Genomic DNA, 144,179 nt, shown 5'->3' with positions numbered 1-144,179 from the left:
CTCTTTTTATTTTGGTGAGATGAAAAAGAGGATGTAGTGGCTGCACCCACCTTCGGTGTACCCACGCAAGAAAAAATATCAAAACTTAAAAAAAAATTGAAACTTTGTGGGAATGATCATCAACAAATGTTATGAGTCCTTGGAATCTTTGGTGGTCAATAACATTCATGGAGCTCTATAAAAAACAAAATTACAAAATTTGCTCATTGAAATTACTTTTTGACTATTTTTTAGTGATTTTGTCTCTTTTGTACAGAGCTCCTCGAATGTTATTTGATCACTAAACTTTGCAAGCGCCTATAACATTTGTTGATGGACATGCCCACAAAGTTTCAGAATTTTTTGATGTGTCTTTCTATGTTTTTTTCCATGGCGCACCGAGGTAGGGTGTAGAAAAACCACTCTCGATGAAAAAGAAGGCGAGTTAATTTGGGATGTTGGTTGTGTCGAGCACAGTTGGGCATACATTTAGTTACAATTGGCACTTCAACCACAAATCTATTTCTGTCAACTGCACTATCAATCAACAAATGTATTGAGAACATGCAATTTCATAATAAATGAATTGAATTGTATGCTACAAAACAGCAGGAACGTAAGGAGTTGAGCTGGGCACGGCCGCCTGCTGGCTGGAAAAAGTTGAATACCGATGGATGCTTTGTGATGGAGACGGGAGCAGACGGGGGACTTATGGTCCTCCGGGAAGACACCGGCAATATAATTTAGAGAGCATGCATGGAGATTTTCTCATGTGATAATGGCTTGGAGGCAGAACTCTTGGTGTGCAGAGAAGGTGTCGGGTTCGCGCTGCACAGAACCCAGCTCCCCTTCGTTGTTGAGTTGGACTGTGCAAAGGAGGTAATGATGATCAAGGGTACCATGCAGAATGGCTAAAAGTATACGACACGGGTACAGTACGTCAAAGGAATGATAGCTGAGAGTATGAGGGAGATAGTGTTCGCTCACATTAGTCGCTCACAGAACAAGGTTGCTCATGGCCTTGCACTGCGGTGTGATTTGGGTCGGGGACAAATGAAATTGTATGCCTGTGTATGGCAGACTCTCCTCCTTCAGAAAAAAAAAGTCCCCCTTTCCCTCGCAAAATAAAATAAAATGAAATATATACTGGACCGTACTACTTATTCTGTGAAACCATTTATTGCAAACCATAATAAGCACAAAAACGACACAAGAAGCTACATATCATCGCCAGCAGGGCATATCGCCAACCGCCCCGTTTCTAAAGGAATATAGACGAACTCTGCCATGTAGTTTCCTAGAAAAACTCTGCAATGTAACTAGCCAACAACAGGGACGGCCGCCACAAGGCCAAGCTTGTCTCGTGGGTCGAGGAACACACAGACACGTGTCGAGTCGAACCCGGGCAGGCTTGGACTGATCCCAATCTAGAGTACCTCTGTCGTCAAGTCAGGCATCTGGCTGTTGATAGGGGTACTTCTCGGTTACGCTTAAAGAGGACTGCAAATATTATACGGTAATTCCCCGAGTGCCCCTACTGTTCTGACAACGGGGTATGTGCGATCACTTTCCTCATATATAGAATGATAGGTACTTCTCGGTTACGCTTAAAGAGGAATACGAATATTATACGGTAATTCCCCGAGTGCCCCTAGTGCACATATTTTCTTCTTAACTAAATATGTGTCAAGATTTCTTGCTGGGTGCTATGTGCGGCACAGCCCATAGGATTTTTTCCCTGGCCATTGGAATATGTTGGGCCATATAGCTTGCCTACTTACACGGACATACGTATGGAGGGGCCCCTGGATTTGGTGGCCCGGGGCGGCCACCCCCGTGCCCCTCCCCAGGGCCGGCCAGAGAGGGGGAGAGAGAGAGGGGGGGAGAGAGAGAGAGAGAGAGAGAGAGAGAGAGAGAGAGAGAGAGAGAGAGAGAGAGAGACCAGGCCACTGGCATCACCAGGGATCCCCGACCCTAGTTGACGGCGGTGGGAGGAATGGGAACCGCCGGATGTTGTTCCCCGTGCATCCAATAGTCTAGGTTTGCCTAAATAGCTAGGTTCTTTTTTGGTGGTCCATGTCTTTAGCTCTGGAGTGCTATGATGGCGGTGAATAAAGATTCCTTCTGGTCTCCATCCGGTGTGGTATTTCTCTTTGTTGTTGGCGTTTGATCTGCGAGGTAGTGTGTGTGTGTGTGCCCTCGACTATTCTCAGATCTAGGCAGTCGCATTGTGCACCTAGGTTGTGATGTGACACCGAGGTGGTGGAATGCTTCTTCCATATATACGGTGGTGGTAATCGTCTTCATCATGTCCATCCCGTCTCCTTGGCCTCTTCTTCGAGGCGAAGTGCCGATCTTGTGGTTCATTGCATCTGCCGATTTACATATGTACGACCGATGTACATAAGAATGCTACTTTTGTTGAAAAATTAAACACGACAGTCGTACAAATGACATGATAGGACAAACGGAAAAGTCACGAGTCTTTTGCCGAGAATTGAGAGATACGAGATCGGCCCAAATCATCAGCTTCAGTCTCATCTTCCAGTAGGTGCACATTTACTAGTGCGTGCAACAAGAGATTGCTAGAGATGCAGTAGTCTGTTAGATGGTGATATACCTCAATGCAAGTGAACTGACTGGCGTTTACTGTAGTCAGTCAGCTACCCATGTGTGAACTGAACTCGACGCGGTGCACTGCAAAGTCTGCAGCCACCTACTACTATATATATATTATCGCCTGCAAAGAGCTTTCTGAATAGATTCCTTTGGTCTATGCATGAAACACATGCAGGCCACCCACGGGGACAACGCCTCGTGCATGCATACTACTGCTACAGATCGAATCCATCATCCAGATCACTTCCACATGCTCCCTGCGTGTAAAGCTTGCTGCCCGTGCTGCTAGTTGCTCATTTCTCTATTGTCACTTGTGCTCTCGCATAGCATGCATGCCCCCCCTCACTCAGGTTGGGACTCCGCCCTATAAGAAGCCCGGCATTCCATCCCATTAGGCACGAACCAACCCAGTCCCTCCTACATATTCAGTCAGTCTTTGCAACCAATCCTCGCCAACCAGACGCAAGCATGAGGCCACAGGTGCTGCTCGCCGCGCTGGCCGTCATCGCCGTCCTCGCAGCAGCTCTGCCTCTCGCCCATAGCCAAGGTGAGGCCGGGTTTCCTCTTCTTCGCCTCGTGGAATAAGTCAGTCTAGCAGGTTATTGACCTTGGTTGGTTGCCTGCAGGCGCGACGCTGTGCTGCGACAACTGCGGCTCCTGCACCAGGTCCATCCCACCTCAGTGCACATGCATGGACACCTCACCAACCGGGTGCAACCCGGCCTGCAAGACCTGCTCGAGGTCCACCGTCGGCGGCCGCAACAGCTTCCAGTGCAAGGACCGCGTCGCCAACTTCTGCAAGACCCGCTGCACTAACGCCGCGTGATTGGACCTGTTGTCGCCCGAATAATGCCGATTAGCTTGTGCTTTTCCTTTATTTTTTGCAGTCTTTAAGAGTTCCCTCTGCATCTTGATCTGGTAGATGCAGAGAAGAAATGAGGGTTCGATGCATGCTCATCATTCCTTCTTGTGTCTGAAATAAAGAGCATATTCTTTGCTCAAAAATCTTCTTTGTTAAAACTTTTATATGCAGTTGCACCGAAAAGGCGTGCATGCATGGAATGGATTGCAATATGAAATCACATCCAAATCATAAACCATGTAGAAGCAGGAATGGAATGCATTCATGTAGAAATCATCAAGATAGAGAGATGTCAAATTCAAATCCAACTAAAAGAATTTACCATCTAATCCATTACAAAATTGTAGTGTTGAAGCAAGTTGCTCAATGCCAAGTGGATCTGGGGTCGACATGATCTACTTGGGATGTTGTGTGTGTGCGCGCGCGCGCGCTCACAAGCTTTTCGCTTATGGGCACATGGTGCAATTGACACCTGTATTTCTAGATGAATTCCAAGTGGAAGGGCAAGAACTTTTTGTTGCACTGGATTTTTCTATTTGGTCACACACTTCCGTGTATTCAAAGCTGGACTAGATGCACGTCTATTGTCGCCCGCGTTCATACTTTGCCACAAACACTTGGAGAGATATCTGACAATTAACATTAGAGTTTTTCTCTATAAAAAGAGCAAAGATAGAACTGCATTTTATGCTAAACTAAAATACAGCATCGTGGCTTTTTAAGAATACCCTACGCCCCACCACGTGATGGTCTACAATGCAGTTCTATCCAGATTAGTTTCTCGAAAAAAAAAATGGTAGACAATGCGAAGCATGTTCTAGGCAACGTACGTTATGATTTCTTAAATTGGGAGCATTAGTCCCGTCGCCTATAGACAAAAGCCCACATGGTGTAAACCCCATGTGGTACCCCTGGCCGTTGCTTCATTCAAACATCGCGGCTGCCAAGAGCACTGCTACACAGACGACGATCATTGGATTATTCATCGGCCCAGGATCGTGCAACCACATGTCGTCTGTGAAGTAGTTTCGGGCTGCCTATGGACACCCCTACACTGAGCCCATGTGACGGACCTGGTGGCAGGGCACTGGTCACTCTAGCTCATCGCTCACGAGTGGACTGTAGTGGCACCACAAGCCCATGTTGGTGGTACCGGTCATCCATGGTCGCAAATCCGGCAGGCCTCATCTCGTGGAATTTTCGACATTGGCGGTGATTTCTTCACTTGATAATGTTATTTTTATTGAGGGCATGAGGAATATATATATATATATATATATATATATATATATACACACACACACACACACAAATATGTACGCATTTCACAAATATAACAAAAACTATGGGCTCATATGTAATTTTTTCATGTAACTTGCTTTGAAATATCTTAGATATAGTATACGAACATATTTAAAATAATAGAATAGTATATATAGTACCACATGGTAGTATATGAGACATGTGGGGTAACTACCACCGGGTGGTAGGATGGATTTTCCTTATATATGTATATATATCGAGGACCGATGTGCATCGCGTCAGCGTGTTATTTTTGTTGACAAAACATGACATTCCTACACTGACACGAGTGGAGGACAAACAGAGATTCACAAGTGTTTTGCGGAGAACTGAGAGATAGATCAGCCCAAATCATCAGCTTCAGTCATTGTTCTCTTCTTCCGCTGGGTGCATGTTTACTAGTGCGTGCAACAAGAGAACCGACCGGTATTTCTATCACTCTAGCTAACTTTTTTTTAGGGGGTCACTCTAGCTAACTGGCGTTTACTGTAGTCACATCCCATCAAATAAAATGAAACGCGGCACGCAGCAGCCCACCTACTAACCCACGTGATGCACTGCAAAGTCTGCAGCCAGTACTATATAATATTTGTCGTTTGCAACGAGCTTTCTGAGTAGATTCCTTTGGTTGGTCTACGTGTGAAACACATGCCTGCAACCCAAGGCAACGGACGACGCCTCGTGCATGCATGCTACTGCTAGAGATCCAATCCCTCAATCCAGGTCACGCCCACATGCTTCCTGCGTGTAAAGCTTCATGCCCGTGCTGCTAGTCGCTGATCAATATTGTCACTTGTGCTCTCGCATCGCATGCATGTCTCCCCTCAATCAGGTCAGTAGTAGGGACTCCACTCCGTCCTATCAGGTACACTCAGGGGTTGTTTGGTTGTGACTAATTTTGGCAAAGATTGCCACACCTAAGGTTAGACAAGTTTGACCAATTTAGATGAGTGTTTAGTTTAAGCCACACCTTAGGCAAGCCATACTTGGACCCCACATGGCATACACACAAAAAATATGGCAAGATTCTCTTAGGCTTGCCAACTTGTGACTCTCAATTTGATGAATTAACCTTAGGCAAGCTTGGCAAAAATGTGTGACAAAAATTGACAATGCTAGGCCTAGAACCAAACGGCCCCTGGTGAATCACATACACTGGTAGAAAAAAGGCCTTTAGTCCTGGTTCGCAAAGGCCTTTAGTCCCGGCTGTGCAACCGGGACTAAATATGCGTGACTAAAGACCCCCCCTTTAGTCGCGCCTCTTACGAACCACGACTAAAGGCTTTAGTCCCGGTTCTCGTGGCTAACCGGGACTAAAGGCCTCCTCCGTAGGTTTAAACCTGGTTTTTTGCGAATTTTTTTAATTTTTTTATTTTCAAATTTCTGAATTATTTTAACCTCTAATCTCTAATCACCACCACTCATCACTGCTCAATTTATCCTCTAATCTCTAATCATCCCTCATCATTCCAAATCATCTAACTTCCCGGACGGTCACCCATCCTCTCACTACTCCAGCCTGAGCACGCTTAACTTCCGGGTTCTATTCTCCCTCGTTTCCAAGTCTGCACCTGTTGTTTTCCTGACAATAGTAGGATGTCAATTCTATTAACCCTCAGGAATTTAGCTTGAGCATGAAGTGACACATTTCACTGTTTGAGTTTGAAACTATTGTTTTAAAAAACAATAATTATTTAGTAACACTAATATTTCTGGAATAATTAGTTTGACCATTGTTTGACCACTGTTTGACCAGATTTGACCAAAATTTTAAATAAACTGAAATAATTATTTAGTAACACTAATATTGTAGAATAATTAGTTTGACCATTGTTTGACCACAGTTTGACCACAATTTGAATTTTTTTAAATTTTTTGCCTCTCCAGATCTTAAAAGCCCCGTATCTTTTTTTCGTTAGTTTTTGAGGATTTCGAAAATGTTTAACGGGGTTCCCCTAGTTAAATTCGGATGTAACTTTTCGAGTAGATAATTTTTCATATAAAAAACTTTTTCATCCGAGTTCGTATGCAAAATTTATGCCCATTTTAAGAATTTCCAGAGAGATTTTGCAAATAAAGTCGAAATTCATATTTGTTAATTTTCCCAACAACTAGACCACATATCACATGAGAAACTTATTTTTTTTTGACATTTCCATCATTTTTCTTTTGTTTTTTCTAAAACTGAAAAGGCGATCCACGGGGGGGGGGTAGAGTTTGAAAATGAGGCCTCAAATCCCTTTAGTCGCGGTTGGCCAGACCAACCGGGATTAAAGGTTAGACCTTTAGTTCCGGTTGGTCTGGCCAACCGCGACTAAAGGTTCGGGCCATTAGTCGCGGTTGGCCAGACCAACCGGGACTAAAGGTCTAACCTTTAATCCCGGTTGGTCTGGCCAACCGCGACTAAAGGCCTTCGGGCCAGCCTGAGGACCTTTAGTCCCGGTTGGCCAGGCCAACCGGGACTAAAGCCCCTCCCGTCCGCCAGCTGTAGACCGAGCACGCTGGGCCCAGATAGTTGGTCGCGGGTCTCCTCCCGAACCGCGACTAAAGACCCCTTTGGTCGCGGTTCGATTATTTTGGGGACTAATGGGGGCGTATGGAAGCCTCTTTTTCTACTAGTGATAGCCAGGCCAAGCACGAGATCACCCCACCCCAAGTTAACCAGTCCAAGATCCTTGCAAAACAGCACGAGGCCCCAGGTGCTGCTGGCCGGGCTGGCCGTCCTCGCCGTCCTAGCGGCAGCTCTGCCTCTTGCCCGTAGCTAAGGTGAGGCCGGGATTCCTCTTCGCCTCATGGAATAAGTCAGTTTAGTTTAGCAGGTTATTGACCTTGGTTGGCTGCCTGCAGGCGCTACGCTGTGCTGCGACAAGTGCGGCATCTGCACCGGGTCCTTGCCGCCGCAGTGCAGATGCATGGACACCTCGCCTACCGGGTGCAACCTGGCCTGCAAGACCTGCGCCAAGTCCACCGTCGGCGGCCGTGACAGCTTCCAGTGCAAGGATTTCATCACCAACTTCTGCAAGACCCGCAGCACTAAGGCCGCGTGACTGGACCTGTTGTCGCCCGAATAACGCCGATTAGCCTGTGATTTTCCTTTATTTTTTGAAGCATTTAAGAGTTGCCTCTGCATCTTGATCTGGTAGATGCAGAGAAGAAATGAGAGTACAATGCATGCTCGTTGTTCCTTCTTGTGTCTAAAATAAAGAGCATATTCGTTGCTCAAAATCTTCCTTGTTAAACCATTTATGCATTGCGACCGACAAAACACATATGCATGGAATGGAATGGAATATGAATTCAAATCCAAATCATCTACCATGTAGAGGCACGAATGGAATGCATTCATCTATAAAGCACCAATGGAGAGATGTCAAATTTAAATCCAAGTAAAATAATTTATAATGAAATCTGTTAAAAATGGTAATGTCAAACCCAGTCCAAATAGTTTATATCCAGGTCTATTAAAATCCAACGAATCACAAAAGTTTGATTTCCACAAAAAAAACCACTAAGAATGTCAATATCGTGTTGACACCATAGTTTTCATGAAATGAATGGTTGATTTTTGTAGATGATTTAGCTTGTTTACGTGTTACTATTTTTTGCAGTTGACAAATCTTATATGCACAAGTGAAATCCCCCAAACTGTAAATTTAAACCCACTATGGATGATTAGGATCGATTGAATATTTAATCTCATGTTTAGGCGATCTGGGGAGTGCATGCACTCAACAAAAGGGAAGGTTTTACCCACTTTAGCAGTTATTGTGTATTGACCTTGGTTGGCTGCCTGTAGGTGTGATGTTGTGCTGCGACAAGTGCGGAATCTGCACCAGGTCCTTCCCGCCGCAGTGCAGATGCATGGACTGCAAGGATCTTGTGACAAATTTGTGCAAATGCCGCTGCTCTAATTCCGCTGCAGAAACATACAGGAGAGCAGGCCTCCGAAACCGTGTCATTTGCGATCCTGCACGGGGAGAAGGGTGATTACGTTTTTTAGGGAGCGTCTCTGGAACTAATGCTCACTACTGTTCGTCTTCATCCTCTACTTCGACAACATCCTCGTCATCTCGGACATCACCATGAGTCATTTTGAATCCAAGAAAAAGGCTGCCGGGGATGCTGTCATCGCCGCCTCCATGGTATCTGTGATCATAGAACAAGTCGGAGCATCTGCAACCCACCGAAGGTCAGAATCGAGGTCACAACCTACCATACTCATACTCTAGAGAAGAATAAAGAACACTATCTTCACCTTCTTTGGAGGCGGCAGCCTTCAGCGGCACACTCTGATCACTGCTTGAAGCATTTGGGGCACTAGAATCTTGGGTTGTAGGCACAATCGGAGGTGCTACACTCTGGAAATGATGCCCAGCCTAGCAGCACAGGGAAGCCCTAAAAACATACAAATATCAAAAAGGAATGCTCATAATTACTGCCATGAGATGACAAGTTGAAGATAGACTTACCGACCCTTCCCAAGGACGTTGCATATCCTTGCTGGCCTCGCCACAAAAACTGGGATGGCGAACTTCAGAGGCGCTCCTGAGCCCCTGATAGCATCGCGCATGTTTGATACCTCTGGCCTCTCTTCCTTGGCCCTGGCCTCGCTGGCCTCTATTCAGCCTCCGTGGGTGGTAAGTTGAGTCATGACATGGTGATGGAGGGTTTAGTCCCACCTCATGAGTGGAGGAGATTTGAGGCCCCTTTATAAGGATTTTCTTTTCCAATTGCTATTGAAGCTTTGAGAAGAGGGGTGTTACACATGCGCTCGCCCTCCACCACCCACCTGCCCACAATGTGCCACAAATCTGAAACATTTGATAGTGGGTCATTGCTGACCACAGTGTGGGTCCCGCCCAAGTTACCTGCTCCTTCCAAGTATGGTAGCTGGGTACCTCCACTACGGCTGCCACTGCTAGGCACTGCCCAATGCGCCCCAGCTAAGAGTCCTCCTTTCCCTGGCTGCGAGTGCCTCTTCGCCCATCCGGCGAGTACCTCCTTGACCCTCATGCCTCCTCTCCTATTTGTGTATTGCACTACTAGGTCAGCGGCAAGGAAGTAATCAAGTCACGCTGTTGTGTACATTGGTGTGATCTCCACAGTAGCTGGCTAGCTTGCTAGGTACGTGGGTTCAGGAGTCGGATTGATCGGAATCGGTTCTGTGGCTAGTGTTGCCCTGATCGTCGTTCGTCGTTGTTGATCATTACCGTCGCCGGAAAGTACTCGACGTCGGGACTGGGCCAATAATTGGTATCTAGAGCAAGATTGATCTTCTAATAACAGGAGATCATGTCGGACGACGAGAAGGACAAAACCAAGCAGCATGCGGAGTACTCCGGTGTGGCTAAAGTAATTGCTGCTCCGGGGAGATCGGAGTATCCACGATTCGACTGTGGGAACTTTGTGGGTTGGGCGACCATGATGGAGTGGGCGTTTGAGGTCAATGAGCTCTGGGAAGCCGTTGACCCCGGCGGTGAGGAGTACCTGAAGGGTGGTGCATTGTATCGGAAGGATCACCAGGCTATTACGGCCATCTGCTCGGTGATGCTGGTGAACGTGCAGCAGCGTCTTATCTCGAAGACATCAGCGAAGGAGGCGTGGGAGACGCTGAAGACGTTGCATCTAGGGCACTCGCGTGTGCGCGAGGCGAACTTCCAAACTTTGTTGAAGAGTTACGAGAATCTAAGGATGGGAGAAGATGAGACGGTGGACACCTTTGCCGCAAGGGTCACGACGATGGTAAATAGGATTCGCAGTCTCGGGGAGAAGCTAGACATCTCCGTGGTCTGGCGTTTTCTACGTGCAGCTCCATCGCGCTACATGTCGATTGTGTCAGCGATCGAGCAATGTGTTGATCTCAAGACTCTCACTTTGGATGATCTGGTTGGTCGCTTCAATGCCCATGATGAGCGGATGAAGCTGAGTTATGGTGATGCAAAACAGGATGAGTACCTGATGCTAACGCGTGCTCAGTGGCAGGCAATGGTTTTCAAGGAGAACAATTTCGACAAGGCGTCCGGTAGCAGCGGAAAGTACCGTCCCGCAAAGGACACCGACGAACAGTCGGAGAAGCCAAGGAAGAAAAAGTTCGACAATAGTAAGATCCGTTGTCACAACTGCAATTTGCTTGGGCAGTTCAAGTTGGAGTGCAAGAATCCCCCGAAGGAGAAGGCGCTCATGGCCCAACTAGGAGATGAAGGTGACATGATGTTGATGTGTGAACTCGTGGACAGGAAGGATCCAGTTCTTTAAATGCCGGCTAAAGAAATTGCCGCGCTCCGTGAAGAAAAAGTTCACTCTCAAGATCATGGTTTGGAAACTCGTGTCGATGCCACGGACACGGGCCGTGATTCCGAAACCTACATCGATATTACGGGCATATGTGCTAATTTCGCTGGAGAGGATGCAGCAATTGCTGCGTGTGCTCAGCCATGGAGGAGTAGTTTTTGTGCCGTACGTTCACAAAAAACGAAAACGTACGTGGCGTCAGAAGTCCACGAAGAAACAAAAACTGTTGTTGATGCTAGCGCAAAAGTGAAGACGAGTGCAGCGTCTATGGACGAACTGGAAGTCGCTGGTGTATCGAGTGCCAGCGCAGCTAGCTCGATGGTGCAGATACATGGAGTTGGTGGCCACGACACGGCACTCCGTGTGTCAGAAACGGACAATCCACAAAGCTAGAAGGTAGCAGCAAGGGACCAAACGATGGATATATATACGAAGGTTGCTGCAGCCCACGTACGGGTAGTAGTACGGCAAGGAGCAGGACGAGGTGGGCTTGTCCCATCCCATGGTGAAACTCCACAAGTATCCCATACGGCTGGAGGGTGCAGCTCAGTATTGCCATCTGGAAGCAATCCATACACTACCAGAAAAAAGAAGCCTAGCTTTGGGAGATCACGTTGGAATTTTTGCTTCGCCAACAGTAAAGCGCGTAGCAGAAAATAGCACGTCGTCTCCGACAGTAATGGAGGAAAGGACTCAACCACCCACGTCCGTACATCCACAACCGGTGTTACACCAATATTTGAAGCAAGCTCTTCGAACAATTGACCCGGCAAAGATGAGAAGGAGTGGGCGACCGTGTCTAAGCGTCGAGAAACCGGCGGAACTCAAGGACGCAAATATGAAGGAGTATTGGTGTGAGGCTATGGAAGAAGAGTTGAGGTCGATCCACGACAATAATGCATGGGAGTTTGTGGATCTTTCCAACAATGAAAAAGTCATGGATCTCATGTGAAAATTTATGATCAAGAAAGATGCCGATGGGTCCATGAAGCACAAAGCGAGGCTAGTGGTCAAAGAGTACGTGCAAGAGGAAAGTGTGGACATTGAAGAAGTGTTCATTCCCGTTGCAAGGATGGAATCGGTGAGATTACTCATCGCTCTCGCGATTCAGGAATCATGGAAGATACATCACTAGGATGTAAAATCCGCATTTTTGAATGGCGAGTTAGAAGGAGATGTGTATGTGAATCAACCACCAGGATTCATCAAAGAGGAAGAAGAACACATGGTAATGAATCTACACAAAGTCTTGTACGGGTTATGTCAAGTCTCTAGGGCATGGAGCATCAAACTTGATCGGACGATGATTTCTCTTGGATTTGAGAAAGCCCCACTAGAGCATGCGATATACAAGAGAGGTGAAGGAAGGGATCGTCTACTAGTGGGCATCTACTACGACGACCTATTGATCACTGGAGCAGATGAAGAGGTGATTGCAAAGTTCAAGCTACAAATGACGGAGCTTTTCAAAATAGATGATCTAGGGCTATTGAGTTACTACCTCGGGATGGAGGAACGTCAAAGGCCGGATGAGATCACACTGTGCCAGAAGGCATACGTAAGGAAGGTACTTGAAAACTATGGCATTAAATATTGCAATCCAATTGATGCTTCAATGGAATATCGTTTTGAGCTGAGCAAGAAGAAGATAGTGAAACTACTTGGCTACAATGGTAGTGACAAGGAAGGAATTGTTGACGGCCGTAGTACTTCGGGCGTGGAATATTTTCTTGGTGGAAGCGTAGTAAGCTTGCTATCACGAAAGCAGAAAGTGATGACATCGACTTCAATTGAAGCAGAGTATATAGGTGTGTGGTTAGAAAGGCTACACGGTGATCTCATCGAACGAGATCCAAAACAAGTGGTGCTCAATGTTAACAGCAAGTCTATGACTTTTCTATGCGAGGATCCAGTGCGGCGTGAAAAGAGCAAGCACATTGATACAATGTATCATCATTACATAAAAGACCGCGTGGAAGAAGGTAAGACGGAGGTCAATTACAGTCGCACCGATGATCAGCTGGCGGACATCCTAACCAAGGCTTTGGATCGAGAGAAGTTCTTGGAGATGCGGAGAAGGATCGACGTTGAAGCTATGACGTGACGATGTCGTGTTTAAGGGGGTGATTGTTGGAATTAAACCCGGCGTCCGTGTCCTATACGTATATTGTGTCCGAGTTCTACTCAAGCTTCTAACCGTAGCTAGCTTGTAGTCCTAGGTGGTACTACATATGTACGTGAAAACCCGCTGTAATTGTAACTGTCAGTTGATCGTGAGCTAAGATCAATAAAGCAAATCAGGCACGATATGTGCCTGTGGCAATCAGCCGAGTTTTCCTGTGCGTGAGTAGCTACTACTAGATCGTACGCGTGTTCCGGCCGGCGGCAAGGAAGTAATCAAGTCACGGCTGTTGTGTACATCGGAGTGATCTCCACGGTAGCTGGCTAGCTTGCTAGTTACATGCGTTCAGGAGTCGGATTGATCCGAATCGGTTCTGTGGCTAGTGTTGCCCTGATCGTCGTTCGTCGTTGTTGATCATTACTATCGCTGGAAAGTATTCGATGTCGGCACTAGGCCAACAGCCGCTGCCTCGCCGCTGCATCGCTTCTTCGGGATGTAGTGCCGCAATATGCGGTCCCCGCCGCCGTTCCGAGGCCGTCCGCGCGGTTGCACCGACCCGCGCTTCAAGGCCACGCTGCCCCTTCTGGCCATATCGCTGTGGCCCGCCGCTGTCCCGAGGTCTTTCCGCCGTCGCCCTGACCTGTCAGCCGCGCTGCTTCATCCCTTCGGGCCGTAGCACCGTGGCCCGTGGTCCACTCCGCCGTCACCACGCATCAACCTCACGTGGTATGCGCCACGCCGCCTCCCTTGGCGCGGGAACGCCACCGTCCATGCCGGTCTTCGTCACGCTGTCCGGTTCTTCGCCTACTTCGAGCACCGCCGCCACGCTACTAACCCAGCCGCCGCCGCCGCCCGTCCACCCCCTTCGTCTTCGTCCATGCACCAGCCCATCGCCAACATCGCCGTCATCTACCCCGACCACTTCGTGTACTCCGACCACCATTGGTGACATCGGCCCCGTGCCGATGGATGCCGCAATCGTCGTCGAGTTCTTCTCTGCTGGCCCTCCGACTTCTCCGACATGGCGTACAACTCGTACAGATCCCTCGTCTACGCATGCCCGGTACTGGCAACACCGGTGCGTGCCTTCGTCCACGACGTGTCCCCAGGCCTGGCAAGCCTGGAGCGGCGCTTCGTCAACTTCGACTCCGTCCGTCTAAGCATGCCCGGTGCTGGCAACACCGATGTGTACCTTCATCCACGACGTGCCGGGCTTGGCAAACCCGGCGCGACGCTTCGTTAACACCGTCTACCTCCTGGCGCAGTCCTACTTCGACATCACTGCGCCCATGCTAACTCGGCGCCTCCTTACACCCGCGGCTCCACGGTGTTTTCCTCGACACCGGCTACCCCGACTCGACATCGACCATGGCATTCTTCGCACGGCTACCTTGACCACGGCTACACCACCCTACGCTCTTGACTACCTCGACATCGGCACAAAGGGCTATCATCCGCTTGAGCAACTCGTCGGCTTCCTCTACAGTCAACATGTCCGCGACGCGACACCGTCCGCGACATTCCCGCTACGACTACGGGGGGATGTCAGCCTGTCGGCTGCTATTCTCTCCAGTCTGACTGTCCGCGACGCTCCTGTTGTCTGCAACGCTACCGCTACGACTGCGGGGGGATGTTAGAGATATATCTGTGTTACTTGTATTTGGTAATCTAGGATTTGTAATCCGTCTCCTACCTTATCTTCAGGAGAGGCTTCTTGTCCTCCAGAGTAAATTGCACAAAACCACCACTTTGAAGGCTAGGTTTGCGAAAAACACTATAATACATTTTTTTCGCAGAAAACACCACGTCTACGGTAATCTTTTTATAAATAACACTAATTGGCGGCTTTGGCTCGGTTGACTGCGTTTATAGCAGATGGAGCCCGCCAGTTAGGTTGACGTGACATCGCTAAACACCTGGCATGTAACGGTGACGCTGGGTAACGTTGTGAACATGTGTGGAGCCCTGTGGGGTCCACCTGTCATTGAAAGAAAATAAAAAATGAATGGTTTTTTGTTTTGCTTGCCTTATCTTCACCGCTGAGCCGCTCGTCCTGTCCCGGCTGAGGCGCAGGTCGCCGCCGGTGTCGCTGTACTGAGACGAAGCTAAGTAGCATCCATTCCTCAGGAGGTGCACCTGCCTCGGCGCCGGCGAGCCCCGCATGCCAGATGGTGCCTCACAAAGTGTGTGCGGACGCAGGTCTCGGCGTCGACGTCGAACTAGGCCTCCATGGGTGCCGCCGCCCACCAACGACGAGATTCCGGCCGCCGTTATATGTGCGACCTGCAGCTGGTCTCGTCCGCCCCGAGCTTCGCAGACAGGAGTCGGGGCGCCCGACCGCGTCGGCATCTCCCAGGCCACGCACGCGAGCTCCAGGCAGCGTCGGGAATCGGAATCCCTGCACCCTCGCGAGGGAGGTGTGGCTAGGTGCAACAGGTAAGCTCCAGCTCCTCAAATCTTCAAATCCGCCACCGCCCGTCCTGCCCCCGACCAAGACAGAGCCCGTCATCGCCGTTGCCGCACCGAGGCAGAGGCCGCCGTTCGTCCGTCCTCGGCAAAGCCAGAGGCCTCGCCGACGCCAGTGCTCCCCCGCAGATGCCATCCTTGAGCACGGTCGCCCCATCCCGGCGCCACCGTCCTCGCCGTCCTTGACCTTCGTCGCCTGGCTGAGGTTCGCGGCGACAGCCTTTGTTCGCCGGCGTATGCACTGCACGCAGAGTGTTCGATGTAATGCCAGAGAGAGGCTTGTAAGGCTGACAAGCGGGCCCCACGTCTAGCGAACGATTTCATGTAACGGTGTGAGAAATTGGTGCCACATCAGCCTGACTGGTGGGCCTCATCTGTAATAAACTCACTTAACTGAGGCCGATCCGCCGATCAGTGTTTTTTGCAAAAACATTAATGAAGACATGGTGTTTTTTGCAAAAAAAAATTTATTGTAGTGTTTTTTGCAAACCTAGCCTTCAAAGTGGTGGTCCCTGAGACGAGCAGAGGTCGAAAGGGTCAGCTTCGAGGTCAGCCTAATAGCAGTACCAAGAGGAGGGATAACAGATAGGTAGCGGTTGCTGATGATAAGGAGATCTGGGTGTTGAACGAGTGGACTAGAATTTTGTACCCATAATTAACACCGTAACTTATATACTCCCAGTTCATCCACAGAATTTTGTACCTTCCCAAGAGTACGTCGAATGAAACAACGATAGATTTTCAGGTGTTTTTATACGTGAAATTAGTGCACATATAGAGAAATATATTGCTTTGAATGCTGCTATACATCCAACATTTCATGTCAATAGTTGTATGATGATACATATCAAGGCATCCATATTTTTGCCCGGACAATATAAAGATGCAAAAAAAGTATCGGATACAGGTCGTACACCAGAGTTACTCATCAAAGCCTTATACTCCCTCTATTCAAATATCTAGTGCGCATACCAACACGTGAGCTGGAGGTTGCAGCTTGGACGGAGCATACACCCACCCAGGCCATGTGCTGTTGCAGTTCGGCAGAAGCGACAAGCGAGGAGGCTGCATGTGCACTGCTGTGCAAGGCTATTTGTGTCCAAAGTACGGGATGGCTGCAAATGCGCACTATAAACCGGAATTTTTCTAAAAAAAACCTAGATGCACTACAAATAGGAACGGAGGGAGTACTAACCATTACACAAACCAGTCCTAGGCTTTGCACAGGATTTTTTTTAGTATGTACAGCCCATCTTCCATTTTTACGTTCATTTGCCTTATTTTTTATCTAAGAGATATTTTGTATTTTTATTAAGTCTATACTCTGAACCTGCCTCGGCCAACGCAAACTGACTGATCAAATCAGCCTCTAACCCTCTATCATCTCTGTTCATGTTCGCCTAGGAAGAAGCAGAGGGGACGGAGCGCAGCTGGTGACATCTTTGGCGGCCCAATGCCTTGGTCCTCTACCATGTTGTTCCTTAGCTCTTCGATTCTTCAGTGTCCGCAACAGAACCAGAGAAAGGTCATAAAGGAAAGCTATGGTTGGGGTGGGATGAGCCAAATGAACAGTGAGCTGGTATGAGAATGAAAAAAAAGCGTCACCTGGACGCTAGAATTGCCGTGCCTGTGGTCATTGGCGTTACCGCCATGCTCGTGCTTCATGCCTAGTCATCACCGTGTTGCCTGTGTGGTGACCATTGGTGGAGCCGATTTGGCTGCAGCGTGTGGTGTTACTGCGCTGGCGCCGACTGCGGCATTTGAAATGGCAGACGGCTTGGTGCAATGCTAGCGACCAAAGACACGGCTGTAGTGAGAACAGCGAAGTCGACTTGGGTGGGTGGAGAGCAAGGTTGACATGGTTGTAAGATCTAAACGGAGGCAACGACCTAGGAGGGAGGGGGCGGCGAAAAAGATCTGGGCGGCCCCTCGAGTATTAGTACTGGAATGATGGCAGGCAAGATGGTGCATGCTGCCGCTCGCTAGGGAAGGTTGTAACCGATGCTGGAAGAGAAGGATGGGAAAAGGCGAGACGGCGGTGGTAGCTCCAAGACCGTGGTGGCGCATGTTGGTTGGGCTGTGAGTTTGGTGGAGCGTGACGGATCGGTCGGGGTGGTGGGTGTGTGGTGGACGGGACAAATCCATGTTGGCTTCGCCAGCACCGACGCAGCGATGCTCGTGGGCGCCGTCTTTCCTTCCTGAAGGGCGTCGGGTATCCCCCTCACCCACTCCCCCTCGCGTACCGGAGGAAACCCTAGGACCTGTCCGGGCAGCAGCATCGACATCGTCGCATTCCTTCTTGAAGGTGGTGCTTGGTATGCGTGGGTCCGATGCGCTAGGATTGTGGTGGATTTCTTTGGAGGGCCCAACGGTTGCGGATCATCGTTGTTTTCGTTGTTCCGACTCTGTTGTCATTCCTTTCTTTTGTTTTTTCTCTTCCGTTTCTTTTGGGCGTGACGGTGCTGCTTCCGCCCCAGCACCTATCGTTGGATGTATCGGTCGGTTGTTTTGGAATACAAAGCGGGGGGAAACCCTTTTTCGTAAGAGAAGGAGGGGATTGGGGAGAATTGGAGTGCGAGCTGGGCTGGGTTTGGGGACGGAGTGCCAGGGCCTGCTTGATCTTTTTTAACCATCTGAAGAGTACGCAAGTGTCTGACCGGTAGGTCCATGCCAATATGTGTGGCCCACTGACTGTGAAAGGAGAGACACAACTCAAGTACCAAAAGGCTGATACATGCAGGACCCACCTGTCGGGCATAGCCGATCGGCTGATAGCCTGAGCGTTGGCCTAGCTAGCGACACATAAATTTGAAGTAGATGCGAGGAAGGAGAAGGGAAATGAGAAGCCGTCATGCAACAGGAGAATAAATTTTGTCAGGTGATGGTCAACGGTGGCCTAACCACATCGAATGTGCAAGTACTCAAATGATATGCTATTTAATACTAGATTTGATGATATCACATTTAACGGCGCACAATTTAGGAAATCTCCCAAATTTATATTGCCAAAGATACGGACAAATGTAATACTACAGTACAGTAAATGGATACCACCGTAAACATAGAACAATATTTTGCAAATTAAGCTGAGTGATATGGTCAAATCTTTTAGAAATTTATTGAGTGAGATGGTAGTAAGTGCACTCTAGTTGTGAGTCTTATATAAAGATACAAACATGTATGCTGCTGGACGCCCAAACAGCCTTAGGCATAAGAAATTCAGTTTTGCCAAAGTACATCTGGAATGAAATTTGTGTCTGCTCTTATGGAGGGGAAAGCTATTCTTCTTTGCCTTATGGTGATTGTGCAGCTAGGAAACTCCATTCATATTGGTACAGAATCAATCTCCCCATCCCTATATAGTATATACGTTTCTATTCTCCTGTTAACCGGACTACATGATATTGTTTTTGAATTTTCTCAGTTTGGACTTATTCTAATGATGTTTGTTCTTGTCTACAGAGCAATGCCAGAAGCGAATTGGTTTTTTAAGCCCTTCGTGCACGGAACCAAATTGCAAGAGGGCCTGCCAGAATGTTTGGGGACGCGACGTCATGATATCAGAGTGTTGGGTCGAAAACCCATCCACGGCGTATTGTTACTGTGTTGTATGTTTCTAAACTTGCACTAAACCAGATGTCAAGGGATGGACAATGATGTGATCTGTAATAAAATCTTCTTGTGACATGCTTTTGAGAATGCTTATTGATCATCAATTATTTTGGCTGTCGTACATTACTTTGTTGTGCACAATCTTAGATTTGGCGATTTTGTCTTTGCATGGTATCCCAGTTAACCTAATGTTGAAACATGATCTTCAGCCCTTGCCGATGGTAGTTCGAGATTGACTGATCGAAGCCCTGTAACTGCGGGGTCAGAGGAGTTCGATTACACTCCATTAGATGCTAGAGATGGATGACGCAGTTGTTGGATGGTGGCTCGACGATGTCCTGGCGTCCCACGGGAGCCAGTTGGAAGTGAAACTTGGGATCAAGATTCAAGAAAAGAGCAGCGTTTGTGTGCTCATTAATAGGACGCTAGCTTTTTTCGAAAAAACTTCTAATCTATTCATCCTAGCATGGAAGTACACAAAGCATAAAAATAACTAAAATTATATCCATATCTGTAGACCACCTAGCGATGACTACAAGCACTGGAGCAAGCCGAAGGCGCGTCACCGTCATCACCACTCCCTCACTGAATCCGGGACAAACTTGTTATATTAGACAGTCAGAAAGTCATCGTGATAAGGCCCCACAGGACCAGCACACCAGAACCACAACCGCCGTCGATGAAGCGAAGTATAGATCGAAAGAATTGAACCTGTAGACACACGAATAAAGACGAATAAATACGGGATCCAAGTGGATCCACCGAAGACTAGCACCAACCAAATCCCGCTAGATCCGCTAGAGACACACCTCCACGCACCTTCCGACGACGCTAGACGCATCTCTGGATCATGGGCCAGGCAGGGAGAACCTTATTACATTTTTAGAGAGTCGCCACCACCTCATCTTCCTGAGTAGGACACAAACTCTAAACAACCTCACGGAAACACCAAAAAAAGAAGCAACATCCCTCCCACGGGCAAGTGCCAGGGTCCATCGCGCCTCTATAGGTAGGACATCAGTAGTAGCGCTGGAAAATCACAAGTGCTGCTGCTAATTAGTAGTAGCGCTGGTCACGGGCAGCGCTACAAGTAATTCTTTAGCAGTAGCACTAGAAATAAAAAAGCGCTACTGATAAGTGAGACCCAACGAGCCCACCGACGCTAGCTGTAGTCACAGAACGGCCCAAAATAAAGCGCTACTGCTAAGATTTTAGCAGTAGCGCTTGCTACTGCTAATGGCCCCACTTAGTAGTAGCACTGCTCCTGACAAGCGCTACTACTAAGCACCATAGCAGTAGCACTGGCTAGAAAACAACGCTACTACTAGGCGTGGCTGGTGCCAATTTTCACCCCCTGCCCTCCCCCCTTTGCCCTCGCACCCTCCTTTCCCCTCTCCTCCCTCTAAGTTAGTTCTCCACCATTGTTGCCCTTCTTCTCTCTTTCTTCTACCACTCTTCTCTCCCCAAATGCCCCCCTCCACCATAATTCTCCTTCATAAATGGCCTCTCTTCTCTATCTACCTCATTTATTTGGCTCTCCCTCCTTCAGTACATATAGATCTAGCTAGCTAGCTCATCTCTCTCCTTCTCCATTAGTTAGCTAGAGTCATCTCTACTCCCAACAACTAGATCTAGCTAGCTATTTAGCCATCAACACTTTCGATCATCCCTATAGGTAGCGAATGCCTCATCTAACCATGCCCGATCTCTCTCAGGAGATAGGTGAGTAAAAAGTTGTACATTTCAAGAATGGGAACATGTGTGTTTGAGATATGAAGGGATTTGGGCGAGTGACATGCCCTCGGGTTGCTTATGTTTTGCCGAAAAGTCGATTTATTTCCGTTTCGGCAAATTTTGAGCAAACTCGATATGTCCTATTTTTAGGCAAGGTCATGCCAAATTTTTATATAACTTTGATGCATGCATGCATTTCGTTTATAACCCCTTTGCTTGTTATAGCGTGCAGTCCGTCATGAAGCACTAGTGCAGAATCGGCCTTTAGTCCCGGTTCGTAAGGACCTTTAGTGTTGGTTCTACAACCGGCACTCAAGGGTGGGGACTAAAGCCCCCCCTTCAGTCCCGCTTCAAAAACTGGGACCAAAGGCCCACCACGTGGCACGATCCCGCGCCAGGGGCTGTGGGACCTTTAGTCCCGGTTGGTGACACCGACTGGGACTAAAAGGTAGCCACACGTCAGCAGCTGGCAGGCGCTAGAATTTTTTTAAAGGAGGGGTTTGGGGTTTTGGATGGTTTAGGGGTTTCATATTGTGTTAGTTAGCTACTACATATAGAGAGAAGTGACCTCTCTTTCTCCATGCCTTGTCGATGCTAGCTAGTACATATAGAGAGAGAACTCGATACTAGCTAGCAAGCAAATGAAGGAACCATTAATCATCATCATCATCATTATAATAACAACTCATCATTGTAGTCATATATATAGGAAAGCTCATCAATCTAGAACAAAGGTAGCACATAACTCATTATCATAGTCATATAAGAACTAGCTCATCATTCTAGCACAATCTAGCACACAAATACCTAAGACCTCCTACTCTCTCGATGGTAAAATGTAGCGACCAGACCTCAAACAGTCTGTGCTTTGTGCTTTAGTGTCATCCCTGGATCAGTAATGCTGACACGCATAGTACAAATGGAGGATTTATAACAGAGTAGCAATCACACACTTATTACATCGAGTATCTCAAAAGAGAAATAAGTATGATAAATATGGCTTAAGGCCATCTAATACGATAACAGCGGAAGACTTGGAAGAATAGTGAGTCCATCAACTCCAACGGCATCACTGAGTATAAGACCACGACCTAAGGCACCTTACTCGTCGTCTAAAAAGTCTACAACATTAAACGTTGCAGCCTGAAAACGGGTCAGCACATAGAATATGCTGGCAATGTAACACATAGAGAGTAATGAACAGAATAATGCTATACTACATGCATATTTGGCTGGTGGAAAGCTCTATGGTTACTGTTTTGCAAAAAGCCAATTTTTCCCTACCACAAAGGAATAAATTTTATTTAACTATCATGGTGGTTGTTAAGCATTGAGATGGTTGACAGCATCTCAATCCCAATTAAGTATCATCATTAACCCAACAAAATTAATTAAAGTAACATGGTGATGAGATTCACATGATAATCCAAGTACTAGATACTCAAGATGTCCATAACCGGGGACACGGCTAATCATGATTAGTTTGTACACTCTGCAGAGGTTTGCGCACTTTTCCCCACAAGACTCGATCGCCTCCGCTTGATTCTTGCACTACATGATGTTTGAGAAACGGATGACCGAGACACAGTCTTTCAGAAACAATAACCCTTTACTCCGGGTGGACAGTTACACCTACTTTCCCCGACATCTGCTAGCCCACCTCTTCAAGAGATCATGTAACCTACTCAACTATGCTAGAGCCCATAATAGCTTGTGGCTGCACACGGAAGTTTCTAGCATGAATAATCTTATGATCCCTTTGAGCCTGGGTGGCGGTCCTTAGAAAAACAGGCAACACTGGGCTCTCCAGGTGCCTCAATCCATCTAGTTGTGAGTTTTAGTTGCCACCTTAAGTAAACCATTAATTAACAATCTCACATCTGTCGTGAATATCTCTCAAACCCAATCCACGTCTACTAGCATAGCATAGCGATATAAGCAAACGTAGAAGTAACTCCCAAGGGTTTGATAATAAACAGGTAATAGGTACTACCTCAACTACTTCCCAATACCCACAATTTAATTAGATCCTAACCTTGCAATGTTTGAGGGTTGGTCTAATGCAATAAAACTGGGGAGTAAAAGGTATGATCAAAGTGTTACTTGCCTTGCTGATGATCCGTGAAACTTAGAGATTCGAAGTAGCAAGCGGCGCACTCCGGGTACTCTATGGCAAACAAACAAGCATACAATAGGCACTTATCAAATGCACAGGTAAAACTCAAATAAAAGATCTAACCAGAAAGTTCAACTTAAGAACTCCGGTTTGCAAAAAGAATCAAACCGAACGAAGCAACGAAACTCAAACGGCGAAAAAAAACCAGCTTCGTTTACTAATCTGGATCTAGGTCAAATTTTACAGTAGCAAAAACTTGTTTGAGTAGGTTAAACGGAAAGAGAATTTCGGGACGAAACTCTAGGCGCTTGAATCGCCTGATTCCGATAAACGAGCGAAAAGATAAACTAAAACGAAAATCTGATCAGAAATCGCGATCTCGAATAATCGCGGAAAATCCGACGAAAAAGAAAACTGACGAACAGTTAAACGAACGGACGTTCGTTAACAGCGACAGTCCGACGAACACGTTCGTTAAAACGAATGGATCGGTGAACGTTCACTAATTAATTAAACCGAAAAAAAATAAACCGATATGTTAGAAATCTAGGGTTTCGAAAAAAATAAACCGAGGCAGTTTAAAAAAAAACCCGGACGGCGAACGGCGTTCGGCTACCTCGGTCCGGCGGAACTCCGGCGGGGTCGGGCGAGGTGCGTCGAGGGGCGGCGGGGTTGCGGGCGTCGTCGGGGCGGCGAGGGACGACGAGGGCGGCGGCGTACGGGGCTCCGGGCGGCGGCGGCTTCGGGCTCCTCTCGGCGGCGGCGGCTTCGAGCTCCGGCGGGCGGCGTCGGGTCGGGGAGGGTCGGGGAACGGGGTGAGGGAGAGGGGGCGGGGTCGGGGGTACTGATATGAGGAGGGGTACCGTGGGGGAGGGGGCAAGGCGGCGGCGGCGGTGCCCTAGCGGGACACGGGCGGCGGCGGCGTCCGACTCCAGGTGGGAGACGACAGCGGCTGGGCCGCGCAGGGGAGCTGGGCCGTCAGCTGGGCTTCGGCCCAGTCGGCGCTCGGGCGACTTTTTTTTTTATAAATAATTTCGCCGAATCTAAAAAAATCATAGAAAAATAAAGAAAAATCCAAAAATGCTAATACAAATTTTCACCGTCTAAGTAAAAGAATTAGAACGAGATGAACATTTTCTTGGACCAAAAATGCAGTTTTGAAAACGTGCAATTTTTTTAACGCAATTAAAATTGCAAATAAAATCCGAATAAAATCGATTTTAATATTTTTCCTCCAATATTTCAATTATTTTGGAGAAGTCATATTTTCTCCTCTCATTTATTTTAATGCGAAATATTTTCGGAGAGAAAAATAATAAAACCAAAAATCCTCGTTTCATTATTTGATAAAAATCAAATATGAAAACCACGAAAATCCCAACTCTCTCCGAGGGTCCTTGAGTTGCTTAGGATTTTTCGAGGATTTGCCATAATGCAATAAAATATGCTATGCAATGATGATCTAATGTATTAACATTCCAAATTGAAAATTTGGGATGTTACAAACCTACCCCCCTAAGATGAATCTCGCCCTCGAGATTCGGGTTGGCTAGAAAATAGGTGAGAGTGGTTTTTCCGTAGATCTTCCTCTCGTTCCCAGGTGGCTTCATCTTCAGTGTGGTGACTCCACTGAACTTTGCAGAACTTGATAACCTTGCTGCGGGTGACTCGGCTGGCATACTCAAGAATCTTAACTGGTTTCTCCTCATGGGTCAAATCACTTTCCAACTGAATCGCTTCCAGCGGCACTATATCTCTCAGTGGCATCTCAGCCATCTCTGCGTGGCACTTCTTCAACTGGGAAACGTGAAATACATCATGAACTCCTGACAATCCTTCAGGCAATTACAGCTTGTAAGCAACTTCTCCCATACGCTCCCAAAACTCTGTATGGTCCTACAAAACGTGGCGCTAACTTTCCCTTAACTCCAAGGCGCTTCACTCCTCGAAGTGGTGATACTCGAAGATAAACTCTGTCTCCGACTTCGTGAACTGTCTCCTTACGTTTAGAATCCGCATAACTCTTCTGTCTGGACTGGGCCACCTTGAGCCTATCGCGAATCAACTTCACTTTCTGTTCTGATTCCTTAATCAAATCTGGTCCAAACAACTGGCGGTCTCCAACTTCGTCCCATAACAATGGTGTTCTACACCTCCTTCCGTACAAAGCTTCGAAAGGGGCCATCTTCAAACTGGTTTGATAACTGTTGTTGTAAGAAAACTCTGCATATGGCAAATTGTCGTCCCAACTAGATCCATAATCTAGCGCACAAGCTCTCAGCATGTCCTCCAAAATCTGATTGACTCTCTCGGTGTGTCCGTCTGTCTGTGGGTGAAAAGCTGTACTGAATTCTAGCCTGGTTCCCAAGGTTTCATGTAACTGATTCCAAAACTTCGAGGTAAACTGGGTTCCTCTATCTGATACAATGGTCCTCGGAACTCCATGCAAACATACGATTCTGGTCATGTATATCTTTGCCAACTTAGCACTCGTGTAAGTGGTCTTCACTGGGATGAAATGAGCTACTTTCGTCAAACGATCGACTACAACCCATATTGAGTCATAGCCTGAACGAGTCCTGGGCAATCCCGTGATAAAATCCAGGCCTAGTTTATCCCACTTCCATTCGGGTATCAGCAATGGCTGTAGCAATCCTGCTGGCTTCTGATACTCTGCCTTCACTCTCTGACATACATCACAAACTGCTCCATACTCCGCAATATCCTTCTTCATTCTGGTCCACCAGAAAGTATCCTTCAAATCCAAATACATCTTGGTATTTCCTGGGTGCATCGAATACGGTGAATGATGGGCCTCTTGCAAGATCAACTTCCTGATCTCCGGATCATTGGGCACATAAACGCGGTCCTCAAACCATAAGGTATCGTGCTCATCCTCACGAAATCCCTTGGCTTTTCCTTTGCTCATCCTTTCCTTTATCTCGTCAATCTCCTTGTCTGACTTCTGAGCTTCTCTGATCTTTTCCATCAAGGTAGACTGAATCTCCAACGTTGCTAAATAGCCTCTTGGAACTATCTCCAAACATAGCTCGCGAAGTTCCTCAGCTAATAATTTCGGTAACTCTCCGGGCATGAGTGTGTTAACATGGCTCTTGCGGCTCAACGCATCAGCTACTACATTAGCCTTTCCTGGGTGATAATGCAATCTCATATCATAATCCTTAATGAGCTCCAACCATCTCCTTTGCCGGAGATTCAACTCCTTCTGCGTGAAAATGTACTTCAAACTCTTGTGATCCGTGTACACCTCACAATGGTTTCCGATGAGAAAATGTCTCCATGTCTTCAACGCATGCACTACGGCTGCTAACTCCAAAACACGGGTGGCATAATTATTCTCATGGGGTTTAAGTTGTCGTGAAGCATATGAAACAACTCTTCCCTCCTGCATTAGCACTGCTCCAAGTCCTCGACGTGAAGCGTCGCAATATACTTCATAATCCTTGCGTTGATCTGGCAGAATCAACACTGGTGATGTAACCAAACGTTTCTTCTACTCTTGGAAACTAGCTTCACATTCCTCAGTCCAATTGAATTTGATGTCCTTCTTTAACAGCTCTGTCATGGGCTTAGCAATTCTCGAGAAATTTTCAATGAACCTCCGGTAGTATCCTGCAAGTCCAAGAAAACTCCGGATCTCTCCAACTGACGTGGGTGATTCCCAGCTTGTTACTGTGTCAACTTTTGTGGGGTCTACTGCTATTCCTTCTCCAGATATAACATGTCCGAGGAATCCAACTTCCTTCAGCCAAAACTCACATTTGTTGAACTTGGTGTATAACTGATGTTCTCTGAGCTTCTCAAGTACCAAACACAAATGCTCCTTATGCTCCTCTTCGTTCTTTGAGTAGACCAAAATATCATCAATGAACACCACGACGAACTTATCCAAAAACTCCATAAACACTTTGTTCATCAGGTTCATGAAATAAGCAGGTGCGTTAGTCAGACCAAATGACATAACGGTATACTCATATAGCCCATACCTGGTGGTCAAAGCCGTCTTAGGTATATCCTGCTCTTGAATCTTTAATTGATGGTATCCTGATCGTAGATCAATCTTGGAAAATACCTTAGCTCTTTGTAATCGGTCAAACAGATCATTGATCATTGGCAGTGGGTACTTGTTCTTGATGGTCACTTCATTCAATCCACGATAATCAACAACCATCCTCAACGATCCATCTTTCTTCTCCACTAGGAGTACTGGTGATCCCCAAGGTGACGAACTTGGGCGAATATAGCCTTTACCCAGTAACTCTTTAATCTGCTTCTTAATCTCCTCCAAATCCTTTGCGGGCATCCTGTACGGTCTCTTAGATATTGGCCCTGTGCCTGGCAAAAGTTTGATAAAAAACTCAATGTCTCTATCTGGTGGCATGCCTGGCAACTCTTCTGGAAATACATCCGTGTAATCCTTCACCACTGGTACTTCCTCCCGTACAACTCCTGATAAGGAATTCACCTGAGTCCTCTTCGGCATATGCCGGGATACATACTTAATCCTTCTTCCTTCTGGGGTGGTAAGCAAAATCATCTTACTGGCGCAATCGATGTTTCCTCCATACATCGATAGCCAATCCATTCCCAAAATCACATCCAAACCTTGCGACTCCAAAACTATTAGGTCTGAGGGGAAAACATGCCTACCTATGGCCAATGGCATCTGAAAACATCCTTGGCTTGCCATATACTCTGCTCCTGGCGAGGTTACTAACAGAGGGGTTCTAAGAACTTTGGTGGGCAATTTATACTTATCCACAAATCCCCTTGATATGTATGAATGTGATGCACCAGTATCAAAAAGAACGATTGCAGTAAATGACTTAACCAAAAACTTACCTATTACTGCATCAGGCTGTGCTTCAACCTCCTCCACGTAAACGTGGTTCACTTGTCGTTTATTGAATGGGTTAGGCTTCTTCCCAGAGCTTCCATTGCCATTTCCATTTTGGGCTTCCGGGCATTCAGTGGCATAATGTCCAGTCTTCTGGCACTTGAAACAAGTAACGTGACTTAGATCCCTCTTGGCTGGGGTAGATGGGTTATTACGGTTATGTCCGTTGCTTTCTCCATGCCCGTTACCATTTTTGGGTCCATTATGGTTGTGCGAACTACCTCCTCCATGGGTATGCTGAAACTGTCCTCCCGATTTCGGGGTAAAACGTGGATTCTGCTGAGCTCCAGAATTGTACTTCCCTTGTCCATACTTCCTCTTACGGTTTTCAATCTGCTGTTGCTTCCCTTCAATCATGAGGGCTCTATCTACCAACTCCTGGTAGTTGTTGAAGGTTGCTACCATCAACTGCATGCTCAGCTCATCATTCAGTCCTTCCAAAAACTTCTCCTGCTTGGCTGCATCTGTAGCAACGTCATCTGGAGCATAACGTGCTAACTTACTAAAGTCCTCCACATACTGGCCTACGGTGCGTCCTCCTTGGCGTAGGTTGCGAAACTCACGCTTCTTCATGGCCATAGCTCCTGCTGAAACATGGGCAGTACGGAAAGCTTGCTGAAACTGGTCCCATGTGACAGTGTCAATAGGGTGGGTGGCTGTGTAATTCTCCCACCATGATGCTGCGGGTCCATCAAGCTGATGTGCGGCAAAACGCACTCTCTCCGCATCTGTGCATCCTGCAGTGGTCAACTCCCTTCCATCTTTGCGGAGCCAATCATCTGCAACAATCGGCTCGGTGCTGCTGGAAAACACCGGCGGATTTAGCCTCAAGAAACGGGCTAAGTGATCAACAGGTGGTGGTGGTGGGTTGTTGTTGTTGTTGTTGCCTTGGTTCTGTACTAACACTTGCATCAGGGCATTCTGCTGCTGAATCAACTGAGTGATCTCCGGTGGGAAAACAAATCCGGTGTCGCGTCTCGGAGGCATCTGATAGGTTTAGAAAAGATGAGAATTTAGAATAGAATGAGGTCTAGAGGGAAAACACTACCCATATGCTCATGAGACAAACACAATCAATATCACTCAATCAAATCAAACAAGGCATACAATCGATCTAACTATCATTACAAAGTGCTCGAACTATGCTATATACACTGGTCTACTAGAAATTTTGATCGGTCGAAGACTCCATGACATCTGCTCCAGCTTCAGTAACAAAGTCATCTTCACTGGGGTCTGAGTCGGTGTCGTCGATGATGATGTAGTTATCCGGGCAAGTAGAATCATTATCTTCTCCTCCTGGAGCTGGGTCTCCCATGAATACTCCGATCTTCTTTATCAGGTCGTCATTCTTTTCCAACAACGTGGCGATCTCCTCCTCCTATCCATCACGTGTAGCCTTGAGTTCTTCCTCCAACTCCATGATCTTGGTCAATGCCTTCTTCAGATCTATCATGTCTGAGCACATCTGGTTCTCCTGGCGACGAATGTGTTGGTTTTGCTCCTGGATGAAAGCTGCAATTGATCCATCCTTCTTGGTGCTGATCATCTCCCATTGTTCATCTCGGCGTCCAAAAATCTGATAAATAGTATCCTTAAGCTCCCTGTGGTAGACGTCTCCAATGCGTCCAATAGAGATGTGGGCTGCGATGCTCTTTCCTAAACTCCAGGTTGGTGCATCAAAGGAAAACTCTATAGGCTCAGTGACTGGCGTAAACGTCCTTCCTAGAACTTGAACTTGAATCTTCCAGCGCTCCTCTTCTGGTAGTGTGGCGTTGTAGGTCCCGGTGAAGCTTGGTATTCCAATGTTCAGGTACTTAGTGACTTCCTTCAAGTGTCGTCCAAAAGGTGTATTTTCATCCGGTTGCATGAACTTGTTCCTTGCATCCGTCATTCCTAAAAGAGTAGAAAGTGGAGAGGAGTCAGAAATGAGAAGAGATTAGTGTTCTAGGGTTTAAGCTTAGTGGTCGTGTCCTACAGTCAGCGTGTGCTCTGATACCACCTTTGTAGCGACCAGACCTCAAACAGTCTGTGCTCTGTGCTTTAGTGTCATCCCTGGATCAGTAATGCTGACACGCACAGTACAAATGGAGGATTTATAACAGAGTAGCAATCACACACTTATTACATCGAATATCTCAAAAAGAAATAAGTATGATCAATATGGCTTAAGGCCATCTAATATGATAACAGCGGAAGACTTGGAAGAATAGTGAGTCCATCAACTCCAACGGCATCACTGAGTATAAGACCACGACCTAAGGCACCTTACTCGTCGTCTGAAAAGTCTGCAACATAAAACGTTGCAGCTCGAAAATGGGTCAGCACATGGAATATGCTGACAATGTAACACATAGAGAGTAATGAACAGCATAATGCTATACTACATGCAAAAAGCCAATTTTTTCCTACCACAAAGGAATAAATTTTATTTAACTATCATGGTGGTTGTTAAACATTGAGATGGTTGACAGCATCTCAATCCCAATTAATTATCATCATTAACCCAACAAAATTAATTAAAGTAACATGGTGATGAGTTTCACATGATAATCCAAGTACTAGATACTCAAGATGTCTATAACCGGGGACACGGCTAATCATGATTAGTTTGTACACTCTGCAGAGGTTTGCGCACTTTTCCCCACAAGACTCGATCGCCTCCGCTTGATTCTCGCACTACATGATGTTTGAGAAACGGATGACCGAGACACAGTCTTTCAGAAACAATAACCCTTTACTCCGGGTGGACAGTTACACCTACTTTCCCCTACATCTGCTAGCCCACCTCTTCAAGAGATCATGTAACCTACTCAACTATGCTAGAGCCCATAATAGCTTGTGGCTGCACACGGAAGTTTCTAGCATGAATAATCTTATGATCCCTTTGAGCCTGGGTGGCGGTCCTTAGAAAAACAGGCAACACTGGGTTCTCCAGGTGCCTCAATCCACCCAGTTGTGAGTTTTAGTTGCCACCTTAAGTAAACCATTAATTAACAATCTCACATCTGTCGTGAATATCTCTCAAACCCAATCCACGTCTACTAGCATAGCATAGCGATATAAGCAAACGTAGAAGTAACTCCCAAGGGTTTGATAATAAACAGGTAATAGGTACTACCTCAACTACTTCCCAATACCCACAATTTAATTAGATCCTAACCTTGCAATGTTTGAGGGTTGGTCTAATGCAATAAAACTGGGGAGTAAAAGGTATGATCAAAGTGTTACTTGCCTTGCTGATGATCCGTGAAACTTAGAGATTCGAAGTAGCAAGCGGCGCACTCCGGGTACTCTATGGCAAACAAACAAGCATACAATAGGCACTTATCAAATGCACAGGGAAAACTCAAATAAAAGATCTAACCAGAAAGTTCAACTTAAGAACTCCGGTTTGCAAAAAGAATCAAACCGAACGAAGCAACGAAACTCAAACGGCGAAAAAAACCCAGCTTCGTTTACTAATCTGGATCTAGGTCAAATTTTACAGTAGCAAAAACTTGTTTGAGTAGGTTAAACGGAAAGAGAATTTCGGGACGAAACTCTAGGCGCTTGAATCGCCTGATTCCGATAAACGAGCGAAAAGATAAACTAAAACGAAAATCTGATCAGAAATCGCGATCTGCAATAATTGCGGAAAATCCGACGAAAAAGAAAACCGACGAACAGTTAAACAGCGACAATCCGACGAACACGTTCCTTAAAACGAACGGATCGGTGAACGTTCACTAATTAATTAAACCGAAAAAATAAACCGATCTATTAAAAATCTAGGGTTTTGAAAAAAATAAACCGAGGCGGTTTTAAAAAAAACGGACGGCGAACGGCGTTCGGCTACCTTGGTCCGGCGGAACTCCGGCGGGATCGGGCGGGGCTCCGGCGGGTCGGGCGAGGTGCGGCGAGGGGCGGCGGGGCTGCGGGCTTCGCCGGGGCGGCGAGGGGCGACGAGGGCGGCGGCGTACGGGGCTCCGGGCGGCGGCGGCTTCGGGCTCCTCTCGGCGGCGGCAGCTTCGAGCTCCGTTGGGCGGCGTCGGGTTGGGGAGGGTCGGGGAACGGGGTGAGGGAGAGGGGGCGGGGTCGGGGCGGTGCTGTGGGGGAGGGGGCAAGGCGGCGGCGGCGTCCGACTCCAGGTGGGAGACGACAGCAGCTGGGCCGCGCGGGGGAGCTGCGCCGTCGACTGGGCTTCGGCCCAGTCAGCACTCGGGCGACTTTTTTTTTTATAAATAATTTCGCCGAATCTAAAAAAATCATAGAAAAATAAATAAAAATCCAAAAATGCTAAAACAAATTTTCACCGTCTAATGAAAATAATTAGAACGAGATGAACATTTTCTTGGACCAAAAATGCAGTTTTGAAAACGTGCAATTTTTTAATGCAATTAAAATTGCAAATAAAATCCGAATAAAATCAAATATTTGATTTTAATATTTTTCCTCCAATATTTCAATTATTTTGGAGAAGTCATATTTTCTCCTCTCATTCATTTTAATACGAAATATTTTCGGAGAGAAAACAAATAAAACCAAAAATCCTCGTTTCATTATTTGATAAAAATCAAATATGAAAACCACGAAAATCCCCAACTCTCTCCGAGGGTCCTTGAGTTGCTTAGGATTTTTCGAGGATTTGCCAAAATGCAATAAAATATGCTATGCAATGATGATCTAATGTATAATATTCCAAATTGAAAATTTGGGATGTTACATAAAATAGCATAAAACAGGTAAACCCCAGATTCTGCATTATGGAGAATACATATGAACCTATCTCCCATTTGTCGGCTGCGCTTGATGTTTTCCCTAAGTAGTTCTCTGTGATCTTTCAGAACTTTTCTCAAATCTTTGATTGTGATGATGTCAGCACTTCGACGAATCGTGTATGCACTGCGATGGTATGTAGGCCAACTTGGTCATAAGCTAACAATCCTCATGTCACCTATCATTTCCATAAATCTAGGTATACAATATCCCGGGAGTTTCTGTTGAAAAACATCATAATAACATACTCCCTCCTTTCCGGTTTAAAGGGCTTATCTCAAAATTTTAGTTTTTCCATTTTATAAGTCTCAATTTGGTTGTTCCCCATCACATGTTCAGATTCCAAGATGCATTAAATCATTGCATGCTAGTATTAAGAGAAAATTGACTAATGCATGTTCTTTATGCATGCATGTATTGCAGTTAATACATTTGTAATTTTTTTAGGAAAACAAGAGCATTAATTGAGTGTTTTTGCAAACTACAAAAAGTATTCCACCACTCACCATCTACGTTGGTTGGTGAGATTTTTTAATTGAGCCCTATAAACCGGAAAGGAGGAAGTACTTAGCAAAATGTAGTTTATCTTAAAAGAATCTATGCAAAAAATGAACTGATGACATAATAAAATTCTTACCATGATATCTCGATGGATGTTACCATAGTTCAACACATGCACTAGTGGCACGTATTGAGAATAACTTAGAGAGATATGATAATTCGTCCTAAAAGTCTCAACATCTTTAATCCATGAACCAAAATGATTTATCTCCTCGCAATTTAGCTCAGACCCATAACTGTAATAGGTTTTGTCTACTACTTTCCGTACATTTCTTGAAGAATGGAAATAAGTTGTCAATGGAAACAAGCTGTCAACTATTTTTATAAATATAATATAAATTACTTATTGAATATGTTTGAGAAACTCACATAGAGGAAGAAGTGGAAGTGTATGAACATCGACCCAAATGTCGAAATTATCTGCGTCAACATCATCTTCATCCATGTCATCTAGATCATCACCTAGATCGAAGGTGACATACATACCCTCATGAAAACCATACGCCTTGCATAGTGCCGCCCAATTCGAGCAACCGAAATGGGAGTAGGTCACCGCATTGTATAGCTTTGCGGCAAAAGTACAACCATGATGGGTTCTGAGGTGAACTCTCTTTATCTCCATACTCTCATGATCTTTGAAATCCATCTTCTCCAATAGATAATGTCTTGCAGGACAGGGGATGCACTAGTTGAATTCTAGAAAGCGGAAATTACACTTTGAAGAAACATAAGTCGTCATGCTTAATTACAGAAAAAGACTTGTCGTCGTTGTGTACCGTATAAACATCGAAGGTCTCGTCGAGCTTAATACTGAAGCGTCGACCGCCTTCCAAGTGAGGCATGTCGCACAGACCCCGGTCGTCGCCGCAGTACTCGCACTCTTGTATCCTATCGTCATCATCGGACTTTCCTATGTTCATAATTCAAAGATTAAAGTTCTGAAATTCAATATATGTACTATATAAACTATATAGGGTGGCAAAGCATGGTGGATCATCACAGGAGACATCACGCTATGCTACCAATATAACATATAACCTAGTTGATATCAACTAATTAACATGACTATCAAGTATGGCATTAGCACACAACACTATCATACTAGTTTGTGACTTAAAAACAGAATGAAAATCATATTAAGCAAGTAAACATCTAAGTCATGGCATCAGTCATTTCAAGCTAAGTAATATACTAGCATGAATAACATCCATGCATTTCCTATCTAGCACATTGCAAGTACATAGATATACCACCTAGTATGTATGCAATAACATGACATATTTTATTGATAGAGAACAATTTACTTAATAGAAAAGTGTCTAACCTTAAGTATGAACATATATAAGGTACAAATTAAACTACCCTTCGCCCGTAGCTAAGGTGAGGCCGGGATTCCTCTTCGCCTCATGGAATAAGTCAGTTTAGTTTAGCAGGTTATTGACCTTGGTTGGCTGCCTGCAGGCACTACGCTGTGCTGCGACAAGTGCGGCATCTGCACGAGGTCCTTGCCACCGCAGTGCAGATGCATGGACACCTCGCCTACCGGGTGCATCCCGGCCTGCAAGACCTGCGCCAAGTCCACCGTCGGCGGCCGTGACAGATTCCAGTGCAAGGATTTCATCACCAACTTCTGCAAGACCCGCTGCACTAAGGCTGCGTGATTGGACCTGTTGTCGCCCGAATAACGCCGATTAGCCTGTGTTTTTCCTTTATTTTTTGAAGCATTTAAGAGTTGCCTCTGCATCTTGATCTGGTAGATGCAGAGAAGAAATGAGAGTACAATGCATGCTCGTTGTTCCTTCTTGTGTCTGAAATAAAGAGGATATTCTTTGCTCAAAATCTTCTTTGTTAAACCATTTATGCTTTGCGACCGATAAAACACATAAGCATGGAATGGAATGGAATCTGAATTCAAATCCAAATTATCTACCATGTAGAGGCATGAACGGAGTGCATTCATGTACAAAGCACCAAAATGGAGAGACGTCAAATTTAAATCCAAGTAAAGTAATTTATAATCAAATCCGTTAAAAAATGGTAATGTCAAACACAGTCCAAATACTTTAGATCCAGATCTATTAAAATCCAACGAATCACAAAAGTTTGATTTCCACAGAAAAAACACTTAAGTTTGACACTAGGAATGTCAACATCGTGTTGAAACTATTGTTTTCATGAAATGAAGGGAGATTTTTGTAGATGGTTTAGCTTGTTAGGAGTTACTATTTATTGCAGTTGACAAGTCTGTATGCGCAAGTGAAATCACCCAAATAGTAAATTTAAACCCACTATGATGATTAGGATCGATTTGAATATTTAATCTCATGTTTAGGGGATCTGCTGAGTGCATGCACACAACAAAAGGGAAGGTTTTACCCATACTTTAGCAGGTTGTTGTGTATTGACCTTCGTTGGCTGCCTGCAGACGCGATGTTCTGCTGCGACAAGTGTGGCATCTGCACCAGGTCCTTCCCGCCGCAGTGCAGATGCATGGACTATAAGGATCTCCTCACAAACTTCTGCAAATGCCGCTGCACTAAAGCCGCGGGATTGGACCTATTGTCGCCCGAATAATTCCGATTAGCTTGTGATTTTCTTTTCTTTTTTTGCAGTCATTCCAGTTCACTCTGCAGCTTGATATGCATACATGCAGAGAAGAAATCAGAGTTTGATTATCCGTTGAATTATAGATGGGCCTAGGGCCCATATATGAAACAATTCTTGAAAAATCTAAAAGGCCTATGTGCGTGTCATGACATGGTGCTGGAGAAAAGGAGTAGCGCGCGCGCACACACACAATCCACCTCCGACGTATGCCACACCTCGCTCGTGCGTCGTTTTCTTGAACGAGCTCAACTCAGACCGATGTTATGTGTGCGTTTAATTTTTGTCCGTCAGAAACAGATAATTTATTAACAATTTATTATGAGTCATTTATGGACGCACCACGAATCTAAGACGTCATATCGTGGGCTATTGCCGACTCAGGGATGGGTGGAACCCATGTCTCAAAACCACAACCACATATATAGGAGGCATCGGCACCCTTAGCCTTCACCCAGATGAGATCACATATGCCTCCTCACGCACAATCCACCGTCGTTCCTCATGTTGCTGCTGCTTCTGGAGATCCCGTCCCATAGACCACGTGCACAGATGTACAGGCCTCCGAAACCGCGTCCTTTGCAATCCTGCGTGGGGAGAAGGGTGATTATGTTTTTGGGGAGCGTCTCTGAAACAACTGCTCACTACTGTTCATTTCCGTCCTCTACTTCGACAACATCCTCATCATCTTGGACATCACCATGAGTCATTTCGAATCCGAGAATAAGGCTGCCGAGGATATATGTGATGCAATTTTTGAATATATATTCCTACGCATATGACTATTTTGTGTTTTCCTTAATATATTTTTTCCTTTTTCAACTGGATTTTTACAACTTTCGAAAGCCTTTTGCAACAAAAGAGTTCGGAAAATTAATAATCTTACTATTTATAGATAGTGCCGATGACCAGCCCATGTAAGGCCACTTTAGGTGTTTGCATGACTATTCCGCGCAACTAGCTAGGAATAGGAGGACTCTCCATAGGGCTCATATACCTATACTCATGCCAACAACTACAAAACAAAATTTGCCTGCAAAAAAAAACTACAAAACAAAATTACACACACTTCCAAATCATAAAGTTTCAGAACGCATGGTGTCCATAAATTGCCTGAGGCCTCCCTAAGGGCATCTTCAACAAACTCCCCTGCTTCTCCCCTACTTGCACTGATTCGCCGGGCACGGAATGTGCCAATGCATCTAGTACAAGTGAACCGACGGCTACTTCTATCCTTCTAGCTAACTGGCGTTTACCATATATAGTCACATATCATCCAATCAAATCTACGCGGCGGCACGCAGCAAGCCACCAACTAACCCATGTGTGAAAAGCCAAGGTGGTACTTGACGCGGTGCACTACAAAGTCTGCAGCCACCTACTATATGTATATGTATATATATTGCCGTCCCCAGCCAGCTATATATAACTACAGTTGTCGTCAAGCTTTCTGAATAGATTTACGTGTGAAACACTTGCAGGCCACCCACGGACGACGCCTCATGCATGCATGCTACTGCTAGAGATCCAATCTAGATCACGCCCACATGCTCTCTGCGTGTAAAGCTTGGTGCCCGTGCTGCTAGTTGCTCATATCTCTATTGTCACTTGTGCTCTCGCCTCAGTCGATCGGGTTGGGACTCCACCCTATAAGAAGCCCGGCATTCCACCCCATTAGGCATCAACCTCCCAGCACGAACCAACCCAGTCCCTGCTACATATTCAGTCTTTGCAACCAATCCTCGCCAACAAGACGCAAGCATGAGGCCCCAGGTGCTGCTCGCCACGCTGGCCGTCGTCGTCATCCTCGCAGCAGCTCTGCCCCTCGCCCACGGCCAAGGTGAGCCCGGGATCCTACTTTTCTTTCTTCATCTCCTCACCAAGTATGCCAGCGAAGCCGCTTACTCACGTTGTTCGCTGCCTACAGGTGCGACCCCAAGCGCGTCGCTGTGCTGCGACAACTGCGGCACCTGCACCAGGTCCATCCCGCCCAGGTGCACGTGCATGGACACCTCGCCCAGCAGCTGCAACCCGGCCTGCAAGACCTGCGACAAGTCCACCGTGGCCGGCCGCGACAGCTTCCAATGCAAGGACCGCGTCGCCAACTTCTGCCAGCGCAGCTGCACTAAGGCCGCGTGATTTGTCCTGTTTGTCGCCCTAATAATGCCGATTAGCCTGTGCTTGTCCTTTATTTTTTGCAGTATTTAAGAGTTCCCTCTGCATCTTGATCTGGTAGATGCAAAGAAGAAACGAGAGTTCAATGCATGCTCGTTGTTCCTTCTTGTGCCTGAAATAAAGAGCATAATCTTTGCTCAAAATCTTCTTTGTTAAACCTTTTATGCAGTGCGACCGATAAGACACATATGCATGGACTGGAATGGAATATGTATTCAAATCCAAATCATCTACCATGTGGAGGCACGAATGGAATGCATTCATGTACGAAGCACCAAGATGGAGAGATGTCAAATTTAAATCCAAGTAAAATAATTTATAATCAAATCCGTTAAAAAATGGTAATATCAAACCCAGTCCAAATACTTTAGATCCTGATCTATTAAAATCCAACGAATCACAAAAGTTTGATTTCCACACAAAAAAACTAAAGTTTGACACTAAGAATGTCAACATCGTGTTGAAACTATAGTTTTCATGAAATGAATGGGAGATTTTTGTAGATGACTTAGCTTGTTTAGGAGTTATTATTTTTTGCAGTTGACAAGTCTATATGCACAAGTGAACCCCCCCCCCCCCCCCCCCAAACAGTAAATTTAAACCCGCTCGCCCGCAACCCGCCATGCATGGCGGCTCCCAATCTACTCCCCGTACGGACCGGCTAGTTCTTTTCCTGGTCCGCCCTTTCCTTCCACGTACGACAACGCCTGCGGTCGCTCCTAGCCCGACGCCCTCTGACTCCTCGGCGTCCACTAGTCCATCCCCGCCGGTCGTGGTGGACCAGCCCCTTCCCCGTCCAACACTCACACCATGGTAACTCGTGCTAAACGTGGCATCTTCCAGCCCATTGACAGTCTAAATCTCTCCGCGACTCACTCCACTCCCACTCCTATTTCGAAAACATACCGGGGTGCACTCCATGACCCGCACTGGCATCGTGCTATGACCGAGGAATTTGATGCTCTTGTCATTAACGGTACGTGGTCTCTTGTGCCACATCCTCCTCGTGCTCATGTTGTTTCAGGGAAGTGGATCTTCAAACATAAATTCCACTCGGACGGCAGCCTTGCCCGGTACAAGGCCCGATGGGTGGTTCAAGGTTATTCTCAACAACAGGGCATTGATTTCCATGAGACATTCAGCCCCGTTGTAAGCCTGCGACGATCTGCATCGTTCTTAGCCTTGCGGTCTCTCGGTCGTGGCCGATTCACCAGGTCGACGTCAAGAATGCTTTTCTCCATGGCACTCTTGACGAGGAGGTCTACTGCCAGCAGCCTCCCGGCTTTGTTGACGCTGCCTGCCCGGACTACGTGTGTCGCCTGCACAAGTCTCTTTATGGCCTTAAGCAAGCCCCACGCGCTTGGTACCAGCGGTTTGCCCTCTTTGCACATCGGCTTGGCTTTGTCGCTTCCAAGTCGGATGTGTCTCTCTTCATCTACAGGCATGGCACCGATCTCGCTTACCTCCTATTTTATGTGGACGACATTATTCTCACTGCATCGACGGATCAGCTCCTGCGACACCTGACACAGCAACTCCACACAGAGTTCGCCATGACAGACCTCGGTACTTTGTCATTCTTCCTTGGCATCTCTCTCACTCGGACATCCTCGGGAAGGTCCTCTCTCAGCGACAGTATGCCTTGGAGTTACTTCACCACGCCGGCATGGTTGACTGTAACACCTCCGCTACTCCCATCAACACCAAGTGCAAGCTCTCGGCTCAGGATGGCCCTCTTCTCTCCGATCCCACCATGTAGTGGAGCTACGCCAGTGCTTTGCAATATTTGACACTCACGCGACCGGACATCGCGCACGCAGTTCAACAGGCCTGCTTATACATGCATGCACCCCGAGAGCCTCATATGCACTTGGTTAAGCGCATTCTCCGGTACATAAATGGCACCCTCGACCTCAGCTTACACCTCTCGAGTTCCTCCTCCAGAGTGCTTACAGCCTACTCTGATGCTGATTTGGTTGGGTGCCCTGATACTCGATGCTCTACGTCTAGCTACTGCGTCTATCTCGGAGATAACCTTGTCTCTTGGTCGTCTAAAGGACAGACCACCGTATCTCGCTACAGTGCCGAGGCGGAGTATCGGGCGGTTGCTCATGTTGTTGCTGAGTGTTATTGGATCCGTCAGCTTCTTGGTGAGCTTCATCGCCCTCTGACGTCTGCCACGGTTGTCTTCTGTGACAACGTTAGTACTGTCCACATGGCCTCTAATCCGGTACAGCATCGTCGCACCAAGCACATTGAGATTGACATCCACTTCGTTCGGGAGAAGGTGTCTCTTGGTGAGGTCCGGGTTCTTCATGTGCCATCCTCGCATCAGTATGCTGACATCATGACAAAAGGATTGCCGTCACAACTCTTCAATGAGTTCCGCTCCAGCTTATGCTTGCTTCCGTACGACGCACAAGCTGAGGGAGGATGTTAAAGTATACCTTTTGTTCATATCACATGTAATAGGAAACTAGCACAATATCCCACCGAATATTGTAGTCTGATTCGGCTGAGGATTTGCTTTTGATTTACCATGATTACCAAGGCATGTACTCCTATATATTGTGAATACAAGTCAGCCCCATGTGTGGAGTACAAAACACGAAACACTTGTTTTCTATAAGAGGTGGTGAACCCACTAAATTCCCGATGGCACTAAAAGCATATAGAGAGGGACACATCAAGAAATTTCAACCGGTAACCGTATCAAGGACGAATCTATATCAGGTGGTGATGCCCACATAAAAACCGTATCAAAGAAATTGTAATGTATAAGCGAAGACAGCTCTTAGAGGGCACTCGGCTTACACCTCCTGCTTACACTCCTGCTGTCACAGAGCGGTCAAGTGCGGCGAGCATGTCCATGTGTCACGGACGTATTGGTCGTCGTGTGCCGTCTAAAAGCGAGTGTTTTACCTGCAGTATGTCGAGAGTGTGCCGTAGGCTGAGTGTTTTATGCATTTTTTTCGCTTATATGCCAGGTGGTTGATAAATTACACTCGGCATAAGAAGAAACAAAAAGGCATTTTTTTCATGTAGTGTATGAGTCAATAATGTGATAACTGCAAAACTTGTTCCTGGTGGGCATCTCCTTTCAAATAGGTTTTCAAATGTTTGGTCGCGCGCATTGATATGGATGGTCTTCGTGATGACCTCGTACGGCGACGTACTGCTCACAACTAGCATCCCCCTGATGTAATACTAGATGACAACTTGTTTTAAAGGGTAGATGATGACTGTTACCTAATGATTTTCTTTATAGGGTAGCGACACCTTACGATTTCCCTAATGGATATAACGACGGTTCACCCAACAGTCTTCTAGACTAACTTCATTTAAATTGTCATCCGGATTTCCGTCCGAATATGCGGCCATGATGGTGACGGTGGTGATGAACCAATATATTTAGTTACAGTTTGCGTTTTACGCCATCAAGCACGGATAGACTTTGAGAAAACAGAACATTAATTTACTCGTGGGAATAAAAAAATGTCATTCCTCCATAGGAGCAAGGGCTCCATAGGAGTAATTCATGTAACTTGGGGTCCGTAACTCGTTAAGACGGTGATTTTGGATAGTACATTTTCTAAGAGAAAAGACTTGTGAAGGGCATCTTAGATCTGATAGCATAAAAAAATACGTCTTATGTTAGATCTGATAAATATCACGAAAAGACATGTAGACCTTTTCAAACAATCTCATGGTACAGACGATGGAACACACTACAAACTCAAGACAGTGCCTGGGGTGGCCCCTTATGTGGCCCAAGAAGCACGAGAAGTCCACCGGACTACTACGCCATTGTTGGAGTACCGTCGGATCAAAGCTATAGCCATTAGAGGATCTTGAGCCGGACATGGCAAATTCGGCCCCTCAAACGCCCGCGGACGCGCATTCGTGGATACTGACCAGTCACGTCTCGAATAAAAGATTCCACATCCAGATAACTTAAATTAGAAACCTGAAATCCGTATTATTACATGCAATGTAAAGCGATCTTTAAGCAGAGCTCGTCTGGCTCGGCCGTGCCCATGTTCGGTGCGCTCCCGAGAGTGTTGGTCCGGTCACCGACAAGGTAGAGTAGGGCATGGGACACGAGCAAGCTCACGGAACTCAAGGCTCCGCCATCTCTCATACCCTACTCTTCCTCATCGGAGCACCGAACCCATTGGGTGCGGGTGGACGTCAGATTGATGGTGGATCCGTCCTGCAATGAGTAGGCGTCATCCACCACGACGTGGTTGCGGCACCCGGACTGGTGCACCATACGGGGCACCAGAGAATGTGACTCCTACTCGCCGACGTCCACCGCCGCAAGGGCAGCCGCGGCCTCCCGCGTCTGCTGCCTCGCATGGCGGGCATGCCGCCATGCTTGCATCAGATGACGCGACGGTGCGTCCATGGCCTCGGCGCGTCAACATAGGGGTTGCGCATCCGCCACCACATGCGGACGCTAGACAGACCACACCGCCTCCGGTGAGGCAGCAACGGCTGCCCTAGCACCAGATCCACGCGCCATCCGAGTGGACGTACTGGATTCCCGACGCAAGGAGTCCGAGCGCTACAGTGCACATGCCTCCTCCCGGGAGCAGCGTAGCGCAAGCCGGACAGCCATCTCCTCCTCGGGGCTGCGTGGGATGAGCTCGGGATCGACGGATCTGTAGGTGAAGGACTCGAATCCGCTGCCCGCCATGCCAAAGACGGTCGGAGACAGCCGAAGGTGAGCTTGGGTGGTGGAGTGGAGTGGAGTGAAGTGGATGGGGATGAATTTATGTTGGGTCGGGTGGGCTAGTTTGGACCACTCGTCGGACCTCCGCGTCACCCACCGAACCATCACGCATCTGCTAGAGCTGGCTACAAGACAGTCACTCCGCCGTCGCCGCCCACCACCACGCCGCCAGACACCGTCACCACCAAAGTTGTCGTGATCTTCAGAAAGAGATATCTCATTGAAACCTAAGGACCATATGTTTGATTTAATATTGGGGAGAATTTTTATTTTTATTTTCGAAACTGGGGAAAGAATTATTGAGGCTATCAAAAAGCATCTCATCTGCACACTTCCCCTAAATTATTGGGAAAGACCCAATAACTACTTGTTAGGGAGTTCTTTTGTGGGAGAGGGGGCTCTCTTAGAAATGCTCTAAACCTATGGCCATTAGGCCTTGCACAATACTAGATGCTTAGGAAAATAAATTGAGTTTTTTGAAGCACTAGTGCCTATCTTCTATATCTAAATAGCAAACCCCCACTAACTATTTTTTTCAACATACAAGCAAGGCACATCATCGCACACCATGTATGAGAAAAGGCCCAGGCCGACTACCATAGGCCTCTTAACATGCAACCATGCCACTTCATCATGGAACATGCATGAAAAAGACCCATCTCAAAATATGCAACCATACATGAGAAGTTTCATTCTATTATGATGTAATAGACATTCTACAACCATATAGTAATCAAACATAATAAATTACATGTATTTTCAGTTTCAACTTTTTATATTATTACTTCAAATATTCATGTTTCATACAACGAATCATATTGAAGTTTGTTGCAAAATATACCCGCAACAACGTGTGGGGTATCGACGGATCTGTAGGTGAAGGACTCGAATCCGCTGCCCGCCATGCCAAAGACGGTCGGAGACAGCCGAAGGTGAGCTTGGGTGGTGGAGTGGAGTGGAGTGAAGTGGATGGGGATGAATTTATGTTGGGTCGGGTGGGCTAGTTTGGACCACTCGTCGGACCTCCGCGTCACCCACCGAACCATCACGCATCTGCTAGAGCTGGCTACAAGACAGTCACTCCGCCGTCGCCGCCCACCACCACGCCGCCAGACACCGTCACCACCAAAGTTGTCGTGATCTTCAGAAAGAGATATCTCATTGAAACCTAAGGACCATATGTTTGATTTAATATTGGGGAGAATTTTTATTTTTATTTTCGAAACTGGGGAAAGAATTATTGAGGCTATCAAAAAGCATCTCATCTGCACACTTCCCCTAAATTATTGGGAAAGACCCAATAACTACTTGTTAGGGAGTTCTTTTGTGGGAGGGGGGGCTCTCTTAGAGATGCTCTAAACCTATGGCCATTAGGCCTTGCACAATACTAGATGCTTAGGAAAATAAATTGAGTTTTTTGAAGCACTAGTGCCTATCTTCTATATCTAAATAGCAAACCCCCACTAACTATTTTTTCAACATACAAGCAAGGCACATCATCGCACACCATGTATGAGAAAAGGCCCAGGCCGACTACCATAGGCCTCTTAACATGCAACCATGCCACTTCATCATGGAACATGCATGAAAAAGACCCATCTCAAAATATGCAACCATACATGAGAAGTTTCATTCTATTATGATGTAATAGACATTCTACAACCATATAGTAATCAAACATAATAAATTACATGTATTTTCAGTTTCAACTTTTTATATTATTACTTCAAATATTCATGTTTCATACAACGAATCATATTGAAGTTTGTTGCAAAATATACCCGCAACAACGTGTGGGGTATCGACGGATCTGTAGGTGAAGGACTCGAATCCGCTGCCCGCCATGCCAAAGACGGTCGGAGACAGCCGAAGGTGAGCTTGGGTGGTGGAGTGGAGTGGAGTGAAGTGGATGGGGATGAATTTATGTTGGGTCGGGTGGGCTAGTTTGGACCACTCGTCGGACCTCCGCGTCACCCACCGAACCATCACGCATCTGCTAGAGCTGGCTACAAGACAGTCACTCCGCCGTCGCCGCCCACCACCACGCCGCCAGACACCGTCACCACCAAAGTTGTCGTGATCTTCAGAAAGAGATATCTCATTGAAACCTAAGGACCATATGTTTGATTTAATATTGGGGAGAATTTTTATTTTTATTTTCGAAACTGGGGAAAGAATTATTGAGGCTATCAAAAAGCATCTCATCTGCACACTTCCCCTAAATTATTGGGAAAGACCCAATAACTACTTGTTAGGGAGTTCTTTTGTGGGAGGGGGGGCTCTCTTAGAGATGCTCTAAACCTATGGCCATTAGGCCTTGCACAATACTAGATGCTTAGGAAAATAAATTGAGTTTTTTGAAGCACTAGTGCCTATCTTCTATATCTAAATAGCAAACCCCCACTAACTATTTTTTTCAACATACAAGCAAGGCACATCATCGCACACCATGTATGAGAAAAGGCCCAGGCCGACTACCATAGGCCTCTTAACATGCAACCATGCCACTTCATCATGGAACATGCATGAAAAAGACCCATCTCAAAATATGCAACCATACATGAGAAGTTTCATTCTATTATGATGTAATAGACATTCTACAACCATATAGTAATCAAACATAATAAATTACATGTATTTTCAGTTTCAACTTTTTATATTATTACTTCAAATATTCATGTTTCATACAACGAATCATATTGAAGTTTGTTGCAAAATATACCCGCAACAACGTGTGGGGTATCATAGAAGAGACGCCTAATTACACGTCTATCCTCTACAAATAAGCTCCGTTCTTAAAGAAAACTGATTTATTTCTTTAAGCATCTCCCCTAAGCATCTAAGACAACCCAGAGTGGGAGTAACATAGGTGGTAACTTCGACATATCTAGGCAAATAAACGATGTGGCGACTATTTAATGAAAAAAGAGAGGCATGTGATTATATAGCTAGTTACTCATAGTATGAGTAACATCATACATATCAAGACAAAGAATATAACCTAATAAATGAAGTGTCGCATGACACCACACATATAGTACTCCCCACTATAGAGGTAGTAAGATAGACTAATAACATCTGCATGTTACTAGTTAACATATGCATGTTACTAGTCTAAGTTACACTAGTAGAAAACGGGGCAAAGGTCACAGGGCAGTTTTCACATTAGCCCCGGTTCAGTCACGAACCGGGACCCATGGGGCATTCGTCCCGGTTCGTGAGCCCAGGGGGCCGGCCGGGGCCTCGTGGGCATTGGTCCCGGTTCGTATGGAACCATTTGTCCCGGTTCGAGCCACGAACCGGGACTAATGGTCCTCGCTCCTGGCCCACAACCATTTGTCCCGATTCTTGGCATGAACCGGGACAAAAGGCCCGGATTTAGTACCGGTTCATGCCAAGAACCGGGACCAATGAGGTGCCTATATGTACCCCATCGCCACGGCAGAGCACTCCACAGTGCTCTATTTTTCTCTGGCCGGCGAGGGGAGGGCTTTGTGGTGCTCTAGCTCACCTCCTATGCACATGAGGTGTTCGATGAAATGCCCGAGCCACACTAGTTAATCTTTCTCCTCTCGAAACTCGACCTCCGAGCTCCATTTTCCTCGAGATTTGTCTAGGTTTAGCGGCCCGTCACGTCCCATTCCCGTCTTCACCGCCGTCGACCGCCCGCGCCAACCGGGACTAATGCCTACCTTTAGTCCCGATTGGTGCCACGAACCGAACTTTTCGACATACCTCGCCAGTTGCCCCCGACGCCGCCAGGCTGCCAGTGCTCGCCGTCGCCGCCCGCTCCTCATCGCCGTCGCCCCGCGCCCTTGCCTCGACGGGTCGCCGCCCGGTGCTTGTCGCCGTCGCCCTGCCCCCACGCGCCGCCCCGCCTCGTGCTCCCCTGCTCGCGCACGCCGCCTCAGCGCTCCGAGCCCCCTGCCCGGCCCGCGCGTGCTCGCCGGCGCCCTCGCCGCCCCCGCCCCGTCCCGGCCCCATGTGCCGGCGCCCTCGCCGCCCCCGCCCCCGCCGTCGCCATCGTCCTAGCCGCCCCCGCTGTGAGAGCCGCCGCCCCGGCTTTGTTTTTTTATTAGTTTAATTTTTTTGTTCATATGTGATGTATATGTGTATGTGGCTATAATGTATATGTGAACAAAAAAAATTGTATGTATGTAGATGTTCAAAATGTATGAATATATATGTCAAAAATGTTTTTTTGTTCATAGAAAGTTTTTTGCTCATATATAGAAAGTTTTTATATATGACAATGGATATATATTCGATATATATGAGAAATGATGATCCACATGGAAAAGTTTTATATATGCAAAAGTTACAATTTTAGAAAAGTTTTATATATCTAGCTAGGAAGCGAAGAAGAAGAAAAAGAAGGATAGGAAAGAAGAAAATAAGAAGAGGAAAGAAAGAAGAAGAGGAGAGGAAGAAGAGGAGATATAAATAAGAAGAGGAAAAAAGAAGAAAAAGAAGAGGAGAAGAAGAAGAAAGGAATAGAGGAGAAGAAGAAAAAAATAGAAAATATTCTTTTTTTCTTCTTCTCCTCTATTCCTTTCTTCTTCTCCTCTTTTTTTCTTCTTCTTTTTTTTCTTCAATCCTCTCCTCTATTCCTTTCTTCTTCTCTCCTCTTTTTATTTCTTCTTCGTTTTCTTATGTTTCATCGGGTCTGTCGTCGTCGATATATACCCCTCCCGATAACTTCAACACGAGGGGGGATAACTTCAACACGAGGGGGGGTCGATATACCCCCTCCCCGATAACATTATTTTCCCGTGTATATATGTCGTTGTTGTCGATATAACCCCCTCCTGATAACTTCAACACGTGGGGGGGGGGGTCGATATACCCCCTCCCCGATAACATTATTTTCCCGTGTATGTATGTTGTCGTTGTCGATATTACCCCCTCCCGATAACTTCAACACGAGGGGGGGGGTCGATATACCCCCTCCCCGATAACATTATTTTCCCGTGTATATATGTCGCCGTTGTCGATATAACCCCCTCCTGATAACTTCAACACGTGGGGGGGGGGTCGATATACCCCCTCCCCGATAACATTATTTTCCCGTGTATGTATGTTGTCGTTGTCGATATTACCCCCTCCCGATAACTTCAACACGAGGGGGGGGGGTCGATATACCCCCTCCCCGATAACATTATTTTCCCGTGTATATATGTCGTCGTTGTCGATATAACCCCCTCCTGATAACTTCAACACGTGGGGGGGGGGTCGATATACCCCCTCCCCGATAACATTATTTTCATGTGTATGTATGTTGTCGTTGTCGATATTACCCCCTCCCGATAACTTCAACACGAGGGGGGATAACTTCAACACGAGGGGGGGTCGATATACCCCCTCCTCGATAACATTATTTTCCCGTGTATGTATGTCGTCGTTGTCTATATAAAACCCCCTCCCGATAACTTCAACACGTGGGGGGGGGGGTCGATATATACCCCCTCCCCGATAACATTATTTTCCCGTGTATGTATGTCGTCGTTGTCGATATATATAACTTCGACATGATGGACGGTCGATATGTATACCCCCTCTCGACCGTGATAACTTATACCACGGGAGCACCCCCCGGCCCTCTCGCTCGACCAAAACTCTCGAGGACACCCAAACCCTAGAAAAAAACGATGTCGGTCTCCTACCCCCTCCCGCCGCGCCCCTACCCTTGAAGCGTTGCCTAGGCCACCCCAAACCCGGAATAAGCTAGGTCTACGTTTGCACTAATATATCCACCTGCTGTCATGTTTGTGTAATAATTGCCATGTTGTAATATTTGCAGAAACAATGGAGCACGGACGAGATGAGCAAGCAGAAGAGGTGTTGGGGGACATAATCTTAGCCGGAGGTGATATCTTGTCGTATCTTAACGACAATGATGGTCTGGAAGAACAGGGTGAAGAAGCAGGCTGCGGTGATCGAAGAGTGGAGGAGGAAAGACATGATTATGACGGCTCCGGCGTCTAGCAGTACAGCTGCCAGAGGCGGGAGGCAATACAGATTCGGTCCTTCTCTGAAGACTCCAGAGAAGTTACCATATGAGAGGACCGAGGAGGAGAACGCGAAGATCGTGCGAGCCGAAGTGAAGAACTTCTTTGAAGGGGTCAAAGCAAAGAAACATCCACCTCCGGAGGAGAAGGTAGATCCGGTGAAAGCAAAGCGCACTCTGGCTGCCCTGACAAAACCACCAAAGTCCCCGCCAAAAGGCAACTATGAGCGCGTTCTTGCAAAGGCATATGCCGAAGCGGAGCGGTCGGGAAGTACTGTCAGTGATAAAAGGATGAAAGAACGACGAGCTGGGAAAAAAATTGCCCAGCTCGGCGAACAAGAGAACCAATCGTGCCCCCCGCTCAAGGTGTCAAAAGACATCGTCGCTAATGATCCGGGTATGGTGCCCGATTATACCGATCTTGGAGATTACCTGCCCGACGATGTACATTATGAAATCATGGAGGTGGACGAACACAAATACCATTACGGGAAGCCTCTCGTCAAAGATGTCAAATCTCTAAGCACGATGATGCGAAGACTACATGATTGGTACATGAAAACCTGCAGAGAGTCTGATGGGATGAGTACTTTAACACTGAGAGTTAAACCGGAGCATGACCTCGTTGGAATTGAACTGCTGAATGTTCCATTTGAGGATTTCTTCCAGTTTTACAATCTAATGTCCCTCGATAAAACAACGATCACTTGCTACTGTCTGTAAGTAGTACTACTTCTGTCATTAAGTCTCTCTATATAGGTCAGCTCTTTCATTGCATGTATTTATACTTATCCTCACTATATTATGCAGATTGAAGATCGCCGAATTGAAGAAAAGACAAATCGGTGATATTGGGTTCATTAACACAAATCTCATAGATGATTATCAGGTTAAATTTCATGCCAAAGAAGCCGAGGCCAACTTGCTACAATCGTTGGTAATAAATCAAAACAAAGATATAATACTCTTTCCCTACAACTTCAAGTGAGTGTTACTGTCTTCTGCATATTTGGTTTCCCTTTATTAGTCCAGGTTATGGTAATGTAATTGATGACTTATGCATGCATGCATGCGCAGCTTCCACTATATTCTCCTAGAGATGAAGCTTGAGCCGGGAGTAGTAACCGTCTTTCGAGACAAAAAGATCCCCAGGACTATGCGAACATGACTCAAATGCTCCAGAAGTAAGTTAAATCGATCATTATCCACCATATCAGCAACTTTGTTCATTTCTTGATATCAAGTAATTGTTTTCTTTGTCTGGCAGGGTTTGGAGAAAATTCACCTCAAAAGCCCCGGGACTGCCGAACCAGCTGCAATTTAGACACCCAAAAGTAAGTACTATAGTAGCATGTTCGCATCTCCTAGTGATTCAAGCGCTAGTTTGATCAATACCATTTAGCATGCTTGCTTACCAGTTTGATTGACCTCTATTTCTTGTAAAGTGGTTGTGGCAGCAACCCGGGAATAATTACTGTGGATACTACATTTGCGAGTCCATCCGCTACCATACCTGTGAGCGGGGCTACACTGAAGAACAATATGAAGTGCGTAAGCAATAATATTCACAATTTTATTTTATTATCATCATTTGTGTTGAGTTTCATTTATTCATATATATATGTATTGACCCCCTTCTTCAAATTAGATTTTTCGGAAGCGGGATGAACTCCTAGCACCAGATCGTATGCGAGGAATTCAAGAGGAATTGGCGGCATTCTTCCTTGACCACGTGATCGCTGAAAACGGAGAATACTATGTGGACCCTGTGTTCCTACAATATAATTAGGAGATTGTATTGTAAGAGATAATTATTGTATATATGTAGCCGGTAGTGTCGGATAGATATACGAGAACTTGTTGTTCGACCAATATCTCGGAGAAGGAGAGGTGGTCGATATCACTTCTCTCTGTATGCATATATATATATATGTTCATGACGATCTTCTGTTTCCTTCATTTGATTACTAGCTAGCGTGTCTACTCCTCTCCATACGTATATAGTACGTAGCGTCGACAAATCACGGAGATAAGAGAGGACACTTCTCTCTATTAATTAGCTAGCTAACACAATATATGAAACACCTAAATTAACCCCCAAAACCCCTAAACCACCCCCTTTCAAAAAAAAACAAAAACTTCAGCTCCTGCCAGCTGCTGACGTGTGGATAACTATTGGTCCCGGTTGGTGGCACCAACCGGGACCAAAGGCCCTCCTGCCTGGGCTCCCCGCACCGGCCACGTGGACGGCCTTTAGTCCCGGTTCGTGTAAGAACCGAGACTAACGAGCTAGGGCATTAGTAACGACCCTTTAGTCCCGGTTCCAGAACCGGGACTAAAGGCCCTTATGAACCGGGGTAAAAGCCCCTTTTCCTACTAGTGTTACTTGCCACCATGGCCAGGGGCGTAGCTACGTATAGCTAGCCGGTGTAACTGGCACCGGGTCAAATCTACACTTGCTTAATATATTCCATTGATTTAGTGTGTAGGTTATTGATTTTTTGATGTGTTCTTCTATGTGAACACCGGGTAATTTTCAGTCTGGGTCGGCCCCTGGCTGTGGCTAGTCCTACATTGTACAAGGCCTAAAGCACCTACGTCTCCCGCGAAGAAATTAATATCACCCACGCGGATGGTTATCCCACCTACAGATAGGCACACAGCCAACAGCGATCACCCACACAAAGATTAATCGAGCGATAGGATTCAACGCGCATTGGGGCGTTGATTTGCAGCCATCCAGGAAGCCATGGACGCCGCTACGGTGATCGGGTGTTTCCGAGACATGTATCTTTTTACACTGGGCTTACGAAGAAACACACGGCAATGTATGGTTTTTTGTGCGGCAATTATGTGCATATTGGAGGACGTGTTCCTGGTGGTCATCTCCGTTCAAATAGATTTTGATATGTTTGGTCACGTGCAATTGGATGGATGGTCTCCGTGATGACCTAAGTACGGCGACCTACTGCTCGCTACCAGCATCTCCCCGATATAATAGTAGATGATGACTTGTTTTAAAGGGTAGATGACGACTGTTACCTAATGATTTTCTTCGTAGATGATGGGGAGATGGCCAGGTACCGCGAGGGATGGTCCCTTGCCGAAATCAACGTCACCAACGGCGTCTCCTACAAGGACCGCCGCTCTTTCCCCTAGCCCATGTCCTCGGTGACTGCGGCCGCATTGCGCACAACGCAGGAGGAAGCGGAGAGGATCATCCGCGAGCGTCAGACGGCCGCCGGAAGCCCTGCTGCTACACCGCCAGCTTTTGTTGCCCGAAGCCCGACGACGACTATGACGCCGGATCGGGCGCCGATGATGGAAGAGCCGCTGGCCAGCCCGGCATGACCTACGAGGTCACTGTGAAGAATATGCTAGTTTAGGGTTTTATTTTAAGATTTTTAGTTCATCGGACGAAATATCAGCCGGTATTATGTACGTATTCTAGTAGTTTCAATGGAACCCACCGTGTTTATATCAAAATTTAACGTGTTTGCACGAATTTCATACAGTTGGTTCGAGTTTTATGAAAATGTATGCGGCTAGCGTTGGATGTCGTCCTCCCGCATCCGTGTCCGCGGACTGGTCCCACTATACATGGATGGACGCGGAGAGGAGGGATTGCCGTTGAAGATGCCCTTATGAAGAGACACACGGCAATGTATGTTTTTTCGTGTAGTTTATGAGGCAATAATAGTGTGCAAATTGCAAAACGTGCTCCTGGCGGTTATCTCCGTTCAAATAGGTTCTGATATGTTTGGTCGCGTGCAACATGATGACCTCGTACGGCGACCTACTTCTCACAACTGCCATCTCCCCGATGTAATTGTAGATGACGACATGTTTTAAAGGGTAGATGACGACTGTTAACTAATGAATTTTCTTTAATAGGGTAGCGACACCTTACGATTTCGGCAGCATCGCAATTATACAGCAGAAACAGTGGCTGCTCCAGGAAAGCAAGATGCTCTACGCCGGAACCGACCACTCTCCGGCCACACACTACACTACGTAAAATAGCTAGAGGTTATGTGTACCTGTCCATCTGGCCTAATTGTGGAGATATATAATGCATATTCCGGCCGGTCGCGGAACTGCACCTAGAACCAAGGCATGAAACTTGGGGTCCGTTACTCAGTAACATGGTCATTTCGGACTGTCCATTTCTTTTTAAGAAAAGATATGTAAAGGGCGAGTAAACAGTATGCGGCGAGTGTTTGATCTAATAAATATCAAGAAAACAAACATAGGTTTGGCAGGTGGACACCCATGCACTCTACAATCCATGGTGAACGGCCAACTAAAAGAGGTCGCAACAGTTATTGTCGTTGCGGCAAAAGTCAAACTCATGCACAATATTTCGATGCCGGCCACCTTGGCTAGGGTGTTTATGTGTAAGGTCTTAGACGGTTTTGAAGATGTTGACCCTTTTGAACAACCTCAAGGTTCAAATGAGAGAACACACTACAAGCTCAGACAGTGCCCGGGTTGGCCTTAGGTGCCGCAAGATGCCCGAGAAGTCCACCTGACCACCATGCCATCATCGGAGCACCCGCCGGACCATTGCACCATCCACTAGACCACTCACCGGACCACCGCGTCATCAACTCGACCACCTGTCGGACCTCCACGCTACCCTTCAGACCATCATGCTGCCACCAGAGTCGACTGTCGTACCACCGCTCCGCCGTCGCAGCCCACCACCGCGTCGACGAACCACGGTGCCACCGTTGACACAATCCGCACTTCCGTCATCGCCCACCACCGTTACCATCAGAGCCGCTGTGATCTCAGAAAGAGATTCATTGATAAGTAAGACCCATATGTTAGATTTAATAATGGGAAAGAATTATTGGGCTCTGAAAAAACATCTCACCTCTAAACTTCTCAATTATTGGGACAGGCCCAATAACTACTTATTCAGGAGTTTTTTTCTTTTTGGGGATGAGGCTCTCTTAGAGATGCTCTAAAGCTATGGCTATAAAGCACCCACGTCCCCCACGGAAGGAATGAACATCACCCACGCGGATGGTTATTCCGCCTATAAATAGCTAGCTCCCAGCCAACAGCGATCACCCACACAAAGATTAATCCAGCTATCCAGGAAGCCATGGACGCCGCTACGGTGATCGGGTGTTTCCGGGACAGGAGCATCCTCATCACCGGCTCGACGGGCTTCCTCGGGAAATGTACGTACATTTGAGTACCAATCTACTCATGCACTTGTTCTCCCTCTTTTTCTAAGTAGAATGATCTTTATTTAGTGGCGGATTGAGCATAGGTCTGGACAGTCACGTCCTAGTCCTATATTATCATATTAGTGTTGCAAAAAGAAAGTTCGGCGTAGTTGTTTGATTACTGGTCCACACATGGCTTAGCTTACTAATCAATTCAGAGGTTGAATCAAGTCAAAAATATTTAGAGCTTTGTGTGCAATAACATATATGCATGGTATAATGTAGTGCTGGTGGAGAAGATACTAAGGGTCCAGCCGGACGTGAGGAAGCTCTACCTTCTTGTGCGCTCACCAGACGCCGCATCCGCCCAGCATCGTGTGCTCACGGAGGTACGATTTGCCTTCAGTCTAACAATAGAATCAAGGGAAGATCTGGACTATGAATGAGGAATAAAAAAATGTCCTCTCTTACCTAAGAGAAATGAGACGATAGTTTTGGCCTTTGTATCAGATACTATATCTTAGTCAGATGTTAATTAAATTTCATATGATCTCCAGACATCCAATGACCGCCGTAGACAACACTAAGGAATAACCCATGGTATATATAACAAATAATAATAGTAATCATTATCATCATCGTCACCTTTAGATAACGGCAAAAGATAAAAGAAGGATGTCTTTGTCACAACTATGCATACCCTTTCTTTCTTCAGCTCTTCCTTTTTCCTATCTAGTCGTAATCATGGTTATGTGGTAGTTAAGTAAGCCATGATTGCATATATTTTCATCCAACAAACATAGGACAAAATAAACTTAAACAAGCCTCTCCTCCTATGTCAATAGAGTGCACTATCAGGAGCCATCACATGTTTCACACAAATCTTTTACCCTATGGCCAAAATGAAGGAATAAACTAGCTACTACTACTACTCAATGTCTTAAATAGTGGTTTTCATGGCTTAGAGGTGAGATCCCTGTAAACTACGAAAAGTTATAGCTAGCTATCATGGAAACTACCAACAATAGTATTTTGACATCAAAATATAAAAATAATAAATATGCATATATGGTAAGCCTTACAAGGCAATTGTTGTTTTTTTTTGCGGGGTAAGGAAATTGTAGTTTTGAAACATATTTAAACATATTGGAATGAATAACCATAGTTTGTATGAAATCATGTAATTAATCGCTAAAAGAACATGGATGTTATTGAAATATATATTTTTGGTCTAGATGAGTTGATTTACAAAACGTAATTTTGAAAATAAGAATTTCTATCACAAAAATGTTTATATAAAAAAGTGGTCAATTATAATGATAAACTAAATAGAGACTGTGACCAATTATCGGAAATAACTTGCCTTAGTGGGACTACAACAATATAACTATAAATCTGAATATATTGTTGATACTAGTTAATGCCCTTGAGATGCTACAATCGGCCATGGATGGAAGTACAGAGCTGGCCCTGAGGGGATGGCGAAGGGTGAGAGGGGTGGCCACCTCGGTCCCCGAAACAAAGGGGCCCCATTTCCAAGTATAGGCGAGAATGGAGCGGGGAGCACCCTAGTATCAATCACCATTAGAGCACCAGAACCTGTTCTCTACATCTCGTGGAGGAAGAAAGCTTAATTGTTTCCTTCTCGTGAGTGGTCCTGGGACTTTCTTTGTTTACCAATGGGAAGGGGATACCGATGGTTAAGTGCGGGTAAGCCGCACTAGGTTTGGCAAATACTAGCTCTAGTTCCGTTTGATGCCGACCATAATAACTCTGGTGCCACTAGGTGGCCCCTGGCCTCTCCATGAGGGTGTGTGAGCGGTGTGGCCGCACAGGGCCACCCCATAATCGTGGGGCCCATCCTTGAAGAGAAAACTGGTAAAAATTGTGCTGGTTCTGCGCGGGAGTTGTATATCTCGCATTAATCAAGATGGAATGATCTCTCGCGTGCAAGCATTTGCGGTAATGGGCCAGCCCATTAACTCCCGCTTAAAAGAAAGAGAAGAAAAAGGGAATGGCCGCACGAGCATGGATTTAATCCTGGTGTATTTCCAGTGTTGTTAGCCACTAGGCTCGGCTCGAGTTCTTGATGAAATACAGGGGCGAGGTCTACTTGAGGCAGAATAAGTAGATTAACACTGCTTTTCCAGGATTTTTGCTTTTTCAGCGTTTTTTCTCTGTGTTTCGCTGGATATTTTTCTTTCTTTTTTTTTCTCTGTTTTCTTTTGGTTTTCTCTATTTATCTTCTCGGTTTACAGTGGTTTTTTTCTTTTCTTCATCTTTCATCTTTTTTGGTTTTCTTTCATTTTTCGCCGCGCTGGACCAGGGGCGCACACGCTGGCAATGTTGTTGAGAGACAAGTCGCTAAATCAACTCGATCAAGCGGGTGAGGTCCATCTAGGACCCTGATATGCTGTTTATTTGTGAGGTGGGGCAATCCATTAATCTTGAGCATGCGTCTGACCGCATCTTCGCCTATTGCCGAGGCTCGGCCGCTCTGCCGCCCAGATTATCTCGAAAAACCAACTTTATATAATTAACCTGTATTCCAAGTGCCCCGCAAAACAAAACCTGTATTTCAAGTGAAACATTTTATTTTAGTAGCATTTTTTACCATGTGACATTTTAAATTTTCAAGTATTCTATCATAAATACCATTACCTGAATCCCTCGATTCATTCGCCTGGCCCTCCGCTATTTTAGTATTCATATATTTTCAAATATTTTATGAAATAACATGTATCTAAGTTACATAATTACGCAAGAGTATACTTTGGTTACATAAGTTATTCAAATACAGGGGACTCGGTTTTGCGTTTCTCACCAGGGGCCCAAATTTCTGGAGATGGCCCTGGGTGGGCCGCACTAGTCGAGCCAGTGATGAGGATCTTCCTGATGATGCACTAGGTGTATGCATGATTTTACTGGAAACGTCACATCATTGGCCCCACAAGGCAAATATTGATAGACAAGTCATCGAGAGAAGAACACGCCATGTCCCACCTCCAGATGACACAATGTCAAAGAACACATACCTCTAATTCTCTTTTTAGTATATTGTTAGTGGGTTAGTATTATATTTAAGGATAATATTTGATGGGCCCCATGTTCTCCTTTCACCGCGGGCCCCTGAAATCTCAGGACCGGGCCCGTGGAAACACCAAGCTATCGTGAATATAATGTTAAAAAAAAGAAGCTATGTAAAGTATATAGAAGAGTTATTTGGAGACATTGCGCTAGTGGCTAATATACATACAATTACTAAAACATTGCCCCGTCAATTAACGCAACTATAGCACGGAAATTCGCAGGGGCACACACCCACCCAGCCGTGTCCGGCCACACAATTGCCTCACGATCTGCAAAGTTGTTGGATTCCACACCATTGCACACCAAGTTTTAAGTTTTTTTTCTGGAATTTGTGATCTTTTTTCGTTCTTTGTATCAAGTTTCAGTAGATGAAACTTAACAAAGTTCATTAAAGTCCCCAAAACATATATAAAATGGTCTTATTTGAAATTCTTCATCACGAGAAATAGGAATATGAAATCGAAACTTAATCTGGATTTCTATTTAAAAGATACGAAAGGTTGAAAATTGAAAGCTAAAATAAAAATGGGGTCGGTGCCCCCACACATGTGTGCCACAAATTCCCTCCCAGCTATAGCAAGCCATGTAGAGCCTTTGTAATATACGCAAGAAAAATGGGGTCCGTGCCCCCACGCGTGCGTGCCACAAATTTCCTCCCAGCTATAGCAAGCCATGTAGAACCTTTGTAATATATGTCTGCCAGTAATTGTCTCTGCTCGCTGCACCATGCCTCTTCAAGCTGACTCGGTGTTCTCACTTCACGATGTCCATTCAAATGCCTCCATTCAACAATGGCGCACTCCATCATGTTGTAATCATGATGCAAGTCTAGCTAGTGACACGTTGATAGTCACATTGTTGTTTCCTAGCTAGTGCCGTTTTTGAATGTGCGGTCCAATCCTCGCTATGGATGTTAAAAGAAGTTGATCTGTATTAACTTATTTGTGAAATTCAAGTATCTTTCAAACTTAGCTTTTCTTATACTATTTTGTGTAGGTTGTTGGAACAGAACTCTTTGATGTTCTACGAAGGAGGCACGGAGCTGATTTCAACTCTTTGATAAAAGACAAAATTTTCCCTTTAGCTGGAGATATCGTTTACGAAAATTGTGCACTCCCAAGCTCTACGATTGAGCAGATATCCAAGGAAATTGATGTCATTGTCAGTGTAGCTGCAACTACTAGCTTCTACGAGAGGTGCTTATAATATTAGTAGACTGAGAAACATTTATTTCTTAATCGACTGACATGGACACCCGATTCAAAGTACCAACTTCTTAGGAGAAAAGTAGTATAATAAATTCTGCTAAATACTCATAAGTAAGAGTCATGTAGTTTCAAATAGAAAAACTTCATCTACATATCGGTCTAGTTCTTTTTCCAGTCATGCATAACCTTGTCATCTTCAATACATATTTTGCGAGGGTTCATCTTAAATACATTTTTCATAAATATGGTTTGTTGATCTATGCTAGGAACATTAATTGATATATGAGAAACCTAATGACAAACAAGATACTTATCGTGTTAGTGAAGAAATAGCCAATAGGAAATTTCTGTATGTCACCATTTGATGTATTGTTTTAGAAGGCTAACATATAGGTTGTGAATCAGCATATCGTTGGATATTCCGTGTGCAGATATGATGTTGCTTTGGCATCAAATGCCTTGGGGGTCGCCCATGTGTGCCATTTAGCAAACAAGTGTGGTAATCTCAAAATGCTCCTTCATGTTTCCACAGGTAAGAACGTCCATAACTCATGCTCCTTATCTCATCTTTTTGAAAGTAATGAAACATATGGTTAGAATGTAGATGTTCTATGCATATATATGATGAAACATCATATACTCACAAAAAGTAGTGTTGTTGTTCTTGTTGTTGCTGTCTTGAGTAGCTTTTGTAGCCGGTGATCAAGAAGGCTTGTTAATGGAGAAACCATTCAAACCAGGTGAATCACTAAGGAAAGGTTACAACTTGGACGTTCAAGCTGAGATAAAATTAGTTGAGAATTTCAAGTCAACACTCAGGGTGCAGTCCTCTAGTGACAAGTTAGAAAAGAAGAAAATGAAGGAACTTGGGTTGAAAAGGTTTGGAAACATAAATATACATATTATTTGAATGATTTTCTATAAACATATGTGACCAAGATGTTGTAGTTAACATAAGTAACGTGAGCTAACAATATTATTTTTCAAGGGCTAGGCACTTTGGTTGGCCTAACGTGTACTCACTCACAAAGGCTTTAGGGGAGATGTTGCTTGGTAACTTAGGACGAGACCTTCCGGTTGTCATAGTCCGCCCTAGCATCATACTCAGCACTTTCCAAGATTCAATGTCGGGATGGATAGAGGGGACTAGGTAAAAAAATTAAAATGAAGTGTTTGTCCTTCATACTAACTCGTTTTATGCATCTACATTAGTACTAATTTTGTGTATGTGTTAGTTGATTGTGTCACATTGGTTGCAGGACAATTGATATGTTGTATGTCGCCTACAATGACCAAAAACTTCCATGTTTCATCGCCGACCATAATGTCATAAGTGATATGGTGGGTATTACACAAAAACTAATCCAAAACATGCATACACATATCAAAAGTTGTTTAACCATGTATAGAGGCATGTGTTTTGCCAACTACGTCAAATAGGGTGCCTAGAGATTATTCTTAATATAATTGGGGATTATTAGTGTACTATTAACGCATATGTAGTTTATACGTTTCACTCATATGTAATTAACTAGCATATACATTTATGGGGTATTCTTATAGTTATAGGTTTGAATTTAATTTGAAAACTACAATATTTATAGATACCAGGAGACATGGTGATTAATTCAATGATGGTTGCCATGGCCATTCATTGGGACCAGCACAGAGCTCAAGCAATTTACCATGTGACCTCAGGCCATCGGAATCCTCTGAACTATTCTATTACAGAGGAATCACTTTATGAGTACTTTCGTGCAAATCCTCGTGTATCCAATGGTGGGAGGATTGTCAAGAATAAGAGGGTGCTCCTTTTCAAGAAATACACACATTTCCATTTATACATGATCCTACGGTATAAGATAGCATTAGAGGTACGTACATTTTTCTTTCCAATTCATATGTATTTTCAATCTATGTGAATATGTAGACGTCGACAATAGTAGCTACAAACTACAGGGTCAATCTCCAAGAACCCTCCCTTTATTTTGCTGTAGTTCGCATTACAATATGCATTGGTACTTAGAATATTTCTAATAATTGATGAGAGAGAGAGAGAGAAGTTTTAACAGAAAAGAAAGAAATACAGGTTCATATTCAAGTCATTTAAATAGATATTTACTTAGAAATGATGAAATAAATATGTTAAAAGTGTGAATTATGTAATGACTTGGGAAATCTTGTGATATACAGATGTTGCATGTGATGAGTGTATTTGGGGGTTCATTTTCCAAGAGTTACAATAAGCTGAACCGTGGCTACAATTTCTTGATGCTTGTCGCCAAGTTGTATGCTCCATATGTCTTCTTTAAAGGGTGGTGAGTAGCTTCAACTTAATTTTGTAGACTACCACAGAAGTAACGCTATTTTGTTATAAGAGTCTAGAACCACGTACCATTTTAGTGATTGGTCTCACAAACCAATATTTACTTTATTTGAATGTTCTGGAAACTAGATGTGAACTTTTTTGTTAGCATTGTTTCAATAATAAGTAGTTCTTTGAATGCTTCTTACGTGGATATCTACAAGTAAATTTCACAAGACCTACCATGACTTCAGGTCTGTGTTAGCGAAGTTTAGAATAACACATGTTTGGAACTAGATGTTGCTAGCGGTAGTTGGTACTTGCTATATAAGGACATAATAGTGGTAGTGATGCAAATTTTACTCTATTCTTAAAAATTCCTAGTTCCTACCAAAAAATTGTAGCCTCTGTCGTCAAGGACCAGCTAGAACATTCTGTTTGGGGAAAAGGTATAGTGACGTTTCATAGTGTTGGTTGGGTTATCTGTACAAGTGTGAACGTATGTGCTTCATTTTACTGAGAAACCTGAGAATGTTGTACTAGTGCTAACTATTATGGTCGATGTGTACTAGTGCTAACTATTCTAAACTAACTTACCAAGTATTAGGTACAATTAAAAATCTAGAATGCATGTGCAAGCAATGTTACATATATAATCACTTAGGTAAAGGAAAATGGTTATATACTCTCGGGGGTGTGTACTTCCACTCTTCAAATACTAAATAGATGAAGTGATTATACCCCGTTATCATTTTTAATATAACTCGTATTTAGGTATCCCAGAATAATTAATAAGATATATTTAGAATGGGACAATTAAATAGGGAAAGTGATAATTTTAGAAACATCCGAACGACTCCAACGTCCCCTGCTTTTGTGCGGGTGAGGACCGCAAACTCCCGAGCGGCTCTCCCCCTCCGATTTTCTCCCACTGAAGATCTCCCGCTCCCGAGCGTTTCCCTTTGCCATTTTTTCTCTTCGTGAGTATCTTTACGAGGTCTTAGGCTATGTGGGTTCCAGACCATGTTTTTTGTTGATTTTAAATCCTTTCTGTAAAAGAAAGGTGATTGAGGTGGAAATTGAACTCTTAATCTATTCACCGAGAACCTTAGTTGAATCCAACAAATCAATTAGACAAAAAATCTTTTGTAGATGTTTTTCAACCAAGACCTATTTGCTTGCCAGCATACATCATATGACATGAACACTCGACCTCGTCTCTAAAGACCCTAAGTTGAGCTTGATCTCATTAATGGCTTCTAAATAGCATGGTAATATACACACTGCAAATATGATAATTTACATGCAAACACCACGGTAACTGACCAGGGAGGAGGGGGGGGTTGTTGAAACATAGACACGGTAACTTCAGTGTAAGTAACAAAGTATTTTACGCACCACTGAGCTGATAACTCAAGTACAAACACAATGGTAACTTTGACCCGTGAAAAAATTTGTTGCAAACATACCCTCCTTAACTTCTGTGTAAATAGCATGGTAATTTACATACCACATACGTGGTAAGTTACGTACAAACACCATGGTAACTTTCACCTAGTAGAGAAATTATTTATTGATTACATACACCCGGTAACATCTGTATAAATAACATGGTAATATACACACCACATGATAACTTACTTACAAATACCCTGATAATTTTGACCCAGGAAAAAGGTTGTTGGGACATACATGGTAACTTTTGTGTAAGAAGTGTGGTAACTTATGTACCCAAGGTGTGGTAAGTTTTGGCCCGAAAAAAGCCGTCGAGGCATACCACATAGGATCTAGTTTTGAAGGTCTTGTCATGATGGATTCAGAGGTGAAAACGGATTTTGAATCGGACAAACAGTTTGAGATACAAAACATTTTGAATTTTTGAAACGGAAGAATTTATGATAACATCAATTTTTTGTCCTCTAGTACGTATGCATGCACATCCATGAGAGAGAAGGTTCAGAACCGTTTTTATGCCCCGATAATTTAGTGTAAACAACATGATGATAAGTTGCTTACCTCGGGCCTGGTAACTTTGGATCCAAAAATATACCGTCAAAACATACCAACATGGGATCTAATTTCAAAGATCTCGTCGCAATGGATATAATTGTGAATAAAACATTTTGAATTTCAAAATCATAGAGAATCTAGGCTGAGATCATGCATCACTTTTGCATTTTTCATTCATGCAATTAGTTGGTCTAAAAAGACTAACACATGCAAGGGGAAAGAAATGCAGTAGGAACACGAACATCCACATAGGAATCGTCCGGTCTGATTACTCGAATCGTGACGTTCGTCGGTTATTTCATCCCATTAAGGATTATAATGAGGTATACTATATTTTTATTTAAGAGGTATATTTTTTATGGAAGTACATAAAATCCAAGGAGTCCATATCACTTTGATAAATTGGTTATAGTTCTCTGTTATTTGTAATGTGCTCCATTAGTAATTTCTATATACATGAGAGGAGCTCTACTAAAAAATCCAAGTTCATATATTTTACATAGTTTGCATCATTGCATATATACTGCTTTTTTGGACGTACGAAGTGTTTATTGCAAAAATAAGGAGCTGGCGATATTCTTTCATGCTATTCATATTACGGTATCTTAAAATAATTTATTAAAACTATATTGAGAAAGATAAAGTGGTATACGAGATATATACAAGAGGTATATTGACCGTGATGTACATACCCCAGGAGTATAGAAAATGTGTATGTGTGTGTGTGTGTGTGTGGCCCTAGGAAAAATGTATACAAAATATAGTAAACCGGTGTACAAAATGTAGTAATTTTGACAATATTGTAGTAAGGCGTTAACATTGATAGTAAAAAAAAATATTGTAGAATACTACTGTTTGTCCACACTTTTACCATGCATGCTTGTATATTTATATATGTATAATAGATATAGAGGTATAATAGGTACTCTTGTATATGAAGTTTCACGAAGAAATGACATCCTTGGTATTCTGGAAAAAATTAACAAAATCGACGCTTTGTTCGAAAACACTATTTGAATGAATGGTAAAGTCAGATCGTATTTTCTTTACTATGAAATACCCTAGGTGACATTTTCGTTCACGAAACTACACAACTGAGTAGAATGGTCGACCAAGATCGATACCCCAAAATTCAGATTTTTTTTCTGCTTCTTCTTCTGAATTTACTATTCACGGGGGTGCGCGTGAAACCATGTTGAACATGTGTATTTTCGGGTGTAATAGTTACTTACAAGATGTATATTGAATGTGGGATTACGTACACCTATGAGTACATATATTTTCACACAATATATATTTGATTTCATAGATCCTAGCATACATTTCCATAGACTTGGCCAAACTTAAAAGTGTTTGACTTAATTATGACTAATCTAAAACTTCAATTAATTTGGAATGTAGGATGTATGGCTTTTGCCGCAAGGTTTTTGTTGGCTAGAGAATGTTTTAAATTGTTTGTTGCTCATCATTTACTGTACTAATCCAATTTTCCCTGTGTCCTACGAAGCTTTGATGACACGAACATGAGGAAGCTGTGGGTGGCGACCACTACAGACAAGCTAAATGAGGATTCCATGTTTGATTGTGATCCTGCCTGCATCAACTGGAGCTCGTATCTCGTGAACACACACATCCCGGCTGTTATGGTGAATTCACGCAATGCCACATGAAGAAAGCCGACGATTGCATAAGGGATGCAGATTATAAAGTTTATTGCCAAGTCAGGAATGGGCATATATGTATATGCACTATATGTATGTACTGTGTTGTGTATGGAGATATATCATAATATACTCGTCCTTTCCATGTACGTACCTTAAATATACATAATAACATAGACTAAATATAGGTGCCTATGTGTGTCACAGCCATATGCAATATACGTAACACTTCCTACAGAGATAGTGTGTTATATCAGATTGGTTGTCCCGACATATAACCTAACAATACACATGACATGTGTGTAGTACACAATAAATATGAGTCAAATTATTCTGATTTGAATCTTCTTACTTTGTGTGTACACTGGCTAGACTGTAGAAGTGTGTATGTATTGGCATGTCCATATATTCTTTTTCATATGCCCGCGAAGGTGCGGCCTGAGTATGAATCAACAAATTCAAAGAAAATAGTTTGGAATGACAGAAAAAGAATTTTGCACATATCGTGGGAAGGAGGAGCATATGCACACCACACACACCCGAGGAACTGATTACTCTCATCCAACATGACCTCCCACCCACCACCCTCCTACAAAAGGGTATTCTCTGCAGTCTTCCGTATTCCCACCCAGTACTGTAGAAATATACGGTAAACTCAATTCAGTGAAGAAACTAATTCATTTGTCTTAACAACCATATTATGCCTGAACTCTTATATGGCCCAACAAATCGCAGATAACATATTGATACAAAGATCTCCTTTTAGGGGAGGGTAATCATGTATCCATCTAAACTAACTTGGCACATGCTAGGTGATATTCACCAGCATAACTCCCTTGTTTTCATATTATCCTCAGTACCTATTGGCACATGCCAATAAGCCATAAAATATAAATTTCTGGTTTTAAGAGAGTATTTTGCTTTTCATAATTCCTTGGAAGATATGTTTGCTCTACAGCATATCAGTAGGACTTGATTACATGCTTGTGCTTGTGATAAGGAAAAGGTATGAGTTCACAAGTTTCCTCAGTAAATAAAACTCACTAGAGTTCCTTCAATTCCTTCGTGGTAAAAAAGGGAGATTAGATTCAGAACACAGTGAACAATGAACACAAACAGGTCGTCCATGCCCTCCTATTCATCACTTGACACAACCAAACTTCCTAGGGAGAGCCGTACCCTAGGGAGAATACACACTGATATACCTATGGATGAAATTTTGCATGTTCACGCTAAATCTAAGAATATATATCAAAAGATATTGTTGAAATGTTTGAAGACTTCTACATGCGTGTCACAAAATTCACTCTCCTTTTGGTAGCTTTTGTTAGGAATTATTCCTTATTTTTGGCAAAGTTTCATATCATGGAAATTTTCTTATTAAACCCGCATAAGGTGAATTTTCAGGGTTCTTTAACATTTATTTAATTACTAGGGCTAATTTTTATCCAGTTAATTAATTAAAATGTCAGCAAAGAAAGATGCTTGATCTTTCTTAGTAATTGTCTGTGTGCTAATATATATTGAACCATTTTCATGTTGTCACATTTCCTTAACTTTATTTTGGCTTTTTTTCTTATGAGAAGGTGAGATTTCTGCTTAAGCATCATCATGTGTGTCGACCGTTTTTCTTTAGCCTTTTCTATGACCAGTCTTTCTCCTTTTTTAACAAGGGAAAAAACTAACCCATCCTCTATAAATTATCAGACATCATATTTGGCCCTCCAGGTTCTCCAATAGCATTTGAATAAGTATTAAAAGTATTAGGCCAAAACTAGTAATATAGCTAACAACTAGCGATATGAGACCACCATGTCATTAGTGTTATCAATGTTAATCGTGCTTATAATAGGGTTGGCTATAAGATTGACTGTTAGCTTAGTCATTTTTTAATTTATATCTTCTCTCATTTACTTTTTTGTACCTAGGAGTGCATGTAGAGGCAGGCTCTTGCATTAGAGCTCTCCTCTCTCTCTCTCTCTCTCTCTCTCTCTCTCTCTCTCTCTCTCTCTCTCTCTCTCTGTGTGTCTCAACAGGCTCTCGCCCCGCTTTATAGATGAAACACAAACCAAAGTATATGGCCGAGCAATATAAGGTAGTGAGGAAGCCGTCTTACACAATAGTCTGAAACTTACAAAGATCTTCACCCTGAGATTGGCACAGAGAGGAGAACCACAACGACGTACTCAAGAGGAGAGAGGTACCCTAAGCGTCGCCGTTGTGGGTGCCAAAGTACGGAGCTTTCACTCGATAGCTCACTCATGCCACCACGATGCACCTAGTATAGTCGCAAGCCACTAGATTTGTATCTGGGCTTCGTCACCTCCCTTGAAAAATAAAAATCCCAAGCCACCCGCTGCTACACCCCTCGCCGCCCAAACGACTAGGAGGCATAGGTACCAGACAGTGGCGAATCTAGAAAGAAAATGGAGGGTGGGCTCAAAGTTTACGCCGAGAAATTTGAACGCTCTTTTGAAGAAAAAATTGATTATCTCTTGATCGTTTTGTGCAAATAAATTTTGAAAAAAAATCCCATATTACTACTGGAAACATTTAGTATTTACAAGATTTTTTTGGCTTTTTTAATATCAATTTTTGAATAAAAAATTGAATCTGTTCTCCAAATCCACTCGTCCGGCGGCTAAGTCATCGAGATATTTTTTTAGGGCTGCTTTACGAGAGATGGGGAGCGTGCGGCCGTGGGACTTTTTATTTTTTTTGAGGGGTGTGCGGCCGTGGGACTGCATGCTGGTTTCCTCGCCTGCCTAATTCTCTTACAAGGGCCGGCTGGCTTGCTTTTCCTGGGCTAGGCCTGCCGATGCATAGTAGTAGAAAAATAATTTACAATTTTTGAGGGTAGGCTCGAGCCTATCAAAGCCTCACCGGTAGATTCGCCACTGCAACCAGAGCCTCCAGGATGCCCGTCGGAGAGCCAATCATGCGGACCGCCATCCCAACATCCATGCTCCAAGCCTCCACTAACCATCCATGTCACAGCTACCCAACCACAGGAGGAGGAGTGGAAGACACCTCCTTCCACTCCTAGCCCGATATTAGCCACAGGGTCTGGGCCAACACCTCCACTGTAGGAAGTGCTCATGCCTACGTCCACAACCAGTCAGGGTGGTTGAGAGGGAGAGGTATATAACCTAGTAAATGTCGCTGCCCGCCTCCAAGAAAGCTCGAACGTCGTCACACTCGTGGCTACCGGCGCCGATCCGTCTAACGCCACATCCGTGCTCGGAGAGCCGAACTTGGACCGACACCACCAACAATCAGCAGACAAGAGGAGCACAAAATGAAAGGTACCAATGAGGACTAAGTCGCCCCCCTATACATGTGTGCCATTGGACGTCGTCAACCATCACATATTAGATCTGCGTCGCCCGCTGGCACCAGCACGCAACGAAGCACCCTCGCACGCCTGCGACCAGGATCGCACCGCCACCAAATCACAACAGCCGCTTCGCCCCATCACCGCCTGGAGTGTAAGAATAAATCTGAGGCATATCATCGATCATCTGAGGACCAAGCAATCACACGAACACGACACCGAGATTTGTTAACAAGGTTCACCGATATGGCTACATCCCCGGGGCCTGACTATGGGTGCTCCTCCCCATGACACCGCTACAATACCGCACCCGGTCGCCCTGGACGCCGGCACATGCCGTCGGCTTCCCTGTGTTCCGGTGCTATTATGTTGGCATAGGTTACATTCTGTGTCTACCCTCGCTATATATGAGAGGCCTAGGATACAAGTGTCCTACTAGAACACGACTCCATATCTTATGTAAACACAATACTACTCAGAGTCCAATTGTAACCTACCTTGTACAAAATATTTGACACAACTCTAAATGGGAGCACCCGAGAAACGTTGTCACCGAGCCACCATGGACTGCAGCGCTGCCGGCCGGCCAACGCCCACACAATAGGCCAACTCCACACGGCCGCTGTCCACGAGCACAGAATCCGAAGGGCCTCCACCAACTCCGTACGACGCACAACGACTCTCATAGAAAATTGGGCTGGATCTGGCCAGGATCGGCATGTATAAACCTGCTAATAGTTTGGACTGAAACTATAGTTTCAGTCAGTTTTCCTATTGGATTGCTTTTGGATTGGATGAAATAGACTAATCCCCTAAACTAATTTAGTTTGGTCTGGGGTTTACCTATTTTGGATTGGATTGGTTTGGTCTGGACAGACATTGACTAGTCTCAAATGATTTCGATCCATGGATGGAAACCAAATCATCCGACCACTCGTGCAGCTTGTCGTCGCAGAAGAGCACGTCCACGAGGTTATCAATGAACCCATCCACAAAGGAGTTGCAGCCTAGTGTGAGCATCTGGCCAATCCGGCCACCCGCTGGAGACCCATGACCTCGCCCTGCAGCCGCTTCTACACGCCGCCGCCGGAGTCGTACTGCGACCAGAGTATGGAGAGACGCGTGGGGCTGGAGCACGATCTTGTCCTGCCTCTGTCACTTCTCTGCTGCGGTGTCGCCGCCTCATGGATAACTAGCTCGCCTCGGCTACTTTCGCTTGTTCTGCTGCTGCTGCTGCCACGGTGGCCGGGCCGGGGACGGCCGCTAGTTCGCCCACGGTCTGTGTCCCACGTCCATAGTTTGAAACTTAAGGCTCAAACCAATTCCAGGGAATGGATTGGATTGGTTTGGCTTGAAAACACAAACAATTTGGTTTGGTTTGGATTTTAGCACTTACAGTTTGGTTTGGTTTGGTTTGATTGGTGGACTTGTACATGTATAGGTTGGATTGGGTTTGGTTTGGATTACAAACTATTCCCAGGCTTAGGCACATACGTCGCCGCTCAGCCTCCGGCAGCCATCGACCACCAAGGCTCAGGCGACCACCATCAGCACCAATGCCACTAGTAGCCATGCCCGGGGCCCCAAGCGATGGAGGCCCTTATGATACTTGATCTTAAGAAATACGAAACTACTTCACAGCAGACACTCATGCATGATTCATGCACAATGAACAATCGTGCACAAATCATGCATGGACTGTACGTGTGAATAGCAACACTCTTAAGAAATATGTGGCACAATATTTCGGCATACACGCAACTCAAATATGACAAAGTAAATGAAGTCATGTGTGTTATATTTTCATTGTACGTAGATAATAATACTTTTACATCAGGAAAAAAAAGGACGCCGATAACTGCCACACGTGTGGCACAATGGACATCCGCCCACACGCCCCTGTGTGGCATATCTAGCAGGCAGCCCACACGACTTTGTGTGGGCGAATATTAAAACTGTCCACACGTGTGGCACGAAGAGCACCCTACCACACACATGTTTAGCACGATGGGATCGACCCCTCGGATGAATTCGTTCGCCAGGGGGGACACACAGCCCGCACGCCTCCATCACACGAGGCCCTTTTCCCTGTGAAAAAAGGAAGAAAAAGCCCACTGGCAATAAATCAAATGCAAAGGCCCAGATTTTGTTTCCTTTCTTTGACAAATAAAAGCCCAGATTTTGCTCAGCTACTAAAAAATGCCATCAGCTTTGAAAAATAGCAGTAAAATTGCCATTTGAGTTTTTTAACAATGGCAAAGGTTTATAAACACATATTTAATCCCCCAATGAAATATGGCAGATCTTCCATAACAAAAAAAATTCAATATTGCGATGTGAAAAAACACAAAATAGTCAAAAAATTCATGTGAACACAAAAAATTGACAGGACAAATAAAAGATAAAAATGCAATGGCATTTTTAATTAAAAGTGCCATGAAAGTTTAATTAAAATTGCCATGTTTTGAAGGATAATTTTGCCGTGTGTTAGAAAAAACACAAAAAGTTGAAAATTAAGTATGAACAAAGAGATCTGCCATGGCAGATTGGTATCAAAGAATTGTCGTGTTTTGTATGATGAATTTACCATGTGTGAAAAAACAAAAAGTTGGAAATTCAAGTATGAACAAGAAACTTGCCATGGCAGATTCGTATCAAAATTTGCCACGGCGAATTTCACGTAAACTAAATTTGCAAGGTTGTAAAAGAAGGAAGAAAATTGGCCATGCTCCATAATCTACCATTGCCATGAAAGATGCAATGAGATCGCCATGGTCCCGTTGAAAAAAGAAAACTTGCCACGTTGCAAAAAAAGAAATAAAATTTGCCATGCCCCGTAAACTACATTTGCCATGATACATACACTAAGTTTTTTTCCGCACACGGCAAATTCATCATAGGAAACACGGCACATTTGTATCAAACAGTTGCCGTGTTTTGTATGATGAGTTTGCCGTGTGCGAAAAAACACAAAAAGTTGAAGATCAAAGTATGAAAAAGAAAAGTTGCCATGGCAGATTCACATCCAAACTTACCATGGCTGATTCGTATCAAAACTTGCCACGGCGAATTCATGTAAACTAAATTTGCCATGATTTGAAAACTAAATTTGCCATGATTTGTAAACTAAATTTGCCATGAATCAATAAACTGAATTTGCCATGATTTGTAAACTAAATTTGCCATGAACCAATAAACTAAATTTGCCATGGTGAATAAACTAAATTTGCCATTATTAACAAACTAAATTTGCCGTGGTTTAGTTAGAAAAAAAAAGCATCAAGATTTTCATGGGAGTGTTGACAAAAACCCTAAATTTGCCATGTTTAGAATATAAAAAAGGTGTTCAAAAATTTGCCATGTTGTTTTTTTATCAAAATTGCCATATTTTGTGTGAATGAAAAATTGCCGTGCATGTGAAATACCACGAAAGATTGCCGTGCATGTGAAATACCACGAAAAAAATGATCAAAATTGCCATGGCAATGGCTTTTCAGAAATTGATGCTTCAAATTTATGTTTACACAAAATCCAGTTTGACATGGCAAAAAACTAACTGTGACAATTGACTAGCAACTTGCCATGGCAACTATTCACTGACAACAAAAGATGGAACATATACACCATTGTAAAAATTGCCATGTCAGTTGATTATAATTTGCCATGGAAAACAAATCTGCAATTAATAGTGAATTCCCCATAGTATAATAAATTTGCCATCTTCAATGCAATAAAATTTCCATGTGATCTTTTTATGAATTTGCCATGTCAAAGCAATAACATTGCCATTTGTTGTTAAGTTGCCATCACACAAAGATTTCAGAAAAAAAATAGTGCCTCAATCAGAACTGATCAGGCAATGAAAAAGACATAGAGCTATCTAGTTGCAAATCAGAGCATGAGAACAAATGTACTACTAGCAGAACAGCAACGCACCATCTGAATAATTGCCGGGGACAAGGAACTCCATGCGCATCTGGTGGATCCCGACTTCACCGGTGCATCCAGGCGTGCGCATTGGCCGGGCTCGCCATGGGGATCCTGCTCACCAGTGGCTGGATGGGAGCTCTCCGACGGAAACTCCTAGACAAGCTGCTCGCCACCATGGCATCGCGTGCATGTTCCAGGCGTTCCAGCGGTCGCAACACACATCTCCGCTGCCTACAGCTCGTGCTCCCGCTCATGGAGGAGCTCCGCGAGGAGTGCCTTCACGATGCTTCCCAATAGTAGTGCTTTTGGCTGATGTGTTTATTCAGTGGGTCATAGATAGAGAGATATAATGTAGTGGAGTGCCTGTGGCCCATTACCATGCGTACGTGCAGACCCACCTGTGGCAGGTTGTCTTTTTTTTTACAATCCCTATGCCAAATTATCTAGTAGCAGTGCAAAGACACTCACTATTTTCGAAAGGGATGGTTATGTAGTACTCCCTCCGTTCCAAATTACTCGTCGCAGAAATGGATGTATCTACACTAAAATACATCTAGATACATCCATACCTGCGGCAAGTAATTCGGAACGGAGGGAGTAGTACAAAAGCACTAACTACTCTCTACTAAAGCGAAATTGATTACCAGATGCAGAGAAGAACGTTGGTGGTACTATGCATACTTGCAAGCATCATTATTAACTGATAATTGCAATTAAACCCCCAACTCCTAACACTACTAGAAAAAAGCTGTTAGTGGCGCACCTGTTTTTACTATTAATGGCGCACTATAGGTGCCAGGGCCGGATCTATATTGGGCGGGGCCCTTGGCCAAGTAAATGGTATGGGCCCTAAGTCTAATGTATATGTACACATATCTAAAAAATAAACATATATGTATGTAGTTTTGCTTATAAAATAGTAAACGTAACATCAAACCACACATTGTAGTCTTAAAATATAACAAGTAGTATTTGCCGCGAATTTGATTACCTTAAATAAAAAATAATTCCAATGAATCCAATGACAATAATGCGTCAATGCTTCATAAAAAAGCTTCTCCGGGCATTTCTAGATGCAAAATCATTGATTATAATCTCAAGATCAATTTTATCCAAGATATCCTTCTCAATGCAACATGTAGCCAAGCCATTCAATCTGTCTTGTAACATAGTTGACCTCAAACAATTCTTCAATAGTTTCAGTTTAGAGAAACTTCTTTCAGCTGAGGCTACAGTCACAGGTATAGTCAAGAGGATCCGATAGGCAACTGATACATTTGGATAGCAATTTGCAGCGGTAACAAACTGAAGAATCTCAAGTGCTGACATCAAAGCATCTGGCAAGGTTAGTTGCAATACTTTTAACTCGGAGAAAAAATCATCAAGATCAACATCTCGCGACTTCTTATGAGTAAAAGCTTTTGCAAAAGTGGTGCATGATTTGCGTAGACTACTTTCATCCAAAGACTTCAGAGTATTTGAGTTGAATAAGAAACCAAACAAATCTTCAAATGCCTTCAGCTGATCAAATCGACTAGACAATGAAGCAATTGCGGTGTCAACAATGACAAGAAAGTATGTAACTCTGAAGGATTCAATAGCTGACAGTTGTACATCTTCATCTTCATCATTGATTTCATCAAAATGCTTCTTCCTTTTACTTTTACGTTTTGTACGAAATTGGGGCTCTATGCCCATATCCAACGCAATGGCTTTGGCACTTTCAATACTAGAATTGAAGCCTTCATCTCTATACTTCTGAAAATATGACTTGACCCCATCAATGTGTTTTAGAGTAGCATCGATGCACACCATTTTTTCTTGTAACATTTTGCTCACCATATTAATAGAAAATAGTATGTCATGCCAAATAATCATACCAACTAAAGTCTCAAATTTCCCAAGTGCTTTGAACAAAGATTGAGCATCACTTACTGTAGCTGGATCATTATCCTCCCTAGCAGTCTTCTCCAACTCCTTCAAAGCTGATCTTACTTGGGAATTTTGGTACCTTATAGGTTGCACACTCTTTATTCGGCTCTCCCAACGAGTATCAGACAAAGGTTTGAGAGTCAGACCTGGAACATTATCAAGCAAAATCTTCCACCTTTTAGTAGAACGTGCAAACAGTACATATATACGCTGGATAATACCGAAGAATGAAATGGCATGTTCGCAAGATTTTGCCATATCACAAAGAGTGAGATTCAAACTATGACATGCACATGGCATATATAATGCTTTGGGATTAACTTCAAGCAAGCGATTCTGAACCTTGATTTTTTCCCTTCATGTTAGAACCATTGTCATAACCTTGCCCTCTTACATCAGCAACGTCCAGATCAAGAGAGTCCAATGTATCCATCAACACATTAAAAAGCCCTAATCCTGATGTATCATGAACCTTTAAAAACTCTAGGAAAAACTCCTCGACTCTTGGAATGTTACTTGACATATTCACACAACGCACAATTAGCGTCATTTGTTCTTCATGGCTCACATCTAGAGTACAGTCCAATATAACAGAGAAATACTTGGCATCCTTGATGGTCTTTAAGATAAACTTTTTGACGGAATCAGCAAGAAGTAAGATCAACTCATCCTGAATACCATGGCCAAGATAATGATGATGTATTTCCTTGTTTTGAATGCGCCTAATATGTTCTTGCATCACAGGATCAAATTCAGCAATCATTTCAACTGAGCCCAAAAAATTGCCATTATTATGTTCAAACAGCTTCTCATTTGTTCCTCGAAATCCCAAATTACGTTTTGCAAGAAACTTCACTAAAGAAACTATCCTGAGCAATACCTGTCTCCAACGCTCTTTTTCCTTTGCAACCTTCTGTTGCATCACATCATCAATTGTTTTGTTTCTGCTTAACCTCAACCTTAGTTCATTCCATGTATTATAATATGCTGACTTCCTAGATTATAATTTTTATTTTTCCTGATCTGTTCTCACAATAGATTCGCTTGGGAGGTTCCTATTCTTAACATTTTGCTCAAGCTCCGGTACAGTACTGACACACTGCATTGACATTTGACAGTACTTCATCCATCGGTCACAACCAATGGAGACGACGGCTCTGAGTGTTGGCAAGTCCGTGCTGAATGGAGCGCTTAGCTATGCCACACCCATCCTGGCAGAGGAGGTGGCTTTGCAGCTCGGGGTCCGGCGTGATCAGGTCTTCATCATCAATGAGCTTGAGATGATGCAGGCCTTCCTCATGTCTGCTCATGATGCTGGAGACAACAACAGGGTGGTCAAGGTCTGGGTGAAGCAAGTCCGCGATGCGGCCTATGACGTCGAGGACACCCTCCAGGAATTCGTTGTGCGCCTCAAGAAGCAATCTTAGTGGCGTATCCGGCGCAACCTACTCGACCGGCGCCATGTGGCAAAGCAAATGAAGGAGCTCAGAGCCAATGTCGAGGATGTCAGCCAGAGGAACATGCGCCGCAACCTCATCAAGGGCCCTGCCTCAAAGGATGCCATGGCTGCAGAGCAGTCTAGCATTACTTCTACAGCACTGTTTGGCATTAATTAATGAAGCAAGGTACATGTAAAGGCAAGAGAAATCCAAACTGGATCTTTTTTCAGTTGATCAACGAGAAGGAGAATGGCCTTAGGGTGATTGCGGTGTGGGGAACAAGTGCTGATCTCGGGCAGATATCCATTGTCAGAGGAGTCTATGAGAATCCAGATACTAAAGGCAAGTTCCCGTGCCGAGCCTGGGTCAGGCCGATGCATCCTTTTAATCCCAAAAGACTTCATTCAGAGTATGGTGGAGCAATTTCACTTGGGCATAGGGGCTAAAGCTCTACTGGTAACCTGTGTGCGCATGCTTATATCTTAGATTGTGCTTTCTTCAGGAAATGGGGCGGGAAAAAAAACAGTTTGGGTTCAAATGGGAAAGTTACATTTTAGCTATTTCAATCGTTTTTATAGGCTATTTATTTAGCATTATTTTACATTCATTCATGTATAGTCTCTCAACATGGATTAACATTGCTCACTTGTGCACGGGTCTCTCAAGATGGAACAGATTTAGCTAAAACGGAATCAAGCTCAACCCGTGCCATTACCAGTTCAGATAACAACCCTATGGTGCCTGCTGGTGAAATATCAGAAGATCAGTCCAAGGGTGCAGATGGGAAAAGTACATTAAAAAAGAGCTTCACCCGCATTCGGACCATGGCGACTGCTTTGGAGGAATCTCACCTTGTTGGGCGAGAGAAAGAAAAAGTTGAGATTATGAAACTAATTTCAGATCAACCTACCCAAGAATTCCAGGTGATCACTGTGTGGGGAATGGGCGGCCTGGGAAAAACCACTCTAATCAAAGATATATATCAAAACAAAGAACTTAGTGCCATGTTTGAGAAGCGTGCTTGCGTGACTGTTATGCGTCCTTTCAATCTTGAAGGTCTTCTTAGGAGCTTAATTATGCAAGTAGATAGAGTATCTTCTGAAAAGAAGGACACGGTGGGTTTTCTGGGCAACAAGAAGAACACATTGTTATTGATGCCACTTGCAGAATTAATGAAGGAGTTGGCAAGGCTTAGAGAAAGAAAGAGGTGCTTAATTATTGTTGATAATGTATCATCTAATGCAGAGTGGAACATGATGATAGCAATTTTCCATGGAATGGAATATACAAGCCGGATCATTGTCACCACAAAGGAAGAAAGTATTGCTAAAATTTGTTCAGGGAGACAAGAAAACATATATATGCTCAAAGATCTAGAACACAGTGATGCATGTGACCTCTTCACTAAAAAGGTACTCCTACTTAAGTATTATCGTGCTTATTTTTACGTGTCATTCATAGGTTTTTGCCCACCGACTTTGCTGTTCAACCAAAATGGTCAACTCTATTTTGAGTGTAACTTGATCTATAACATGTCCTTTCTCTCTAGTTTTGATCCATACACTACTAGAAAAGAGGGCCTTGGTTCAGGCCGGGTCAGCCCATTAGTCCCGGTTCAGTCCAGAACCGGGACCCATGGGGCACTGGTCCCGGTTCGTGAGGCCAGGGGCCTGCCGGGCCTCGTGGGGGCATTAGTCCCGGTTCGTCTGGCTCCTTTGGTCCCGGTTGGTGGGACGAATCGGGACCAATGGGCCTCGCTCCTGGCCCACCACCATTGGCCCCGGTTGGTGGCTTGAACCAGGACCACAGGCTGCCCTTTAGTCCCGGTTCATGCCACGAACCGGGACAAATGAGGTGCCTATATATACCCCTCGCCCGCGAGCAAAGCACTCCAGTGCTTTGTTTTTCTCTGGGCGGCGAGGGGAGGGCTTTGTGGTGCTCTACCTCACCTCCTACGCAAATGAGGTGTTCGATGAAATGCCCGAGCCACACTAGTTAAGCTTTCTCGTCTCGAAGCTCGACCTCAAAGCTCCATTTTCCTCGAGATTTGTCTAGGTTTAGCGGCCCGTCACGTCCCATTTCCGTGTTCACCGTCGTCGATCGCCCGCGCCGATCTCGTCGCCGGCACCACCGTGGTGAGCCTCTTGTTGTTATCTTCTTTCTGAAAGAAAAAAATTCTCACTTTAGATAGATACTTGTCTAATTTTCTTACTATTTTATTGCTTGTTATTATATAGTGCGATGGTTTTGGTATCCGCCCCCGTCGACCCTCGTCCTGTCTATGATTCGGATGTGGTATATATTATCTTTATAACTATCGGTTCATTTATTGTTTATGAAAATTATGCCGACCAACGTGACATAGATTTTATTTATCTAGGAGGTATGTGAACCGGAAATTCCAACCGACCCTATTATCGATAGGTTAAATTTAGTTGAAGAAGAAAACAATTTCTTGAAGGAAAAAATAATAAAAAAATTGAGGAGGAGAAGATGATATTGGAGTTGCATGTTGCGGATGTCGTCGATGATCACAAGATCAAGATGGATGCAATGCGCTTGAAGATTAGAAAGATTAGAAAATACGCCATTCATACCGAGGCTTGGTATCATTATGCCGTTGGATCAATTGTTACCTTGGTTGAGATTATGATCGCATTTGTTTTCGCATTGAAATGTTTTACATAGTTTCAATGTATGGTTTAATTAATTAGATGCTCTAGAGAGCTATATGTTGTTAGATGAGAACTATGTATGTACTTTGGTTTTAATGTGATGATGAACTTCTATTAATTTGGTCACTTAGTTATCTATTCATGATGTTCTATAATGGTTTTTGACATACCTAATTATTTATAATGCACGCAGATGAACCGGCAATGGATATACGGTGACAGACACACCTCCGAGTACATTAAGGGCGTGCATGATTTTCTCGAAGGGGCTGAGGCAAACAAGCAGAATGGTTTTATGTTTTGTCCATGCCCTAAATGTGGGAATACAAAGTCTTACTCTGACCAGAAAATCCTTCACACCCACCTGCTTTACAAGGGTTTCATGCCACACTATAATGTTTGGACCCGGCACGGAGAAATAGGGGTTATGATGGAAGACGGCGAAGAAGAAGAGGACGATGACAACTATGTGCCCCCTGAATACGGTGATGCTGCAACGGGGGAAGCTGCTGAAGATCAAGAGGAACCAGACGATGTGCCCAATGATGCTGCAACGGGGAAGCTGCTGAAGATCAAGAGGAACCAGTGCCCGATGATGATGATCTCCGCCGGGTCATTGTCGATGCAAGCACGCAATGCGAAAGTCAAAAGGAGAAGCTGAAGTTCAATCGCATGTTAGAGGATCACAAAAAAGGGTTGTACCCCAATTGTGAAGATGGCAAGACAAAGCTCGGTACCGTACTGGAATTGCTGCAGTGGAAGGCAGAGAATGCTGTGCCTGACAAAGGATTTGAGAAGCTATTGAAAATATTGAAGAAGAAGCTTCCAAAGGATAACGAATTGCCCGACACTACATACGCAGCAAAGAAGGTCGTATGCCCTCTAGGATTGGAGGTGCAGAAGATACATGCATGCCCTAATGACTGCATCCTCTACCGTGGTGCGTACATGTAGGGGAACGCAGCAGAAAGCAAAAATTTCCTGACCTACGCACCAGCCCAGGACCACTATGGAGACTGCATACAAGGTTTGATCTTTTTCGTTACCGACTCGTAGCGCAACGGGAAGTAGAGTCGATGACGATCGGCGGTGCAGATCCCCGCAGCTAGGATTTACAACCTCCCAACCGCGAGGATGTATACCCTCATCTGCTCCTCAGACAGCCCTTCGGGAGGCGGTCGAACAACCCCCCGGACGGTGTCGCGGACAGCCCTTCGGGAGGACCTTCGAAACTCGAACGGTCACTCGGATAGCCCTTCGGGAAGACCTTCGAAACTCGGACGGTCACACGGACAGCCCTTCGGGAGGCACTCACGAACTAAGACCGAAACTACGATCTCTCTACAGAGTTGCACACATACGGTGTCATCTATCCGGCAGGGCTTCGCCGTCCAGAACTAGTTCCCACCGGACCCAGACAGCCTTTCGGCTCTACGAAACTATTTCGCTCGGAGGGAGAGAAAAGCCAGATCATGCATGGCACTTGTATGTGAGAAGGGATGATCCTTTAGGCAGCCCCCTCCACCCCTATTTATAGGCCAAGCCCAAGGGTGGCTTCTCTAAGAAGCCAAGGGGGGAAATACCAAAAAGGCCCTCAAGGTGGCTTCTCCAAGAAGCCAAGCAAAAAGCACTTTCACTATTCATGACGACATTTTTCAGCGTCCGTTCGAACTGAAAATATTTATGTGGGCTCAGAACATTTCCAGTACCCACTAAAAATAATTTTCAACGCGTTCCAAAACAATTTCGGTTTAGTGATTTTCATCTGCGAAAAGCAAACAAGAATGCGTTTTCACTATTCATGAAGACAATTTTTCGCGTCCACTAAATCCGAAAATATTTTTGTGGGTCTTAGAATAATTCCAGTACCCACTAAAATGATTTTGGATTCGTTCTGAAACAATTTCAGATTAGTGAATTTCATCTGCGAAAAACAGCCAAAGCGGTACCGGCAGCTCCGAAACATTTTCGGTTTTTATTTCTGAAAATTCCAAAAAGTTTCCAGAATGATTCTGGCACCCTCCAAGAATTATCAGGCATGTGCCGAAACCATTTTGACTTAATGGCATACCCCGAAACAACTTTTTCGGTTTCACCGAAACTCATCCGGTGACCTCTCTCTGCGGTACGATTCCGCTGTCCGAAACTTTTCGGTGTCCGAAACTTTTTCGGTGATTTTCTCTCAGACTCCCTATCTAGTATTCAGCAGATAGATGACCCTTAAGCGTCTGACCCTATAGGTTCGGTGAAGTATAGACATGACCTGGAACCCCTTCCGATCAATGATCAACATCGGAGCCGTGGACACCCATATTGACCCCTATACCCACACGAATGATTATTTGAGTGAACCTCCAGTTGAGGTGAGCTTTCCTGTTGCTTCACGATATATCACAAACACCTGAGGTGAGATTTATTGCATCCCCGTGGGCCAACACTTTGTCCACTATGCAAGTTATCTCGTTACCGGTTTTGTTCTCTTTTCTCGTTTCGTGTTCCGGCATCCCCGTGATCAAATCACAAAGTGTCTCGCCAGACGATGATGGATACCGTAATACCAAGAGGGCCCGAGAATATCTCTCCATTGTCGGAGGAGCAAATCCCAATCTTGAGCTATCAAGTTACTTGACACACTTTTCCATGAACCCGTAAGCCGCCGTAATAGCCACCCATTTACGGATGACGTTTAACAAACCCCAAAGTTGATGAAGCAAGCATGAAGAAACTCGATACTCTCATGGTCTAAGGAATCATGCAAACGTTAACCATCTCTGTGTTATGAACCATTAACTTGTGACGAATGAATCTCTTAGCATAACATCAATCCGGGTCGATTCAACACAAATGTTCTCTTAACATTGTGCCCTCAAAATTGCTGGCATAGACATGCCCATGATCAGGAAAACAGAACCGTCATGCAACACTTGAGCTAGTCTTAGAGGCCAGACTAGGAATACTTCTTACCGTTTATTATTCCACACGTGCATATGAGTCTTCCTCCGAGCCTCGTGAATATTGCAGACTCGAGAATCATTGCAGTTATAGCATGGAACATAAACATAATTATGAACTCGGAGATAAATAATATCATTTATTATTGCCTCTCGGGCATATCTCCTACAGTACAAGAATCTGAACGCATGCCCGGTATGCGGTGCATTGCGGTATAAGATCAGACGAGATGACCCTGGTGATGTTGATGGCGAGCCCCCCAGGAAGAGGGTTCCTGCGAAGGTGATGTAGTATGCTCCAATAATACCACGGTTGAAACGTCTCTTCAGAAACGAAGAGCATGCAAAGTTGATGTGATGGCACAGTGAGGACCGTAAGAAAGACGGGAAGTTGAGAGCACCCGCTGACGGGTCACAGTGGAGAAAAATCAAGAGAAAGTACTGGGCTGAGTTTGCAGGTGACCCAAGGAACGTATGGTTTGGTTTAAGCACGGATGGCATTAATCCTTTCGGGGAGCAGAGCAGCAATCACCGCACCTGGCCCGTGACTCTATGTATGTATAACCTTCCTCCTTGGATGTGCATGAAGCGGAAGTTCATTATGATGCCAGTTCTCATCCAAGGCCCTAAGCAACCCGGCAACGACATTGATGTGTACCTAAGGCCATTAGTTGAAGAACTTTTATAGCTGTGGAATGGAAACGGTGTACGTACGTGGGATGAGCACAAACAGGAGGAATTTAACCTGCACGCGTTGCTGTTTGTAACCATCAACGATTGACCCGCTCTCAGTAACCTTTCAGGACGGACAAACAAGGGATACCACGCATGCACGCACTGTTTAGATGACACTGAAAGTATATACCTGGACAAATGCAGGAAGAATGTGTACCTGCGCCATCGTCGATTTCTTCCGACCAACCATCAATGTCGAAAGAAGGCAAGCATTTCAAAGGCGAGGCAGATCACCGGAAGAAGCCCGCCATGCGTACCGGTGATCACGTACTTGCTATGGTCAATGATTTACACGTAATCTTTGGAAAGGGTCCCGGCGGACTAGCTGTTCCGAATGACGCTGAGGGACACGCACCCATGTGGAAGAAGAAATCTATATTTTGGGACCTACCCTACTAGAAAGACCTAGAGGTCCGCTCTTCAATCGACGTGATGCACGTGACGAAGAACCTTTGCGTGAACCTGCTAGGCTTCTTGGGCGTGTATGGGAAGACAAAAGATACACCTGAGGCACGGGAGGACCTGCAACGTTTGCACGAAAAAGACGGCATGCCTCCGAAGCAGTATGAAGGTCCTGCCAGCCATGCTCTTACGAAAGAAGAGAAAGAAATCTTCTTTGAATGCCTGCTCAGTATGAAGGTCCCGACTGGCTTCTCGTTGAATATAAAGGGAATAATAAATATGCCAGAGAAAAAGTTCCAGAACCTAAAGTCTCATGACTGCCATGTGATTATGACGCAACTGCTTCTGGTTGCATTGAGGGGGCTTCTACCGAAAAACATCCGATTAGCCATTGTGAAGCTATGTGCATTCCTCAATGCAATCTCTCAGAAGGTGATCGATCCAGAAATCATACCAAGGCTAAGGAGTGATGTGGCGCAATGTCTTGTCAGTTTCGAGCTGGTGTTCCCACCATCCTTTCATCTAGTCGACGAGATTGTCATTCTGGGGCCCGTATTTCTACACAATATGTTCCCCTTTGAGAGGTTCATGGGAGTCCTAAAGAAATATGTCCGTAACCGCGCTAGGCCAGAAGGAAGCATCTCCATGGGCCATCAAACAGAGGATGTCATTGGGTTTTGTGTTGACTTCATTCCTGGCCTTAAGAAGATAGGTCTCCCTAAATCGCGGTATGAGGGGAGACTGACTGGAAAAGGCACGCTAGGAGCAGACTCAACAATATGCAGGGACGGGCATTCTTGGTCTCAAGCACACTACACAGTTCTACAGAACTCTACCTTGGTGACCCCGTATGTCGATGAACACAAGAACAGTCTGCGCTCCAAACACCCGTAGCAGTGCGATGACTAGATTACATGTGAACACATCAGGACTTTCAGCAGTTGGTTGGAAACACGTCTCAGAGGTGACAACACTGTTTGTGATGAGCTGTACTCGTTGTCCAGGGGACCATCTTTGACTGTATTGACTTACAAAGGATACGAGATAAATGGGAATACATTTTACACGATCGCCCAAGATCAAAAGAGCACCAACCAAAACAGCGGTGTCCGCTTTGATGCAACAACCGAGAGGGGAAAGGACACATATTATGGTTACATAGTGGACATATGGGAACTTGACTACGGACATGATTTTAAGGTCTCTTTGTTTAAGTGCAAATGGGTCAATCTGTCAGGAGGCGGGGTACAGGTAGACCCACAGTACGGAATGACAACAGTGGATCTGAAAAATCTTGGGTACACTGACGAACCATTCGTCCTAGCCAATGATGTGGCACAGGTTATCTATGTGAAGGACATGTCTACCAAACCAAGAAAAAGAAAAGATAACGAAGTGAATACATCATACGATGAGCCAAAGCGCCACATAGTTCTTTTAGGAAAAAAGGGACATCGTGGGAGTGGAGGGCAAGACAGACATGTCTGAAGATTATGAAAAGTTTCATGAAATTCCTCCCTTCAAAGTCAAGGCTGACCCAAGCATCCTGATAAACGATGAAGATTATCCATGGTTACGGCGCAATAAGCAAATGACACAAGCGAAGAAAAAGTGAAGACTTTCTCCCGCAACTATTATGATGATACCATGCCAACTTTGTAACAGACGAGTATGATACCATTGTCCGTTTTGTACACGAAGTGCATCCTTTTTTGCCGTAACCCTCTAAACTTTGTTGCACATGCTATGTGGATGAAATGATGATACCATGCCAACTTTCAACCTTTTCAGAGTTCATTTGAAATGCTTTTCAATTTCAGGGTCTTATAGCTCAAAATAATCAATAAATGCATGGAAATAACAAATGAAGTCAGAAAGGGTTGAAAATTGATGATGTGGCTTTGAATGGTGCATTTTGAACACACAAAAAGTCAGGAGTTCAAATAAGTTTAAAAAAATGAAATCCCTTTGTAACAGACGAGTTTCCGTATGAAATCATGATACTTCGAAAGAGATTGTCCGTTTTGTACACGAAGTGCATCCAGTTTTTGTCGTAACCCTCTCACCTTTCTTGCACATGCTATGTGGATGAAATGATGATACCATGCCAACTTTCAACCTTTTCAGAGTTCATTTGACATGCATTTCAATTTTAGGGTCTTATAGCTCAAAATAATAAGTAAATGCATGAAAAATGGTGCATGAAAAATAAAAAATAAAATAAATAAGTAATTAGAAACAAAATAATATAAACTTTAATAAAATATATAAGTAGAATCAAAATAAAATAAACTTTAATAACATAAATAAAATTTATGAAACAAAAATTATCAAAGAATTTTCATAAAGAACTTTTTTTGTTAAAAACTTTAATAGCAAAAAGAATTATCATAAAGTAAAATAAATAAGTAATTAGAAACAAGATAAAATAAAATAAATAATTTTTTTGTTGTAAGTAGAAACAAAACAAAATAAATAAATAAAACAAAAAACAGGCAAAAAATAAAAAATATGCCACCTACTGGGCCAGCACGGCCTGAATACGACTAGAAACCCATCGATGGGCCAGGATTCAGGTCCGCAGAAGGCCCAGTAGGCCCATTAGGCATAGCAGTGACAATTAGGCCCGTAAGCCTGCAATGGAGAGGAGCTCGAGAGGGGAGCGGCAGTGGGGCTTATAAACCACTGCGCGCCCCTCTCAACGAGCGAGGTGGGACTAAACTTTCGACGCGGGCGCAGCAGCACAAGGCCTTTGGTCCCGGTTGGTGGCACCAACCGATACTAACGGGGTGCATTGGTACCGGTTCGTGGCACCAACCGGTACCAATGCCCCCCCTTTAGTCCCGGTTGGTGCCACCAACCGGGACCAAAGGCCGCCGCTTCCCGCCCTTTGGGCTGCTGAAAAGAGGCCTCTGGTCCCGGTTGGTGACACCAACCGGGACTAAAGGTGGCATTGGTACCGGTTTGTGCCACCAACCGGTACCAATGGGTTTGCTATATAAGCCAACACTTGTGAATATTTCGTCAGTTCTTCGATCCCTCCAACGACGCCGCCAGGCTGCCCGAGCTCGCCCGCGCCCTCGCCCGACGTCGTCGCCGCGCGCCGTCCCCGCCCCACGCGCGCCATCGCCCACGCCCTCGCCGTCGCCGCGCCCTTGCCGTCGCCCCGCCCCGCCGTCGTCGTCGCCGTCGCCCGCGCCCTCGCCGTCGCCGTGCCTTTGCCCGACGTTGTCGCCGCGCGCCATCCCTGCCCCGACGCACGCCGCCCCTGCCCCGCCGTGCGCCGCTCCTGCCCCGATGCCGTCTCCGCGCCACTCCCCGCGCCCCTGCTTGCCCCGACGCCGCCCGCCGCGCACTCCTCCCTCTGTGAGCACCGCGCCTCTGCCGGCCCCGCCGTCGTGCTATTTTTTTTACATGTTTTTAGATTTTCGTATATGTATGTATGTATTTTTTAGATATATATGTATTTTTTATGTATGTTCATATATGTATGTATGTATTTTTTACATGTTTTTTGTATGTATGTATGTTTTTTTTCAATTGTAATGATGTTTTTAAAATACATATATGCAAAGGTTAGATTTTTAGAAAAGTTTTATCTATATATATTCTCTGATTTAGTACATTTTAGGTTAGTTTCATTTTTAGAAAAGTTTTATATATTTAGGAAGAAAGAATAGAAGGAAGAAGAAGGAAGAAGAAAAAGTTTTATATATGCAAAAGTTATATTTTTAGAAAAGTTTTATATATCTAGCTAGGAAAGGAAGAAGAAGAAAAAGAATGAGAGAAAAAAGGAAAATAAGAAGAAGAAGAAAGGAGAAGAAGAGGAGAGGAAGAAGATGAGAAATAAATAAGAAGAAGAAAAAAGAAGAAAAAGAAGTGGAGAAGAAGAAAGGAATAGAGGAGAAGAAGAGAAAATATAATATTCTATTTTCTCTTCTTCTCCTCTATTCCTTTCTTCTTCTCCTCTTTTTTTTCTTCTTTTTTTTCTTCAATCTTCTCCTCTATTAATATCTTCTTCTTCACTTTTTATTTCTTCTTCGTCTTCTTATTTTTTATCGGATATGTCGTTGTCGATATACCCTGTGTCCCGATAACTTCAACACGAGGGGGGGGTCGACCTACCCCCTCCCCGATAACATTATTTTCCCATGTATGTATGTCGTCGTTGTCGATATAACCCCCTCCCGGATAACTTCGACCGTGATAACTTATACCACGGGAGAACCCCCCCCCCCCCCGGCCCTCTCGCTCGACCAAAACTCTCGAGGACACCCAAACCCTAGAAAAAAACGAAGTCGGTCTCCTACCCCCTCCTGCCGCGCCCCTACCCTTGAAGCGTTGCCGAGGCCACCCCAAACCGGGAATAAGCTAGGTCTACGTTTGCACTAATATATCCACCTGTTGTCATGTTTGTGTAATAATTGCCATGTTGTAATATTTGCAGAAACAATGGAGCACGGACGAGACGAGGAAGCAGAAGAGGTGTTGGGGGACATAATCTTAGCCGGAGGTGATGTCTTGTCGTATCTTAACGACAATGATGGTCTGGAAGAACAGGGTGAAGAAGCAGGCTACGGTGATCGAAGAGTGGAGGAGGAAAGACATGATTATGATGGCTCCGGTGACCCAATGCTGGTGCAAGAAGGAGCCCGTGGTGACAGCTCCGGTGACCGAACAGAGTCCGGCCAGGTAAATATATTAGTTAAGCCTGTGTTGACTAGCTAATTGATGCATTCATTGTTTTGGTATGTACACATATTAATTAACTCTCGTCTTTCTTCTTTTTTCTAGCCCTTCGGATCGAGCACAACTTCGGAAAAGAGACGAGGCCCGAAGAGAAAATTGCGCTCGGATGAAAGGTTTGAGATCACAGCAATCGCGCGCGACGGCCAACCGATTGAACCCATCCGGACAAAGGAAGCATTTGCTGCTCAGTGCGGGGTTCTTGTTAGGGACAAGATTCCGATCAGCATCCACCAATGGTATAAGCCTAAGAAGGAAGACCCTGAGGTGTCTTATGTCAATGATATGCAGAAAGATGATCTTTGGACTGAGCTGAAGGTAAATTTCACCCTACCGCCAGAGGAGGATCCGGAGAAGCCAGTTAAAGAGCAATTAATCAAGTCTCATGCTCTTAAGAAGATGGCAGACCTATTCAGGAGGTGGAAGAATGAGCTGAAAACGTTTGTCGACAAAGAAGAGCCACCAGAATTCATCGGCAAATATGAGATGATCAGAGACCACTGGCCCGCATTTGTGGCCCACAAGACATCGGAAAAGAGTAAAAAGTTGTCAGCGACAAACAAGAAAAATGTTGTGAAGAAGAAGCTTCACCATCGCACGGGGTCAGGTGGCTACCTCAAAGCCCGGCCTAAGTGGGCCAAGGCTGAGAATGATCTGCTTGATAAAGGGATCGAACCAGAGACAATGAACTGGCCAGACCATTGCCGGACTTGGTTCTTCAGGGCTGGCGGAACCTTGGACCCTGTATCAGGGAAGTGCGTTTAGACGGACGAGCAAATGAGAATACCAGTCAAGAGGCTTCAGCACTATATCGATGCAGCGCACCAACGGATGTTCTTTCCAGACAGAGAGAACGACGAGCTCACAATGGCCCTCGGGAATCCTGAGCACCCTGGACGGACACGAGGCACGCCAGGCTCCGTTCCGTGGAAGGCTGGTTTCCCGGACGCAGGCGGTTACAGATGCCAGGAGAGGAGGAAAAAAGTGGAGCATACCCAAATTCAGAAGCTGCACGAAAGGGTTCAAGCGCTAGAGGAACGAGACGTAGCTCGCAGCAATCGACCTGCCGAAACTACCCCCGAAGCTACCCGGCCATCTCAGCGGAGAAGCAGCGTGGCTTCCACCGCGCTGCTTCAGCCGGAGCATGTCTTGACGGCTCCTGCTAGCTACCCCGTGGATGCTATCACGGAGTCTCAACATGGCCACCTTATGACGCAATGGGAGAACTTCAAAGTCAAGGCGGCTGTCGGCTCTGTTCGACCTCCTGAACCCGGCGCAACTTTTGACTGTCGTCCGATTCCAGAAGGATATGCTAGGGTGACGGTGGACGAAATAACGGAGGGATTTGAGGACCTCCAGCTTGACCACCCTACCGGTGAAGGGGAGACTCGGCTGGGTTCTGCTCTAAAGACTCCATGCCTATGGCGGAAGGAGCTCATCAACCTTCCGAACTGGACGCCTCCGGCGAGTAAGGGCACTCCGCCTCCTCCTTCGGCGAGTGATCAGGGCACTCAGCCTCCTTCTCCGGCGTGTGGTGGCACTCCGCCTCCTCCTCCGGCGAGTGATCAGGGCACTCAGCCTCCTTCTCCGGCGCGTGGCGGCACTCCGCCTGCGCCGGCGCGCCCGAGCAGCCAGCCTCCTCCTTCTCCGCCTCGGCAGCAAGGGCGGAAGAGACTCGCCGTCGCTCCGGCTGCTCCGGCGCGTCGTAGTCCTTCTCCTCCGCCTCGTAAGCAAGGAAAGAAGACAGCCGCAGCCGCTCTGTCTGCTCTACCGGCGTCTAGCAGTACAGCCAGAGGCGGGAGGCAATACAGATTCGGTCCTTCTCTGAAGACTCCAGAGAAGTTACCATACGAGAGGACCGAGGAGGAAACCACGAAGATCGTGCGAGCCGAAGTGACAAACTTCTTTGAAGGGGTGAAAGCAAAGAAACATCCACCTCCGGAGGAGAAGGTAGATCCGATGAAAGTGAAGCGCACTCTGGCTGCCCTGACAAAACCACCAAAGTCTCCGCCGAAAGGCAACTATGAGCGCATTATTGTAAAGACATTTGTCGAAGCGGAGCAGTCGGGAAGTACTGTCAGTGATCAAAGGTTAAAAGAACGACGAGCTGGGAAAAAAATTTCCCAGCTCGGCGAACAAGTGAACCAATCGTGCCCCCCGCTCAAGTTGTCTAGCGACATCGTCGCTAATGATCCGAGGATGGTGCCCGGTTATATCAATCTTGGAGATTACCTGCCCGACGATGTACATTATGATTTCTTGGAGGTGGACGAACACAAATACCATTACGGGAAGCCTCTCATCAAAGATGAAAGATCTCTAACAACGATGATGCGAAGATTACATGATTGGTACATGAAAACCTGCAGAGAGTCAGGGGGAGGGATACTTTGACGCTAAGAGTTAAAGAGGAGCATGACCTCGTTGGAATTGAAATGTTGAATGTTTCATTTGAGGAGTTCTTCCAGTTTTTCAATCAAAAGGCCCTTGATAAATCAACGGTCACTTGCTACTGTCTGTAAGTAGTACTACTTCTGTCATTAAGTCTCTCTATATAGGTCAGCTCTTTCATTAAATGTATTTATAATTATCCTCACTATATTATGCAGATTGAAGATCGCCGAATTGAAGAAAAGACAAATGATATTGGATTCATTAACACAAATCTCATAGATGCAACTGAGGTTAAATATCATGCCGAAAATACCGAGACCAACTTGCTACGATCGTTGGTAATAAATGAAAACAAAGATATAATACTCTTTCCTTACAACTTCAAGTGAGTGTTACTGTCTTGTGCATATTCGGTTTCCCTTATTAGTCCAGGTTATAGTAATGTAATTGATGACTTATGCATGCGTGCGCAGCTTCCACTATATTCTCCTAGAGATTAAGCTTGAGCAGGGAGTAGTAACCGTCTTAGACTCGAGACGAAAAGATCCCCAGGACTATGCGGACATGACTCAAATGCTCGAGAAGTAAGTTAAATCGATCATTATCCACCATATCAGCAACTTTGTTCATTTCCTGATATCAAGTAATTGTTTTCTTTGTCTGGCAGGGTTTGGAGAAAATTCACCAAAAAAGCTCCGGGACTGCCGAAGAAGCTGCAATTTAGACACCCGAAAGTAAGTACTATAGTAGCATGTTCCACGCATCTCCTAGTGATCCAAGCGCTAGTTTCATCAATACCATTTAGCATGGTTTGCTTATCAGTTTGATTGACCTCTATTTCTTGTAAAGTGGTTGTGGCAGGAACAAGGGAATGATTTCTGTGGATACTACGTTTGTGAGTCCATCCGCCACACGACCTGTGAGCGGGGCTACTCTGACGAACAATATGAAGTGCGTAAGCAATAATATTTACAATTTTATTTTATTACCATCATTTGTGTTGAGTTTCATTTATTCATATATATATGTATTGACCCCCTTCTTCAAATTAGATCTTTCAGATGCGGGATGAACTCCTAGCACCAGATCGTATGCGAGCAATTCAAGAGGAATTGGCGGCATTCTTCCTTCACCACGTGATCGCTGAAAACGGAGAATACTATGTAGACCCTGTGTTCATATATAATTAGGAGATTATATTGTAAGAGATAATTATTGTATATATGTAGCCGGTAGTGTCGGATAGATATACGAGAACTTGTTGTTCGACCAATCTCTCGGAGATGGAGAGGTGGTCGATATCACTTCTCTCTGTATGCATATGTTCATGACGATCTTCTGTTTCCTTCATTTGCTTACTAGCTAGCGTCTCTAGTCCTCTTTATACGTATATAGTACGTAGCTTCGACCAAGCATGGAGATAAGAGAGGACACTTCTCTTTATTAATTAGCTAGCTAGCACAATATATGAAACACCTAAATTAACCCCCAAAACCCCCAACCCCCCTTTCAAAAAAAACAAAAACCCCAGCCCCTGAAATTCTGACGCGTGGATGCCTATTGGTCCCGGTTAATGCCACCAACCGGGAGCAAAGGCCCTCCTGCCTGGGCTCGCCGCACCGGCCACATGGAGGCCCATCTGTCCCGGTTCGTGTAAGATCCGAGACTAAAGGGCTAGGGCAGTAGTAACGACCCTTTAGTCCCGGTTCAAAAACCGGGACAAAAGGCCCTTACCAACCGGGACAGATGACCCTTTTTCTACTAATGATACTAGGAGTAATTCAGGTGTTGCAACAGTACTGTAGTCATGACTGTCAACATTATTTAAAAAGTGTGCCTCCAACATTAGTGATATGATGTGCAACCACATATATGCCTACCATTTGGTTGTTCCAATTGACAAGTCACATTGAACAACATATATGCCCTCTTAATGTTTTGTAAATCCCAGCCGTTCCTGCCAAATCGTACTAATTAGTCGTTGGTCCACCCACCAGCATCTTGTGTGTCCCCAGGGAGCTATAGTTCCTCTGTTGCCTATCACACAGCGTTTAATATATAATTCTAGTATAAACTTATTAATCTCTGTTGCCTATCACACAACATTTTTTTTATCTGTATGAGATACATGCATTCCAATAAGTATATTGAAATATTGTTCCCAACCTGATCTAATCTTCACAGAACTAAATAGATTGACCACACAAATTACAGGTATTCAAGAAGACCATAGATTTGAATATGCAATATCCTGAACTGCTGAACAAGCAAATCTGGTTCTAAAGAAATGCAGTGGACTTCCACTTGCAATAGTCACCATAGGTGGCTTCTTGTCGAACCAACCTAAAAGCTCTTTGGAATGGAGGAAATTGAATGACCATCTCAGCGCCGAGTTGGAGATGAATCCAGAACTTGGGACCATAAGAGCATCTTCAGTCGCGCCCCCAACAAGGCCCCCGAGGCGATTTTTTGGCCGCCGGCGTCAAAAAATCGGCCCAGTCACGCCCACAGGGGCCCTTTTTTCGCCGGCTCGGGCCGAAATTGGCGCCGGCGGACCCAACCCGAACCCGGCGCGCTGGGGAGCGCTCGGGGGCGCCGGGCGAATCGTTTTTGGCACGAAAGCGCCGCGGGCCAGCCGCGTCAGCGACACCGCCCCCCTCGTCTTCTCCCGACGCCTCGGTTTCCCGCGGGGAATCAATGGCAAGGCTGCCGCCGGTCAGCTTTGCCATTGATTCCTCATGGGCGGCGCGTTCACGGGGCGGCGCGCGACGCCTCCCCTCCCTCGGCTGCGTACACACGGACGCTGCGCGGCTATATATGGCCTCGCTCGCCTGTGATGAGTGCCACCTCTCCACCTCTCCCGAGCGCCGCCGCCGAGCTCTTCTCCCCCAGCCATCCCTCTCCCGAGCGCCACCGCCGATCTCTTCTCCCCCAGCCACTCCATCTCCCGAGCGCCACCGCCGATCTCTTCTCCCCGGCCACTCCATCTCCCCGATGGCCGAGCGTTTCCCCGGAGACGAGGCGGCGGCCAACGGCTTCGGCCGCCGTTCGCTCCGCGAACAGGAGTCCTGGCTCCTGTTCCAGGCGAATATCCCGGCGCCGCCGGACATGCGCGCCGGGCCGACGGGCTGGAGGCTCAGCAATGGGGGAGTGCCCATTCCCCCGTTGCCCGACGCCGTGGCCAAACCATCCTACTTCGCCGACGAGGTCAAGACCGTGCGCGCCTCCCTCACTGACGCCGAGCTTTCCCTCCCCCAGTACACCACCGACAACCACGCGGCTTGGGCGGCGTACTTCGAGCGCGGCCAGCAGCAGCCGTTGGTCGGCGGCGTGAAGAACAGCGAGGGGCACCACCTGTGGTGGGGCGCCCCCGGCCGCACACTTGAGGGCGTGCTGACGCACCTCGAGGGCGGCAACAACCCGCCGTTGGCGTACCCCCCGGCGAGGGCGGCCGCCCCGACGCACCGCCGACGCGACGGGCAATGGGCGCCAAGGAGAGGTTCGGCGCGTCCTCCTCCTCTTCCTCCTCCCGCTGCTCCTCCCACTCCTACGGCACTCCGACGCTGCTCGGCGTCAAGGCCGAGCCCGGCATCGCCATCAACAAGGGCGGCCGGCGCGCCTCCTCGTCAGCTCCTCCTCCGCGCTTCGTCAAGCCAAAGACGGAGCCGGGGCTCGCGCCGGTGAAGACGGAGCCGGGGCTCGCGCCGGTGAAGACGGAGCACGGCGAGGTCGAGCTCGACGACGACGCGGCCGTTGAATGGGCACGCCAGGACTCCATCAAGATGGCGACGGAGCGCCAGCGCGCCGCCCTGCGGCGCTTCGAGCAGCGCCGCCGAGGCCGCGGCGAAGGAGGAGTCGTCATCATCGATGACAGCGACAACGACGATGACGCGCCGCCGCCGCCACCAGCCGGGGAGGGGTCCAGCAGGGGCGCCCGAGTCAAGGAGGAGAAGGCCGACGATGGCGGCGACGACGGCGACTTCTCGCCTTCAGCAAGTTTTTTTTTTGATTAGTTTTTATATGTAATGGCGACTACTCGACTTAAATCCGCGAATATAAGCCCAAGTTTGCCGAAATTTGGCGTGGTTTAGCCAAACTTTGCGTAAATTTGCTACACAAATTTTTTTCCCGCGCCTGGGGCCGGCCCTGGGGGCGGCGGCTGGGGGCCAACTCGCCCCAGGCCCATTTTTTTCGCCGGGTCACCCCCAGGCGGCGATTTTAGGCGCCCCTGGGGGGGCCAACGGCTGGAGATGCTCTAAGAACTGTCCTTATGAGAAGCTATGATGGTTTACCTTATCACCTCAAGTCATGTTTCCTATATATGCCAATCTTTCCTGAAGATTACAAGGTTGGGCGGGGACGTTTGACGCGTAGGTGGACTGCAGAGGGTTACTCAAGGGAGGTGCGCGGGAGGTCTGCAGAGGAAATAGCGGACATCTACTTCATGGAACTTATAGGCAGGAGTATGATCCTACCACCTCAACAATCAATTCATAGTTCAAAAGGAATTGTCTCATGCCAAGTGCACGATCTTATCCGTGAAATTGGTATCTTAAAGTCAAAGGAAGAAAATCTTGTTTATACACTGGAGGAAGGTTGCAGCTCAAACAGCCAGGTCACAGTGCGCCATCTTGCTATAAATAGCAATTGGACGGGAGATAAGAGCGAGTTTGAGAGCATAGTGAACATGTCCCGTCTACGGTCAGTTACATGTTTTGGAGAGTGGAAGTCATTTTTCATTTCTGACAAGATGAGGTTGCTACGAGTGCTGGATCTGGAAGACACAACAGATCTATATGATCATCACCTTAAGCATATTGGGAAGTTTCTTCACCTAAAATACCTTTCTCTGAGAGGATGTGATGATATTTATTACCTGCCAGATTCACTGGGTAACCTGAGGCAACTCGAGACCCTAGATGTCAGAGATACTAGGATTGTCAAGTTGCCAAAGAGCATCATCATGCTTTGGAAGCTAAACTATCTTCGAGCTAGCAGAAAACCGACTCATGAGGATGTCTCGTATGAAGACGTTTTAGGCTTCCCTGAGGTAATGAAGAACTTGCCATGCCGTTTGTGTCTCCTGACGGGGCTGTTTTGCTTACTGTGATGTGCAACTGACTGTATTGATAGTGTTAATGAAAACAGCTATGATGTATGCACTTCCTTTTGCTGCTATGCCTTTTCTGGTTTGGTTATGCGCCTGGACTTCTATGGTGTGCTAGTGCCAAGAGGGATGAGAAAACTTAAAAACCTGCACACACTCACTACTGGAATCGCCCTATACGCCGAGTGTCACGGACACTCGGCAAAGGCCCAAAAACCGCCGGCAACGCCTTTGCCGAGTGTCACCTTCGGCAAAAGCCACCCGGCGTACACCTCTTCGGCAAACAGGAATTTGCCGAGAGCCATAACACGTAAACAGCCCGTCTCGGCAAAATAAAGCAGCTAACGGATAAGTCCTGACATGTGGGACCACGTAAACTTTGCCAAGAGCCACTCTCGGCAAAAAGAAATACTAGGAGGCTGACACGTGTCGTGTCCTAACATGTGGGTCCACGACAACAGGCCGATGCCCGACTTTGCCGAGAGCCACTCTCGGCAAAGGGAACCAGTAGGAGGTTGACACATGTCGCCTCCTGACATGTGGGCCCACGACAACAGGCCGAGGGCCAACTTTGCTGAGAGCAACTCTCGTCAAAGAAAACCAGTAGGAGGGTGACACGTGTCGCCTCCTGACATGTGGGTCCACAACAATAGGCCGAGGGCCAACTTTGCCGAGAGCCACTCTCGGCAAAGAGAACCAGTAGGAGGCTGACACGTGTCACCTCCTGACATGTGGGACCATGAGAACAGGCCGAGGGCCAACTTTGCCGAGAGGCCCTCTCGGCAAAGAGAACCAGTAGGACGCTGACACGTGTCACCTCCTGACATCTGGGACCACGAGAACAGGCCGAGGGCCAACTTTGCCGAGAGGCCCTCTCGGCAAAGAGAACCAATAGGTGGCTGACACGTGTCACCTCCTGACATCTGGGACCACGAGAACAGGCCGAGGGCCAACTTTGCCGAGAGGCCCTCTCGGCAAAGAGAACCAATAGGTGGCTGACACGTGTCACCTCCTGACATGTGGGACCACGGGAACAGGCCGAGGGCCAATTTTACCGAGAGCCCCTCTCGGCAAAGAGAACCAGTAGGAGGCTGACACGTGTCACCTCCTGACTTGTGGGACCATGAGAGCAGGCCGAGGGCCAACTTTGCCGAGAGCCACCCTCAGCAATCCTTTTCCCTTTACCGAGAGCCCTCTCGGTAAAGTTGTCAGGGGCACCACAGGTTATTATCGTTTACCGAGAGACCTCTCGGTAAAGGTGTCAGGTTCTACTGGTTGGTACACGTTTACCGAGAGGCCTCTCGGTAAAGAGTGCATTCTGGTCCAGTTTCACAATCATTACCGAGAGCCACCCTCGGTAATGGTGTGCCCAGGAGCATATAGTTCATCACACATAGAACATGTCACATATACGCATCATTGAACAAAAGAAGCAATGATTCTGAAAAACAATCCACATAAAAGCAATAGTGCATAAAAGGTGAAGTAGTAGTGAAGACACTCGACTACCACAAGTTTACAAGTCTCAAGATTCAAGAGTTCTCAACATACAAGGAACAGTTTCAAACATAACATAACATGAAGTTCATGCGATTTTGGAGATCGAAGTGATAACATCAACATTAGAAGGCATCATTCTGTTTGCTCCCCAACTCCACCAACCGGAGTGATAACATCAACATTAGAAGGCATCATTCCGTTTGCTACCCCAACTCCACCAACTTGAGGTGGAACTACCGGAACATTGTTCGACCCTTGTGATGGGTTGAGCTGTGATGGATTGACCCAATAGAGAAATGAATGCATATGGTAATGCCAAAAATGGTGATAGAAATGTTTTGAACGAAACTCACAATGTTCCACTCTGGCGTCGGTGGCATCTCTGGCACTGGGTGGCCTTGCATGGAATAAATATTGGCCACCATATGTTGTAAAGACTTCACTAGATCATCTTGTGCCTTCAGCTTGGCCTGGTTTTCATCTCTTTCTTTCTCGGTGTCAATCAGTCGAGTCTACAATATGGCAATGCAAATGTCATTCATGTTGAAATGCAAATATACAGGACCATGACGGATCAATGAAGAAGCACTGACCTGAATATCCTCAATAATGCTCATGGAATGTGGTACGTGACGCTCTACGGAAGGAGTAGAGCCAGTACTCATAGCACAGAGCGTGTTGACTCTCGGAAGGGAGGAGGTTATGATAGAATCGAGGTGAACCGCCATCCGGCCATTCGGTCTACCGCCTGCCACGGCAATGGCCACAAGAGGGTCAAACGGTAGCACGTGAGGATCAGCGTCAGGCCCGTACGTCTCCTTCAATTTTTTGGTGTAGTTCTCTCCATCTGACCGGGCTTTAGAGCTGATCCAGTCCCTCTCCGGGTGGAGAGGGTCCTTGTCCTTGTCGTCTTTGGTACATTTGTTGGTCCATGCCTCGAGGTAAGTGATATCCTTGCCAGTGTCTTCTTTCTGCAAAAGAAAGCGATCCAAACAATGAAGGGAATGCTCACAAATGAAAGAGAACATGATGAAAAGAAAAGGATGTGGTTGCCTACATGTTTTGAGACGACACCTGGGATGGTGAGGTTGCCTTGACGGTGTCCTCGACCCCCCATCAACTTACGCCGTTCAGATATTGCTTTGTGTTCATCCTAGCACCCTAGATCTGTCCACCATTCGACGATCTTCTCCCAGCACGGACGTTTGTTAGCGCACCACCGAGGAATCATCTGTAAATTAAACAAATACATCTTAGTAAGTATTCTAATTTTGCGGTAGTGCAGGGAATAGCAAGCATCCATCGTCACTTTCCTTGAAGTAATTGTCCCGTGAAAGATGCGTCCCTCGAGCCTCCTGTTTGGAAATCCTCTGGTTGAGATAGTCCGCGTGATACTTGGCCACTAACCGGACGTGCTCCTCATAGTGCATGTCGTGGACTAGTTTCTTGGCAATATTCTCAACCACCACATTTGCACGATCCTTCTGACCCTCAACGCATGTATAGAAATCCTACAAACATGCATACATGTGAGAAGGGTTAAATCATGACTATGGAAAATTTAAACCTTTTGGTATTGACATTTAGGTGTTTGAAAGGACTTACCCAGAAATCGTTGACCACTCGCATGGCTCTGTTATCATAAACCCTCTTATGCATATCCAGGAAATCCGGTGCAAGCTTGTAGTGATCCCATGACCAAGCTGGCTCAATGATACTGTTCCGCAAAGTGACCAGTCCAGGATAATTTAACCTACAAAGACCCCCAATGATGCCACTCGGCGACCGTGGCAGATGCCTCTCACCACCTTTTACTAAGCTTCTGCTTTACAAAGAGTGAAGTCATATTATATGTGAGGAAATGACAAAAGGTACAATTTATATGGCATGAGTCGAGATAACCACTTACTTCTCTCCCATTGGTTTAATCAATACGTCTCTATGCACATATGGACGTCTTGGAAGCTTTGAAGGACCACGCAGCCACACTTTCCCTCTGGAAGTAGTGCTGATAGTCGAACCTCTTGGCAAAGTCATGGAATTTCCAAACTTTGGTCGTAAAAACATATGAAATATCAGATACAAAAAAGATAGTGCAAAACAAAAACAAAAAGAGAAGGGAAAATTTTTAGAGCAGTGGTTACCGAGGGTCGATTATCGGCTCTCGGCAATGGCCACCTTTTCCGAGAGGCGCTCTCGGTAAATAATCTAACCTAGATCTCTTTCCTTATTGTGCATTCTCGATAATATAAATTATACTTTTTTGTTGTTTTCTTCCATGCTTGGCAAACAACCTTAGCACATCATAATTACCGTCTAGTGTTTTCTTCTTCAGATGGGCGTCGCCCGGTTCTAGAGACCAGCACCCCTCCGGTGGCCCCGACGGTCTAGGGTGTTGTTCGGTACCTAGACGGGGTAGGCCACGGGGAATAACTGCTTCTTCGTGTTAGTGCCTGTCATCACGAGATGACAGACCAAGTCTAGGCCCGTTCTGTCACGGGATCACCCACCGAAGACTCTGTCTCGGGGAGGAACGCAGCCGCTCCTCGACGTTCCCGCCCGTGTGTGTTATTTGTGAGGCAAGTGCCACATCAAGGACGTGCGTTGCTTATTCAAATAGCACACCACCCCTGCATGCATATGCATGGGGCACACGCATGTAGGGGTGCCCTCCCCCCCCTCGGGCGGTCTCCATATCGAGCACCCATCCGGTGGCCCCGGCGGTCTAGGGCGTTATTCGGCACCAAGAGGGTGTAGTCCACGGTGAATAACTGCTTCTCCGTGTTAGTGCATGTCATCGCGAGATGACATACCAAGTCTAGGCTCGTTCTGTCATGGGATCACCCACCGAAGACTCTGTCTCGGGGACGGACGCAGCTGGTCCTCGACGTTCCCGCCCATGTGTGTGGTTTGTGAGGCACGTGTCACGTCAAGGACGTGCGTTGCTTATTCAAATAGCACACCACCCCTGCATGCATATGCATGGGCCACACGCATATAGGGGTGCCCTCCCCCCCCCCCCGGGCGCTCTCTATATCGAGCACCCATTCGGTGGCCCCGGCGGTCTAGGGCGTTGTTCGGCACCGAGAGGGTGTAGTCCACGGTGAATAACTGCTTCTCCGTGTTAGTGCATGTCATCGCGAGATGACAGACCAAGTCCAAGCCCGTTCTTCAAGATAGTCTATGGGTATCGAGAGGGAATGTGTCCGGTTTGTGCAGGAAGTGCGTGTCCTGTTGCTTCGTTGGCCTCAAAATTTCTTGTGCTCTCAAAGGAGGCCATCGCATGTATATGCATGGGCTATCCGGTGGCCCCTGTGGTCTAGGAAGTTGACCGGCACTGAGAGAGGGGGTAGGCCGCGGTCAACAACTGCTTCTTCTCATGTTTATTACTTTACACTCTTTAAAGTTCTCTCTCGGTGCCGGTCTAGAAAGTTGACCGGCACCGAGAGAGGGGGTAGGCCACGGTCAACAACTGCTTCTTCTCATGTTTTTCACTTTACACTCTTTAAAGTTGTGTTTTGAACAAATCTAACCCAAAAAGCATATATATTTAAAGTTGAGTGCATCAAAAGTCTTTTATCAAAAAAATTCACCAAAATTCATGGAATTTCCAAACTTTGGTCGTAAAAACATATGAGATATGAGATACAAAAAAGATAGTGCAAAACAAATACAAAAAGAGAAGGGAAAAAAATTAGAGCAGTGGTTATCGAGGGTCGTTTATCGGCTCTCGGTAATGGCCACCTTTTCCGAGAGGGTCTCTCGGTAAAGAATCTAACCTAGATCTTAACCGTTCCGCTTGCTTTCTCTGTTCATTCTTCTCCTTCTCCTCCGTTGACTACGCCACCACCGCCGCCGAAATCGCCACCGCCACCAACTGCCGCCCTCCACCGCCACCAACTGTGGCCGCCACCCCTCCTCCACCGCTCCCAACCGCGGCCACCGCCACCCCCTCCTCCACTACCCCCAACTGCGGCCACCGCCACCCCCTCCTCCACCGCCCTCCACCGCCACCACCTGCGGCCGCTACCCCTCCTCCACCGCTCCCCACTGCGGCCACCGCCACCCCCTCCTCCACAGCCCCCAACTGCGGCCACCGCCCCCAAGCTTCATGGCCGGCAGCCGGCGCGGTGGTTCTTCGATGCGGCCCAAGGACGGCAGCCGCAGCGGAGCTCCTCCGGTAGCGCGGCAGCTAGAGATGCCCTCAGGTTAGTATCAGATTCTATGCCTAGAGTAGGATATTTTGCACAAATGTAGGAAGTATGCACAAATGTGATTAAAAGTAGTAGAGGAAGATGCTCCTGTTTAGTAATGCCTAGAGTAGTATGGAAGTTTGGAGTAATGCCTAGAGTGTTTGTTTGAATTTTAGTTTAACTAAACGAGTAATAAGAGTTTAGTTGCTACTGTTCTGACTGGTTTGGTTTAGTTGCTACTGTTCTGACTAGTTGCTACTGGTTCTGATGATCATTGTAAATACCAGTAATGTGCTATGGCCAATATATACAGAACAGATTCAGAATAAGGTTGTGGATGCTTTGGTTTTGACTGGTTTAGTTTGAGTTAAACCGAATGAGTGCTCGAAGTATTTAGTTTCAGTTGAAGCTAGTTCTCTGAACTTCTTGTCTCTGAACTAATGCTTGTCGTCGGTAAGTGGTTTGGCGTGGGGATAAGGCCGTGGATGCTTTGTTTTTGCCGAATGAGCACTCAAATTTTGGTGAGACTATGCGTCAGTACACTAGTTGTCTGAACTTCCTGTCTCTGAACATACATGAAGAGATCGACACCTTCTCTGAAGAATTCGGCATCTTGTGAAGGATCAGCACCTCTATGCTTGTGCTTTTTTAGATAAACACTAGAGTAGATCAATGAAACTATATACTTGTGCTTGTTTCTTTGTCAGTTCTATGGCATTAGTAAATGGAACTATATATCTGAGACTTGATTGAGCTATTTGTGTTATTTTTTGCCATATATGATATGACACTTAGATTAGAAAGATTTTTCTTTGGAACTGAGCGTAACCATATATATTTTGTTTTTCAGATTCTGATGGGAGCACTGGTAGTAAGTACCGGAGAGTCCCGACTGGTAGGACTGAGTCGTCCGCCTCCCATCAGGCCACAACCGAGGCATCGTCATCATCGGATGGCGATGTCGGAGTGGACTTCGATGCACTAGATCTGCTCACTACCGAGTCGGGCGACATGGAGGCCTCGGACGGCTCGGGGTATACCTCGAGCAACACTACCAAGAGGAAGAATTCCGGGCGTGGTCCGGGGAAGGTCCCGGAACCAACTACTGCCAGCAACCGTCCTGTCATTTGCCCGACAGGAGAGGGGTAAGCAAGCATTTTATTTGCATCATATTTTGGATGCCACAGCTTTGACACTCACATATGCTTGTCTTTTATATCATGCAGTCAGTGGGCATTTATCCTGACACAACCTAAGGGGGCACGCCTGCCGAACCACGTCTCGGCTCCCTCTTGAGGAAGCACTTCCCTGGATTGTCCAAGCCTGGTGATGACGATCCGCCGTCGCCAGGTTAACCTGGGAGCATTACCTACACAACAAGGATGAGCACGATGTCACCATGGCCACTCGGGTCATCAATGCTTTTTTGTAAGTATCTTCGCTCCGACTACTGCATTTTTCCATATCCAAATCCTTGCTTGCGTGGATGGTGAGAAGATGCCATATGCTTTCTTGTAGGAAACATTTGCTTGCATGGATGGTGAGCAGCAGAAGGCGAACAAAGGCATCGTGAAATCTGCCCGAAAGATACTCTCTGACCTCAAGCACACGCTGCGGTACAAAGCCTTGATGCAGTGTCGGCCGCTCGATGAGAAGGGAGAGAAGATGACAAGGAAGACTGCTTGCCAGACCAACATGTCGTGAGAAGAATACCTGTCAGTGGTAAGTGACTACATCGGTTGCTAGTACTTTGATTCACCCTCTTGTTCCTCAATTATTTGATTTTGTCTAACTAGGTGAAGGAACCCTGGATGAAGGACGATTGTTGGGAGGCCCTGGTTGACATGTGGTGTAACCCAGCATTGCAGGCGCAACATGTGGAGAAGGGAAACGATCGAGCCAAAATGACAGGCTCGGCTCATGTCCAGGGGACCGGAATCTAACCGCTCTCAAGCAACACATGGTATGTGGATTAAGATGTTAACTTTTTCGCACGGTGCATCTTGGTTCATTAAACTTGATGGTTAACTCGCCCGGTCCACATCCTGGAAGCCTGGAAAAAAGGCCACAAGGGGAAGGATGGCGCCGAGTTCTGCAGCGAGTCGGCGGAGGAGAAGTGGGGGGGACCTTCAAAGAGGTCTTCTAGGAGGTGCACGGGCAGGAAGCCGAACCTACGTCCAAGCCCCTTGATCCTGAGCTTCTCATCATTGCTGGCGAGGGGAAGGGCCATGGACGCCACCTCCTTTGCAACGGGGCGATTGCCACCTCCTCGCATCGCAAGCTGCATGAGATACGCGCGTCGAGCACCAACTCAACTCCGTCCATACGGAGTCTCCCAACCGCCGCATCACGTGAGATAGCGCGTCTCAAGATTAGCATCCTAACCTTTCATTTATGTCCATGCCTCGAAATAGCACCGTTCCAACCTATATGAGCCTAATGCCATGTTACAGGATTTAATTGCGCAGCGGGCTGTTGAAGAGTAGCAAAGGCGGCAGGCTGAGCAGGAGTCCAGAGAAAAGGAACGGGAAGACACGAATAAGAGGTTGAAGCTGCCTGAGGATCAACTACAGGTAGAACATTATCTAAACTAGAGTAGAAGATTCATTACATAGGGATGAACCACCCTCACGTGACTCTACTCTTATAGGTTCTTATGCAATCTCGAAGCAGTGCAAGTGATGCCCCCTCCTCTTCCTCCGGAATGTTAACCCGATGGCCTCTCCTCCTCAAGATGATCTATATATGAACAAGTGTACTGCTATTGTGACGTGTACGTGTTTTGCAAGTAGTGACAATATGTATGAATTTGCGACTTGTGTGTGACGTCTACTAGGATAATACATTCGACTTGTGTGTCACAATATGTGGACTATCCTTAATTATGCATATATACGTGGACTATATCAAATTATGCCTATATATGGTCAAATTATGCCTATATATGTGTGGACTAGATCAAATTATGCCTATATATGATCCTTCTGCCAAGTAGTTGTTTTTATCTGCAGGGATCAGAAAAGAAATAGCTTAAACAGCAGAATGGATGGGAAAGATTTCCGATAGCAACACTCGGAAAACTATATATTACCGAGAGCTCCTCTCGAAAACGTGGTCGTCTGGGAGACCTACTGTTGTGCCACATCTTTTCGAGGGCAGCTCTCGGAAAAGAAGGCGACATTGCCGAGACTAGCTCTCGGCAAAGCTATGTAAACTGTCAGCTCCCATGTGGGCCACGCTGTCCTACTGGTCAGGAGGATTGCCGAGAGCTGCTCTCGGCAAAGATATCGTCATTTTTTTCAAGAATATTTAGGAAGTTATTTAAAACTTTTACTGATGAATGTGACCAGTGGGACCACATGTCAGTTAGAAAGAACACACACAAAAAAAGAAAATAGGATGTTGCATATATTTTTAGAACGAAGACGCTAGGAGCGTCCGGCTTTAATTTAATAAAGCCCACAACATAGGCAGCGTAACAGGACATTGTTAGGACCTCGAACACGAGCACGGAGGCTCAGACATATGTTTCGAACAGGAGCACGGAGGCTCAGACCACGACGACGCGAAGGCTCACAAGTTTAGACCAGGCCAACAGAAGCACGCAGCAATGCAAAATACAGGCCCGGAGGCAGAGCATAGAGCACGCAGGCTCGCTCGCAAGACAAAAGGGCCACTTCACGGCGCAGAGGTGGCAGATGGCTCCCTAGCCAAAACGTAGATCTGACGGAGGCGATCTTGGGCGATGTTTCAGTTTTTCAGCATCCTTGCGCTTCGCCAACGGACTCCACTGCTGCAGAAGAAGGTTGCATTTGTAGATTATGTTAGCAGGGTGAGATGGGAAGATACCCTCGATAGCTAGTTTGTTCCTAGTGAGCCAGACTGCCCAGGTCAAGGCGCCGATACAGCTCCAGAGCACTCGGTTGTTGCCACCATGAATCGAGTCTACTATGGTAGCGAGGTCAGACGCTGACCGGGGATCCCAGGAGGTGTTGGCCGCTGCACGAACGGCGCTCCAAGCAAAACGTGCCAGAGGACATCGGAAAAAACATGGGTCGCGTCCTCCAGGACGTTACATATCGCACACAGGCCGGTCGACGGCCCATTGCGTTTGGCGACGTTAGCCGAAGTGGGCAGTCTATTGCGGAACAGTTGCCAGAAAAACACCTTAATCTTAAGCGGAAGGCGCGCGCTCCACAAGCCATTTGGCATCTGGAAGGATGGGCCCTGGCACAGCTTACGGTAAAGAGACTTGACCGAAAACTTGCCAGACGGGGTGAGGGCCCAGGTGACTGTGTCCGCCGTCGACGACAGCGAAACCGGCGCAATGGTATCAAGCAATTCCGTTAGGTGTGCTTGTTCTACTTGCGATAACTCTCTCCGGAAATGTAATGCCGGAGGGGAAGAGGCAAGCGCCGTGGCAACTGTGATCTCCGGGTTGACAGCCAGAGTATAGAGGTTCTGGAAATCGACCCAGAGGGGTTGGGCTCCCACCCAGTGATCTAGCCAGAAGCGAGCCGAGCGTCCATTACCAATGGAGAACTTGGCTCCCTGAGCGAAGCTGGCCGGACCGCTTGGAGATCGTTCCAGAAAGGAGATCCCCTCGCCACGCCCTCGAAAAAATTCCCATTCGGGAAGTACTTGGCCCGCAGCAGATCAACCCATAGACCCGTCGCTCCCTGCGAGAGTTTCCAAATCCATTTGCACAAGAGTGCAATGTTCTGGATTCTGGTGTTTGTGATCCCAAGCCCTCCCAGATCCTTGGGACGGCACACCGCAGCCCACTTAACCATGTGGTACTTGCGTTTTGGTCCCGAGCCTTCCCAAAAGAAACGGGACCGCGGTGTGTCCATCTTGGCGTGTACCCCTTCCGCCAGGAGGAACAGACCCATTGCAAATTGCGGCAGCGAGGAGAGGCTCGCATTCGTGAGCACCAGCCTAGCTGCAGAGGAGAGGAACTTCCCCCTCCACGGACAGACCCGCTCTCCCACCTTGGTCCAGAGCGGAGCCCACCCGTCGATCTTGATGCGTTTGGCATCCAACGGGAGACCTAGGTAGGTAAACGGCATATTGCCAAGTTTGCAATTGAGCAGGTCCGCGATACGTCTACCTTCATCCGCCTCCAATCCCATGGGCATCACTTCACAGTTGTGAAAGTTGATCTGAAGCCCTGACATAAGCTCGAAGCTAATCAGTAAGGCTTTGACCGTAGCCACACTATGGAGGTCGGGCTGGAACAACAATAGCGTATCGTCTGCATATTGCAAGTGTGAAATCCCCCCGGGATGAGGTGTCCCAACACCCCTTTTATGTGGCCTGCCTCCGTTGCCTTCCGCAGCATAGCTGCCAACGCATCAGCGACAAAGTTGAACAAGAGCGGCGACATGGGGTCGCCTTGGCGTAAGCCACGCTTGTTCCTGAAGAAGTGCCCTACTTCTCCATTCACCGAGACCGCAGTTTGGCCCCCCGGTACCAATTGCATGACTCGGTGCACCCATAACGGCGAGAATCCTTGACTGGTGAGGATCTGCCTGAGGAAAACCCAATTAACTCGGTCATAGGCCTTCTCGAAATCTAGTTTAAGGAGGATCGCAGGTTCGTGCGTGCGCTTAAGCTCATGAAGGGTCTCTTGCAGCGCTAGTGGTCCCTCCAAAATGTTTCTACCCCGTATGAACGCCGACTGAGCACGACTAATGGTGCGATGGGCGATCGGCGAGAGCCGAGTGGCACAACTTTTGGCGCAGATTTTAAACGGAACGTTAATAAGCGCGATTGGTCTGTACTGGCGTATGTTGTCCGCCCCTGGCACTTTTGGGATCAGCGAGAGTACGCCGTAGTTTAACCTAGCAATATCCACGAAGCCACGCATGAAGCCATTACACACCTCGTAAATGGGATCGCGCAGCAATGGCCAAAAGTGCTTAAACATCGCCACCGGCCACCCGTCCGGCCCCGGAGCCGTGTCTGCTCTCATGCTTAGGAGAGCGTCGTCAATCTCCTTAGGGAGAAACGCGAGCCCCAACTCTTCGTTCTCACTATGGAGGACCTTTTGGTACGGGAGCCACACATCCGTGCTGAGACGCGCTTGTTGTGCCTCGTCGGTCCCCATCAGACTTATGTAGAAGTCGTAGATATGTTGGGTTATGTCCGAATGTTGTAGAAGAAGCCCCTGCTCCGACTGCAACCTAAGAATTGAGCATTTCCTGCGTCTGCCATTCGCGTACGCATGGAAATACTGAGTGTCCGCGTCTCCTTTGAGCGTCCACTTGAGGCCACCCCTACGCCTCCAATATTCCTCCTCAGACGCAGCAGAGCTTCGACTTGCCCTTCCAAGGCGTATCGATGTGCCCATTCTTGCTCTGAGAAAGGACGTGTGTCCGCTTGATTGTCAAGGACGGTTATTTCAGCAAGAAGCCTCTCCCTGAGGATCTTGTCAGCACGCCCCTGGTTCGCGCCCCATCCCTTTAGGCTTGCGCGGAGGCGGCCCCCGACAGCGATCCAAAACTCCATAGGGCCGCGTTGCTGGCCTGCGAGTTGGACGCTTCGCAACCATCTCTCCCTAAAGATGGAGTCGAAATCAGGGACCTCAAACCACGCGGTTTCGAAGAAGAACCGCGGGCTGCGGCGAATCCTATCCTCCCCTGAGGATAAGATGAGGGGCACATGATCCGAACCAATCCTTGTTTCTGCAAGGAGCGAACAGAGTGGAAACACCACTTCCCAGTCCGGAGACATGAAAACCCGATCCAAGACGGATCGCACCGGGGCTAGTTGCTTGTTAGTCCAAGTATACCTTGCCCCAGTTCTGGCCACTTCCCTAAGTGCCATAGATGCAATAGCATTGTTGAACATAGCCACCCTTGGCCAGTTGATATTGTCGTTGTTTTTGTCTGCTCCTGACCGGATCAGGTTAAAATCACCTCCCACCATTAACGGGAGTTGAGCTACCGAAACCTCCCTCACCTTGGCTTCAAGTTCTCCCAAGAACTCGGCCGAGCGTGAGTGATCTGCTGGTCCATAGACTTGCACGATCACAAGCTCGCGAAGCGACGCTCGCACGCGGATGTTGGCAGCAATGAAAAAGGTGCCGACCTCCCAGGTCAGCACCTCGAACGTGGCGCTGCAGAAACCGAGCAGCATACCACCCGAATGGCCCGTTGCCGACTTATGGTGCCAAACAAAGCGCTCAAGGGGGTCTATGGCTAGGATATCATGGTGTCTAAACTCTGGTCTAATCGTTTCCTGGAGACCTACGATATCAATGGCTTCTTTCCTAATGTATTCTTTAAGTTGGGTGCGCCGACCTGCGTGGCCGAAGCCACGGATGTTCCAAAGAAGCGCACGCATCTAGATGACGCGGTTACGCAGGCGCACCCCCCTTGAGGTGATCGCCTTGGCCACACGCCTCACCTTGCCGCAGCGAGGCGAGGAAGGAGCAGCAACCCCTGTTGCTGTCTCCCCTTCGGGCCGGATCGCTAGCGACGTCGAGGGCTCAGCCTCAAGTGCCAGACGATCCGCGTGTTGAGCAGCCGCCGCTGCCAGCGCCGCCTGCGCCATCTCCTTCGCACGCACCAGCGAGATGAGTTCGCTCATCCCTCCCTCACCCATCGGTTCAACCCCACTCTCTCCCAAGACCTCGCTCAAATGATCATCCGAAAAGGAGTCGAGAATCGTAAAACGAGGCAAGGGATTACCTGAGGTTTCCAGGTTCTTCTGTGCTTGTAGGAGTTGGGCGCGTTGGAGTGACGGAAGATTCCCTTTGGCACCCTTGGCCCGAGCGCTGACCCGCACAGGGGCCGCCTGCCCCTCCACCACGGCCTTGGAACGCTTGGCCTTCGGGAAGGACGCCGTCTTGGACGCCTCCTGAGCGAGCGGGCCGGGGACAGGCACCGCCAGAGCCATCACCGCCTGGCGCGGCGTCGCCGGCGCCCCTAAGAGCTCCGCTGCACGCCCGGCCTCCGCGGTGACCTTGCGAACCGCCACCTTCTTGAGCTGCTTCACCGCGCCAAGCTTGTTGCTGCTGCGGCCGCCTTGGGTCGGGGAACGCGAGGAGAGAGGCAGCGAGTCTACCGACGCCGCACCAGGGGTGCGGGCATCGGCCTGCGGCTCCACCATCATGTCCGAAACCACCGCAGCCGCCATCCTCGCCGGAGGGGACGTGACCGACCCTAGGTTGGAGCCGTACTGGTTCGGGATCGAGAGCTCCAACTCCACGGACCCCCCACCCCACCAGAGGCTGCTCCATCATAGGCATCTGCACATGGTCCGCCGCCCCTCCTTTGTCGGTAATGCCCAACTTCTCCCACGCCGCCGTATCGATGGAGTCGTCCTCCATACTAGCATCAAGGTCCTTGTCACCGTCACGCCCCGGCCCATCCGGATCCTGGCCACGGTTGGGGGAGGGGGTTAGGGGAAGGGAGGGCTGGTGCCGCGAGTTGCTCCGGGGGAAGCTCGGGCTCGATGGAGATGTTGAAGCCTTCGCCGTTAAACCAAATCTGGACCTGACCACGGAGCTTGCTTGGATTGCGGCAGGCGAAACGCATGCGGACCGGCCCCGGACGGATCAAAGACTCCTCCTCGACCAGCAGAGGACGGCCGAGCATAGTGGTAGCCGCCATGAGCCGGTCGGAGCGGCGGTGCTTGGGTGGGACGCCACCCAGCTTGACCCACACCTCCGGCATGGCCAGTCCCTTGGGCGCGTCGAGGACCGCATCACGGATGTCCACCATGAGGTTGTTGAGGGAGAGGAAAAGCTTGCCGCTCCGCGTAGCCATCCTGAGCATTGCGGGATCTGGGAACACCTCCATGAACGCGCCCCCTTGGATAGGAGAAATCTGCCAGTCCCAGGCTCCCTCAAAAAGGTGCGGCAGCTCCACTTCTAGGATCTCTTGCGTGAGCTCACCGGAAGGCATGGAGAGCACCGCCGTGTTGGCCCCCAGCAGAATCTGCGGCTCCTCCGACGTCTCTTCCGGGAACTGGAGGCAGAAGAAGCCCTCGCCAGAGATGGCGTGGCCCATGGTTTGGAGGAGCAGGGGCTTGCCGCGGGTCGGGCACTGCGCCGATGTGTGCCCGTCCTTGGTGCACACACACAGCGGCTTGAAGGTGCAGAGATTCTGGAAGTGGCCTGTGCGTCCACATTTGAAGCACTCCGGGCCGTCGACTTCTTCGATGGGGATCGGCTCCTCCTCCGTGCCCTTGGACGAGCCAGGTGCCTCAGATCTGGGCGGGAGGGGTGGTTTGGGAGCCGCCGCCCCCGCAGGCTTGAACTTCTGTTTCTTCACAAATGGGTCGCCGACGCGGTCGCCGCCCGCAGCAGACTGCTGCCCCTTGCGCTTGAGCTCGAGGACGCGCTTCTTGTACTCTTCCTTCTTCTTCTTCTTACGTTCCTGCTCCTTGAGCCACCGGGCGGGAGGCGGACCCCATCCGCGCTCATCGTCGGCCCGCCCGATGTTGCGATCCCGCAGCGGTTCCATGGGCGGCTTCTCCCCCCGGCGGTCTTGCTTGGATCCCATCGCCACCACTTCCGCGAAAGATCTCACCAGAGGAGGTGGGGAAGGAGAGGGTGAGGGAGTGGGGGAGAGAAAACGAGCGGAGTGGCCGAAGCGCCGCACCTCCGATTTGGAGGCTGGAAACCCTAACGCAGTGTTCAGGGTTCCCGGGGTAACCAGAGCCATTTATATGGCTGCGCGGATCGGGAGGGCCTGGGCTGGGCCTCCACCAGTGGGCCAGGCTGTGTCCTGAGGGCGGGCGAGGCTCCCTGCGCCACAGTCTCTACCCGAGGCTGGGCCGCCGCACGCGTTTGTCCCGCACTTGGGCCGCATGCGACCCGATGGGCCTGGCCCGCCAACGCCCCGGGCGTGTCGTCCCCAACCCTAGCCTGCGCTCCGCTCGGATCCGCCGCCGCCGCCGCCGTGGCCGCGGGGGCCGCCCGCACCGTGCAGCGCAGCGGCTGCACAGGCTGCAGGAGCAGCCCCGCTGCGGAAGCGTCAGGGCTGCCTCGGCCCTCACCCCGCGGAGATGCGCGCGGCGCCCTGCCCCGGGGCAGCGCGGCCCGCCTTGGGCCATGGCCTCCGGGCGCAAAATCGCGCCAGCGTCCGGCCTTGAAGGAGCCCCCGAGCTCCTCCGCGCGCGACACGAAGTCGCCAAAGGAGCAAGGCGCACGGCCGCCCGCCCCTGACCCCGCCTCGCCACTCGACTCCACCTCCTCTTCGTCGTGAGAAACCTCATCTGCCAGAGCCCAGAAACGACTCCCCGGCCGCTTGGCCGCGCCCTGAGCAGGCACGACCGCCCGCCTGACCGCCGGCGAGACAGCCACCGACCAGCCTCCCTCCAAGGCCAGAGCAACAGAGCCGCCGGGAGCAAGGCCAGGAGCGAGATCGCCACCGTCAGCGCCTGGGGCGCCCGCAGTCGCCTCCATCGTGCTGCGGCTCTCGGTAAAGTACGCAGTAACTGACGGAGCCGTTTGTTGCGGACGGGCATACCACGTGGCTCCTCTTTGCCCTGAGCGGCTCTCGGCGTCTGCAGGGTTTGCCGTGCGGTGCCTCTTTGCCGTGAGGCAGTGACGGCAAAGATGGCAGTTTGCCGTGAAGCTGGGTTTGCCGAGAGTGACACTCGGCAAAGTTTGCTTTGCCGAGTGTCCGTGTTTTAGCACTCGGCGAAAAGCATTACACCCGGTGTACGTGAAAATTCCAGTAGTGACCGGTTGTTGTGAACATCGGACGACGAGGGAAGGTCGTTCTGCAGGATATAAGAAGGCTCACCCAATTGCGTAAGTTGGGAGTGACTAGCGTCAATAAGGAAAATGGCCAAGAGTTATGTTCAGCAATTGTTGGCCTGAGCTGCCTCGAGTCATTGTCAATCCGGTCAGAGGGGGAGGCAGGTTTATGTGGCTGCTTGGATGGAGAGTTCTCATTTCCGGAGAAACTGCAGAGCCTCAAGCTGTTTGGCAACCTAGCGAAACTGCCGGAATGGATCGAGCGGCGACTTGATGGCTACAGGGCCGTATCGGTCCTGCTGATTTTTATTATTTTGCGATCTGATGATTACAGGGGGAACCATGTACAGGTATATATAGCACTACCTATCTACCTATACACAGCCGACTCGGCCTGGGCTCGGACTCAGGTGCCTAATCGTGATTTTCTCTAACACAATCCGCGAGGATAAAGTGTTCAGTTTCGAAGAGGGGGCATTCCCATGCGGCCATGCCTGGTGTTGCTGGAACTTGGTAGCTATGTATCCGTGAAGTTTGAGCAAGGAGCAATCCCTACGCTTGAGGTGCTTATGTTTATTTGGGTGGGAGTTAACAGTGAGACACTTTCAGGGCTACCATCTCTCTTGGACCTCAAGGAAGTTGTGCCGCAAGTGGAATATGATGACCCTGAAATGGAATACTTGAGGACCGAGCTTGCCAAGAATCCAAATCGACCCATGGTGAAGAGGGTCTGATCTCGATATAGAGTCAATCGGGCATGTTATTTCAAGGCCAAGCTACAGGGGTAGTCTTGTACTAGTAAATTCCCTGTTTCCATTTGCTTGCAGCAGTAACTAGTCGATGCGTTTCTGTTTTTGCTGGGTACTTGTTGCCAATAATAGTACAACTTTAATGATGCTGATATTTGTACCGATAAAAAATACAACTTTAATGCATGTATCTGAATTGCTTCTGGCGTCTGCTGCTTACTGCCTTAGTGTTTATCTTCTAGGATCATGTCAGCTCTGTGGTAACTGTGTAGTACGAACAACTAATTAAGGGTGTACATACTGCAGTGCAAATTCAGAAATTGCTATCCACAGAACTGGATAGATTGGAATTTGTTGCTAATCAGTATCAGTATGTCCACATAACTGGACATCTCTCTGTCATGGACTGTTAATAATCTTTCTAGGCTGACAAGTGAAATGAGTCGTTTGGCGATCCAATCGAGTCGCCCTTGGCGGAGAGTAATATCTCGGATGCTCTCATCCAAGAGCAGGGAAGGAGGGATGTCCGATGAAGGTTACAGTCTTGTGCAGTTAGTAGTAAAAACTCCCAAGTCTGAACTTCAGCAGAGCAGGGAAGCTTCAATTTACTTGTAACTGTCGTGTCCCAACATATTCTCAGCTCATATTCTTATATTTCTTAGTGTTTCCATGCTCTCCTAATTGAAGACACCAATTTCCCGCGGTTATATCTTGTGCGGAAATCGATGTGCAAATACCAAATACCTGGGATAAAATTCTGCTCTCGACATCCACGCAATTAAACCAACCACCAATTAAGCTTGTCAATGGAGGCGACCACGGTGATGAGCATTGCCAAGTACCGACATAGACATGAGAGGACGGAAGCTCAAGTGTTTTTTCTAGGACTAGTTGGTTTTTTATCTACTGTGTGTATTTTACATTTGCTCTCGTCTGCCTCAGCTCCTGCGTACATTCAGATAGCCAAGCCAAAGCACGAGTTCCCTCCCTCCAAAGTCCAAGTCCAAACCATCCCTGTCCCCGTCCTTGCAAGCAACCATGAAGCCACAGGTGCTGCTCCTCTCGTTGGCCGTCCTCGCAGCAGCGCTGCCCCTCTCACAGGGCCAAGGTGAGGCCGGGATTCTTCTCTCTAACCTCGGACCTCCTCTAGCAGTGTTTGGTGCTGCTGGTGGGTTCCTGGACATGAGGAACAACCATATGTTTCCGCGGCAAGCTCCAGTGGCGGTGCGGCCCGACAGCGACGACGCGTACGTCCGAGCCACCCAGGAGATGAGCGCCGTCGACGCCGACTGCAAGTATGTGATCTCCGTCTTCAACCGTGGCCTCGGCAGCCGCATCCTCACCGCCGCCGCGTCGGCGTTCCTTTTACGCGCTGTGCTCACCGACTACATCCACCTTATCGACTGGTGCAACTGGGTGCAGCGCCATGGGTGAGCTCTTCTGCGGTGTGAACGGCGGTATGAACCAAACATAACTTATACCCCAGTAAATTCAGGCGGTATGAGTCCTGGATTTGTAAGACTTTGTCCTGCTGTGGTTTCTTCCTATATGAAATGGAGCCGGGGGCGATCCCCCGTTTATCAAAAAAAAACTTAGTAAAGATACTCCACTAAGGTTTACTCGGACATTTAATTCTCTATTATTTAGGGGATTGGCTAGAGATGTTCTAAGCCTGAGGGGCTAGCATCGCTCTCAAGCATCAAGAAAGTTTGGCCCAAGCCAGGGTTTTTTTTCTCGGCCGAGATTTTTGGAAACCGGTCGAAAACCGGCCCTTCCGTTTCCCAGCGAAATATTCAAATATCGCCTGAAAAAATTGAATTATTTGAATTTATACGGCTAATATATGTCAAATAGATACCGTATGAAATTCTAAACACAATAGTGTTTGTATTTTGTAGTACGATGTTTTGAGTCACATGCCTGGCCCTATGGGTTGCAGGGTCAAACCCTAGTTTTGCCAACTTAATTTTTAAAAAAAATTCTACCAAAATTAGAAAAGCAAAGTATCCTAACGCAGGGAGGGTGATTCAAACACGCGAGCTCCTAAAACAAGATGGGCTGGCCAATAGAGCAGGCACATCGCTATGTTAAAACAAGGCACAGACAATTTATATTAAGTAACGGAAAAAAACCCTTGGTCCAAGCTAAAAACTCTGACATGCAATCCAATAAACCTGAACACCTAACTACATGCAAAAACTCAAAACTAAATATGCAGATACATCATGACAAGAGTAGTGCTAACAACCATTGTCTTCTTCTCTGGCTGCTGAAGATGTGACTATGCCGCACGGAGGCTTGGAGGACTAGCACACATGTCACCTTTATCTTCTTCCTCTATGGTTTATGGCTACTCGTCTCTACTATTCTGCGATTGATTCTCTTAGCACGTGTCGGAGAGGAGCCAATGGACAAATGACTCGAGCTCGTCCGACACGGAGCCCATTGTTGCCTGCGGCTCAGCAGGCTGGAGCTGATCACTCTGGGCTGGCTGGTCCCATAGGTGGGTCGCAAAACCCTCCCAGTCCATGTCCAGGAGATCCTCCACCAGAGGAAGGTGGCCTCCATGTTGAAGGCCATTAAGCCCACTAGCCGGCATGTCGTCCATGCTTGATAGCAGGCCCTCAATCTCACTTTCCTCCTCCAAAATCCCAATCTGATTCATTGAGTCCTTCGCATAGTTGGGCTTCAGGACACCACCATTCAGATCTACATGGTCGCTGCAGGGCATATCGTTAGGGATGCTGTTGATGGGCTGGTTCTTGTCCGAGTAGCCCTGAGGTAGGCTTGATGTTGATGATGATATGGCAGGGACCGGGCTAGAGCTTTCCGTTGACTTGGTGGGTTCAGGCACCGGCTGCTTCTTCATGCTGCTCCTGGGTGCCCGACCGCCTCGCCGCTTCGAAGTGGCGGAAATCTTGTTGATGTCGATGGTTATGGTGGTTTCCTTGCCGGCGGTGTGCGTGTGCCGGAAGCTGTGGCTCCGCCGGCTGAGATGCGCGTTCCAGTAATTCTTGATCTCGTTGTCAGTCCGGCCTGGTAGGTGACTGGCGATCAGCGACCATCTGTCAGCCAGTTCAAGAAGGTGCATGCTCGTTAGTGAGAGATATTTAAATCTACATGGGAAGGCAATGTTCTACGAGCTAAGATAGTACTAACTCGAAACACCGGACCGGGCAGACTAATTAGAGAGCATAGCTTAGGATATGGATATATCCTCGACTATATTGAGTGTTTATTGTGTGGAATGAAAGGACCCGATCAGGTGCTGACAGAGAGACCGACCATTGCACGTCCGATCCGACCCTAACACGTACTGGACAATGTGCAGTCGCAATAGTATAACTAGCATATTGTTCTTCATTGTTCCTCAAACTCTCAAGCGTAACAGTAGGTCTGTAGGTGTTCCTCTTCACATGCAATTTGGCGAAGATATCCTAGCTAGAGCCCGTCCAACTCTCGCCGTGCTTGTACCCCATAACTGCCGCTACCATTGATCATGTACGTGCCATTCTACTTAAGTGTCTGAACTAATCGGAGACAGGAACCCGGCGCCATTCTACCATGCAATAATTCAGCGAAGATATCCTAGGTCTCCAGGATCAGATGGTTTGTCTCTGGCACTGATAGTGCCATTTTGCATGTGCATGCCCGAACTAATTTTTAAGCTCTTTACTTTGTTATCCCTCATGTTTCTTGGCTGGTACGGTTAATATGACCACTTCTCCAGAAACAGTTAATATGACCAACACAAATGTTGGGACCATCATCATATGGACATGGGCACATGATTATGAACCATTGGAGAGGACCAGTACGATTTTTTTTCTTTACAAGGACCAGTACGCATTTTTTTTTTTTAACCGGACCAGTATGCATTCTAACATCAGCGGGGTTAGCATCAATCTCCTCAGCTGCTGCTGGAGGTGACAGCAATCTCATCTTGTAAGAGAATGGTTAACAGTGTAGCCAGCTGCTGGCTATATGATCTTGCCGCATCATCTATACCCAAGCTTATAGCCGGCAAATACAATAGTTGCATGTAAATGTGTACTACTTTTTTGATACATGGCGCACCTCCCTCTCTCACAACGTGCCTAGGAGCACGTGCTGCAGCCGGCTGTTAATCAGTAGCCCGCTTCCCTTCTCTCTCCTTCAACTCATCGAAAATATAATATTCAAAGGCTTACATCATGCCTACGTCATCTTGTCATACTTGCTCTTAGTGCACTTCGCAAGGTCCACAGCGCCACCATGTACATTGAGAAATAAATACTGAGGTTGAAAACTGAGGTCAGGGCGTGAGCCGCCGCCCCTCTCTAGTGTACACTGAGCTGTCTAGTGTACAGGACCAATACTAGACTACTAGCAGCCGCCCCTCTCTAGTGAACACTGAGCTTTCTGAGTGAGTGATAGCGTCTTCAACACGGCACCTCAGATGGTGTACTGTCCCACAGATATTAAAAATTATTGGTTTAGTGGACCCGCTCTTGTTTAAAACTATAGCCATTCAATCTAAGACACGTCACAATCATGAATACTCCAATTTATATTTTTCATTCTTGTTCTAACTTATAATTATTGTTGTTTTAGAATCATATATAGCTAACAATTTATAATGTGTGGACAGCCTAGAAAAGAAAAATACATGTATAACTATGCGAACCTAATGAAACGGGTGGACCTAAAAAATAATCCCACGTACACATGCACAGACCAACAACGCGGCTCCTAAAAGAAAATCTCACGTACACCCAGTATGATACATCAATTAGTTTACGGAAGGAAAGGAGTCGTCATACCCTTCCTTCTGTGTGTGTTGCCTTTTATATGTCGCGAACAACAAACTGTTACATTAAATCCTATCTTGCGTACATGAGGAGGGGAGTTATATCATTTGTGGGGTCAAGATAACTAATTAATGGACAAAACATAAAAGAAAATAAGATATTCCCTCCGACTCAATTAGTTGTCACACAAACGGATGTATCTAACATTGAAATAAGTCCAGATACATCTGTTCCAGCCACAATTAATATGGATCGGAGGGAATACTGATTTTGAACAATGATCAACTTCACAGGTGCAAATGTTAGATGCGATTGGATCCATACACTCCTCTTTTTCAGAAATAAAATAAGTGAGTCGCATTTACGAAAGACAGTGAGAGAGTTTACCATTTTAACAAAGTGTCTGTCTATTACCCCGGTAAGAGAGATTTAATAAAAGCTCGGTTGACGTGAAAGCGCAACCTTGGTTGATGTGTGTGTTGTTGGAATTTTGCCGCATAGTTAAGAGAAAAATATAGTAATAAAATGAATACATGGCAAAGATAAAACACACAAAACCCAAGGAAAAATGGCTAAGTCTGGTCGCGTAAGACTTGAGAAATAAGTTGGTTAGGAAATAGCATGTCTATTTTCGTATATTAATGTCGGTCATAAAATTGTATAGTTGAGAGAAATAGCCTTTAACCAATAGCGCAAGAACATTACGCCACCACTAAATGTGAAAGGGAGTGAAAGATGGGATCGCTAATTTATATTTATTGTTACTTTCAGTCAAATACTAGATATGAAGCATATACAGTATTTCTTGGTGTGAAATGAATATAGCATCGGACAACATTAAAATCATATATTAATATACAAGATCGGTAATGGATTAACACATATACATTGACTAAGACCAGTCCCTAAAATTTGAATGTAACTATCTATAACTTAATTGCTTTCTTGCAAAATCAGCAAAATAATACAAGAATGCAACATTAATGCATATATATGTGTTTGTTCTTGGCATGCTTAATTTTGCCTTGGTCCTGTTGGAAGATCATGATGGGGTGGATTATTTTCGAAAGATAATACATTATCGACTTCAAATTTTCAGTTATAACAAGAATGAAGTCTCTTTGTTTGTAAGTAGAAGTTGTTTTATATACTCATACATTCTCCAATGTCCATCTTTGACACACAGTTTCAGACATTTTTCTGTAGAAAAGTAATCACAATTTATGTAATGCAAATATTTACATGGAAAATTATACATGATAACAATGGCATGGAACTAAACTTTGGAGGGGAGTCAGCTGGCATTTCATATTGAGAATACATGATATTAAATCAATATTGTGAGATTAGATGGAATCGTGGTACAACCAAAAGTTTTTTTAGATGGTATTATATCATCACGTGAGATTGAAGTTTAGATCACCGTGTGGACTATGGGTTTGTATGTTCTAACATTACATAGATTGAAGTTTGAACATCAACTAGATCGATTCATCATTTACTAAATCAATATAACATGTGAAAGCGGTACACTATTTTGAAATTATTCGAGCACAATGAGTCAAGGTTTGTATTGCGAGATGGCCATTTTTGCTTGTCATGGCCTTATATGTACATACCATGAAAGTTGCCGGAAATTGCAAATACAGCTTGGGCTCCATGGAGCATGATTTCAGAAAAAAAAATCAAAATCAACTTTTCAAGCTCCCAAATTCTGACAATGTTACACACGTATATAGTTATGTACTCCATCCCTTCCGGTTTATAGGGTTTATCTCAAAAGAAATTGTTTTCCCATTTTATAAGTCTCAATTTTATTGCTCCGATTCACATGTTCAGGTTTTATGGGGCATTAAATCGTTGCATGCAAGGATTAAGAAAAAACTCATCAATGCATGTAAAAGGTTTTGGCCTTTTTTTTGGTCATGCATGCACGCATGCATTGCAATTAATACATTGGTAAATGCAATTTGTCAAGAAAAATGACTCCATTAATTATGTACTTTTGCAAACTACAAAAACTGTTTCACTACTCACCATGTATGAAACCCGGGAGGGAGGGAGCATACTACATGTTTGTAAATTTTCATTAAAAAATACATTATGACGTGAGCTACACACAAAAAAAAAACCACGACTGTCTACCACATGTACCATTCACTATAAAAAGTTCATGGTTTCTTTGTAGACCACATAAAACTAATTTCATCATGAAAATTTACAGATATAAAGTATACATCACTATATATATGTGTACATCTTTTCACAATTTCTTGAAACTTCAAAATTTGTTTTTTTTAAATTTCAAGCCCCGTGGGGCTTGGGATCCAAAAATCCACTCTCGGAAGTTGTCTGACAATAGAACCGCACACATAAAGTTTCGACAGAAACTAATTGGTTAACATATCTTCTTGCGAGTGCAACAACGCTTGCGTTACATGTATATTACTGTTTTAAAAGTGGAGTAATCTAAGAGCCGTACCTGTTGCCAAGGGTGGCATGGAGCTTGACGATGAGATCGTCTTCCTCGTTTGAGAAGTTGCCCCTCCTCACCCCGTCCCTCAGGTAGTTGACCCACCGCAGCCTGCAGCTCTTGCCACACCTCAGTAGCCCTGCAGTATGCATACCAACGGAAGCAGGAACATGTTAACATATATGTAGTACTCCCTCATGTTAGTCATGAATGTGTAGCTGGTTAAGTAGTCTATCTGATCATTAAGATTCAACTAATTAAGTAGCTACTGCATGCTAACAAGCAAAACAGCCTATGCCATATTTACCCGCATTCTGGGGCAGAGACCTCCATGAGCCCTCGCCGTGCCGAGCAATGTATTTTGCGAGAGTGTCGTCCTCCTTTGCCGTCCACCTTCCTCGCTTCAGCCCCACCTTCTCGCAGCAAGGCGCCCTCCCCATCCTGTAGATCGATAGATCTGGTCAATCGAAAGGGGTAGCCTCCTGGTTCGATACAAGTTGCTACTCCACGTACGTATAAAAGGAGTTGGTCTGTGAGATCAATGGGACGGGAATTATTATAGCCCAGGTTAATTATTTGTTGGTAAGCCAAGTAATATATGTTGGCTCCATTGGGCTCCAAGACTAGCTATGAGAGCTCACGAGTGATGACACTTTGGAGCAAGACAGGGCGTCATCACATAGCACAGCTAGGGAGATGCCGTCCGGGGTGGGCCTGTTCCTGTACTTAGTGGCCGTGTGGCTGGCTGGATGTGGAGGCACCGTGGCGCAAAGGCTCACCACGGTAATCTGCGTGGCCTCGCGAGCGACCACGTTGTCCACACAAAATCGTCGGCCGCCCGGGCAACATCTTATTCCACACACCGGTCGCTTTCGTATGAGGTGCATACATTTTCAAATAAACGAGTAGCAAACGTCTTATATGCTGCCCGGGCAACATCTTATTCGTATATTTATTTTGTGATGATTCAGATTGTTAGTATGTTTTTTTAGATAAAGGACATTTCATCAAATTGATTTATCAAGGTGATACAACCTCATCGAAAGATTGGCCAACTTCTGCATCACATGATGCACACCAAGTCGAAACGACACAAAAATAAACATTGTTTTACAGTAAAAATAAATCAATCAAGCCTAGGATGGGGTAGATCCTGTCCGGACATTACACCGTCATCCATGGTGGGAGAAAAGCTTTCTGACCGTACGCTCCAGTCAGGTAGAAACCATCATAAAAAGTCTCTGTCCTCCGGCCTCGGCAGGGTAGACCAAGTACAGAGCCATCGCGTATATGCATGAAAAGCCTATCCAGGAGAAGAAACACATTTATTATTAAAAACCACATCATTCCTGGTAAGTCACAATGCCCAGAATTAAGCAGCTACCCCACAAGAATATGTGCAGAAAAATATTTATCAATACTGCACAACCAATTGCCGAACATGTTATATGTACTACGTGGAAGATATAAATTTGAAACTACTTGAATTATGGCGGTATGGCCCATACTGCACGAGCTAACTTACAGTCAAAAGATAAGAGCGTGTTTGGTTGCCCGGGTCACATTTGGCTGCATTGCATCTAGCATGCTGGCTGAGTGTGGCCTGGCTGGGCTAATGCAATGGTATATTGAGATGTGTGTTTGGTTGCTTGTGTGGGCTGAGACTGGCCAAGGTGAATATGTGTTTGGTAGGTTGCATGAGGTGTCACGTGCTGAGTGAAAATGTTGTCTGATAAACTGGTCATATTGTTTGAAGCAAACAAGAGAAGCATGTCTCTTTCAGATAAAATCAACAGGCAATCTTTGTTTACGAATACAACAACATACACACATATATATGGAATCAATTCTTAAATCATTCCACACATAATTGGAATACTAGATTATCAATATATACTACTCCATACACAACAAATAAATTCCAAGCAAACTGAATGGATTATTGCTCACAAGGATGTTGACAGGGACCAGACGAACAGAAGAAACCAACAATGGGCATGGCCGATCTGGATTCTGCTGCCATTCCTTGATCTTGCTCCAACCGATGCCACGAGATCCAGGTCGCGCGGCGCTCGTCATGACCTCGTCTACTCGCGGACCAGCGTCCCCCACCGTCGCGATATCCAGTCGCGGCGAGCCTCCAGTAGTCGCTCGACGTGGGATCCTGCAAAAAGGAACGGCGGCGGCCAGGACGAGGAGGCGGCGGCAGCAAAGACGAGGAGCCGGCGGCGGCGGCGAGGACGAGGATCCGGCGTCTGCGGCGGCGGCGGCGAGGACGAGGATCCGGCATCTGCGGCGGCGGCGACGAGGACGAGGAGCCGTCGGCGGTGGCGAATCTGAGGCCAGGCAGAGCCGCGGAGGGGATGGGAGGAGGAGCGATGGGCGGACGGGGTTAATGCGAGGGGGATCGCGACCCCCTACGTGAAACTGCACGCGTGGGTGCAGGCTCGCGGAAACGGCCGGAACTTGCGTTTCAGCTCAGCCTGGCTGGGAGGCCCTTTTTGCATCCGTCAGGCCAGGCCCAGCTGGACATGCAGCACACCAAACAACGAGATAACTGCATCGTGGGTGCGAGCCAGGTGCAGTACAAGAAAGCAAACACGCCCTAAGTGTTTAATAGGCTCGTTATGTTGGCAAAAAACACATGTTTTACTACCTTGTCAGTTACATCATGCTAGGTTATTTCTAGTTAAAATGACCCCTCTGCTTAAAAATGATGGTAATATCATCACTCTTAGAGGTATTCTTAGCTTCCACTATTTTTGTTATCAGCGGGAACATCAATATGAACCATTGCATCGTACAAGTACTTGACTGAGAAACTGGCTTTCTGATGCAGCCTCCATCGAAACTTGTTCAGTTCGCTTGATAATTGAATGTCCTCCAAACGAGAGAGTAATTTATTCCATGCTGCTAGGCGAGGGCCAAAGAGATCCCTACGAAAAAAGATATCAGGATTTTCTAGTCCCAAAACTTGTTTGATCATGATAAATTTATGTCTGACAATCCTGTACAAGCTAGTGTACCGAACCATAATTAGGGTCGCGCCTAGCCAGGTATCTTTACTCCTAATGGAGCAGTTGGTAGTCTCCGCCGATCAATTTTCGTCCCACCACTTTCATCCGGTTTTTTCCTAGGTTTTTTTTATTCCGTCCACCACTTCCCATCGCATCGATCGAGCGAAGCCCATCGATCCCCCACCGTACGAGTGGACAAAAAACCAAAAAAAACACATCCCTCCCCAATCCCTAGCTCCTCTCCCCTTCTCCACCCACAACCGCCGCCGCCGCACGCCCGCAGCCCTCCTCCGCTGCGCTCTGACCATCCAAATGGTGCTCCTCCTCACGCCCACGCCGTCCTCCTCCTCAGGCCATCACCATCGTCTCCCCTCCTCCCTGACCGGCCTGCGTGATCCCAACGCGGGGGGACGACATCAACCATGGAGCGGAGCCCTGTGGGACGAGGTGGAGATTGGAGAATGCCGCGGCGATGAGGGGCACCACGTACGTGGTACCACCACGCACCATGGTGGGGATGAGAGGTGTTGTAGCCCTTCCATCGAGCTCGACTCCGGCGGTCCAGGCCTGCGACGACGATAACATGATCCCTACCATTGATGAGCACGACGTGCTCCGGCCCAACCGCCTCGACCTCAACAAGCCCCGTCGAGATTCGTCAGCCCACCCTTCTCTTCTTTCACCACCAGGGGTTGAGGAGGAGCACCATCAACTCACATGATTTTATCTTCAATTTTCTATTCAGCTCAAAGAGGTTCTGCGGTACAGCCTAGGAAATAAAAGGTGAGTCAATTTGAAACACGACCACCACCAACGTGCTTTTTTCTTCTTTCTCTTTCTAATAGTGTTGATTGTATCTATAAGATATGTTAATAGATGCATCGAAGTCTGATTTGGCACTTATTTCTTAAGCTGAATGGAGAGGTCAAATTGAGCTATAAGCTGTTTTCTACTGTATTTCTTTAGTTCCAATTCATTGGATTTGATATTAAAGTTCTATAGCCAAATGATAGTTCAGATTGAGTACATCTGCTACTCCACTTATTTAAAATCTACCGTATTCTATTATTTAAACCATTAACTACTGACTAGATGATGCAGATGCTTTCCCCATGGGATAACTTGACAATTTTTTAGAGAAGTGATAAAAAACGTCAAGCTTGAAGAACAAAAGTTTGAGCATTGAAATGCTGACTTCAAATGCCATGTAGTTCATAGTCTATGTGCAATGGCTCTTTAATTTGACTGAAGCAAATGTGATCCCAGCGCGTCGACCTTGGAGACGACTGCGATTGTTTGACGGAGAATGGATTTTTAGCACCCGGGGGCCTAGGCACCCCCTTATCTCACCGTTGGTCCAGAATCCAGCTCATAGGGATACGTGCCATAAACTGTAGCTAGCAGACGATTAGCAAGGCTACTGATCGCTAAACGCAGGCGGTCTGTTGTAATTCAAATGAACCTGGGTCTAGTACGTCACTGTGCCTATAGATGTGATTCCCCCTAGTACCCGAGACCTGGACATGACATCCTTTGCCTGCAAGCCGCCCCATGCAGTGCCTTGTTTCCCGCATCGGCGTTTGCATGCGCGTGGAGGCTGCTGCGGCTGATTAATTTAGGATCTACTTTAAGCTAGAAGTGAGCCTGCTAATTGGCCGATTCCAGCTCTAATTTTCAAGCGTCTTTTTTCTAGCACTGTCTTGGTCCTATCAAAGTGGTCTTTGGGCCTAATAAACACGGACGAAGGGAATAGATATCATGAAAGCAAAATGCTTAATTAGATGACGATGAACCAACAATTATGTATCTCCATAGACCTTTCGTCGTATTAAATCCAACAATATTTGATTTTTTTGCCTTTGTCCTTGTGTATTTTTGCTCTTTTTCAAATTGGTTTGTTAAAAGCTTCAGAGTCGGGTGGCTTTCCAGCTAGGTTTTTCCTACGGAATTGGGGTTTCATCAAAGATGATATTGTTTGGGCAGTTCAACAGTTTTTCATATCTGGAAAGAGCCTGATGTGGTAAAAATATGATTATATTTCTTATTCCTCAAGAGAGGAATCCCTAGTCAATTAAAGATTTTCGGCCAATTAGTCTATGCAATGTTATCTACAAGCTTATGTCCATGTGTCTTGCAACAGTTTGATACCTCTCCTAGATGGTATGATCTCCCCTACCCAAAGTGCATTTATTCCAGGCAGATTAATGTCTCATAATGCTCTCATAGGTTTTGAATGTATCCACTTGTGAAGTACATTGAGAGATCATGGAGGGGGTGGGGGGGGGGGGGGAGGATTCTGTGCACACAAACTTGATCTTACTAAAGTGTATGATCGGGTGGATTGAAATTTTTTTAGGAGTATGCTTGGGGCATTAGGCTTTGTGCATGTGTGGATTGATTGGATTATGACCTGTGTTACACCAGTTAACTTTTCTGTATGGTTTAATGGGAAACTATAGACTAGTTTACCCTATAGCGAATAAGTTTACACTGTAGGGGATTTCGATTGTCTCGGGCATTTATAACACGCAAGGGGATCGGAACGTAGCACATCATTGGAATTGACGAAATATAAATTGGATTTGCGTAAAAACTTTTATCAAGCATTATTTATTTGCGTGCACCTTACCAACGGAAAAAATAACTTATTCTGAAGAAAAAAGTACATATGTTACAATATCTTGGCCGAAGAATATATATAGAGAGTCAATAGGAAGTCGACCGTGTAGCCTAAAATGAGAGCGAAACCTGTCCATCCCGTTCGACGAGCGCTGACACTCGACAAAGCCACATCCCCTCTTTGCCGAGTGCGGACACCGACTGTCGTGGTTTTGTCACGGCAGATGTCCTTAGTGTCAGGACTTAGTCGCGAGGCCAACGCATCTATGTGGTAGCTTGAGAGGGGTTGAGCGGAATCGAGAGACGCAACACAAGACAAGGATTTAGACAGCTTCGGGCCCCGGGAAACATCATCTGGTAACAACCCTACATGCTGTTTGAGGCTAGGTCTCATTATGATCACGAGGGAGTCGCCGTAAACCGGCTCTTTGTGTCTAGCCCTAGAGATTGTTTCTTCTTGCTTGTTTCTTGTCCCTCTTTGGGGAGCCCTGCCCCTCCTTATATATGATGAAGGGGCGGGTTACATGTGGAGTCATATTAGGATTAGGACTAGTCTATCTCTAATACAAACCGGATACAAGTCCAGGTCTTAACTCCTTGTAAGACAAATATTCCTAACGCCTTTCCTCTTAAACCGGCCCACCATAGTATGAACCGCCCGTTGGGACACCGGGTCTTGTCGCTCCTCTGACCCGCCTGCCGGATTACCAATGAATCATAAACCGCCAGGTCCAAACGGGTCGCCAGTGAATCGTTAAGTTTCAGCCGGGTCTCAAGTAAACCGCCAAGTCCGGCCGGGTTATACTTCCGGCCGGTTTACGCCGCGAGGTATATCCCCGTCACCGACCAAACACACAGTCACTCTGCCAAGTTCCAAACCTAGGCCTATTTTTTGGCTGGTATGGTACTAGAGAGCCGCATGTGGCGGCTTTTACTGAGTCTGGCAGGGTGGCGCCCGACAAATACCCCAAAGAGTTACCAGTTGTCGAGTGTCTAGCTCCCAACATACATACATTTTCTAAGTGTTATAACCGGCAAATCTTTGGTGAGATGATTTTATTAATTTGCTTTGCCATTAGCCATGCAATGAAACATAAAACATATTTTTTCTGTTACATGTAGTCGACTATAATTAATGGCTACCAGAGGAATATTTTCATTATTTGTAGCTAAAATTGGCAATGATTGGACAAACGGTGCATATTAGGCAACTTCTCAAAAGAAGGCCCAAATAGGGTGTAGACATATGTTTTCTAGCCAACAACATGGGTATTTTATTGTGCAAGAGGTCCTGCGTAACATATTTGGCATATGAAGAGGGAAGTTCAAAATAATAGCTTACAGATCCAAAATCAATTTTCTTAACTTAATTTTGGCATGGGGCAAGTAAAGCCAATTCTCTTAAAGTTCGAAGATCAAATTTCGGAACTTCTTCATGTGGTCAGCCTCCAACGAGATTGCGATGTACAAGCTCCCATCATTTTGTACGCTTGGGAGGACATAGGCGAGCCCCTCGAATGCGATGCCGCCGGGACCCATGAACACCGGCTGTCCCCATCCAAAATCCGCGTTGTGGATGGGCAAGTTCACCCAGCTGGTGATTCCAAGGTTAGGACAATGGTAGGTTTGCGCTCCTCGGACCAATGCCGACAAATCAGGTTGCAGCTCAAGGTAGTCCAATGCTGAGCGGCAGTAGTCATTATCCACCCTATCTAGCTCCATTTGGATTATCTTTGCTGCATCTGCTAGCCCACATACCACCTTGCCTGCCTCCAAAATTGGAGTGGCAGTGAACAACACATTGCCTAAGAAACCTTCTGGTAGTGGAGGATTCAGTCGTTTCCGCCCATCAATGGCACAATACAGCTTGGTGGGCTGTTCAGATGGCAAGCCACGCGCAAGGGAGACACAACGCCAGACATGTGCAGATAGCAATGTGTATGTGCTGAACCGTGGCATATCGTGGGCTTTGGGAAGCTGCGAGCGCAAGCGGCAAATGTCTGATCTGGTGAGCTGGAAGATGTCAACGGTGGTGGTTGGCAGTGTTTGCACTGAAGAGAGATCCTGGGGTATGGATGACAACATGGCTGGGGATGGATGGTACTCAACATGTGGGTAACATGGAGTTGGGGGGTCTCGAGCGCGGACAAGGGTGCGGTTGATGAAGGGCATAACTGCAATTTTAGCTCCACGGCAGATATCAGACCATGAATTAATGAAATGCAAGCCGGACATGCCATCAGCGAGATGGTGTTGTGTGGCAACACCGAGGGAGACACCTCCACACTTGAAGTAGGTCACCTGGTGTACAGAAAAATGCAAGGGTCAAAACACAAGCCGCATTAGTTTCAATATATATATATATATATATATATATATATATATATATATATATATATATATATATATATATATATATATATATGTAAATATAGTAACACAATATAGTAATGGTACATACAAAATATAGTAACACAATATGTAAATTATAGTAATTTTCATAAAAATGTAGTAAATTACAAACTTGGGTAATAAAAAAATTATTTTCCAAATTGCTACATTTGGTTCTCCGTTTTACTAGATTTTGTATATAGCGTTTACTAGGGGGTGTAGAATAAGCTATTCTACACTCACGCTTAGAATAGCGTTACCCTATATATAAGTACACAAAGTAATATATGAAATTCTCCACCATCCTTAGACCTTAGTTATGTCAGTGTTTAGCTGTTATTTTTTTTTTCTTCGTCCAGCTGCATAGTATTCTTTATGCTTGGCTTTTGTATTTCTTTATTGCTCTATAGCCTTTGTGAGAAATATATTTGATCAGTGAGGATCACGTAATAATTAATCATCATCTTCTATCCAAAACATTGAAGAATTTAGCGCCTTGATTTCACTAAGGTTAATTACAATCAGTGCACATAGTCGCTATAAGACAACATTCTGTTGTGGTAGCACACATGTTCACAGATAATGTAGGAGTGCTAGCTGTTGTATTACTATCCGCTGACACCAAAAAAACTGGCCAATTTTATATCGAAAGAGTCAAACAAATATTGACGAATCACACATTTAATGTTAGGGTGTCTTTCTCGAATATCCAATTTTATGCTCCCTTTTTTCAATGTACAATACATATTAGATACTTTCAATACCCAATACCTAAGAGACATGAATATATTTCATCGGTGTTGTAGATGTCAATATTTGTTTAATAACCTTTTCCAAAGTATACAAAGTTTGATTTGGGACATAAGTAAGTATGCACTATATTTTTACATGGAGGGTGTATCTACCAATGATGTAATCAATAAATTGTAGTATGTACCAACCAATTAATTGAAAACATGAAAACAGTAGTATGTACCAACTCGTACTATTAGCTTGTAGTCAAGTTAGGCTAAAAAATCTTATGATAAACCTGACAAAACTATTATCCCATCCGTCCCATAGTATAAGATCGTTTTGCAAGCTAGAAGTGTATATTATGGGACGGAAGGAGTATATAATAAAGGCAACCTCCAACGTGGTTGTTTGGCCTACACCAATAATTGACCGAGGACCACCTGGAGCTCACTGTAACTGTAACTTCTTCGTATCTTACAGGCAGCTATTGTACTACCATCCGCCAACAGCATAAAATTCTATACTACTATATATTGTATGAGTTTTGAATCTTTGAATTCAGGCACTGAAATGCATTTCTGACCGTCCATTGGGCTCCATCCGACGGCTTACAGGGCAGGGATTCGCTGCTACAGTAGCGTTCAGTGTTATCTGGGTCACTACAGAAACATCTATGGGTTAGCGCCGGGTAAGGGACCCCACTGCGTGTCAGTTCGTTGGAGCAAAGGAAGTCACCTCGCATCTTCTGGAGCGGTACAAATTGTTTTTCGGAAGCAGACGCCAGCAGAGCTATGGCAAACAAGTGTGATCCGTACCACCAAGTCTGACACGATGTGAAAAAGTAGAACAATATAAAAATAGAGAGTAGACAAATCAAATGAATGCATCGCGCAAACAATGGGCTCACTGCCTCGCATGCATTTCTGGCTGGAAAGTACAATAAAACAAAGCAATAGGTAGGGTAGGCACTACCTGAGGTATATATGAAACAACTTTTGAAAAAAAAATATTTTAAACATATTTTGAAATGTCAAAAATTACAAAGCAAAATTTCACCCATGCATCTTCGCAAAATATGTGCCGGGAATAAAGTTTTACGAAAAAATATCTTTTTATATTCTCTCCGCATAAAAGATAGATTTTAGTGCTTCTAATAGTGTTTCATGGTATTTCTTTTGTCTTTTTTGCACATGCAAAAAAGTTTTGTTTTCCCGTGAAACTTTCTATGTGTACTTTTTTTTTTCCAAATGTGTTTTCCACAATAAGTATCCCAATTTTTTTGCAAAGTACATATTCATGTGATGGTGACCACGTAAGAACACGAGAAGCTTTCTTATGCTAATTCCGAGTACATCCACAATGGGCATTCATCTTGAATCATTTCTCCATCATTTTCATGACTTATTTTGGTCAAAATCACTATGTAACGTAAAGACGCGTATTGCGCGTGCATGCATACTAGTAATTAAACTGTATATCGAAAGAGTCAAACAGACATTGGTGAATCACATGTTAGGGTTAGGATTTATTGTCGAATTTCCATTTGTATACTCCCCTGATTTCAATATATACTCCTTTTTTTGTGGGGACAATATATACTCCATTGACTCCCACTGTCTCAATATATAGTGCATATTAAAAAAAATGTTTTACAAGAAAGATTATAAATACTTACAATACTATATATTTTTAGACAAGAAAATAATAAAAGATGGAAAAATATTTCATCGGTATTGTAGATATCGATTTTTTTTCTAGAAACTTTGTCAGAGTTTATGAAGTCGGACTTGGGACAAAAATATTATGCACTATATTCTTAGAGGGGGTATCTGCTAATGAGGTCATCGACTACAGTAATCAAACACAACCAAGGCAAACTCATGTCGTTAGCTAATAAAACCCGCAAAAAAAAATTAATAAAGGCGACTTGCAACAGCATAAGGTAGTTGTGTTGTGTGGCCTCTAAGCTCCCAATAATGGACTGAGGACCAACTAGAGTTCACTGTAACTGTAAATTGCTACTAAAAGAAGAGCGCACCTGGAGCACGACGAGTGGGAAGGATGAAATTTCCTGGGTGTAGTCAATGGCCGGGATGAGGCGATTGAGCTCCATGGTGGGCGCGAAGTCGCCATAGTCAGCGACAGTGGTGTCCGGTGCGTCGGCCTCGACGAAGAGCACGCCCTCACCATTGCAGTCGATCTCGACCCTCCCGTCCTTGTCGCGGGCGAGGCGGCCAGCCATCGGGTAGAAGGTCACGAGTGCCTCCGCCAGCGCTTGCCGCATCCGCTCGCCGTCGAAGAAGCCTTCTGTGGCCGCTGCCCCCTCGGGGCGGCGGTAGAAGTAGACGCTGGGCGTGTGGAAGCGCGGTACCAGTAGGTCGAGGTGGGAGTTCCATAGCCGAGTCGGCATCGTCTCCCTCGCCGGCCTCACCATCGTTGACTGTCGCACCATGATCGCCATCTATCTGACCCAAACAGCAAAGTTTGTCAATGATCCCCTAAAATTGAATGGGAACAAGTGTGCTCACGGGCACTGTAAAGTTGCAACAGAAGACAAGGAAAAGAGCACCATATGCAGGAACCAGATGAAAAGGTAGGGCAAAGGCTGATCTTGGAAGAGGGAGCAAAACTGTGGTGACGGTTGGGCCACAACAGCTGGTACGTACGCCTTGGTGCGCAATAGTCTTTATATATAGATAGAAGAAAGAGGCTCAATCGTCAATGGCGCTCTGTACCTTGTCCACATGCTCCGCGTGGGGCACTGCTTGCACCATAAATTATGGAGACACAGACGGACGCTTAGACCAGGCCCCTATAGCTAGCTCCATCGTACATCGTCCTGCGCTAAAATGTACTCTTATGTGACAACGTGTTGCTCTACCCGCCATACATGTCAGCGAGAAACTTCAAGGTTGTCAGTTACAGGTGTTCCCATTTCTCAGGATTAGAAGGTTCCACCTGCAAGTTTTATGAACACCGGCATCTTACAACGGAGAAAACGTACTAGTGCTGTCCGGAATAAGCTGACGCTCAAATGGATGTATTTAACACTGAAATACGTCTAGATACATCTGTTTCAGCGTGATGCCAAACGAATATTGATGCTCTATTTAAAAGAATTTGTGACACCTAAGAAGCAACCAAGAAAAAACATACTATATGCATCCTTAGATGTGATCGAAACAGTAGATGGGTATTGCAAAGGTGCTCCTTGGGACATGGTTCCCACCAGGGATGTAATTCACTGACACGGCCTTTACAATAGGGGCCGAATCTGCGAAAAAGTGAGAGTCGCTTGCTCAGGAAGAAGGGGTCATGATGACGCTTGCTCGGGGAGAAGTGCCAGTGTGTTACTTTGATGAGAATTTCTTTGCAGCGGTGTGCGTGGGGTATATTGTTTGTGTCATTTTATGGCTTGTGCCGATTCTTGCCAGTTTCCCGTTAAACCATGCAACTCTTTTCTTTTTACTTAACAGACGAGGCCAAAAAATTGCACCTGTTTTAGAAAATAAAATAAAATTAGTCACTCCAAAAAATAGCTTTTGACAGCACCCACCTTGAACGTGGTACATAGGATAGCTCAAAGCAATGCACTCGTTTGAGAAGAGCATTAAAGTGCCCTGGCCCACTCGTTTGAGAAGTATAATTTTGGTCCCTATATTTTACCATAAGATTAAGTTTACTCCGTCAAGATATTTTGGGCGATATTTAGTCTATCATATATTTAAATCGGCATGAATCGTCCAAAACCAGATCAAATCTGTATCGGGATGATGTGCCACTGGTTTTGGATTTCGACTTACCACGTGGCGATCAAAGTCACCTCTTTCTCTTTCTCTCTCTCTCTCCCTACTGGAGGCCGCACCCCCAAATCCTCCACCCATGCTTCATTGTCCCGACCGTCGTGCCACCGTAGCTCGACCATGGTAGGGAGAGATGCTTTGCCTCCTCGTGTTGCCGTTACTCCTCACTGCAATCCCTCCCGCCTAGCATCCAACATGGCCACCACGTCATCTCGGCTCCTTGCACAGCGTATCCACCGTCAGGTTGTTGGATCCGAGCCGGCATCCCACGGCCGTCAACCTCTCCTTCCTTCCTCACCATACAAATGGGGATCGCGGGCGACGGGTGGTACTAGGGTGGCAGGCACTGCTGGCATTGATAGCCCTGCTGGAGGGGATCTTCTTTTGCACCTCCAGCGACGACCTGGACGATCTTGTCAACGCCAACCCGATGGGATGCTCGAGGGGCACACATGTAGGGTGTTGCCCCATGTTTTGGATGGATCAGCCTCTATCCATGCCAACTATGACGGCCACCATGTTTGTCTCCCCATGCTTGCTCAAACATGAGCTAAGCTACAGCCTATACATCGATGTTCCATGCCACTCCAGCTCGCCTAGGGTCATTTAAGTGATGTTGATTCTGATGTGAGAGTAAGAACATGGCTCAAAGTGAAACAATTGGCCTCACGGCTGGCTACGATGCCACAAGTGCAGTTTCCATCGTCGTCCAGGATGGGTGCGATGTGAGAGACGGGGCGACGACTAGCGGTGAGGTGAGCTTGGGTGAGGTGAGCACGAGAAGTGTGTGGCGGCCAGAGGCAAGGAGTGGCACGAGTGGGGTGAACTCAGGGAGGTGGGGCCACTGCAGTGGTGAAGCGACGTGCGGCTCTAAGGCCCTTCCCAGTGCTCCACCGTGGATAGGTGCTAAGCATGCTACATAAGCGAAAAAATGACATGGCATAACATTTAAGGTGGGGAGAGAGTACTTTGGTGACCCCAGGAAGAACCATTGCCAAGCGCGAGAACCTAGGCAAACCACTTAAATAAAACAATTTGACCAATGCATGAAAGACTTTAGGTGCTAACTCATTAAATAAAGTGTGCTTAGCAACAACAAGTTAAGCACCTATGCATTGGGGAGTTGAGTTGCTAAGGTATTTAATGCACTTAGCACCTCATCTAAGCACCTTTGCATTGGAAGAGGTCTAAGGAGATAGAGCTCAAAAAAAATGCTAGTCTGATGTGTCAAGAGAGGAGAGAGAAAAACAATGGCACGTGGCCAGTTTTCCTCTCTTATCTGGTTTTGGACTGGGCTTGTCTGGTATGGAGACATGAATGACTAAGTGTCGCCCAAATAATATTTAGGGACCAGATAAATACATTTGGTAAACATGGTGGACCAAAAACATACTTTATACTTTACTTACTAGTTATCCCTAATGTATTTGTCACGGTATTTGTTCAAACACTATATTAACCGCATACCTCAAAATGTAAACCAACTACCATCCTCACTTGAATAATGTCCCAAAAGTTTGTGTCCGTAGATGATGAGCTTATAGAAAGTTGCCACTTGCATGCGACATGTAAATGATGAAAGCCATATACCATGATTTTGTAATACAATTTTTTTCTACTTGGCTGAAGATGCAATTTGAAGAACGTATGTGTACACACGAACAAATCCTGTTATACATGACCAGCATTAGAATTTCTAAGAATTTGGCTGAGCTTGATTGATAGCCCACTATGCTATGCATCTAGTATATTATTTTTGATAAAGGGCGATATATTAATATCAGGTTGATTTTAGTACACCCGTCATCTGCAACGACACGATCTCAAAACAGCGAGGCCGCTCATACGAAAATATTAGAAGAAAATATAAAGAAAAAAAATGAAGCGATTAACAGACTACGCTTATGTAGGCATCGGTTGAAACTCAAGGTAGGGCGGCTGCCCTACCTTACCCTAAGGGGAGCTCCGCCAATGTTAACAGTGATTGACGTAGTGGAACAATGACCATTAGCTCCAACCACTGCAATTACAAGAAGTTGCGTACACGCATGGTAAAAGCTTGCCATAACGACAAAGTCTTTAACGAGGGAGGAAAGTTACTGGTAGTGCCAAAATCTCAGATACGAGATGCTCGGACAGCCCCTGTCAAGTGGTGGTTGATGACAGATCTACATCAGACCACACGCCAAACGCCTCCTCTTGCTCTATTGTTCATCGTGCCAAGGAAGATGACACGAATGATTTAGAAAACACATGGAGGAGCCATCCTTTTCAGATATCCCCATAAATCTGATAGACACGGACTTACGGCACGTACTTGCACTACTATGGTAGCATGCTACGTCAATCGGTTGAGATGGAGGAGGATAAATCCTCCATGTACTACTACGCGATGACGTGTTACTCTTTCCGACCTAGAATATTACAAGGTATGTCAGTGAGAGTAGTGAGGAACTTCAAGGTTACGAGTGACAGTGATAGTTGTTTTGATTCTTCAGGACTAACAAAAGGGTCTGTGCGTTGCAACGGGTCATTGATATTCTAGCAGTTCGACACAGATTATGCACACCAAGCGGAAAATATCCACTTCTTCACTCTTAATTCCTTGTGAATTAACCGAGAAGAGAAAATATACCTGAATAATGAAGTTGCGAGCATAGCTTATTTCTCCTTGTCCTTGATTCATATGCATCGATCATTTGTTTGGGGAGCAAGCTTATAGCAGAGATAAACCCAAAGAAAAAATGAATAAGAATCAATGGACATAGCAGCATTCAACGTAACTGGTTTAGACATTTAGTAGTGTAGTAGAGAAGCCCTAGAGCATATAAAGTAAATGATACCGCTCCTTTTTTGCGGGGTAAGTAAATGATAGCTCCGATAATCAAGGCATGCATGTGGTCATAAGATACAATTTATGCATTAATCTCTTCATGCAACTATGCCACCTCAGCAATCATGCATGGATTTGTTTCGCTTTTTTTGTGTTTGTAGTATAGACTGTCATGTTACACATTTTTGTAGCATGACCTATAAATGTTTGTAGGTTTGACCCTTGAAGCAAATATTTGTAGGTCACGTTGAACATTTTTTGTTAAAATTGGTACCTAGTTTGACTTTCATCCGATGGATTTCTCTTTTTAAACAACATTTTGGGACATGCTTCAAATACTTTATTGTTTTCAAAATATTTCCGAGAGCATTCTTAAATTTATTTTTGTAATAGCTTTAGGTTTTTAACATCTATTTATGCATCTATTTTACTAAGATTCCGGTAGCAGCGTGCGGGGCATCAGCTAGTTGTTAATTGTGATGAAGACGGTTGCGGGTCGAGCTGGAGACCGGGAACAACACCAACCATGCATGCATGTCTAGCCTATGCATGCACATGTTCTACTCACTTCGTTCCTAAATATAAGTCTTTTTAGAGATTTCAATATGGACTATATACGGATGTATATAGACATATTTTAAAGTGTAGATTCACTCATTTTGCTGCGTATATAGTCCATATTGGAATGTCTAAAAACACTTATTTTAGAAACGAAGGAAGCATAAGATAAGCACTTGTGCGTACGTGGATCGGGACAGCCATGCTAATTAAGCTCGCCTGTGTCTACTGGGCTAGCTGATCGTACAACTAACCTGCACAACACGGTAGGATAGCTACTGTCTACTTCTAAGATCGCTTGAATGTGAGAAAAGATCACTGGAATAAAACGTAACAGGTCCACTGTTAAATTACATGAAAGAACATCGATGAAACCATTCTTAGGCTCGGTGTAGCAATATCCAACCCTGAGAACATTTCTTCCAAGGTTTTAGTTACTGGTCAAAATTTTGAGATTTCCCATGGTTACCGTGTATTTCCGTGCACCTCGGTAAATCCCATACCGAGCAAAAAATAACAATTTTTTTGAATTTTTCGAATTTAAACACTCGATTTATAGTAAAGTACATACGTAGTATCTAATTAATGCCATGAGAGTTGGTTCTGGCATGTCTGTAGCAACCTAATTCCTGTTTTGAGAGGTCTCTGGTTCAAATGTTCGTTAATTCACTAATTTGAATTCAAAATTCAACTATAAAGTTGTTCGAAATATTCTCAGTATTTCTCGGTAACCGTGGTAACCACGTTTACCAGTTCCCCTTGGTAAAAATGTGTCATTCGGTAACCAATACATTGGTTTCTAAGGTTTCTTGGTGTGCTCCTTGTTTGAAAACTACTCTCTCTTCACGGAGGGAGTCCTAAACAAATAACATATATCATGATTAGGTGGCGTTAAATAATTTAGTTGTGTTCCTTCCGGTTATAAACTATGTGCCAACAAACTGAGTGTTGCCCTTAAATAATGAACAGAATGAAATAAAACCAAAACGAAAAACAAAATAATGAAGTTTTGTAAGAACGGTTTGATTAGTGGCATTGGTATTACCCTTTAAGAAAAATAATATATTAAAATCTAAAACAAAATAATGACAAAAGGTACACACGATTTCCATAGAAACTTCAATTTTTCATAATACGCAACAATAAGCATTTAACAGTGGAACTAACAAAAAAGTCCTAAGAAAGAATGAATTAGTGGCATTGGCATACCCTTCAAGAAGAAAAATATATAGTATAAAATAAAATCAAAACCAAAATAATGAAGTTTCCTAAGAAGAAATGAATTATTCACATTGGCATTACCCTTCAAGAAGAAACATAATAATAATTATTATTATTATTATTATAATTATAATAATTATTATTATTATTATAATGATGATGACAAATTTTCCACACAATTTACACATAAATTGTGAATTTTTGTAATATGGAAGAACGAGAATATAATAGTGTAATTTTCAGCAAAAAGAAAATTTCTAAGAAGGAATGGATCAGTGGCATTGGTTTTACCCTTAAACAAGAAAAAACTTAAAAATTAAAAGTAAAGGTAAATCAAAATAATGAACTTTTCTCGGAATGAATGGATTAGTGGCATTGGTATTGCCCATTAAGAAGAAGGAAAATTAAATTAAAACTAAAAAATCAAATTAATGAAATTTTCTAGGGAAGATTTAATTAGGGGCAATGTTAGTGCCCTTTTAAGAAGAAATATAAATTAAAAACGTAACATAATAAAATTTTATAAGGAAGAATGAATTAGTGGCATTGATATTATCCTTTAAGAAAGTAATAAAGTTTTATTATGTTCAAATTTTGTCAATAATATATATACTAACATTGCCCCGCATGTCTATCCACCCAGGGGTAGTTACCCCACATGTCTCATATACTATCATAGAGTATTATATATACTACTTTATCATTATAAATATGTTCATATATTATATATAACATACTCCAAAGTGAATTAGATGAAAAAATTGCAAGTTGTCCTATGGTTTTTATTATATTTGCGAAATACATATATATTTGTACGTAAAAAAATGATACTCAAAATACGATGCATACTACCTAAAAGGTAGTATATATACTACCTAAACAATCTTATATACTATATATTACACGTACATTCTCCAATTTGAAAGATACTACATACAATATACAAAACTCAAGTGGTGGTAACTACCACCAGTGGTAGATAAAATTTGTCCCATATAAACACAATAATATGCAAGACTAAACATATAATACAAAAAAATTCGCAAATAAGGCATCAGTATTACCTCGTGCAAAGAAAGAAAATGAAATAAAAACTAAAAACTAAAAACTAAAAATACAAAAATTAACTAAGTAAAGTGAATAGTGACAATGGTATCACCCTTTAAAAGGATAAAATAAAAATAAAAAGAAAGATGTAATATCGTTTAATAGTGACAATATAATGGAGTTTTTAAAGAAAAATGAATTAGTGGCATTGGTATTATTGTTTAAGAAAAAGAAAAATAATAAAGGAACATAATAACAAAATTTACACAATTCAGACACAAATTGAGCTTTTCTATAGTATGCAAGAATAAGGATGTAATAACGGATTTTTTGCGAGAAGGAAATTTTCTAAAAATAAGGAATTGATATTAACCTTAAAGAATAAATAAAATGAAATAAAAACTGAAAAAAGTAAAATAATGATTTTTCTAAGTAAGAATGAAAGAGTAACATAGGTTTTCCCTCAAAAAAAAGAAACAAAATGTAAATATATGCACACAACTTTGCATTGAAATTGCACTTTTTGTAATATACAAATAATATGCATATAATAGTGCAATTTCGTCACACTAATGTATTTACACTCTTATTATTTCGCACTTGCATTATTACAGTTACACTACCCAAACATCCAAAAAAATTATAAACATAGAAAAAACACAAAAAGACAAAGGGAGAGAGGGGAGGGCTGGGTTGTGAGATGACATAGATAGAGCTAACTTGTTCGCCCAATATTGACTCACCTGGAGGTTAGTCACAAATTCCGGAGAGCTCCTAGTCAGCGTCTTTGGCGCCAACTAGGGGTTACAGCGCCCACGTAGGCACACTCGTGGGCCCATAACAAAACACGCGCATTCGCTGGCTCATCACGTCGCTTCGGCGTTGACTGGTCGCCTTGGTACGCTCCTGAGTTGTCAGGTTAACCGATCGACCGTTCACTTTAAAACAAAGCAAAACAAATTCACAAAAAATCTGTTAACTAAAAATGTACATTAATTTTTCAAAAAAGTTCACAAAATTGAAAAAAATTTAAAATTTTGAAAAAAGATCATCAATTTTAAAAAAGTTCAACGAATTTGAAAAAGTTCACCTATTTCGAAACAAGTTCATCTTTTAAAAAAAATCATCAAATATGAAAAAAGAACATCAAATTTGAAAAAACTCATCAATTTTGAAAAAAAAGGTTCATCCAATTTATTTTTTATCAAATTTGAGAAAAAAACTTCAATTTCAAAAAAAGGTTAATCATGGAATTTGAAAAAGGTTCATGAAACTTGAATTTTTTTAATGAATTTGAAAGAAAAATCATCGATTTTGAAAAAAAAATCTGCGAATTTGAATAGAGTTCATCACATAGTGTTCTTGGGTTCTTTTTGCTCTAAGATGGTGTTCTGTCGGTTGTCGGCCCTCATGGATCTAGCCGTTGAGGAGTATTGGACTGTTCCGCCAGAGGTCTTCATTGGGTCCTTGACGCCTGTAGATTGCTAGATCAGATGGGATTCGGTCGTGGGTGCCCCTATTTCAGCCTGGGTGGCTTCAAGAGGGTGTGACGTGAAGCTTGGGTATCTTTTAAAATTATGGGACACGTCGGTAGTTCGATTTTCATGGTGAAGACAGTTACGGAGAATGTAATGTTGGCTGAGGTATAAGGCCTTGTGATGGCGGATCGAGTCTTCGTGGCGATGAGGACTTTGCTTGGTCATTTGTGACTCGTAGCAGTGGCATCGACAAGTGGGGGCGGCATGACATGCGAGTACATTGTCTAAGCTTTCAGGGTGAAAACACAAGGCCTGGCTTTAATTCGTTGTGTCTGGTAGTGACCTTCTTGAAAGCATTTTTTGAGAGCGTGGATCGTCTCCAGGGTGAAAAGCGAAAATCTAGGATCGGGCGATGTCAGTGCGTGTGCACTGTTTCCTTCTTAGAGGCTTCGCTTTTGGAGAATTTGAACTTTGTGTGTTGTCTGCATGGTGATTCTTGCTGCAGCTACAAGGAATTGATTAATGTAGTGGGATCTTTCTATCTTTCTTCTTCTTCTTCTTTTTGTCTTTTGGCTGTGTACATCCGTAATGTCTTCACGACATTGCATTGTTGCAAAGGTTGGGTGTAATTGGTATCTCCTCGATATTAATGTATACCCCTTGTCAAAATCCAATGCAATCGCATTGCAGTCCTATAAACACGGGGCCATTCCCTCAAAAGTCATCTTCTGGTCCCGAGCTCATTTCAGCTAGGGATGAACAGTAAAATTTGAAAAAAAATGTAAAAACATTCAAAAAATTCTGAAACTTTTTTGGTGCAAACATTGACAAAAAATTTACGTGCCCACAAAATTTCATCTTGAAAAGACATTTGTGGAAGTCGTGGCAAAACAATCAGAACTCCAAAATGCTTTCGAAAATAACACTTTTGGAGCATCAATTTTTTTTCAATGACGTCCAAGAATGTGATTTCAAGATGAAATTTTGTGAGCTTGTAAAACTTTTGTCAATGTTTTCACCAAGAAAAATCACAATTTTTTGATACTTTTTTCTATTTTTTCCAATTTTACTGTTAAAGCTCATTTGAGTCCGAGCTCAAAAAATCCAATTCCCCATCCCTTCCCATATAAGCTAAGAGAATAAGTATTAGGAGCTACGATGGGTATGAGATCTTCGAGGTGTCAATAAGTGTCATATGGTAGCACTAAAAATAATATAGAGAAGAACTAAAAATATGTTTCCAAAATGATTATATAGAACCAAAAACAGTTTCCTTTGGGTATCCTATGAAGACACATTTCTCCGATTTGGGTTCGAGCTTATCAGGTTGAAGCTTTTTCACATAAGCATCGCAGCCCCAAACTTTAAGAACCGACAACTTTGGTTTTTTGCCAAACCACAGTTCATAAGGCGTCCTCTCAACGGATTTTGATGGTGCCCTATTTAACGTGAATGCATCCGTCTCTAAAGCATAACCCCAAAAAGATAGCGGTAAATCAGTAAGAGACATCATAGATCACACCATATCTAGTAAAGTAAGATTACGACGTTTGGACACACCATTACGTTGTGGTGTTCCGGGTGGCGTGAGTTGCGAAACTATTCCGCATTGTTTCAAATAAAGACCAAACTCGTAACTCAAATATTCTCCTCCACGATCAGATCGTAGAAACTTTATTTTCTTGTTACGATATTTTCAACTTCACTCTGAAATTCTTTGAACTTTTCAAATGTTTCAGACTTATGTTTCATTAAGTAGATATACCCATATCTGCTTAAATCATCTGTGAAGGTGAGAAAATAATGATACCCGCCGCGAGCCTCAACATTCATCGGACCACATACATCTGTATGTATGATTTCCAACAAATCTGTTGCTCGCTCCATAGTTCCGGAGAACGGCGTTTTAGTCATCTTGCCCATGAGGCGCGGTTCGCAAGTACCAAGTGATTCATAATCAAGTGGTTCCAAAAGTCCATCAGTATGGAGTTTTTTCATGCGCTTTACACCAAGATGACCTAAACGCGAGTGCCACAAATAAGTTGCACTATCATTATCAACTCTGCATCTTTTGGCTTCAATATTATGAATATGTGTATCACTACTATCGAGATTCAACAAAAATAGACTACTCTTCAAGGGTGCATGACCATAAAAGATCTTACTCATATAAATAGAACAACCATTATTCTCTGATTTAAATGAATAACCGTCTCGCATCAAACAAGATCCAGATATAATGTTCATGCTCAACGCTGGCACCAAATAACAATTATTCAGGTCTAAAGCTAACCCCGAAGGTAGATGTAGAGGTAGCGTGCCGACAGCCATCACATCGACTTTGGAACCATTTCCCACGCGCATCGTCACCTCGTCCTTAGCCAATCTTCACTTAATCCGTAGTCCCTGTTTCGAGTTGCAAATATTAGCAACAGAACCAGTATCAAATACCCAGGTGCTACTGCGAGCATTAGTAAGGTACACATCAATAACATGTATATCACATATACCTTTGTTCACCTTGCCATCCTTCTTATCCGCCAAATACTTGGGGCAGTTCCGCTTCTAGTGACCAGTCTGTCTGCAGTAGAAGCACTCAGTCTCAGGTTTAGGTCCAGACTTGGATTTTTTCTCTTGAGCAGCAACTTGTTTGTTGTTCTTTTTGAAGTTCCCCTTCTTCTTCCCTTTGCCCTTTTTCTTGAAACTGGTGGTCTTGTTGACCATCAATACTTGATGCTCATTCTTAATTTCTACCTCCGCAGCCTTTAGCATTGCGAAGAGTTCGGGAATTGTCTTATCCATCCCTTGCATGTTACAGTTCATCACGAAGCTCTTGTAGCTTGGTGGAAGTGATTGAAGAATTCTGTCAATGACGCTATCATCCGGAAGATTAACTCCCAGTTGAATCAAGTGATTGTTATATCCAGACATTCTGAGTATATGCTCACTGACAGAACTATTCTCCTCCATCTTACAGCTGTAGAACTTATTGGAGACTTCGTATCTCTCAATCCGGGCATTTGCTTGAAATATTAACTTCAACTCCTGAAACATCTCATATGCTCCATGACGTTCAAAACGTCGTTGAAGTCCCGGTTCTAAGCCGTAAAGCATGGCACACTGAACTATCGAGTAGTCATCAGCTTTGCTCTGCCAGACATTCATAACATCTGGTGTTGCCCCTGCAGCAGGTCTGGCACCTAGCGGTGCTTCCAGGAGGTAATTCTTCTGTGCAGCAATGAGGATAATCCTCAAGTTACGGACCCAGTCCGTGTAATTGCTACCATCATCTTTTAACTTTGCTTTCTCAAGGAACGCATTAAAATTCAACGGAACAACAGCACGGGTCATCTATCTACAATCAACATAGACAAGCAAAATACTATCAGGTACTAAGTTCATGATAAATTTAAGTTCATTAATCATATCACGTAAGAACTCCCACTTCGATAGACATCCCTCTAATCCTCCAAGTGATCACGTGATCCAAATCAACTGAACCATGTCCGATGATCACGTGAGATGGAGTAGTTTCAATGGTGAACATCACTATGTTGATCATATCTACTATATGATTCACGCTCGAAATTTTGGTCTCAGTGTTCCGAGGCCATATCTGCATATGCTAGGCTCGTCAAGTTTAACCTGAGTATTCCGCGTGCGCAACTGTTTTGCACCCGTTGTATTTGAACGTAGAGCCTATCACACCCGATCATCACGTGGTGTCTCAGCACGAAGAACTTTCGCAACGGTGCATACTCAGGGAGAACACTTATACCTTGATAATTTAGTGAGAGATCATCTTATAATGCTACCGTCAATCAAAGCAAGATAAGATGCATAAAAGATAAACATCACATGCAATCAATATAAGTGATATGATATGGCCATCATCATCTTGTGCTTGTGATCTCCATCTCCGAAGCACCGTCATGATCACCATCGTAACCGGCGCGACACCTTGATCTCCATCGTAGCATCATTGTCGTCTCGCCAACTTATGCTTATACGATTATCGCTACCGCTTAGTGATAAAGTAAAGCATTACAGGGCGTTTGCATTGCATACAATAAAGCGACAACCATATGGCTCCTGCCAGTTGCCGATAACTCGGTTACAAAACATGATCATCTCATACAATAAAATATAGCATCATGCCTTGACCATATCACATCACAACATGCCCTGCAAAAACAAGTTATACGTCCTCTACTTTGTTGTTGCAAGTTTTACGTGGCTGCTACGGGCTGAGCAAGAACCGTTCTTACCTACGCATCAAAACTACAACGATAGTTTGTCAAGTTAGTGCTGTTTTAACCTTCTCAAGGATCGGGCGTAGCCACACTCGGTTCAACTAAAGTTGGAGAAACTGACACCCGCCAGCCACCTGTGTGCAAAGCACGTCGGTAGAACCAGTCTCGCGTAAGCGTACGCGTAATGTCGGTCCGGGCCGCTTCATCCAACAATACCGCCGAACCAAAGTATGACATGCTGGTAAGCAGTATGACTTATATCGCCCACAACTCACTTGTGTTCTACTCGTGCATATAACATCTACGCATACAACCTGGCTCGGATGCCACTGTTGGGGAATGTAGTAATTTCAAAAAAAATTCCTACGCACACACAGGATCATGGTGATGCATAGCAACGAGAGGGGAGAGTGTTGTCCACGTACCCTCGTAGACCGAAAGCGGAAGCGTTAGCACAGCGCGGTTGATGTAGTCGTACGTCTTCACGATCCGACCGATCAAGTACTGAACGTACGGCACCTCCGAGTTCAGCACACGTTCAGCTCGATGACGTCCCTCGAACTCTGATCCAGCCGAGCTTTGAGGGAGATTTCCGTCAGCATGACGGCGTGGTGACGGTGATGATGTTCTACCGACGCAGGGCTTCGTCTAAGCACCGCTACGATATTATCGAGGTGGACTATGGTGGAGGGGGGCACCGCACACGGCTAAGAGATCCAAGGGGGGAGAGGCGGCCGGCCAGGAGGAGGCGCGCCTGGGAGGAGTCCTACTCCCACCGGGAGTAGGACTCCCTCCTTTCCTAGTTGGAGTAGGAGAAGGGGAAGGAGGAGGCAGAGAGGAAGGAAAGGGGGACGCCGCCCCCCCTCCTTGTCCAATTCGGACTAGAGGGGGAGGGGGCGCGCGGCCTACCCTGGGCGCCCCTCGTCTTCTCCACTAAGGCCCATCTTGGCCCATTAAACCTCCGGGGGGGTTCCGGTAACACCCGGTACTCCGATAAAATCCCGATTTCACCCGGAACACTTCTGATATCCAAATGTAGGCTTCCAATATATCAATCTTTATGTCTCGACCATTTCGAGACTCCTCGTCATGTCCGTGATCACATCCGGGACTCCGAACTATCTTCGGTACATCAAAACACATAAACTCATAATATAACCGTCATCGAACTTTAAGCGTGCGGACCCTACGGGTTCGAGAACTATGTAGACATGACCGAGACATGTCTCCGGTCAATAACCAATAACGGAACCTGGATGCTCATATTGGCTCCTACATATTCTACGAAGATCTTTATCAGTCAAACCGCATAACAACATACATTGTTCCCTTTGTCATCGGTATGTTACTTGCCCGAGATTCGATCGTCGGTATCTTAATACCTAGTTCAATCTCGTTACCGGCAAGTATCTTTACACGTTCCGTAACACATCATCCCGCAACTAACTCATTAGTTGCAATGCTTGCAAGTCTTATAGTGATATGTATTACCGAGTGGGCCCAGAGATACCTCTCCGACAATCGGAGTGACAAATCCTAATCTCGAAATACGCCAACCCAACAAGTACCTTCGGAGACACCTCTAGAGCACCTTTATAATCACACAGTTACGTTGTGACGTTTGGTAGCACACAAAGTGTTCCTCCGGTAAACGGGAGTTGCATAATCTCATAGTCATAGGAACATGTATAAGTCATGAAGAAAGCAATAGCAAAATACTAAACGATCGAGTGCTAAGCTAACGGAATGGGTCAAGTCAATCACATCATTCTCCTAATGATGTGATCCCGTTAATCAAATGACAACTCATGTCAATGGCTAGGAAACATAACCATCTTTGATCAA

The 144,179-nt window shown here is 45.6% G+C and overlaps 5 protein-coding genes and 2 pseudogenes across 10 annotated transcripts; 5 read left to right on the top strand and 2 right to left on the bottom strand.

Annotated features, from left to right (window-relative positions):
- Positions 1 to 2,892: 2,892 nt before the first annotated feature.
- LOC100136979 (Bowman-Birk type trypsin inhibitor-like) lies at positions 2,893 to 3,603 on the top strand. Its single transcript, XM_044591785.1, has 2 exons — positions 2,893 to 3,145; positions 3,225 to 3,603. The coding sequence occupies exons 1-2, from the start codon at positions 3,067 to 3,069 to the stop codon at positions 3,422 to 3,424; spliced, it is 279 nt and encodes a 92-aa protein (XP_044447720.1). The 5' UTR covers positions 2,893 to 3,066; the 3' UTR covers positions 3,425 to 3,603.
- Positions 3,604 to 5,576: 1,973 nt separating this feature from the next.
- LOC123156883 (uncharacterized) lies at positions 5,577 to 7,977 on the top strand (annotated as a pseudogene).
- A 29,653-nt stretch (positions 7,978 to 37,630) lies between these two features.
- On the top strand, positions 37,631 to 38,262 carry LOC123162643 (Bowman-Birk type trypsin inhibitor-like). Its single transcript, XM_044580430.1, has 2 exons — positions 37,631 to 37,784; positions 37,872 to 38,262. The coding sequence occupies exons 1-2, from the start codon at positions 37,706 to 37,708 to the stop codon at positions 38,081 to 38,083; spliced, it is 291 nt and encodes a 96-aa protein (XP_044436365.1). The 5' UTR covers positions 37,631 to 37,705; the 3' UTR covers positions 38,084 to 38,262.
- A 15,607-nt stretch (positions 38,263 to 53,869) lies between these two features.
- LOC123179882 (fatty acyl-CoA reductase 1) lies at positions 53,870 to 64,554 on the top strand. Of its 4 annotated transcripts, none has more exons than XM_044591782.1 (10): positions 53,871 to 54,053; positions 54,327 to 54,430; positions 58,128 to 58,327; positions 58,771 to 58,871; positions 59,080 to 59,218; positions 59,328 to 59,489; positions 59,599 to 59,680; positions 59,944 to 60,213; positions 60,533 to 60,657; positions 64,162 to 64,554. In XM_044591782.1, the coding sequence occupies exons 1-10, from the start codon at positions 53,975 to 53,977 to the stop codon at positions 64,322 to 64,324; spliced, it is 1,425 nt and encodes a 474-aa protein (XP_044447717.1). In that variant the 5' UTR covers positions 53,871 to 53,974; the 3' UTR covers positions 64,325 to 64,554. The 4 variants fall into 4 exon arrangements, with proteins under 4 accessions (XP_044447719.1, XP_044447717.1, XP_044447716.1 ...); XM_044591781.1 differs by having other exon boundaries at positions 59,026 to 59,218; XM_044591784.1 differs by lacking the exon at positions 59,328 to 59,489 and having other exon boundaries at positions 53,870 to 54,053.
- Positions 64,555 to 74,653: 10,099 nt separating this feature from the next.
- On the top strand, positions 74,654 to 112,550 carry LOC123156875 (disease resistance protein PIK6-NP-like; annotated as a pseudogene).
- Positions 112,551 to 113,499: 949 nt separating this feature from the next.
- Positions 113,500 to 118,819, bottom strand: LOC123162641 (myb-related protein P-like). The gene is made up of 3 exons (XM_044580418.1): positions 118,687 to 118,819; positions 118,389 to 118,518; positions 113,500 to 114,181 (listed from the first exon to the last, which is right to left on the bottom strand). The coding sequence occupies exons 1-3, from the start codon at positions 118,817 to 118,819 to the stop codon at positions 113,500 to 113,502; spliced, it is 945 nt and encodes a 314-aa protein (XP_044436353.1).
- A 6,450-nt stretch (positions 118,820 to 125,269) lies between these two features.
- Positions 125,270 to 129,789, bottom strand: LOC123162624 (hydroxycinnamoyltransferase 1). 3 transcript variants are annotated; one of them, XM_044580398.1, is made up of 3 exons: positions 129,711 to 129,789; positions 129,180 to 129,606; positions 125,270 to 126,316 (listed from the first exon to the last, which is right to left on the bottom strand). In XM_044580398.1, the coding sequence occupies exons 2-3, from the start codon at positions 129,600 to 129,602 to the stop codon at positions 125,417 to 125,419; spliced, it is 1,323 nt and encodes a 440-aa protein (XP_044436333.1). In that variant the 5' UTR covers positions 129,603 to 129,606; positions 129,711 to 129,789; the 3' UTR covers positions 125,270 to 125,416. The 3 variants fall into 3 exon arrangements, with proteins under 3 accessions (XP_044436333.1, XP_044436323.1, XP_044436338.1); XM_044580388.1 differs by having other exon boundaries at positions 129,180 to 129,602; positions 129,711 to 129,786; XM_044580403.1 differs by lacking the exon at positions 129,711 to 129,789 and having other exon boundaries at positions 129,180 to 129,688.
- Positions 129,790 to 144,179: the final 14,390 nt, after the last annotated feature.

This window comes from Triticum aestivum, chromosome 1D (genome assembly GCF_018294505.1).
Source record: "Triticum aestivum cultivar Chinese Spring chromosome 1D, IWGSC CS RefSeq v2.1, whole genome shotgun sequence".
In the NCBI taxonomy this organism is placed as follows: Eukaryota; Viridiplantae; Streptophyta; class Magnoliopsida; order Poales; family Poaceae; genus Triticum; species Triticum aestivum.
This window is presented reverse-complemented; position numbering and strand designations above follow the sequence as displayed.

What these genes read in the sequence shown, in the direction of transcription:
- LOC100136979 (XM_044591785.1), top strand. Translation starts at nt 3,067, where the DNA reads ATGAGGCCACAGGTGCTGCTCGCCGCGCTGGCCGTCATCGCCGTCCTC. An exon ending in GCCTCTCGCCCATAGCCAAG is followed by an intron (nt 3,146 to 3,224) that starts GTGAGGCCGGGT and finishes GGTTGCCTGCAG; the next exon opens with GCGCGACGCTGTGCTGCGAC.
- LOC123162643 (XM_044580430.1), top strand. Translation starts at nt 37,706, where the DNA reads ATGAGGCCCCAGGTGCTGCTCGCCACGCTGGCCGTCGTCGTCATCCTC. An exon ending in GCCCCTCGCCCACGGCCAAG is followed by an intron (nt 37,785 to 37,871) that starts GTGAGCCCGGGA and finishes CGCTGCCTACAG; the next exon opens with GTGCGACCCCAAGCGCGTCG.
- LOC123179882 (XM_044591781.1), top strand. Translation starts at nt 53,975, where the DNA reads ATGGACGCCGCTACGGTGATCGGGTGTTTCCGGGACAGGAGCATCCTC. An exon ending in ACTACTAGCTTCTACGAGAG is followed by an intron (nt 58,328 to 58,770) that starts GTGCTTATAATA and finishes TTCCGTGTGCAG; the next exon opens with ATATGATGTTGCTTTGGCAT. An exon ending in GCTCCTTCATGTTTCCACAG is followed by an intron (nt 58,872 to 59,025) that starts GTAAGAACGTCC and finishes TGTCTTGAGTAG; the next exon opens with CTTTTGTAGCCGGTGATCAA.
- LOC123162641 (XM_044580418.1), bottom strand. Translation starts at nt 118,819, where the DNA reads ATGGGGAGGGCGCCTTGCTGCGAGAAGGTGGGGCTGAAGCGAGGAAGG. An exon ending in GTCTCTGCCCCAGAATGCGG is followed by an intron (nt 118,519 to 118,686) that starts GTAAATATGGCA and finishes TGCATACTGCAG; the next exon opens with GGCTACTGAGGTGTGGCAAG. An exon ending in CATGCCACCCTTGGCAACAG is followed by an intron (nt 114,182 to 118,388) that starts GTACGGCTCTTA and finishes ACTGGCTGACAG; the next exon opens with ATGGTCGCTGATCGCCAGTC.
- LOC123162624 (XM_044580388.1), bottom strand. An exon ending in TCCCACTCGTCGTGCTCCAG is followed by an intron (nt 126,317 to 129,179) that starts GTGCGCTCTTCT and finishes TCTGTACACCAG; the next exon opens with GTGACCTACTTCAAGTGTGG.